The 121,896-nt window shown below is 41.7% G+C and overlaps 1 protein-coding gene across 1 annotated transcript; it reads left to right on the top strand.

Moving 5' to 3' along the window:
• Positions 1 to 3,075: 3,075 nt before the first annotated feature.
• Positions 3,076 to 63,729, top strand: COL9A2 (collagen type IX alpha 2 chain). Its single transcript, XM_075264675.1, has 32 exons — positions 3,076 to 3,290; positions 6,425 to 6,499; positions 22,699 to 22,731; positions 23,626 to 23,688; positions 27,803 to 27,856; positions 31,187 to 31,222; positions 31,311 to 31,334; positions 31,413 to 31,466; positions 34,051 to 34,104; positions 36,719 to 36,766; positions 38,677 to 38,733; positions 40,677 to 40,730; positions 41,065 to 41,118; positions 41,684 to 41,737; positions 43,764 to 43,817; positions 44,128 to 44,181; positions 44,813 to 44,866; positions 45,155 to 45,208; positions 45,308 to 45,361; positions 45,527 to 45,571; positions 46,648 to 46,701; positions 47,157 to 47,210; positions 47,548 to 47,601; positions 54,489 to 54,560; positions 54,693 to 54,728; positions 54,903 to 54,947; positions 56,863 to 56,895; positions 56,988 to 57,134; positions 57,318 to 57,372; positions 62,032 to 62,220; positions 62,573 to 62,650; positions 62,843 to 63,729. The coding sequence occupies exons 1-32, from the start codon at positions 3,219 to 3,221 to the stop codon at positions 63,037 to 63,039; spliced, it is 2,061 nt and encodes a 686-aa protein (XP_075120776.1). The 5' UTR covers positions 3,076 to 3,218; the 3' UTR covers positions 63,040 to 63,729.
• Positions 63,730 to 121,896: the final 58,167 nt, after the last annotated feature.

Here is a 121,896-nt window from a genome sequence, read left to right as displayed (position 1 = left end):
GTGCAATAATACTCATAGGAGAAGTCTTCCCACATTTCCCATCTCTTCCCTTTGCACCACCATGACTACTTCTTCCAGCTGTGACTTGACTCTGTAAGCTTTGAAACACAGACATCTTTGACTCCTCACTTCTCCTCACACCCAACCCCTATATATCCCACAGCGGCCCCTGCAGCCTATATTATGCCCCACAGTGGCACAATAGCCTGTGGGGCATAATAGAGGTTGCAGGGGGGCCGCTGTGGGGCATAATAGAGGTTACAGGGGCCACAGTGGACCCTTCAAGCTCTATTATGCCCCTCAGTTGCCCACCCATGAACTATTATTATACTCGGGAGTCTGAAAAGTATAATAATCAGAGCCCCAGGGGAGATGAGGGAACATAATAAACAATGTTACTCACCTCTCTGGGATCCTATGTTAATCCTAGCAGGCTTCAGGCCTATATGGTAATGTGTCATACGACCTATATGTGGTCTGGGATATTACCATATAGGCCCAAATCCTGTCCTAGCAGTACCATACAGGCCCAAAGCCTGTGCTAGGAGTAACAGCCTGATGCCATACAGGCCCAAAGCCTGTGCTACTAGTAACTGGCTATTACTACTGACACAGACTTCGGGCCTATATGGTACTGCTAGCACAGGCTTTAGGCCTATATGGTAATATCCCAGACCACATGAGGTTTGGGACATTACCATATAGGCCCGAAGCCTCCTAGGAGTAACATGGGATCCCAGAGAGGTAAGTAACATTGTTTACTATGTTCTCTCACCTCCCCTGGGGCTCCGATTATTATACTCGGGGGCCCCCGAGTATAATAATAGTGGTAGTGGGATCGCGGCCTGGCCCCGGGCCTACTCACTGCCAGCCACCGCGGCCTATAGTACAAGGGGAAGTGGCAGTGGCAGTGAGCAGGGTGGGGAGGTTGGTAAATAGACCGCTACCTGCTGGAGATACTCCAGCAAGTAGCGGCCTATTATAAAACAAAAAAAAAAGTTATTATACTTACCGACATGAGCGCTGCTACCGCTGCTGCCGCATCCTCTTCTCCCGGCAGTACGCTGCGTCTCAGCGTAGGGGGCGTGATGACGCGACCTACGCTGATACGTAGACGTCTGAACCAGCGCAAGGAGAGCGGCAGCTTTCCTGCGCTGGTTCAGAGAAAAAAAGTTAAAAAAAAAAAATCGCCCAGGCTGCCGCCACCCCCCCCCCTCCGGTCCGCCGCCCCAGGTGGGCGCCTCACCTCGCCTCATTAGAGGTTTGGTGCTGTAAAGGACATCAGGGGAGAAAGTCGCCAGTATCACAGTTGAATAAAGAGTCCATATTATAGTCAATACTGTCTGCCACTGTCCTGCCGAGCATACCTACCAACAGTTCCAATTTTGCAATAACAATCTTGGTAACTGGACCACAAAAGGAATATATACCCTCATCTCAATGGGAATTTTTGAGGTGTTCCAAGGTGGGCTTTACAGTTCAGATTTTTGCCTATGAAAGGTCAGCAAGTATAGTCAAGAGCAAACATGGAATGGGGAGCCATGTTGGGATCTAGGAATGAGAGAAGATTAATTCCAGGAACCAGCAATGAAAGGGTTAGCTATGCTGAGATCCATGAAGGTGTCCATGAGTTAATGGGATATCATAATGTGGACTAGGAATGAGAGGGGAACGATGATAAGAGCCACAATTTAAAGGGATACCATTCTAGGAACTAGGAATGATAAGAGAAACAATGCTAAAGACCACAATTTAAAGGGTCACCATGTTGGGGACTAGGATTGAGAGTGTGACCATGCTGAGGGCCATGATTCAAAGGGATACTTTGTTGGGACCAGAAATGAGAGGGTAAGCCATACTTGAGACTAGGATTGAGAGGAAAGCCAAAATTTATGTGTTTTGGCTGGAGTGACTTGTATACAGTACCATATCTGCTTTGTTAGTACCAGGCCTTAGTTCTGTGAATATACTGATGTCATACTTGGTTCTGTATAATATGCTGAAGCTTAAAATACATATTTTTTTCATCATTATTTGGAGGAGATTGAACATGCTTGCTACCTCCATTATACAATTTATTCTGAATTCTGTATACTCTTTTCTTTGAGCAGACCATCCCTATGAAAGACCATTTTTGGTCCAAATTTGGGTGGTAGGTTCAAAGAGGTTTCACTGTATCAGTATGGCTGGAGGTGCCACATTTGTCAGCAGAGATATATGCACTCATCGACAAAAACTAAAAGAATATGGTGTATACAGCCAGTGACCTGTCCTAAACAGCACCAAACAACTACATTTTTGAGCAAACAGAGAGACAATGTAACAAGCAGGTGACAATGAGTGGAATTTCTCGTGACAGTGACTGCCCTCTAGTGAAGAAAACTACTCCGAGATCAAACACAAGTATGTACCAGTTACAAATTTGCACCTTTCTTCCACAAGTTTCTCTGACAGCATACTAAGGGTTACATAATATATTCTCCAGATCTTCTAGTGTATAGCTTGAGTACGCACAATGGGGTATATTATAAGACTAGGCCGTGTCAATTAAACAGGAAATCACTGAGGAGCACGCAGGCAAAGAACACATGGCGTGTATAGAGGAATAACTGTCTGCTCTGAACAACAAGCCATTCAGTTCCCACTCCCTCCTACTGAGGTGCTCCACAAACGTTTGCTCAGGATACATCATCCTTGTTTCTGCAATACACGACATACTCTCGCTTTCACTGGTTTGAAGCGTTCTGAGACAAGTTCTGAAAAGTTATATTTTTTATTCATTTTTAATGATTCGTGTTTTTAAAAATTAAAATATGATTTTTTTTCTTTCCCAATTTTCAGTACAATATCAACCTTTGAGCAAACTAAAGCTAATGCTAATTTTAGTAGAGTTCATAAGAAAGACAAGAAGGGACTGTGGGAATTCTACATCTTACCTGACCTGATATTTGGAAGGAGGGGAGGGTACCTTCTCCCACCAGCCAATTGCCCACTTTTCCCACCTAGCCAGCCTATTTCATATTCATGGAATCTCCTCCTCCCTCTAACCTTACCCCATCTCAGTGTGTCAGAGGGCTGCATCCCATATCTTCCAGTATTTGGGGTCTGGCAACACAGGGCTAGCTGGAGCTCTAGCCTTGCTAGTAGGATTTTTAGAAAAGCCCGTGTGGCTTCCCCTCCCCTCACTGCAGGTCCTCTGGATACCAGAAGCTAGCACCATGGTCAGTGTATGGGGAAGCGTGCAGCTCTCTGTGATACTTCATCTCGTCTGCCTTTCCCTGGCACAGTTTGTAAGTCTATTACATTACATTTTTAGAACATATTTTGGTGATGATGAAGAGGAAATGGTTATATTGACATTGCATAGCTGCATTATAATGTATCATCCTTGAAGATGTAACTTTAGCTTACAAAATTGTTTTCTTTATAGAATTGTTGCTGCGGTTCCATCTCTTACCCTCAATTGCAATATATTTCCATTAACTAATAGAACACCTGAGTTTATGGAGGCCTGTGATAATCTCATGGTGGTATAGGCCATTATGTAACCCATGAAGGACTTATTAAACACAAATCTATTTTATGCAGGTCTATCGAACCACTTAATACGACACCTTCAGAATACAATGGAGTTAAAAGTTGCTATTACCTTTTGGTCTAAGTTGAAATAATTGTATGTTGGCTGTAGAAGTCATAGATTACATTGTAATTGATATGGACATTACATTTGCATTTACGTGTTCTATATAAATTGTACTTATATGTGATATTTGTTATATTTGTGTTGTACTTTATCTTAAAGATATAAATTGACATTTTCTAATATTTGTAGGCATCATGGATATTTCAATTGGAAATATATGTTGCCAAATAAAAAGCAGTTTAAGCGACCTGTTTCTGGTATATTAAAATGCACACCTCCCCCCTCAAATACCTGTAGATTACCTGTAAACTTGCAAATAAGATATCATTTTAGTTTTACTCTTTTGTTAAGACGGAGTTATATTAATATTTTCAGTACATGTATTTCTGACAATCATAAAATCTACTAGTAGTATTCCATAGATGATTTCGTCTCCTAGGTTTCCCAGACTCCTTTTTGTACAGTGATCCATAGTCTGTTTCTACATCACTGGATTTCTAGACAAATTTGCTGTTCACAGATCTAGAACCGTTTGGAAGTTACAATAGCGTACATATTCATCATCACCCATCTTTGCCAGAAACAGATGTAAACAACAAATAATGAAGTCAAATTTTAATAAGCAACATGTAGTCCACATTATATAGGTGTCAACTTTATATCTAGAAGGTATTTATAGGTAACAGTGCTTACAGCTTGCTTCCCAATATACATAAGAATTCCTGGAGGAAAGAGAGGGAGTGTGCTGACTATGAGAAGGTGATTGTAGGTCAGGAGGCAGGAGGAATGCATAATCCTGAGACATTTGGCATTCATATGTGAGAACAAAGTTTGCCATTCAGGAGTGAGGAGTCGGATCCTGTTCCCCACACACGCACAGAGCCCCTCAACACAAACAAAGAAAAGGATGGAGTGAAGGCAGCTTGCTGACATGAATGCTTAGCTAGTCTTATTACAGTATTCTGCATGGGATGCCTTGGAGTTTTAGCTGTATTTTATAGCCAATTTAGATGTATGCCGAAAATATATGAACAGAGGCCATTACTACATAGTATTCATCTTCATTGATATTGACACATAATGTGAGTAGTTTTATACCAGCTCTTGACAGTATATATTACACATCCACAGTAGTATCAATCATATTAGAAAGTATAAGGCCTCAAAACCATATGTTTTAACTTCTTATCAGAGGATTATTTAAACTACCATAAGTATTCATAGACGTCACCTACAGTAGCAGCCATATTGTTTGAGGCTTGCTAACTCTGACTTTATATACTGTCCTTTATTACCGATTCCGATGACCACCGACTATAGTAGGAACCCTAGTATATGAGGCTTGTTAACTCTGTTCTATACATGTTGTCTTTTACTACTTTAATATGAATCCTATCATATGTATTCATGAATGACATCTAACTACAATAGTAGTTGTACTATACCCGGTTTGTTAATCCTGTTTTCTACACTGCTAATGGGAACACAATATTCAATCGAAGAATTATTTTTCATGAATGAGTTAATATGATCTATTATTCAGAATTAATTGCTGAATTACTTAGATGTGGTTAAGCCACTTTTATTGTCATCTGTTGTGGTGTGACAGAGAATGTCACACATATATAAGTAGTAGGTTGTCCACATGGATCTTTTTCTTCGCTAGATATACAAGTAGTAGGATGTCCAAATCGATCTCCTCTCATTAAATATATATGTGGTTGGATGTCCACAATGATCTTCTCGAACTAAATATATAATAAGTACAGTAGTTAGATGTCCACATGGATCTCTTCACACTAAATATATAAGTAGTTAGATGTCCACATGGATCTCGTCACACTAAGTATATAAGTAGTTAGATGTCCACATGGATCTCTTCACAATACATGTATAAGTAGATGGATGTCCAGATAAATCTTCTCACAGTAAATATATTATAAGTACAGTAGTTGGATGTCCAAATGGATCTCTTCAAAATAGATCTACAAGTAGTTGGATGTCCACATGGATCTCTTCTCATTTGTTTAATTAACTGTAAATGTGCTGTATTCTTCATATAATAACCTTAAATAAATAATATTGCAAATAAATGAAAGCATTACGGTATGTTGTGAACACTAGAACATCACAAACCACACACTGCCTATGTTATAGCCCCAAACATATTATAGAAAACTAGAAATTAAATCAATCAATCAATCATGTCTAATATTCACTCCTGTCCTTGATTCACTGGTCTGAATATACATTGAATAAGAGAATGTTATGCATTTTATTTGTATAGCTATGCCCAAAGGTTCTCCTTCAGTCCCTCTTTCATGGAGAGAATCTGCCAGGCCTCTGTTCATTACCGTTTATCGTGGTTTTACAGCTATTCCAGTGAGCAGTGATAGCTAATGCTGAATATTTTACACACACTGAAAACGACTGTACATGTGCGACTGCCAAATACCAGCTTATCACTCTATTAAAATTCCTCCATACAAAATGTACAGAATGGGTTGTGAATGAATTTAACCCTTTCAACCAACCCTGTCCACTCAAGTCACAGCGCTCCCGGAAATTATCATATGGACGTTATTGGCATTTTTTGCATTTTTATTTGGAATAGTTCATCATTACCTAGATATTACACATGCCTTTGAGCCAACTGTGAATATTATGAGGATGTTAACAGGATATATTTCCATGCTGTCTACTCGAATGCATCAAAGTGAATGAGAGCCGTATTTTATCTATTCGAACATTTAACTAATCTCTAATGTATTTTTCCTACAGGCTGGTCCTCCAGGTCCACCAGGGCCTCCTGGTCCACCTGGCCCTTCAGGGATCCCGGGATCAGATGGCATAGATGTGAGTATACAAACCTGGAACAAAGAGCCTCTGTGTGTACCAGACAGAATCTGAAAACTTCTTAAAAATAACCACTAGATGGCGCACATAGACAGTAAATCTTCATATAATCTCATCTACACATGAAGACAAGTCATGTAGTAGTGTTGAATAAGTTATGAGGAATATCCAGCTCTGCAGATTGTTTTATTAATATAATAAGGTGTCGTCTTTACCGTCTTTTCCTATCAATATTGTATTGTAGACCTCTTGAAAACATCTTTACCCTTAAATTGTTATCGAAATGGAATGTTTTAGTACTAAAAATATAATCAGCAGCAACATCATATCAAAAGAAGGATCCTGTGTACTTTCCTTGTATTTTATGATGTTTTCTTATTTTCTCAGTTACAATAATGAGCTATTCAATAGGTAAAAAATTCTATACAAAAAGCTCAGAATGGGTAAGCAGCAGCATTCCCCCCCATGGCTAATGTTCCCTCACTGGTCACTACTTCTATCACACAGCTAAAGGCTAGTCAGTCTAGCCTTAGTCAGTTTATGCCGTACCTGGCATAAACTGAGGGGTAGCTTTTTTAAAATTGGCTGCTACCTATTGGTTTACTCCAACAGGTAGGGGCTGGTGTTTTACTCCCCAATCCCTGCTCCTGTTCAGTCTGACATTTGCTTCTTCCTCCAGAGGGCACTGCAGCTTTCTTCTGTGCCCATGCCCTGGAGGCAGAAGGGTAGGCCAGATACGACAGGAGTGGAGATTGGTGTGTAAAACATTGGAATAATTAAGCAAGTAGCGGCCGAATTCGTGCAGCACCAGGGGAGGTGAGTAAAACTTATACTCACCTCTCTTGGGCACCCAACAGTTCATCAGCATCCTCTTGTGGCCTGCGTCTGACATTACATGCCATGGGTTATTAATGAGGCCCAATCGCAGGCCTTAGTGGTGACCTCCACATCAGACAGAGGCCTTAAGAGAAAGTTGAGGACCAAAAGACACCATGAAGATGTTAAGCAGAGTTGGGGCAAGGGTATAATTGTGTGCTATTTTTCCTCACCTTCCCTGGTCCTCTCCTTATTATATTCTACACTTTGAGGAGACACCAGAATATAATAGTGCTTCGTGGATGACGAATTCCTAAAGGTTTTAGGGTTCAGACTGAGTTTGCAGCTTTTAGAAAATGGCCTACAATTTTAATTAGGGGGGCCCCATCATAGAATCATTTCCCTTGTATTCAAAGAGCCTAGAAGTAGGCACTGGTGGGGTACTAAGGCAGTATTGGAAAGGGAGCGATGCGCAAAATTTTAGTTTTTTTTAGCATATTCTGAGCCTTTTGTAAAAAATTTTTACTCTACAGAGAAACCTTTTAAAAAGGAAATATTGCAACACTGAACTTCCAATACATCTCCCATACTATCTCTCTCTGTGGGTAAAAGCCACGGGGAAGAAATTCAGACATCTTGTGGCTTAACATTGCTGTATACAAATAACTTCTTATCTTATGCCCCTTTTTCACTTGTACCATACCTACTTTTTTTTTACTTGCAACACATCTTAATGTACAACCAAACAACCAACAACCTAAAAACCTGGCTATCTGTGATGGGTAATAGTGGAACGGTTTTGAGGGTAATACCTCACATTTACCTGTAAAAGTGTACAACCATTGCCACTACTACAGATGGGGTGGGTTATAGCAACATGCAGCAGCTGGAGCCAGGGTCGGATTGACCCAGCAGGAACAGGTCAATCTCCCGGTGGTCCCTGTGCCTTTAATAGGCCCTACTAGATCCCCACTGTTTTTTTTAATAGGCAGTGGAGTACTGGTAACGAGTGATGTAAAAACTGCAGTGGGTGCAACCGGAGAGGTGCAGGGTCCGCTGGAAAGGGCCAGGGCCCCGCAGCACCGTGATAGCATTTGGGAAAAGCTGCCCACTATACATATTGTTAATGGAAAGGGCCCCAGCATTATGTCAGCCTCTCTACAATAGTGCTTTTATTATACACTGCATCTTCTTTAGGGCTATTCCAGCCTGTGACTGAGGTCAAGTGCCCCAGATGCCACTGCTGGGGCCTGTGATTGGACTCAGGCCAAATCACAGGCCCCAGCAGTGGTGTCTGGGGTGCATGACCTCAGTCACAGGCAGAATAAGTCCAAAGAGGATGCAGAAGACAGCTGTATGGAGCAAGGATGCATAGGACAGATGAGGTAAGGTGAGTATAAGTGTTTGTTATCGCCTCCCCTGGGCCTCTGGGGTCTCAGTCTATAATAATAGTACTAAAACTAATCGGAGAGCCCAACCTCACAAAATTTTGTGAGGTTTGCCTAAAGCAGCTTAAGGAGGACTCTTGAGAGCATTTTATACTGTCTGGGGCTACTGTGAGAAGCATATTATACTGTGTAGGGCCACTGTGGAGAAAATAATACTATGTGGGGCCACTGTGGAGCTTATTATACTGTGTGGGGCCACTGCAGAGCATATTATACTATGTAGGGGGCCACTGTGGAGCATATTATACTGTTTGAGGGCCACTATTGCTGTGATAGTGCCCTAATAGTACCCCCAAACAGGTAATAGTGTCCTACCAATATAAGCAATGTTATTAACTGTTGAGGGGCACTATTGCTGTAATAGCTCCCCCTCCGCAGGAAATAACTCCCCCTCCCCGACATGCTGTACTATGAGTGTAGTTTGAACTATAATTATATTCTGCTTACCCTTCATTTATGCAGCACCCAGGACCTTTTCTGGCTCACTAGATGTATGCATCTTTTATTCTGCTCCTGGGAACATGATGCCAGCTCTATGGTACTACTGGGACCTGGGAGCACAATAGAAGATGCACACATCCTGTGTGCCAGAACAGGTCCTTGTGAAGGAACTTTCCAACCAGTTCCATCTTTCCTACCAGTACACAGGGGTGTAAAAACCCCATATTGTGCTGCTGTTAGGACTAAAGCAAAACAGATTAACAATGTAAATCAACACTTGTCTTCAGTCAGACAGTCAGCCTATGAAATTTCCAGTGTCTAGAGACAAACTGTAATTATTGAAACAAAAAAGATTTTCAAAGATTGATAATAACTTGCAACAATGAATGTAGTTGATTATCATTAATCTCATTGAAAGATTTATTAGAGGGCAAATGCTCATTACTTCTTACAGCTTGTAAACTAGGGAATATTTCCATCTGTACAACGCCTTTAACCAATGAATCATATGATGAGAATGTACCTTCAGAGGGCATGCTCTCCAAAATCTAAACAATACCCTACTATTCCCTTCACAGAGACAGTGGGGAGGAGGGAAGAGTATGTATGTAAATGGAAACAAATGGAAGCAGAATGGTTGGAAAGTTCCTTCACAAGGACCTGTTCTGGCACACAGGATGTGTGCATCTTCTATTCTGCTCCCAGGTCCCAGTAGTACCATAGAGCTGGCATCATGTAGACAAGTGTTGATTTACATTGTTAATCTGTTTTGCTTTAGTCCTAACAGCAGCACAATATGGGGTTTTTACACCCCTGTGTACTGGTAGGAAAGATGGAACTTTTAATCACAATAATAGTTATTACATCATTAGCTAGCTTCACCAACTAGACTGAAACACTCCTTTTGATTTAGTATAAAATTATAAATCTCAACATAGGCAAAGGTGGGAAACTTATGCTACTGTTAGGACTACTGTAAGGGACTACTGTATGCTACTGTAATGGAAACAGATTAACAATCAAAAACAACACTCCCTTTACATCTTACCAGCAGCACAATATGGGGAATTAGCGTGAAGTTCTCCCACTGAGCGGTTCTTCCTGAACAGCAGAGCTCAAAATAGACTGCCCAAAGGCTGTCACCTCTAAACTGCGCAAATTCATCCTACAATGGTTGATAATAGTATTACGCAATCCCCAAGGAAAGAAGACTGGTAGAGAAAATAGATCTTGAGGGAGACCACCTCTATTAGAAGTGGAGGGGTATGCATAACCCTCTTAGTACAATAGACAAATCCCAGTGGGGAACGGAAATAGAATCTTGAAGCCATAGTCTGGAAGCCCTCTTAAAGAACATTTTAACAAAAAAATTGTGATATGGGGATCTGCCCAATCTGCCCAGAAGGCAGAAATTGCTGCTAATTGTATTCTAAATGCAGAGATGTCGAACCAGTCGATCGCAATGGACGTATGGGTCAATTGCGGGATGCCGCCAGGCATCCCCGCTGTCTGCTTCTTCACAGCGCAGGCTGAGAGTTATCTCTGGACACTGGCAGGCTGGGGCTGCGGCAGCCCCGCCTGCCAGTGTCCGTAGATGACTCTCAGCCTGCACTGTGAAGAAGCAAACAGCGGGGATGCCTGGGCGGCCACCTTTCACGATCCGCCAGGCCACGCCCACACACCCCGCCCACAGGCCCGCCCGGCCCCACCTACAGGCCCACCTCGGCCCCACCCACAAAAACGCCCCAGCCCCGCCTTAAAATGGCATCTGAGAACTGTATATTAGATAAGGGCTGGTAAACCTCTAGGCTGTCAGGTTGAATTATTGCAGATCTGGGAAGAGTTGAATACCCTGAGACACCAGATTCTGCACTGGGGGGGAGTTTCCAATAGCATACTTGACTCATCTGAATAAGCTAGAACAGGACAGGCTAAAACAGTATGATGGCACTTTATGTGGCTTGGTCTTGTATGATTTTCATCAATACCCGTCAATATCATGAAAATTGTAGGGAAAATATACTCCAGCCTGAACCTCCCTGGGATGGACAGTTTTTCCTCCTGGTATAGAGAACAGAAGTTCCCCACCTTAACTTCGAACCTGGTTGCCATGTGATCCACTTCTGGTATGCTCCACCTTTGAGTTATCTTGAGGAATACTTCCTGGTTCAATGACCACTAACCTGTAAGAGGATGGCATGGCCTCAACTGATCTCCCACGACACAACACGAGTGAGCCTTGGATGTATACTGCTGACAGGTGGGTTGGGCTCTTTTTTGCCCAGACTAGGACCCTGCTTACTTTTTCTAGATGTGTCTGGGATCTCGTGCAACCCTGTTTATTGATATACAAACACAAAACTGGAACAGGCCAGATGGTTTATCGACACTCAACATATCCAACTACAGGTTCAAGTATAAAAAATATATACCTTTATTAACACAATGTTAAAAATTATATACATCAATATAGAAAAATACACATATACTGGACAGATGCAAAACACCGTATAAAACAGTACACATAGATGAATCTTAGTGAAATAGTATTGCATATATATATATATAGTAAGATGAACTACACCTGATGCAACCTCCACAAACAATTTATTAAATAATCACACTACCCGAATGCAGCTAAACTACTCTCCTAGTATTGACTAAGCATGTATATAGTCATAATGTCCTGATTGCAGAAAGAACACTCTCCTTAATTCCACATAAAGTCAGAAAATGACCAATGATATGTATTTCTGAAGCAGGAACAGGGATAAACCCATGTTTACAACATATTGTCATCAGGGAGGCAGAGCCGCAGGTATAATGCACACATAATGTAAAATACAATAAGGATAGGTCTACATCAAGAAGAAATATGCCATCTTACCCATATAGAATAGCCTTCTACCGGAAGAAGGCTTAGCGTGCCGAAACGTGCGTCGGGCTGACAAACAGACACTAGGTGTTCTTGCCTTACATCACAGTGATTCTATATGGGTAAGATGGCATATTTCTTCTTGATGTAGACCTATCCTTATTGTATTTTACATTATGTGTGCATTATACCTGCGGCTCTGCCTCCCTGATGACAATATGTTGTAAACATGGGTTTATCCCTGTTCCTGCTTCAGAAATACATATTATTGGTCATTTTCTGACTTTATGTGGAATTAAGGAGAGTGTTCTTTCTGCAATCAGGATATTATGACTATATACATGCTTAGTCAATACTAGGAGAGTAGTTTAGCTGCATTCGGGTAGTGTGATTATTTAATAAATTGTTTGTGGAGGTTGCATCAGGTGTAGTTCATCTTACTATATATATATATGTGCAATACTATTTCACTAAGATTCATCTATGTGTACTGTTTTATACGGTGTTTTGCATCTGTCCAGTATATGTGTATTTCTCTATATTGATGTATATAATTTTTAACATTGTGTTAATAAAGGTATATATTTTTTATACTTGAACCTGTAGTTGGATATGTTGAGTGTCGATAAACCATCTGGCCTGTTCCAGTTTTGTGTTTGTATATCTATGTTTGTGGTTTAAGACATGCTAGGTTTGAAGGGCTTAATGAGGGAGGGAGGTAGGACTGAATTATGATGGGTTATACCTATTCCTCCAATAGACGTGCTATACTTTTGGTATATTTACCTGTTTATTGATGTATATACGACCATGGTCATGTTGTCTGACCTCAATCAGACATCCTTTCCCTTTTATCTGTGGAGAAAAATGTAGAAGAATGAGGCGGACTGCCCTGAGCTCTCTCCAGTTGGACGACATCTCTCTCTCCAGGACGCTCCAAGTACTTTGCACAGGATTGTCTTCTAGATGAACTCCTCATCAACAAGGTCCAATGAGCTTGAACCATCCTTGACATGGTTCCACCATTTAAGGGAATGACATATTCTCAGATAAAAGGAGCACTTGTCCAAGCCACTGACTCTGTGGTTCCAAACCTTCAAGATCTCTGCTTGAAGCCACTTGTCTAGGTATGGCACTATGGAGATTCCTTTGGTTCTGAATTCTGCAGCATATGCTAAGACTACCTTGTAAACATGTATGGGACATAGGAAATTCCAAATGGGAGTGTGGAGAACTGCAAAAGGTGAATGTACTCTTTGAGGGTCACCACTATTTTTAAGTACTTAGCGGAAAGCAAAATTAATTGGGCTATGAAGATACGCATCCTTCAGATCTAAGGTCACCATGCAATCTTCTGTCACTAGTTTCCATGCAGAATTTCCCTTTTATTTATTTAATGTAGATTGTCAGCCCCACATAGAGCTCACAATGTACATTTTTCCCTATCAGTGGATCTTTTTTTTTTTGGAATATAGGATGGAAATCCACGCAAACACGGGGAGAACATACAAACTCCTTGCAGATGTTTTTTTTGCCCTTGGCGGGATTTGAACACCAGGACTCCAACACTTCAAGGCTGCAGTGCTAACTACTGAGCCACTGTGTGGCCCCTTGGAATTTCCCTTTTATGTGTCAATTCAAGTACCTTAAAGTGGTTCTCCCATCTCAGCCTTTCGGCCAGGCTGTATGCAGTGTCTGCTTCTCACTTCCTGTGTTTCTGTCCCTGCTTTTCTATTCATTGGAGTACAGTGAAAATTTGGCTACCTCTATATCCACCATAGGCAAAGGACCCCATTTCTCCAACTGCTCCTCTTGTTTGGGAAAGTGAGAACCATGCCCTTTTCCAGGCACTTCCATTCAGCCATCATAGCCTTAAAGCGATTCTATGTCTAGAATACCCTTTTCAAACTAAATAAACGTAGGAATAGCATTAAGAAAGGCTATTCTTCTCTTACCTTTATTATTCTGATCAGCGCCGCCGTTCCTTAGAAATATCTTCTTTCTTTCTTAGGCAAATGAGTTTCCTCGCAGCACTGGGGGCGTTCCCCTGCACTCAAACAGCACTGAAGGCGTCCCCAGTGCTGCTTGAAAACTCTCCAGTGATGGCCACTGTCCTCTTCTCCACCTCCTGCCTCTGCTCTCGCGATCCTCTTCTCTTCTACAAAAAGCGCCGACTGCGCATATCCATCAGCGATTTTCCTGTGGCCTCTCCCTTTTGGCGTACAATACTTGGTAAAATACTTTTATATGTTTGTAGTTCGGTATTTTCAGATGCAATGATACATAAATTAGGTTTGGTTTTGTTTATCTTTAATTGGGATCTAGGCAAAGAGGGGTGGATTTTTAGGTTTTTTCATAGTTTTTTTTATTTTTCAAACCTTTTTAACAGTTCTTTATTGTTTTATTAGCTCCCATAGGAGGCTTGAACCTGCAATCATTAGACCGCTTGTCCCATAGACTGCAACACAACTGTATTGCAGTCTTTACGAGATTCATAGTGTGAATATTGAGTTACATCCCTATGACAGGCTTAGGATCCTTCATAAGGCTCCCAGCTATCATGGGTACTGGACGGTTCCCATGATCTCTCTGTATGGGAGCTGTACCGTAAACTAAATGTAACATTGCAGGGGAAACCATAGGAGTGTGCTTTTTTTAGTCTTTGGGGCAGAAATAGAATGGTTAGTGCCTGTAATCGGAGCAGACTGATTGCAGGCATTACTGTTGGGTCTCTGATCAGCTTTAGAGCAGCCACCATAAAGACTTGGCATCCACCATACTAATATGGTGGATGGAAGGGGTTAAAGATCTTTTCCAGGCTTAAAATATTGACGACCTGTGCTAAAGATAGGTCACTAATATAAGATCTGTGGGTGCCTGACACCCCCATTGCTTAACTGTTCTCAGCAGCTGTTATGTTCCATTCAAATGAGCGATAGTTGATCTACAATATCTGGTTTTGCCGATACACAGAAAACAGAGCTGTCTGCTTCCTACTCCATTCTCTGTATATGAGCTTCTGAGAACAGCTGATTGCTGGAGTTGTCGGAAGTTGGACTCCTACAACCTACTGATGATCTATCCTCAGGTCATTAATATTTGTAGTCCTTAAAACCCCTTTAATGATTGTTAGGCTGCCTTCACACTATGTAAGGCTCCACTCATTTTGTCCATTTTACACGTGTAAAAAGTAGTGAGCCATTGAGTTAAATGTCTTAGACGTGTACTTTTGAGCGCGTATTTTTGAGCGCTCAAAAATACGCGCTCAAAAACACGTGCTCAAAAATACTCAATGAACTCAATGGCTAACTACATTTTACACGTGTATTTTTACACGTGTAAAATGAACCAAAATGCGCAGAGCGTTACTTCATGTGAAGGCAGCCTTAAGATACAGACCTACATTTCTGAACATGCATATCCCAGCTTTTGGTGTAAAATGCAGTGTTACATCAGAATGTATATTGTTTTTCTCACTGCTCATTTTGAAAAGTGAAAAGTGATGTCTGGTCTCAAGGGAGACGTCATTTAGTCTAATTGTCTTAATTAAAGCAGAATATTGCAGTCTTACAAAGATTTTTCTGCCTGTCTAAGCAGTCAAAAATGCTTGTGACCTTTTATTATGTATTTGTCGCAAGTCTGCAAAACTACCCTCTCCAGTTTGATGGGCATAAAATAAAACACAGCAAAAGCTATCTTTTGTGCTCCTATTGAAGTGAATGGGAGAGGGGAGTGCATCTCTGTCCACCAGGGGGTGCAATTGTTTTTTTTTTTTTTCCTGTGGATGATTTCATAGTGGGACTAAAACAATCAAGTTCTCAGGAAAGGTAGGGATCTCAGCAGACCCCACACATCAGTAATTTATCATCTGTCCTATGGTGGATAAAAGGAGCCTGCCAGTGGTAAATTGGTTATAAACCTACAGTTCCTTGGTCAGCCATGTTCGTTCCAGATAATGTGGCTGTCACCCCAATCATATTAGCTGGGCCACACACTGCTATCTGAAAGCAGGCTCCACACACTGCTATCTGCAGTCTCCAGGTGTTGAAAGGTACGGCAGTGGATGGGAGGCTGCTTGAATAAGCTGCTCCTATTCAAGTAATTTCCCAAAACTCATGGTAGAGAAAAAACAAGGAGAGTCACGCTCCAACTGCTAGGTTTTTAACTACATGTATTTGTTCCAGAATGTCCTCTGATGACTTGGGGACGAATGAATGGGTCCGAAAAATGACTGCAGGTTTCCGTCTCCTGTCCAGTTTTGTGCAGGAAACGGAAACCTGCAGAACGGAGTCCCGGGTGCAGACGTGAACGAGCACTAAGCAGTCTCCTACATACATTTTAAAAGTACTGCTACAATAAGAGCAAATTCAGTGCATGGTCTGGGTAACGTGTTCTGAGTGATGGTCATATATCAAATGATCTTGTGGGTATGGGACATTAGGCCTGCAATTTTCTGTAACTCACAGTACCATAGATCATTCCAATGCAGTGAGTTTTAGGCGCAGAAAGTTACAGCAGTGGATGGGGATGTGGAGTGGATGAGGAGCGTGTTTGGACTGCTCCTACTCAAGTAATTCTCTGGAGCCATCGCTATACAGTGGATGGAGCTGCTGTGCTGCTCTTATTACTTGAATAGTAGCAGACTGCATGTCATCGCTCACTGCAGTAGCTTCCAGTGCCCAGATGCTGCCAGAATAGTTGATCTGTGCAGGGCCCGGGTTTCCCATGGCTGCTGAGAACAGCTGATTGGTTGATATACAGGGTCTTGGACCTATGAATAAGTCATCAATATGAAAACATGTACAGTCCTATGAAAAAGTTTGGGCACCCCTATTAATCTTAATCATTTTTTGTTCTAAATATTTTGGTGTTTGCAACAGCCATTTCAGTTTGATATATCTAATAACTGATGGACACAGTAATATTTCAGGATTGAAATGAGGTTTATTGTACTAACAGAAAATGTGCAATATGCATTAAACCAAAATTTGACCGGTGCAAAAGTATGGGCACCCTTATCATTTTATTGATTTGAATCCCCCTAACTACTTTTTACTGACTTACTGAAGCACAAAATTGGTTTTGTAACCTCAGTGAGCTTTGAACTTCATAGCCAGATGTATCCAATCATAAGAAAAGGTATTTAAGGTGGCCAATTGCAAGTTGATCTCCTATTTGAATCTCCTCTGAAGAGTGGCATCATGGGCTACTCAAAACAACTCTCAAATGATCTGAAAACAAAGATTGTTCAACATAGTTGTTCAGGGGAAGGATACAAAAAGTTGTCTCAGAGATTTAACCTGTCAGTTTCCACTGTGAGGAACATAGTAAGGAAATGGAAGACCACAGGGACAGTTCTTGTTAAGCCCAGAAGTGGCAGGCCAAGAAAAATATCAGAAAGGCAGAGAAGAAGAATGGTGAGAACAGTCAAGGACAATCCACAGACCACCTCCAAAGAGCTGCAGCATCATCTTGCTGCAGATGGTGTCACTGTGCATCGGTCAACTATACAGCGCACTTTGCACAAATAGAAGCTGTATGGGAGAGTGATGAGAAAGAAGCCGTTTCTGCACGTACGCCACAAATAGAGTTGCCTGAGGTATGAAAAAGCACATTTGGACAAGGCAGCTTCATTTTGGAAACAAAAATTGAGTTGTTTGGTTATAAAAAAAGGCGTTATGCATGGCGTCCAAAAAGAAACAGCATTCCAAGAAAAACACATGCTACCCACTGTAAAATTTGGTGGAGGTTCCATCATGCTTTGGGGCTGTGTGGCCAATGCCGGCACCGGGAATCTTGTTAAAGTTGAGAGTCGCATGGATTCCACTCAGTATCAGCAGATTCTTGAGAATAGTGTTCAAGAATCAGTGACGAAGTTGAAGTTACGCCGGGGATGGATATTTCAGCAAGACAATGATCCAAAACACCGCTCGAAATCCTCAGGCATTCATGCAGAGGAACAATTACAATGTTCTGGAATGGCCATCCCAGTCCCCAGACCTGAATATCATTGAACATCTGTGGGATGATTTGAAGCGAGCTGTCCATGCTCGGCGACCATCTAACTTAACTGAACTTGAATTGTTTGTCCAAAATACCTTTATCCAGGATCCAGGAACTGATTAAAAGCTACAGGAAGCGACTAGAGGCTGTTATCTTTGCAAAAGGAGGATCTACTAAATATTAATGTCACTTTTCTGTTGAGGTGCCCATACTTTTGCATCGGTCAAATTTTGGTTTAATGCATATTGCACATTTTCTGTTAGTACAATAAACCTCATTTCAATCCTGAAATATTACTGTGTCCATCAGTTATTAGATATATCAAACTGAAATGGCTGTTATAAACACCAAAATATTTAGAACTAAAAATGATTAAGATTAATAGGGGTGCCCAAACTTTTTCATAGGACTGTACATGCATTTTTCATCGGGTTTTTCAGTTTTCTGCTGCGGAAATTGAGTTTTCTATTGAGTTTTTCATCATGTTTTTGTTCGAGTTTCTCATGTGCAATAAAGGTAATTGAAAGGCTATGTTGAAAATCCTAAGGAATTATGGTCCTCTGATATTTAGGCCGGGGCCCCACGGGCCGGAAACACCACGGGAAAAATTGTGGCGTTTTACAGTATTTGCAACGTGGATGGGATTCATGCGAATCCCATGCCAACTTTGCAGAAAAAATTGCAGCACAGACATGCTGCGATTTCCAAAACCGTTGCGGTTTTGAAAATCGCAGTATGTCAATTATATCTATGGAAACGCCGGCGGATTTCCCATAGATATAATTGTAACAGAAAGTCCGCAGAGGAAAACTCTGTGAACTTTCTGTTCAAAGCGCTACAAGAACCGCAATGCGTTCATGCCGTGGTTGTTCCCGTGGGGCCTTAGCCTTATCCTCAACCAAGCAAAACAGTGAGTTTTTGTCTGTGGTACTTGATGCTTTTCTGCAGCGTTTCTGTGGTGTTTCCGCAACCCATTTATCATGCTGCGTTTTTGCTACGGTTTTCACACTCTCCATAGAAATCTATGGAGGGAAAAACTCAGCGTTTCCGCAACTATAATTGACATGCTGTGTTTTTCGAAAACACGAATGTTTTTCAAAAACGCAGCTTTTCCGCAGCGTTTTTTTCCGCACTGTGGGGCTAGGATTAGACAAAATTGCATTCACTATGCTGGTACATTAAAACACAGCGTTTTTTTCTGCTGCATTTCTGCAATGTCCAAAAATGCTGCGTTTCCACCCAGTGGGGACCCATGCTGCAGAAACGCAGTGTTTTTTGTTGAAAATTTCTTGCTGTTATTGTTAGGCTGAGGCCCTACGTTGCGGAAACACAGCTTTTTTTGTTACAGAGTTTGTTGTGGTTTTTTGAGCCAAAGCCAATAACGTCTACAAAAGGAATGGGAAATATCTAGAGAGTTCTTATACTTTCCCCTTCTGCTTATTCCACTCAGGGCTTTGGCTCAAAAAAACGCAACAAAATTTGCAACTAAAAAAGATGCGTTTCCACAACATGAGGCCTCAGCCTTAGTGGTAGGACCTTCTGCAAATTATTGTAAATATATGAGTATAGACGAATAAGTCAAATGTTGCAGGAGGTCTAGCCCTGCCTATATTTCTATCTGAATTTCAATTTATAACTCAAGATGTAGTGATAAAGTTAGGGATGATTAATGAAGTCAAAATAAATACAAAACTTCACCTTTATTAATTATGTGCTTAAAAACATATCTGGGATAAAACAAACTCGTGCAACCAGGTGCTATCTTGTGATTAGTGTTACTGAGGTTTAAGATAACATATATAAGGCCTCGTTCACACGGGGCACGGGACCGCGTATTTTGGTCCTGATTTTGACGCGGGAAGCCACGTCAGGATGGGACCGAAATGTGCCTGCTGCGACTGTCGTGGCTTCCCACTCCGGAGTAGGCCCAAATGAATGGGCCTAGGCCGGAGGGTGCTGCCGCGAGGCAGACGCCGAGGCTGATTCAGACGCGGAATCCGCCTGAAGAAAGGGCAGCTCGCTTCTTTTTTCTGCTAGCAGGAAAAAACCACTAATGGAAAAAAGGACGCTAGCAGTCTGCATAGACCTCTATTGTGAGGGTGCAAATTTTGAGGAGGATACAGTGGCAAAATCCGCCCCCTCTTGCCCTGTGTGAACGAGCCCTAACACATGTAAAGTGTCCGTTCACTGTCAACTATTGCTGCAATATACCTAGGAAATATGTTATTTCCTTCCTTTTGACTTACAATGACCCAAAGACAATAATATAGGCCACAGAGACTTTTAAGAAGAGAACCTATTTGACATTAATGTCAGTTCACTTAATACGGCTATTGAGGGGTGGGAATAACAGCGTAGGTGGGAGGGGAAGGGGTAATAGCTTTGATTGTGATATGCTGCACAATTTCCCTTATGTAATTAAAAAGGACATAATATTGCCTTATATTTGTATAGTCTCAGGAGCCCCATCTAGAGCCAATTCTCTATATGGACACGTAGTCAGCGACTTACTAAGGCCATGTATCGCCCAGCACCAATCATTCAACTGATGGGATCTGTCTATAGTCAGAAGCTAAATTGGTCTATAGTCAGAAGCAGAATTACGCTCTAATAAGGGCAATATTACCAACACCCCATTTCCTCCCAGCACCCACACCTCAATCTGACGCCTATAATCAGAATATATGGATCTTTCCCTCAATGCTAAAGAGTTAAAATTAAAACCTCCTACGCGTTTTACCAACATCCTATTGATGTCCGATCTTCAGGGAATAGATTAGCGTGACCTCAGTCTGAGAGTCTGAATAGCAAGTTATTATAAATATAGGCTGGACAAATTGGATGGTAAAACCCAGCTGTGAATTTGTTTATAAAAATTCAGGTGAAGTAACAGAGAAATGGTACATTGCAGATTTAGAAGAAAAATACTCCAGAATTCCTAATTCATGCGGAATGCAAATTTGTATCAAAATGGACAATCAGGGGACGTGAGAGGTCATTTTTAAGCATAATGCTATTGTGGGCCTTCTATAATTTAGCTTTCAAACGTGTGGGTAGCCCTTACTAATAAATGACTCACTGGCACTAATATTCATATATTTTTGACCACTTGATATTTTCCGGTAACAATACTGTATACACAATAGAGGATATTCCAAGATCGCACAGATGGCTCCTCTTTTTCTCAGCTAATGAGATTTCTATGAGTGTAATTTAGTTCCTTTCATCTTAGAGACATTGGGTTCATTGCTTCCTTCATTGGACTTGTTTATAAATCCATCCATGCTGAATCATGGTGTGTGGGTGGTTAAAACCTGGAACTGAGAATAGGCTAAATTAATTCCAAAGGTTTACAGAAGAGGAACGTAGCAATATGATAAACAGTCACAGAGGCACTAGAGTTCCTATTGAAAATGTAAATTTCATTTATCATAGATTAACACTGAATATTTGCAACCATGGAAGCTAATGACCTAGTTAGAAAACTTATCAAACTAGTGGTGGGGAAAATGGAACAGCGTGACCCATAGCAGTCAATCTGCGATCATTTTCTAAAGAGCCTATGGAATATTAGCGATGGACACTGACTGTTCATTGTGGATAACTGCTCCACTTTCCCCTTGCGCTAGTTATGATAACAACCTCCAGTAGGATTAAAATTAGATATCTGGCATTTCACAACTGCAATAACAGCCATAGTGAAGCTACTAGAGATGAGCGAACACTATTCGAAACAGCCGTTTCAAATAGTGCGCTCCCATAGAAATGAATGGAAGACTTTGCCAGCAGCCGGCTGCTTAACCCCCCCACGTCCAATGTCCATTCATTTTTATGGGAGCGTGCTATTCGAAACGGCTGTTTCGAATAGTGTTTCGCTCATCTCTAAAAGCTACCACAATCTGTCTAACCCTCACTGCATATAAATGCTGTTTCAAAACAGAGCTTTTCTGCTGCTGATTTTTTTTCTGCAATGTTGTGTCGGCATTTCCGCCGTGGCCAAAAGGCTGTATCTTCACAAAAAACCTAACAAGGTTTTCGAGGTTAATGATGATCAATTGTTAGAATAGGTCATCAATATCATATCTTTGGTGATCCGATCCCTGGAAGCGCCATTGATCAACAGTTTACAGCAGCTGCAGCCACTTATTACAGAGAATTTAGCAGGAAGCAGATAGCTCTGTTCTCTCTGTAGTGGCTGCTGGTGGTTACTGTAGATCAGCGTCCATTTGCTTTAATGGTACCTGAGCTACAGTGAGTCAGTCCGGGCACTATACAAGAACTTGTATGGGAGCTGAGTTGCAGGTACTTGGCTCAACCACTACACAGAGAACAGAGCTGTCTGCTTCTAGATCCGTTCTTAATGTATTTTCTGACTCCCTTGGCTGCTGTAAGTAGCTTATTGGTGGAGACACAGGGTGTTGGACCCATTAATATCTTATGCCTGGAAAAATCTTTTAAATGTAATGATAACACCAATGTTTATAAACCAAATAATTTAAGGCTATTTTTCTCTAATATGTTAAACTTTCCTTGTGTAAATGAGATGTACTGTTACCCATGGGGCAGTCAGGATGAATTAAGAGATGGTTTATTAACTGACCTCTGCTTCTCTACAGGGTGATAAAGGGCCTCCAGGAATTGGACCTGCGGTGAGTACCAATTAAATAAGGGATTTAATCCTTCCTACACATAAAGGATTTACCTTAGCCTTCACCCTTTGATTACTTAAGAGACTTCACGTCTTTTGATATTTAATCCCACTTAAACTGATGTTTTTTGTCCATTTTACATGTGGTGTTATTACTAAATTGAAATTGAAGGCATAAACAGAAAGACATCACATTACATATTCCTGTTGATAACATTTTAGTTCTAAACTATTAATTATTAAAAATTGTAACCACATGGAAAACATAGTGAGTCACCTATCATGAAGATGCATTCATTTACATATCTTCAAAGTGAAGCTTCATTGTTTGAACCTCTTCAAAGAATATGTTTAGCGATTATGTACATTAAAACTCCCTAATATCATGTTTATATCGGAGTACTTTCACAATTAAAGGGAGCGTTAAAGAAAAATATCCACCTTCACCCTGCAATGGAGTAAAGGCTGCCATATGTGGCATTCTGTTGTCACTTTAAAGACAAGTAATGTATATTGATTTTACTATGATTTCAGTATCAGATATAGAAAACTGTACAAGAAAATCAATTTATACATTCAACAGGACATGGTCAGATGATCTGTACAAATGCAAACACAGAATGTGGTGTGACCTGAGCCTTATCTGGCCTGCATGCTAATGAACTTTCGGGTGGAAAGATTAAAATGATAATATTATTATGCAATTACCGTATTCAGAATTTTGCACATAAAATGTACTAAGAGCTACTGTTTAGTACATAGAGGGAGTTTCTTATGGTGCTGATCCATTTTTTTAATATAAAAGTTAGAAAGCCATAGAATGTTTCTATATATTGAATCTATTGTTTTGACTAATAGCTCGTCTTTTAATTGCTGTCATGCTATATGTCTTTAGGGTGCAAAAGGAGAACCAGGCATCCCCGGGCCAGATGGACCTCCTGGTGAACCTGGAATTGATGTAAGTAGGAGGAGGAATTCAGGCTTAGGCTTCATTCACACGTCTGCATCACCACGTCTGTGAAAAGCAGAGGAAATGTTTAATTTTCTATATTTTGTATGTCTCTGGGTCCATGATGTGAACTGCTTTTTTTCACTGACCCACAGTTTTACATTGATGTGATACATCAGCAACAAATTAAAAAAGGATATGCTGCCATTGCTTCCATTACGGTTTGCAAGAAAGAACTGATGTCTGAATAAACACATTGAAACGAATAGGTACCTATGGGCATCATACATAAAAAAATAGGCCTTAGGTTTCACTGCGTTCCAAATTAGCATGCAAATTATATTTTTCTCTGAATTTTCCTAAATGGTCATTGCAAATGACAGCATATTGTTCAAATCTTCAACTATTCAATCAAAATCCACTGTTCCAAGTTATAATGCTGATGTCTTAATCTGATGAATTTGTCTGGCAGAAACCTTCCTCATTATGCCTTTATCTGCACAGACCCATCTGTACTCTGAATCAGCTACAAATCTCTTCACAGTATCATGATCATGCTCAAGTTTTCATGAAATATCTAATGGTTTCGTACCTTGTCCAAGGCATTACTCTATTTGGCTTTATGGCACCAGAGAAATCCTTTGTTCCATTATTGCTTGAAACCTGTGGTCTGCTTAATAATGTGAATTGTCCCTGTTACGCACTAGCATTTGAGTCTCTGTACGAGACTCTGTCCCCCATTCTGCTTAAAATTGGCATAATTTTGTTGGAACCCAGATGGATACCTGGAGGACCCCACTATAGTCTATTCTTAACATTGAGAAAGCACACCTTTTTTTGTTGCAGATTTTGCTGCGTTTTTTTAAGCCAAAGACAGGGGTGGATTTAACAGAAGGGAAACCTCTAAGTGCTTCCTTTACAATTTCCATTCCTTTTCAAGCCACTCCTTAGCTCAAAAAACTGCAGCAAAATTTGCAACAAAAAGACTTTACATTGTTGAAAAGTGGAGCCTTAGCCATAGGCCAAGGCCCCACGTTGCAAAAATGTGGTGTTTTGATGGAAACGCCACAGCAAAAAACACTGCATTTTACATTACCTGAAAAGTGAATGGGATTCTGACATCTTGCAGTGGAAAGGCTGCAGAGTTTGCAGAAAGGCTGCAGAGGAAAATGCTGCAGACTTTCTGTGATGAGTTCTGCAGAAAAAAACGTGATGCGTTCCCACTGTAGTTTTTTCTGCAGAGCTTTTTGGCTGCGGCTTGCTATGTTAGGCCTTAGCTATAGGTAATAGCTATAGGCTATTACTATTAGCACAGGCTTTGGGCCTATATGGTAATATCCCAGACCAAGTGACCTCTGGGACATTATCATACAGGCCCGAAGCCTGCTAGGATTAACATCGGTTCTCGGAGCGGTGAGTAACACTGTTTATTATGTTCCCTCACCTCCCCTTGTGTGCCGATTATTATACTCGGGGGTCTGAAAAGACCCCTGAGTATACTAATAGCAGTAGTGGATTGGGGCCTGCTCAAAGCCGCCCTCCGTGGCCTATAGTAGAAGGGGAAGCAGGTGCGACAGTGAGCAGGCCCGGGGAGGTAGGTAAATAGGCCGCTACCTGCTGGGGAGCATCCTATTATAAAACAAAAAAAAAGGTATGTTACTTACCAATCTCGCTGCTGCTCCTGCTGCCGCCTCCTCTTCACCCGGCAATAAGATGTCTGCGTATCAGCGCAGGAGACGTGTTGACACCGCCTGCGCTGAGACGCAGAGGCCTAAACCAGCGCAGAGGTAGGACCGCTCAGTTGTTTTCAGAGCGGCCTTCTCCAGTGCTAGTTTAGAAAAATAAAGAAAAAATTGCCCCGACTGCTGCCCCCTCTGGAGTGCTGCCTGAGACCGCTGCCTCACCTCGCCTCATTAGAGGTGCGGAGCTGATTACTAACCTGTAATTTTCTGTTTTTTGGTGCTGCGTGTAAATTGAGTATAACTACTATATTTTCCATCATTAGTATCTAATATTTTGTAATAGAAAATATTAAAATATAAAACAAGTCTAAAAGGATATTGTGGTATCTACAACCAAGACATTTGAAAGGCACATGCTAAACCCTTAGAGATTCCAATAACCACACAAACACTTTGCATTTCTTTGACAAGTTTGTTGTACATACGGTGGGAGAAGCCAGACCAATTGCAGGACCACACTCGCCTGCCACCATCTTACCTCTTTGTACCAGGACAGTCACTCCCACTGCTACGACTATCCCTCTGGGAAGCCACTGGACCATCATCCAGCCTTCGTGACTGCCCAGGCCCAAATTATCAAGTGGATTTGTGGTGTAACTAATGAAAAATATATCCACTTCTGTCCTGCTAGACATTGCAACACTAATAACCATGTGGTTCCACCTTAAAGCCTTCACTTATCTGGCCTTCATCTAGCTACTTCTAATGCCTCTCACCCCTAGCTCCATTCTAGGGATGCACTGATCTCCCTTAGGGTTGGTTCACACTAGCGCTTGTATTCCATCCGGAAGGAGTCTGCATGGACACCTTAAGGCCTTCACTTATCTGTCCTTCATCTAGCTACTTCTAATGCCCCTCACACCTAGCTATATGCTAGGGATGCACTACTCTCCCTTAGGGTTGGTTCACACTAGAGCTAGTATTCTGTCCGGAAGGAGTCTGCATGGACACCCCCTGAACGGAATACAGTCGCAAATGCAAGCGATGTGCTGGCAAAGCACACGGACCCCATAGACTATAATGGGCTCCGTGTGCTTGCCACGCACTGCCCGCATGAATGATTCGTGTGGGTAGTGCGCGGCAAGCACACGGAGCCCATTATAGTCTATGGGGTCGGTGTGCTTTGCCAGAACATCGCTTGCATTTAAGATTTTACTCCATCTGGGGGGTGTCTATACAGAGTCCTTCCGGACGGAATACAATCGCTAGTGTGAACCAACCATTAGGCAGCCTATTAGTGTGCAAGATCGACAGGCCTTGTGCAACATCTAAGGCTCCGTTCCGTGTTATATGACTAATACTCTGATACAACATCCCATGTTTGGACAGGAAGGCAGGGTCGTTATTTGTTGTGTGATTTTCTAGGAATGACTAGATAAACTGATTTCCTGTTCACAGGTACAGCATACTCTGTCATTTGAAATGTAAGTCAGATTACCACACTTAATATAAAGTGTACCTTTCTAATGGGACAGAGAAACTAAATTTTTGTAAGAGCACTTTTATAAAGAGGACCTTTCACCACCTCCACCAACTCCAGCTCTTTGCATCATCTGGTACAGCTGTAATTTTTTCTCTAGCCCCCACAGTTCCCGAACAACATTGTTAGTTTTGGTGCCTGATATGTTATTTAGGCTCTGTACTGTCAGGAGGGAGGTGTCAGGCAGGAGCAGGCAATGGGTGGGATTCTGAACTCTGACACTGGCTGCCCCAAATCATTCCCACCTCCCCAACACTGCCCTTCTAACATTACAGAGCACCAAAAATAACTGTGCTTGATGTATGGGAATGGTGGAGGCTAGAGAGAAAATCCCAACTGCATTGAATCAGTGGAGTGGAGCCTATAAACAGGTGATAAGAACTTGAATACTTTGAGGTGGTGAAAGATCCTCTTTAAGTGTTAGAGTTGTTCTATTGTGTACAACTCTCCCTGCTCTGTGACTGCATAACTAGGAAGCTGTAATGGCAATCACTTTGGTTGTCAACCAGCATTTAGAAAACAGTATCACTAAAAAGAAGTAAATACATTATTTTAACAATCTATAAAAAATGAACAATATACAAACTTTTGCTTACTGCAGATTGTTTATATTTTTGAAATGGCAATGCTTGTAATAAAACTTTTTCTAACCAATGTATTCTGCAGTCATATGGGAACGGAACTATAAGGGAATTTGTTACCTAGTCGGTGTATTGTAAAGTAAAAATTCACAATGAATGCAATATCCAAAGTGTAATTAGGGAGAAAACATTAAAAAGCCAATAAGAAAACCAAAAACAAGTAAGGAGAAAGCAGTTATTGACTTCATTACAGTCAGATCCAGTTTTTACGTTTCCATCATGCCATAATTGTTGTGATCTCAAATTTACTTTTCTTGCAGGGGCTAATTGGAGCTAAAGGAGATCCTGGGCCACCAGGACGCCCTGGACCAAAAGTAAGTAACTGATAAATCTCTTTGTCTTGATGTTTTTCTACTATAGTGGGACTTTTTAAACTGTTCCGTCTCAAAATCAGATCCAAAATCTTCCCTGAATCTGCTTCCCATTGTATTCAATAGGAGGCAGAGACCAGGGTAGGACACTGAAAAATATAAGCCTTCTGCTCGACCTTCTGCAGATTCCACAGCGAATTCAGTCACAGAACCTCCAGCATGAGACACCTCTATTCCCATTCATCTGAAACTAATCAATGTAAAAACGGATTCTACAGTCGCAGAGGCCACAAATCCGCCTCAAATTCCTTTTCACATTCCACCACGTGGATGGTCCCTAAAAGCACTATTACACATAAGCATTTTTGTTTTTCTAACAAAAGTAATCAAACCTACATTTTCAAAAATGCACGTAAAACACACGCAATATCAAAATCTCGGTGCATTTTGCAATTTTCAACACTGATAATAGTGATCAAAACGACTTGAAAAATACATGTGTTTTTTTTAAATAAGGCACAAGTGTGTTTTTTTCAGCACTGACAATGATTACATGTGCTACTCATTACTGCAATGAATATAAACAAAGTTATGCAGTTCTTAAGTAACAAAAACAACATACTATGTACTGTGTAATGACAGCCATATTAGTGCAAACTTCTGCCTGTAACTCCGCTGTACCCATTGGCACTTTTATAAAACTGCTGCTCATTATCGCTATGTCAGTGAAGGGAGAAGCCCTTTCTAGCACCGCGCTATACTATTACATTGTTCTGCGCTGTAATAGTAGGATTCTGTAATGCCATGGGCACAGAAGCTGTACCTGTGATATTACTTCTGGCAGGGATTAACCTCCTGAAAGACGTGATCAATAGCGATCATGTCATCAAGGGTATTTGGGGGCAAGATTGCCTCCCCCTGCTACCCCTTGCATAAGATTACAGGGTCCGAAGGGCTGCCATTGCAGCCAGGAGGCTGAGCAATGGCTTCCTCACTGCCTGTGCACATTACATGTAAGGAACCTATCTGCGATGAGCTCAAATACTATGCATTGCAATACATTTCATTGGGGATCAGAGATTGCAGGTTCAAGTCTCCTTGTGGGACAGAAAAAACGTTAAAAAGAAAAAAAGTTTAAAATAAAGTAATAAGAAATAAACAAATAATAAATAGTTCAAAACACCTATCATTATTTATCCCATACGGTGAATACCGTAAAGAAATATAAACCACAATTGGAAGAATAATGTACGGCATTTTCATCACCTGACTTTTCTGAGAAAAAAGCAATAAAAAGTGATCAAAAAGTCATACACATCAACCATTGGTACCAATAAAAAGTACAACTTGCCTCGCAAATAAAGACCCATTTTATATCCCCGTCAACAAAATATTAAAAACTTTATAGGAGTCAGAACACGGTGAATCCAGAAAAATCTTTCACTTTCAAAAAGTTACGTTTTATTTGTAAAAGCGGTAAAACATAATAAAACCAATATACATCTGGTATCGCTGTAATTCTGATGACCCTGCCAGACAAAGCTGCCATTTCAGTTTTAATGCAGAGTGAATGCTGTAAAAACAAAATGCAAAATATTGTGATAGAATTGTGGATTTTTTTCACATGGACCCAAAAGAATGTTACTAAAAGCTAAACAAAGCATTATATGTACCCCAAAGTGATGCTAAATGAAAATAACTTGTGACACAAAGAATAAGAAAGTAATCTGTACAAATGGTCCGCAGCACCTTGATCCGGTTAAAATATAACCTTTATTACATCCTTAAAAGTCCATAGTAGAAACGTGCCAACAAACGACAAATAACATGAGACGAACGCATAAAAAACGCCAACGCGTTTCGGAGCTTTCACTCCTTAGTCATGGCATATAACTTTATATGCCATGACTAAGGAGTGAAAGCTCCGAAACGCGTTGGCGTTTTTTATGCGTTCGTCTCATGTTATTTGTCGTTTGTTGGCACGTTTCTACTATGGACTTTTAAGGATGTAATAAAGGTTATATTTTAACCGGATCAAGGTGCTGCGAACCATTTGTACAGATTACTTTCTATGGAAATTGTCCTTTAAAGTCCGGGAACCTGCAGGTCGTGCACCCTTTCTGGTCTGGTTTTATGGTGAGTAGCAGTGTGCATATACTCTATTCTTTGTTGATTACAAAGAATAAGCCCTCACATAGCTATGGCAATAGAAAAATAACAAAGTTATGAATTTTAGAAGGCAGAGGAGGAAAATATGAAAAAAGTCGCTGAGCATTAACGTACAAACTATTCTGCGTCCTTAAAGGCTGATAGCAGAACTTCTTTAAAGAGGACTTTTCATGTCCTCTGAGCTCAGTGCGCTGAGTTTAGCTTTCAGCTTTCCCGTTCTGTGCGCCCACTTTAGAGCTATCGCTGCCGTTACCGTAGCTCTTCACTGTCAGAAGGGCGTTTCTGACAGTCTGTCAGGAATGCCCTTCCTCACAGTAGCGTCTATAGCACTGCACTGTGAGAGGGGGAGCGTTCCTTACCACCCATCAATGACACTGAGCGGTGAGGAATGCCCCCCCCCCACTTCTGATAGTACTGTCGACTTTCTAGCGGGGTATCACACTGCATGTGCCCAGAGGACATGAAAGAGCAAATGGCACAGACATTTTTGGCACCACTATATTAAAATAATAAAGTCTGGTAGGAATGGTTTACCATCCAGGCAGTACAAGCGGCAGCATAAAAAAAACAGTGACAGATTTTTAGTACGTCACATATTGGAAATTCTATTATTACAAAAAATGTGGAAAATAATGCAGGCTACCAGGTTATCGTGTGACTGCCAGTGCTGGTCTCTATAAAGGCTTATTATGTTTCAAGCAGGAGATAAATCTGTCACTGAGGCCTGATTCACATCTGCATTCGGTATTCTGTTTGGGGAATCCGCTTGGGGACCCCCCCGAATGAATACTGAAAGCATTAAAAAGCAGTGAGCAATGAAAGCACACAGCCCTCATAGACTATAATAGGGTCCGTGTGTGTTCTGCGCGCTGTCCGCATGAATCATGCGGAGATAAGTGTAGTTCTTGAAGTGAACCAGGCCTGAGGCTGTAACAAGTTGGGTAAAGCTTCTATAGGTATCCTTTATTTTTTTATTGTTAAGCTATGCAATTTGACATGATATGTCATTGTTAGTAATGAAGAAAAGGAAAGGGGGAGTGAAGAGAAGGTTGTGAGTAAGGAAGGGATAGGCAATAGTGGGTCATACATGGTTTTAGTCACCCATGATAGCCATAATGGAATTGTTTCTCTTACTAATGTATATTTGAATATTATGTTGCATAGGGCCAATCTGGACTTCCAGGGCCACCTGGCAAACCAGTAAGTATGGGTTTTTATTTGTTCTGACTAATATAATGCTAAAGTGGACATCCTAAACAATTTATTTATCTCTCTCCTTTCACATCAGGGTCCTGGAATTGCTGGACTTCCTGTAAGTGTAACCTGTATCTTTATTACTATTGTTAGTAATCATAGTAGCAAAAAGATTGACTATATGTTATTCATTTAGGGCAACCCAGGACCTGTTGGGCTTCCTGGAGAAATTGGAGCCACGGGACCAAAGGTAGGATTTTTGTGATACAGCTTTTGTCCTTTTCAGTAGTATCAGCATTACTTGCAAAACAAATGTGACTTTCTGCATAAAGGAGAGGGGTAAGGACCAGGGGTCCGCTGGGGAAGAACCGCGCCCACTGGTGTGTGAAAGAAGAAGGTGAACCAGGATCCAGATAAAAACGATTTATTGAACGTTAAGAATACAGCATACAGCACAATGCATTTCGGGCCTAACACTGGCCCTTTCTCAAGTGCAAAAACGAGAGACTGAGTGAACGCCACTTCAGCGCCAAAAAATGTGCCGAATCCTCCTCCTCCCTGATGTCTCTTCTGCCCTCACCAGAAGAGACATCAGGGAGGAGGAGGATTTTTATTTCTGCTTAAAGGGGCTCTATCACTGGGAGAAGTCATTTTTAACTAATCACATCCTTGCATAGCCTTTAGAAAGTCTATTCCACACCTACCTTTAGTATATAAATTGCCTCAGTGGTTTCTGAATAAGTCCGTTTTTATTCATATGCTAATTAGACTGTTGCACGATACATTGTGCATTCCTCTCCTGTTGTTTCCTATGGGAGACTGCTGCTGCTGATGACTCAGATTCCTGTTTGCCTCACACACATAGGAGATAATAGAAGAGAGGAGGCTGCTGGGAACTTCCTGTATTGGCTGAAAGCTCATTAGCATATGAGTAAAAACGGACTTATTCAGAAACCACTGAGGCAATTTACATACTAAAGGTAGGTGTGGAATAGACTTTCTAAAGCCTATGCAAGGATGTGTTTAGATAAAAATGACTTTTCCCAGTGATAGAGCCCCTTTAAATGCCCAAAAATAAAAGTGAGGTTGTGGACAAATTGTTCATGCATACAGGAATAAAAGCAGTCATATGCATAACATGAATGTCATCCAAACCATCTTAGACTAAGGTCCCACATAGTGGACCGCAGACTAAAAGTGTTGCGGGAAAAACCATGAAGGAAACGCACTGTTTTTCACCCCAGTACTTTTCACAGAAACTCCGTAGAGTTTTCTTCTGCAGAACTGCTTCCGCTAGACAAAAACTGCCAGCGTTTACGTAGGAATAATTGACATGCTTCCAATTCCAAAAATTACAGCATTTATGCTGTGGGTATTTTTCTGCAATGTATGATGGGGTTTGCTAGAATTTCATCCACTTTGCAGGGACTATAAAACGCAGCACTTTTTACAACAGCGTTTCCATTTACTCCAAGTGGGGCCCCTGGCCTAAAGCAGTGTTTCTCATTGTTTTCTAGCCAAGTATCCCTTGGTGAAAAGAAGTTCATACTGACTATCCCTAATTGACACTGTGGTGCCCATCATGTGACAGATTCTGCTTCCAATTTTTCTTTCCCACCTGAGAGTGAAACATATTGCATGCCAACCAATTCCTTTTGCTTATAAGGCATATCTGTCGTAGCCACACACTAAGGGCTACTTCACACGTGGGCAAAGGGGCGGATTTTGACAGCGGATTTTGCTTCAAAATCCGCCCCTTTACAATGGTGGTCTATGTAGACCGCCGGGCTTTTTTTTTCCGCTAGCGGCGGGCTGCCGCTAGCGGAGAAAAGAAGCGACCTGCCCTATCTTCAGGCTCAGCCGCGCGGCTTCCGCCCATGGCAGCTCCCTCCTATGTCGGCTCATTCAACAATCTCGCTGCGTCTCTCTCGGTGTCAAAACCCGCGTGGGCAGTTCACGTGTGAACTGACCCTAAAGGTTTGAAGATCTTTTAGCTTCCAACCAACATCAGATCATAAATCAGCTGTCTATTTAGCACAGATTACGTGATGCTGTAGAGGAGACCCCTTTTAACCCTAACTTGATGTCTCCCGATGGATGGTGGATGGTTTGGGCAGCACAAGACCCTCTCCAGGAGCCTTGGAACCTGAGCACTCACTAAATCTAACACTTTCGGGGCACTGGTTCTCAACCATAGCATAAACCCCTTGAGACTGCATGGCATACCCCCAGGTTGAGAACCACTGATCTCAAGTATATAATTGTGTCCCAACTCTTCTCCAATGGCGCGTGTCAAGGAAAAAGAAAGATTAGGTATATTTGATTTCAACATGTGCGATTCTTTGTCTCAAGGGAGATACTATAAGTGATGGCCAGAGGCTGAACCGAGCATTCATATGTATAAACAGATATGGAATAACTGGTGGCTGAACAAGTGTTCTTCTGAAAGATATTTATAGTGTATGCAGTTGGATGAACAAGATTTTGGCTGACAAGTATTCATAATGAAGGATAGTTCATGAGTTTCAAAAATCTTGAAAACCTCTTCAACCTTATGGCATGACCAAAGAAAATATTGCCTCTCTTGGGTGTAAGGCAAATGTAAATTTGTTGTATTATACAGTATATGTGGTCACAAACATTTATATTCTGCATAAATGCACATGCCATCTTAAATCTATTTCACAGCTGGTACATTTGCAGTCATTCAGTTATTTTGTTAAACTGTATGATTTATTTCCTCTTTCTAACTTTATACCAGCCACTACATAGTTTTTTCTAGTTGGGGCAGTAGATTGTTAAAAAAAAATTCTCTTCTTTTGTTTCTTTTTCAGGGAATAAAAGGACCTCTTGGACCACCAGGACCACCTGGACCTCCTGGAAAACCAGTATGTATATAATATATATATATATATATATATATATATATATATATATATATATATATTATGTTAAAGAGAAAACGAAAATATTGTACTTATCATGTTAAAAGGCTTTTTGGTTTTGGCCACCTATTTGTATATTAAAGAGTGGTGACACAAATTCTACCAGATGGGAGCTAAGTACAAGTTTGTACACGTTTAACATTGATATATTCATACAATTTTTTATCAAGACAGGATTTTAGTTTTGTTTCCATCAACTGGGACCGGGTTCACACTGGGTTTTTTGGACCGGATATTGACGTGGAATCCGCGTCAAAATCTGACTCAAAAAAACGCCTCAAATTGACTTCAATAAGTTCCTTTTTCCGAGAGCAGTTTCTTCTCTTTCGTGGAAAAAAGAAGCGACCTGCCCTTTCTTGGCGTGGATTCTGCGGCTGATTCCGCAGCACGAGACTCCCTTCCGACTAGGCCCATTCATTTAGGCCTAATCTGGAGCGGTACGCCACGACTGAGAAAACTCTGTGTGCACTGCACTGGCAGGAGAGGATTTTTGGAGCGGATTTTGCACGTCAAAATCTGCTCCAAAAAACCCAGTGTGAACCCAGCTTAACTGTGGCTTACTAATGTAAAATATACTTTCTTAATAGGTTTTTCCTGGTGGCCCTCAATGTACAGTGAATGTAATAAACCCAGCATTTACCAGCAGTGCCTACACAGCCCTGTATATACTGTGTTTCTCTGAAAATAACAAGGTTTTTTATTATTCCCCCCCCCCCCAAAAAAAAAAAAAAAAAAAAAAAAAGGGCTAGGTCTTATTTTTGGGTTAGGTCTTAATTTTTATTCTAGATATTTTATTCCAATTTTTCTTGGTGAATAAACCTAAATTTGGTAATTTAGATTTTTTTTCCACTACGGAATTGATCGTATGGCAAAAATATTTTCATAAATTTGTAGACTAAGCGTTTTTGGACACAAGGATACCTAATGTGTATGTGTTTCACAGTAATGTACTAGTTTCATATGTATTGTAGTAAAAGGGTGTGGGGGGGATTTGAACTTTTAAGTTCTTTTATATGTATTTTTTTAACTTTTTAATTTTTTTTTTACTTATTTGATTCACCCCCCCAGGGGGGCTTGAACCTGCAATCGTCCCACAGACTATATTGCAGGGTATGGGAGATTCACTACATTACTATTGAGGCTGGTAATCAACCATTCTCAATAGTAATATTCCTTTGACAGGCCTGGGAAACTTCATAAGGCTCCTGGGTATCAAAGGAAAAGGTCGGCTCCCACAATCTCGTAACAGATACTGGGGTAAAGTTTTAATACTTTGAGGGGTCACACTTAGCAATGCCCTCGATCAGAGTGGACTCTGATCAGGGGAATTAGCTCCAGGTCTCCACTATACATTACAGTAGAGACCCAGAACGGTAGCTATGGCAGTGGGAACCGACCACAGAGGCGAAGTTGTAATACATTGATGGAGGTCATACTCAGCAGTGCCAACAATCAGAGTGGGCTCTGACCATGGGCATTAGCTCTGGGTCTCCGCTGTACATTACAGTGGAGACCTGGTACATTAGCTATGGTGACCAATCTGCAGCAGAGTGGCTGCCATCGTTAAGGAGCCATCATCGTAATTACACTGCAGATATTAGGAAGGGGTTGAGGCCTACTCCAAAAAACATGGAAAATCTAGCTAGGGCTTATTTTCGGGGTAGGTCTTATTTTTGAAACAGGGTATCTATCTAGCTGTGATTAATAGTTCTAGACACAACTACATGAAGAACACTCATGGATTAAGGTCCACAGCCCCTGTCTTCTGCTGATCAATGAGGGTCTCGGGTTGTAACAATCACATTTTACCCTTTAACTGTGCAACCAGTTTAATAGTTAATTCCTCACCACATTCCCGCCATAACTTTTGTGTATTTTACCTGCAAGTAGTTCTCAGGAAGTTTACATTTGCCATTGCTGATTTAAAGCATGGCTCCATTGTGCCATTTTTTTTATTTGCATACATTGTTGCTTTTATGTTTTACGATTTTGCAACATTTTCATTATGAGTCTTTTCTTCATTGCCGCTTTATAAATGTCCCCTAGTGTGTATTAGTCTGACGGCATTGGCAATATAAATAGTTACTTCTGCAGCTTTGCTAACTGAATTTGCCATTAATAACTGACCTCCATTGAGACTTATTTTAGCATATTGTTCACATATATTAGCTGGATGTTCTATGAAACTGTCACCTTTCACCATTTTCCTCCAGGGTATGATCTGTTCTTCCTGAGAGTATATTCTTCTTTCTATAGTCTTTTCCTGCTGTATTTTGCTATTTGCATTGACATTCATTATGTGAAACTTATTATCTGCTTTCTTTTTTCTCTCCTCTGAGCTGTAAGACTCAGTACTATCTGTGTAAAGCATTGTCCCTGTACAGTTCCTAAATTGCAGAATGAACAGTAAATGCTGAGTCTGTAATTACGAGAATTTACGAGTACAGAGCAGAAATGGCTAATAAGACAGTGGAGCAATGCACAATGGATTACTCTGGCAGATCCAGTAAATGAAATGTACTGTATTATGAGTTCTCACTTTTCCTTTATGCGTCAGGGTCCTTCTGGAAGTATCCAAGGCTTGGAAGGCAGTGCTGATTTCCTGGTGAGTTCCCGTTTTGGGAGGTGATTCAGTTACTGCTCTGGAACCTCTCTTGTTTTTATTTTATTCTATTCTCAAAGTACAGTATCTCCCTTTGTAATTGAAGTTTTCTTATTCTGATATTGCTGCACAGAGAAGTTTCCTTTAAGCAAAATAAATGAATGCAGGCAACCCAATGATCAAAGAGGAACCATAGCTACAGTACAGTATTAGGAGTTGTGTACTCACAGCTCAGAGTCTGAAACTGGCTGCCTGGAAAAATCCATAGTTTGACATTGGGTAGATTCTTTGATATAGGAACAATAAGAAAAAAAGCAATGTAGAATAATTGAGAGCACTTATGAAAAAATATTTCAGTGCTTCCTATATATTTTTCATTTCTGTTGAAGCCAGTTTTGGCTTTGGCTTAAAAAACTGCAACAGAATAGCAGCTTTTCTTCAATGTGGAGCCTTAGCCGAAAACTTTTACTTTGCTTCTCTTGACAGCCAAATGTTTTTATCTTATATAGAATAAGAATGAGAGCTAGTACTTGATTACCTGAAACGGCACTGTCATAGTATTCAGTGGTTTCCATAAATATATTTAAAGAGTATTAAAGAGAGTTCAGAATTTTTCTGTTTGTTTGTATTAAAAATATTGGTTCCAATCTCTAACTGTCTCAGAATGAAACACAGATTTCACCACGTGACATGTTTTCTGTGTTGATGAAAGAATATTGAGGCGGGGGCCCACTGGTCGGAAACACAGTGGGAAAAATTGTGCCGTTTTACAGTAACTGCAAAGCAGATGGGGTTCTGGCGAATCCAATGCCCAGTTTGTGGTAATAACTGCGATGCGGACACACTGCGATTTCCAAAACCGGTGCGGTTTTGGAAATCACAGCATGTCAGTTATAATTACGGAAATGCCGGCGGTTTCCCCATCGATATAATTGTAACAGAAAGTTGCTGCCATGTTTTTTCCTGCAGCGCTTTTTAGCTGTGTAACATCCTGTGGGGCCTTAGCCTAAAGGAGATGAAGAGAGCCAGCTTATTGTTTAATATCCAACAATAAAAAAATGCGATCATATGGGATTTACCTCTCAGGTGCCTGTAGTCTCCAAATGACTGTCACCTGAGACTTTGCCGTCCTGCAGCAAACACTCCAGGGCTGCATATAGGCACATGTCTAACATGCCTAAGGGTAAATACAATTCTGACAGTAATATGCTCTATGAAAAAAAAAAAAATGTGGACCTAAGCAAATAGTAGTATTAATACATTTGTTATTTTTTTTATAAACTTTTATTATCATTTCTGAAGCAGGATGATTTTAGATCTAGTAATAAAAACACCCGTATGGTGAAACTAGATGTAAGAAAGAACTCTGGAATAAAGACAAAAAGTACATTGTCATTCCATAACCTATGAAATCACAGAATTCAGTAACTAAATTCCAAATAATACTCAATGCATTGCAGATTTCCAGATGGCTGCATATGTAGAGGAGCTGTTGGAACAAATTCTTATGGAAATATGAGAGAATTATTACAATTGCAAATTTTGTTTTAGCAGAGTGTCCGCTTCCTCACAGTTATTGATGTTTGGGCCACACTTACAATGGAACAGTACCAGAGGTTCCCCCAGTGGGCTCAGACTCTGATCCAATAAGGAGACCCAAAAGATCAATAGAATCAGTCCTGTTTGGAATTGATTTTGTAGACACTTGCCCCTAGGTTTTCCTTGTTATGAATATCATGATCTGTAAAAATGGAAACTGGGCCCAGATTTTTTTAACTTCTGGTGAGCTCAGGGCATTTTAGTCTAAATTATCCTCATGTTAATCACCCACTAAACTAAATATATTGTATCAATACTGTAGTCGTAGAAAAAGACTAAACTGTTCCCGTAAACTATGTATAATTGTTTTCTAGTGCCCTTCTAACTGCCCAGCTGGTCCAAAGGGTCCCCAAGGTCTTCAAGGGGTTAAGGTGAGTTTCTGTATTCATACTAATTTATGTTTTATCGTTCTGTTCTAACATTCCTCCTTTGATAGAGGAGTAGGACATTGTGCCCCAATACAAGGAAATGTAATAATGGTCATAACACACAATCAGGAAGGGGGAGACTTATTATCCCATCTATAAAAGTTTTCTTGGCATGGATAGGTGATAATATGGTGCATTTTTGGTGAAAGGTGCTTTCTTGTGCCAAAGGTGCAACACCCCCTCCCCCACAAACAAGCACACACACACAAATTTGGACATAATGGGGTGGAGAGTTTTACAAAATATATATGCTAATTCTTGACTGGTATAGATTTCCATTCTGGCAAATGAGCACATGTCTGATAAATCAGATGCACCATGCACTTTATTAAAGCTGGCATATGAAATGCCAATCTTAATAAATCTGCCCAATCCCAATATATTTGTAAGAAAATATGCAACTATCTTGTAGATTAGTAGATTCATTCATGGCTACACAACTGTGCTTCTCCAGATATATACATTCTCACAAAAGAAAATGAGGGTCTTATATTATTTTTTTCTCTGAATAAAGTGCTAGGGCTTATTTTTGGGGTAGCTCTTATATTTCTTATTATTAACTTACATTCACAATTGATGGTGCATTGTTAGTGAGTCTTAAAGGGGTATTCCCACCTCACATACTCAGCAGTCTTCACTCTTGTAAAATCTTCTTTCTTCCTGGTTTGTTGCATCATTTGGTGGGCGGGGTTTCACAGGCAACCTGCCGTTTAGCTCCGCCCCCAAATTCACGTGTAGCTCCGCCCACCCACATTGGACTATGAAGTACAGGCAGCAGCAACTCCATTCTGTGTTACATACAGACACTGCCTGTCTCTGCCATAATGAACACAATTGTATTAGCTAGCCTGATAACGGGAGAACAGAAGAAATGAAAGCAGCTCCTCTCTATCTGAGTGCAGGACCTAGGTCACATGTGTGGTGTAGACACAGGATTAGCTAGATACACAGGCTCGCTCCCGTGCTCTTAGCCCCTCCTCCCTCCCCCCTGGCAGCAGGCAGATACATCACTTGACTCATGAGCAGATAAGTCAGGGCTGTGGCCACAAAAAATTGAATAAAGTAAGATAGTGGACAAACAAAGCAGTTTTGCTGAAGCAGTGTATTTAGGAAAAGTCTTACATCCACATTAACCAGCAGTATAGATAGGATCCTTGTGATGGGACAACCCCTTTAAACTTACTGGCTCTCTCTCTACACACTTTGCGTAGCAGTGGCACCTTGCCTTCTCCTGTACTCTAAGGGGGAGTTGTTGTAGGGAGTAGCTGTGTCTGTGGGAGCGAGCAGGGATGGCACCTGATGTCTGGTCACATAGATAGCCAAGCCCACAGCATTGTAGCAGCCTGGAGGCGGCACTCAAAATGGTTGACTTTGGATGAAGGAGGTGGGACTCTGGAGCAGGACTCAAAAGCGGATGCCCTGCTGTGGCGGGAGGTAGCAGGGAAGTTGTCCAGAACAGTACGAGCTATGATGTCAAGTGACATAACCCAGTGCTGGAGGCGCGGATTGTAACTAGGGTTTATTTTTGGAGTAGGGTTTATATTTCAAGCCTAATCCAAACACCCTGCAAAATCAAACAAGGGGTTATTTTTATTGTAGGGCTATTTTTTAGAGAAACAAGGGTAGGTTTTATTAATTAACCATAATCTATGCTGTATGTCTTAGCACATTAACATGCAATTTACAATTTTAACTGTATAAGCAGGCATCTCTTTTTCACATCAATATAGCAGATATTAACTGATGCTAAAACTGGTTGTTCTAGTTTACATATTGATACTGTTATAGCTTTGGAGGCACTTTTATTTGTTTAATATTTTATCTCCAGCAGCGAGATACTACAGGTTATGGCACAACTTTTGAAAGCCAGATTTCTTTTGTTTTAGGGACACAAGGGGCGTCCAGGTCCCCTGGGTGAGCCAGGACAACAAGGAAAAACCGTAAGTGTTTCATGCAATTATTTATGGACAGAATACTGATTATTATAAATGCATGCAACAGCATAGTTTTTAAGAAGGAAGTCATATATAAAGTCATATATAGAGGGCCTAAAGCTGTGATGTTAACCTTCTAATTGTTCAAGATATTCTGGAAAATCACATGACAAAAGGGGATCTTTAGAGAATTGCCCTTGACATATGACTCACAAATGTCCTCTTACTAAGAGATTTTTCATGCAGAATGTTGTAGCTAGTTCTATTATGGTATTGGTAACTAAAGGCGAAGTCGACAATCCAGTAAATAAAAGGTATCTTTTTGTATCCTTATCCATAGGGCCCAAAGGGAGATGTTGGCATTTCTGGAGAACAAGGAATCCCAGGACCACCGGTAATTTCTGATGGATGATGGATCTAAGGCTAGGTTCACACCACATTTTTGTTATGTCTTAGAGGTATACATTTGAATAGGTAAAAGTGTTCACATGATTTTTTGAGCCTCCTCCATAATCTACCACTCCTACAAAAAAAGTAAGAGCAAAAAAACAAAACAAATGGGTGCAACATGTAGGTTAAAAAAACAGATATGTTTGTATAAAAATGCACCAAATTTGCAACACATATTTTTTTCCACAACTGTAGTATACGCTTGAAATATGATGTAAAAATATCTGAAATATGATGGACCTCTAATGATCCATTACAAAAAATTAATTATAGCTAATCTGTAATACAAATGATAATAGAATAGATTGTGGCAAATTATAATGAATCCTCAAAAAAATGAAAGCCATGACACCTTTAGGAACAAAGCCTAAACATTCTGTCTTTTTCTTGTAACCACTAGTAAAACAATAGCATGTTTTATAATATTTATCATCAAATATTCATGATGTCAATATTACGGTTTTCTTTTTTATCATCCCTTTTGATAACTCTAATTTTTATGCTTATAGGGTCCACAGGGAATCCGTGGTTATCCAGGAATGGCTGGACCCAAAGGAGAAACAGTAAGTAATTCATACACTGTGATCAGAACCTTTGGGTGAATAAGAGATTTACATGTTCATATTTTTGTGGCACCTGTTTTTATTTTTAATATTTCATTCACAAAACATAGCAGAACATTTCAGGTACACAGATCCTCAATACAACTACAATAAAAATACATGTAAATATATACAGCCTTACCGAAGGTACTCACAGTGACATATCATTTAAACCAGTAAAAGATATCAAAGCCATGTTAGTATTATAAGGATCGTGTTGTTCTGTGGTACCTATTTTTAGATTGGGTGTTCAATGAAGTGATGGCAGTATTATGCTCCTTTTTATATGATACCATGCTTTATACTATGAAGAGAAATATGGCAAATGATTCACGTTTTCCATCAAAGATCTTGGACATGAAGTAGAATGTTTAGTTTGGGGGTCTCATTGGGGCATTCCCGTTATATCCTTAGTATTTGGCTCTGAGCGGTGTACCACTGATATAAATACAGATATGTCAGAGTATGTCTGTAACTATGTTATATCCAGACTAGATTATATATCTGACCCCTAATGATGCTCAGATAAGAGAAACGTGGAGGGACTGTTAAATAGCAGTCTATTAGGAGTCTCAGACCTGGGTTAAGAAGTGTGTTGCCTGGGGAGGTAGCCTAGAAACTATAGCTGAACACTATTAGGGTCTATTCACATGCAGGAAAATGGTGAGGAATTTGGTGTGGAATTTCAGCACTGAAAAAAAAAGCCTCCCATTAACTTCAATGGGTTCCTTTTTTCGCTAGTGGAAAAAGGAACCCATTGAAGTCAATGGGAGGCTTTTTTTTCAGCGCTGAAATTCCACACCAAATTCCTCACCATTTTCCTCCCTGTGAATGGACCCTTATGGGCCAGAAAATAGCTTTACTCTGAGTAGTTTCACCTTTGGGATTGATTCATGTGTTATCTTCTTATCTGGATCCCAATGTTTGTAGGACTGCACTATGTTCTGTTTGAGCACTAATCACTCTGGTTCGTTTAGTTTTTAGCGGCTAGTTTACTAAAAGTCATATCTTAGATTTCAGACCTCATTATATGATTTTTCTGTGAAGTCTCTTTGAACATATAGGTCTTGCTATCTATAAACAGTGAATTCCTTTTTTGGGGGTCACAAAGGACAAACATGGGGTAGTTTATGTGGTGGCACACATACATGAATCGACATGTTTCTGCTGCTATTTTCAGCCTTCCATTATAAAAGTTGAAAGGCTTTGGATAAACCTACAGCGTAAATTGTCAGTTTGAGCTTTGGACTTCTTTTTTTTTTGCGATGTGGATGAGATCTGCTGAAATCAATAAATGTAAAGCATACATGCCTTGTTTGACACCGGCCTTAAGATTACAATTCCTCTGCCATTTAACTATACAACTTTTTATCTCATTAACATTACAATAGTAATGTTGGCATCAAGAACTGCCAAAAATGTTGGGTGCAAGTTCAGCTCCATGCTTCCTCCCCACATCTCTACTGTAATTGTGATTTCAGTACAAGACAGTGATTTCCCAGGAAGGCAGACATGCCTAGTGTTATAGATGGCCGAATACACCCATGAGAAGCGGGCCTAAAGTTATAAAAATGGATAATTTCTTAAACCTTCTAAATAGATCATCAATGGTTTCTATGGGACATAACCATTGTATTCACCTATACTGTTTTATCAGTATGGTACTATATTTTCAAACCTAAGGTGTATCAATTTTAAACAAGCGATTCTAGGCTAGAATTCTGATACAATGTAGTCTACATAAGTTGATGACAGTCATATTTTCGTGGCCCTATTGCTTCTAAAGTGACATCCACTGTCACCACTTATTTAGTTTTTGAATGCATTTGACATGAAATGTCACACAAAATTATGTTTTGGTAACATGAGGAATGTCTATCATACCAAGGATGCTAATAAATATGGACTGTGTGGAGAAATGTGTAAGTGTTGTCATACAGTACTGAAATTGATTCTAACAGAAGATTATTTCTTGTCAATTTAACAGGGTCCCATCGGATATAAGGGGATGATCGGATCAGTGGGTGCAGCAGGGAAGCCTGTAAGTTAAGATAAACTACCTTTCTCACCACTATTGTATGTTTGCATGGTATAGTATATAAACAATGTATCCTATTAAGCAGGGTAGTATAACTGTATGCAGTGATCTCTCCAGGTTTCGACACACATGCACACATTACATTCAGTCAGGGAACACAGAGGTGAAATCCCACATCCTGTTAGTGCGAATTTCTCAGTCCTCATTACAGAATTCCCTGGAGTGAATGAGTGTTTAATTAAACTGTACATGGGGGGTTATTATTTTTAATGAGTCTGGCCTTGCAGTCTTTACTTCTCTGCGTCTGTTTCAGGGTGAGGAGGGGCCAAAAGGGCCTCCAGGAGAGCCGGGCGAGAAAGGAGACAGGGTGAGTCGAAGTTGTTTCATCTTCTGTTTATTAAAATATGTCTATTTAATATTAGACAACCTTTCAATGTAGAATTCACTCATGTCTATTTAAAGGAAAATGGCATTCAGATTCAAAAGAAATAGTATGTTCAGTTTAGCATATTCTTCTTTTTCAATTTCATGGGTTATAGCTTGGAATAGTGAAGAAATGTGCTAGGAGTTATGGAAATGTTAGAAAGTTACATCCTATATGTAATACAGTAAATGTATTCATCTTCATATGTACATTTTGCTCATGCAATAAATACTTTAATGCAGAAAAGATTATATGAAATAATACATCCATATATTCAATAGGTAAAACTTTTATAGTAGTTATATGTTGACGTTTTCTTCCTTTGATCAAGTATTGCAGTATTTTTCAATCAATCCCATATTCATAGCCAATTCATTAACACATAAAAGGATCTCAGATTCTGTTGTGTTCCTTAGACAAACGTAAAGGGATTATCCACTTTTATAAAATTGATGATCTATCCTTAAGATAGACCGTGAGTTTTAGACTAGCAGGGGTCAGGAGGCTGCTTTTACCATGATTTCTGGCATTGTATTATAATTTGAGTTTCCATCGATATCCGTTTATGTTGCAGGGTGCTCGTGGAGTTATTGGGCAGATTGGAGCAATGGGACCTAAGGGTAACAATGTAAGTATTGTTTATAAACAACTTGTATAAATAAGAAATTCTTGTATAAGAATTATTAGAATATAGAAGAGCATTATCTACCACCCTTCTGGTTGCTGCCACTCTTGATTTCCAGCATACAGTTATTTTTTTGATAAGATATAATAGACATAATACTCCAAACAAACAGACAGCAGACCTACTCTAAACACTAGATAACCAAGCTATAAACAGGGTCATTTGATATATTTCATGCTTGACTTCATTAACATTTATTATTATAAAAGTTTCTCCATCTGTCACTTACAGGGCCTGCCTGGTATTGATGGCAAGGATGGTACTCCAGGTGTTCCTGGAGTAAAGGTGGGTACCGATATCATCCTTCTTTTCCTGTTTATATCACAATTAATACTTGCCTTTATATATTCTTCCTTCTTTCATTCTTCATTCTCTCATGTCTAGGGCAGCCCTGGCCAAAATGGAATCCCTGGTTCTCCTGGTCACCAAGGGTTACCTGTAAGTATATTTTATACCATGCCAAATAAATACATAATTTACTGTATTTATATGAAACTGGTTACTTCTAAAATATTTATTCTTAGTACCCTTTGTTTTATACAAAAATCTGTTCCAATTTGGTGATCCTTTCCTAACGTAATTTTTTGTCTGTATGTTTTCTAGGGTTTACCTGGTCAGTCTGGTTCTAAAGGAGGACCTGGACAAAAGGTTTGTTGTTGATATTTGTAATTATTTTTCATATACACATCCTAGAATGTGGAAAAGTAATTTAACAACGGCAAGTCATTAAAGATTTTGTATGATTTTTTTTTATTCTGTCCACTTGTTGCTATGTGTAATTCATAATAGAGAAAATAGTAAAGATAAAGTATAATATGCTCCACAGTGGTCCAGAACAGAATAATATACTCCACAGTTGCCCCACACAGTATAATATGTTCCCCACAGTGTAAAATGTTCTCAATAGTACCCCTTGAGCCACTTCAGGCAAGCACCATGGAATCCAATACATTTTTGTGAGGATCGGCCCTCCGTTCATTTTGCTGCTATTGTTATATCTGCTCAGAACCCAGAGTGTAATAAGTAGGGGTTCAGGGAAGATGATTAAAAAAACAAAAAAAACATACTCACCTTGCCTCAATTCTCCTAGGCGTCCTCGCTTCATCCATCATCTCCTTCAGTTCTCTTCTATCCGCGACTGAGGTCATGTGCCCCAGAGGTCACTGCTGGGGCATGTGATTGGGCCTTAGCTATCACGTTGGGCGTGCTGACATCATTCCATCGGCAGGCCTCACCTGACCACTGAGACCCAATCATAGGCCCCAGCAGTGACCTACCCTACTACCCTACCTAAGAGCCCTGTAGAAGATGATGGGGACTGTCGGAGCTCAGTAGAGATGAGTATAAGTATTTGTAACTTTTAATCAACTCCCCTTGGCAGGCTACTATCGGAAAGGGCATGTAAATACATCACATAATGCTGGGGGCCCTTTCCATTCTGGAGGTGTATAGTGGTTGGGGAACCAGGTTTTCCAGAACCACTATCATAGTGCTATGGGGCCCTGGCTATCTCCAGTTGGTTGTGGGCCCTGGACTCCTCCAGGCCTGGTCTTGGTCACACCCCCTGCAACTGCGATTACTCCCCTGCCTATTACAGGGGTTATATATATATATACACAGGGTTACATTTCTAAAACAGTATCATAAACAGTGCATAGATTAAATGCATTACCTGAGAGACTGTGAATGGGAACTGTAACCTGGAATGTACATGTTCCTTACAGGGAGAGCCAGGCTCTCGTGGAGAACCAGGATTCACTGGAGTACCAGGAAAGCAAGTAAGTATAGTTATCTTATTTTTTTATTCTGTTCACAGAAATATACAGACAAATAATATCTTTTCGAGATGAGCGAGTAGTATTCGATCGAATATGACTATTCGATCGAATACTCGTATCAGTCGAGTACCACGCGGGAAAAATCCATTGAATTCAATGCAAAAAACTCCTCGTGCTCCTCATCCTGCTACTTCCGGAACTTGGAGGGTCCAAGGTGTCGAACCGGAAACCATTCCGTTTTTTTCACATAGACTATAATAGGATTCGATATTTCAACGAATACTACTCGCTCATCTCATCTCTAATATCTATCCCTAGTTTAAAGTAGTAGTCTACCTTTGGCATGCAGCTGAAGATTGCCACCTAGAGATCAGATTATTGTGGAACAGTTTTACTAAAACATTCATAGTACACTATAAAAAGAAAATTTATTTCAGTTTATCTGCATTTACTAGGGAGAGAGAGGTCCACCTGGAGAAGCTGGTCCCAGAGGTATTGTTGGTATAAAAGTAAGTAAATAATACTCTATTACTGCATGTTTCATGGCAATAAAGACTAGAATTTTCCTTCTTAGGCTAGGTTCATATCTGCACATGGACACAAACAATGAAGAGATGGACCAATAAAACAGCAGTTACCTGTGGACCCCATAAATTATAATGGGATCCACTGGATGTCCCCTATGCAGGACTTTTCTCTCCACTGATTTTCGTTGTGCCTCCAATAGAGACACAGATGTGAATTTAGGCTTTAGTCATTAATAAATCCTATATGTATACTTAAGAAAGAAATTATATCAATGTATTTTGCTGGCTGTTTTTTTTTTTATAATTTCTCTCATTATAGGGGGATCGTGGTGAACGTGGACCAGTTGGGCCTGTTGGAGTGGAAGGAAAAGTAGTAAGTATATGATTATATGATAAATGAATGGAGAATTAATAATCCTGATATGATCCTTGTCCATAATTGAAAGATTTTATCTAGGGGTATTGTTCAAGATACAGTACAGTAAATTAAATGAAATATTGCACATAATCTTTGGGTGAATAAAATATCTTTTTTTTTTTTTTCAATGAATATGGAGCACTGCCTACTTTTTCTTCAAGGTTGGAGGAAGAGTTGAGGTCCTGGTCCCATTTATTTGTGTACTACTTTCTTCTTTTTAATGATGGATGGATAGCAAGATAGATAGATAGATAGATAGATAGATAGATAGATAGATAGATAGATAGATAGATAGATAGATAGATAGATAGATAGATAGATAGATAGATAGATAGATAGATAGATAGATAGATAGATAGATAGATAGATAGATAGATAGATAGATAGATAGATAGATAGATAGATTTTGCAAGTATCTATCTAACATTTAATAATTATCACACGTTGCACTGCAGTAAGAAGTTGTTTCCCTCGCTGTTGCTGCCTATTTTAGTGCTGCTTTCCACTAGAGGGCATTGTGTATTTAATTTTGACATATCTAGAATTATCTAAAAGGCACAAAGCCCACACACTTGCTATTTGTTCACAAACGTACAAAATTGCTTACTTTTTCTCATTTTGTCCTGATTTATTTTTAGTAATGATGGAAAGTAACAACGTAAGACTTAAACGTAAAAAAGAGAGTAAATGTATTTGTAACATTCCTTATTAACAATAACCTCGACTACCTCCGCCTTATATTGAAAGTCGGGAGCTACAGAGGAGTATGTCTGGAGGTCAAAGCAAAGTTTATTCTTTAAACAACATCTTTAGATAGCTTGGTTATTTTCTTGATTTTATAGTAACCATCTTTAATCTCTTGGAATGCTTCATCTGCTCTTGCTTCATTTGCTATTTCTCTACTAACTCTCTTCTCATTACCCTGTAATAATAGAAATTGCCATTACAAAAGACTTAAATGATTTCCTTAAGGCAAAATCTAATAACAAAACATACTGATAGGGAATGTGCACTATATGGGACAGTAACTGACAATGTCTGTAGAGCGCTGCGGAATATGATAGCGCTATATAAGTCAGATAAATAAATAATAAATAAATAACAAAGTTCCCATGTTCATATAATAAGTATTTATATTGCAAAAAAATATATCATTTGGAAACAGTATTGTAGCCAGGAAACTCATTTAAGTGTATTGCTACATTTTTTTTTATTTTTATCAATTGATATGGGATACAGAATCTGACTTGTGACTAACTCATATAGCACTGTACACTACAGCTTTTTTTAAAAAAAATAAAAGATGGCTGAACCACTGTATAAAGAACGTTTACTTTGTATGTCTCCCCTAGTTTTATAGGGTCCTCACTTTCTTTGAATTATCTACTTTGCTACTCTTTATGTCTGAGTTTTGTCTGTACACATGCCCTATACATACAATACATGCTTCATAACATTATAGTAGTATAATACTAAGTGTTCCTTTATTGCTCATACACTATAATGCAGCCTTATTGCAGCCAGACACAGTATGACAGCTTATCATTTTTCCTATATAGTATAATCGTCTTTAGTGCACCCCACACAGTATGAGTATTTTTAGAGTCCAAACTCAGTATAATGCCCCTCATAGTAATGATGTCCCCACTGCAGTTTGATCTCCCTTAGTGCCCCCACCTTTTCTGATGCCACTTAAATGAACAACTTGAGTGCCCCTTAGTTTTCCCAGACATATGATGACTCCTTAGTGCGCCCACACTTTATAAGATAAGATAATCCTTTAATAGTCCCACTATAGGGAAATTCAGTGTGATACAGTATCATGGATAGTACAGTAGTATATAGCAAGAGAGAACACATGCAAGCTCATGGCAGATAGAGAGATACTAGGAGTCATAGCAACTAAAAAGAAAGAAACACAGACACACTGCAGGATCATTTAGTTCTCTGTGTGAAGTGATGTTGATAATACAGCCCGACTGCAGTTGGATGAACCGAGGAGGGGGGCACAGCATGTAGACATAGGGCTAGTTCACACGTAAATTACGTGTGACTTATTTTGGTCCATAAAAAACGCTTCCTAATTGAAAACGGATTTTGGACCTTGCCGCGGTTTTTGGAGCGTTTTTTGGTAAAAACCAATTCAAAAAACGCCAAGCAGTTTTCCCCTCCCCTAAAGTGAATGGCCGCAAAAAAAAGCATTGCGGTTTCGGTTGCTTTTTTTACAAAAAAAAAAGCTAGGTGTATTCTGCCTCTCATTCACTTCTATTGCATTTCCTCAGGCGGAAAACGCCTGAAGAAAGGTCATGTCGCTTTTTTTTCTGCTAGCAGAAAAATCTACCAGCAGAGAAAAAAAGCTAGCAGTCTACATAGACCACCATTGTATGGAGGCGGATTTTGAGGCAAAATCCACCATCACAATCAGCCTCCATAGCCCCGTGTGCCCATAACAGGCAGAAAAGCTTTTTGCTGAGGTGAGGGGACATATGCAGCTACCACGATAACATGTAGTACTTCCTTTTGTAGGTAGTGTGATGTTATAGCCAAAAGTGAAGTCAAACCGCATCCGTAGTCACAGGGCCGCCATCAGGAATTTTGGGGCCCCATACAGCCTAAGTGTCTGCCCCCCCCCCCTTATTTTGCGACACACCAATTCTGTATTACATTTCCCTTTATTTAGCAGCATTACAAGGCTTAATCAGATTCTATTTGCAGGTAAAATCTGCTACGTGTGACCGCGCCTATAGAGAGCCAACACCATCTATAAGAGCTCTCCTAATAAATCCTCAGGGCTTATTCACATTGCGTTTTTGGCCTTCCTTGCCGGGATACGTTGGTAACCAGTCAAAATCAGCTGTCAACTTATCCCTGCACGAAGAACTGGCTATTAAAAAAAAAAGGGGGGCCTGCAGTTCTCCGTGCAGGGATAAGTGGGGAGCTGATTGTGACTGGTTACCAACGTATCCCGGCAAGGGAGGCCAAAAACGCAACGTGAATACTCCTTTACAGTGAAAGTCCCACCCCCAAACAGGCTGCTATGCTAGTAACATAGCGGCCTACATCATTATTATTCTCCAGCTAAAAACTTATATATTATATATTATTGCCCCAGTTCCCTCTCCGCAGTGCCGCACACCCGATGTCCCAACAATCCCCCCCGTCCACCCTCTAACATCTTTCCATTGCCTCCTGTACCCATACCTCCCAACTGTTGAAGAACCAAAAGAGGGATAAAATGTGCGCTTTGCGCGCCGCTGGAAGTTTAGCCCCACCCACTGTTATGTTGACTCCGCCCACTCATTAATTTTCATGTGCCCGCACACTGTATAATCCTCCTACAGTCACCCGTAAATTATATGTCCCCCCCCCCCGTCTCTCCCCTAGCTTCATATACACCCTTCATCTGCCCCCGGATTCATGTCCCCTCCATCTCTGCCCCCAGATTCATGTCCCCCCATCTCTGCCCCCAGATTCATGTCCCCTCCATTTCTGCCCCCAGATTCATGTCCCCTCCATCTCTGCCCCCAGATCCATGTCCCCTCCATTTCTGCCCACAGATTCATGTCCCCACAACTCTGCCCCCAGATTCATGTCCCCTCCATTTCTGCCCACAGATTCATGTCCCCACAACTCTGCCCCCAGATTCATGTCCCCCCATCTCTGCCCCCAGTGTCATGCCGTCCTCTCCATCTCTGCCCCCAGATTCATGTCCCTCCATCTCTGCCCCCAGTGTCATGCCGTCCTCTCCTTCATCTGCCCCCAGTTTCACGTTCCACATAATCCCCACATTACACTTACCTTTTCCTTAATCCCCCGCTGCTCTCTGCGCGCCTCTCTCTCTTACTGGCGCACAGTTGTAGACGCGATGTGACGTCATCACATCGCGTCTACACTGCCGGGTAGCCGGCGGCAGCGGCGAAGTGAGGAGCTGACACAGGTCAGCTCCTCGCTTCAGCGGCTGAAGCGAGCTGACCTGTGTCAGCTCCTCGCTTCGCCGCTGCCGCTTCTCTCGCTGACGCTGACACATATGCGGCTGAAGCGAGGAGCTGAACTGTGTCAGCTCCTCGCTTCGCCGCTGCCGCCTCTCTCGCTGACACATATGCGGCTGAGCTGGACGTAGATCTGAGTTGAAACAAGCAGGACATACAATGACTGCTGCCGGCGCCAGGGGGCCCAGGCCCCCCCAATTTTTAAATTTGGCCGGGCCCCTGACGCCAGTAGCAGTAGTACTGGCCTATCGGCGGCCCTGCGTAGTCATGGTTTTCTTGATTAAAACATCCTTATTTATTAGGCCATAATTAAAAATACGTACAAAACATGAAACCAGTGAAAAAACATATAGCACTTACACCATGATGAGACAGACATACAGACAACGACAAACGACAAACTGGGTGCCTACGCGTTTCAAGGCTGTAGCCCCTTCCTCATGGCAAGACCCATACCGGAGGGTTTTTTGTCAATCCAGCACCGAGTGTGGCATGTATTACAGTGTCCACAGAAATATACATGTTGGCTGTGTGTACACGTGTTGCTATTTTGTATACTATCCGGTTTTCACACGTGCCGAGTGTACCTGCTTTCAAGTACTTTTCATGTGTTTGCATATGGACATTGTGCTATATATAAATACCGCATGAAACCAGTGTATAGCCTTACATAAAGCACATCTTCTATCCAGGATAATACAAGTTTTAGCAGACCCATACTGGAGGGTTTTTTGTCAATCCAGAACCGAGTGTAGCATGTATTACAGTGTCCACAGAAATATACATCTTGGCTGTGTGTACACGTGTTGCTAGTGTGATCTTATGCTCAAAATTGAGCATATCAAAAATAGTTTGATATCTTGCATCAGCACTATTGTTCCTTAACCACAAAAAATGTCCTAAAAAGTACCCCATACTTCATCACAAGCCCTCTTCCTTGCTTCTTACCACTGTTCCATCCGCCTGCAGAAGTCTGAAGCCATCCAGGTAGACAGTGTGATGCTGTCTTGCCATGTTTCCTTAACTCGAGGGGGGGGGGGGATGATGGTAGGTTCCTAGGCTGTAACAGAGCCCCACATGTCCACAGTAAAAGAAAGAAATACCGGTCAGCCGACCAGAGGCATCTTCACACATCAGCAATAGATGCCAAAAACATTTCCTTGAAAGAGGAAGTCCACAATTTCACGCAGGTTTCTCCTCCATGCTTTGTCTCCCTCATGTTGGCCATGCTTTCCTTAGCTTGTGGGGGGATGGTAAGTAAATTCCAGCCAAGCAGGTATCTTCCAAGCTTAAATGATAGACACAAAGAAATAGTTTGCAGGGTCTTCCATTCGAGATAGTTAGCTAAATAATAGTGCTAATTTGCTTGAGTAGAGGATTCTTGAAGATACAGACAAAAAGAGTGAAAAAGGAAAGATAAAGGTCACTCTCAGCTCGGAGCTCTATATCGAGGCTGCCACTCATGTGGCATAATTTATCGCACACAGAAGTGATATCCACTTAGTGCCTCTCCAACGTCCAGGGGTGAACCTACCTATTTTGCCGCCCGAGGCGGACGACAGAAAGCCGCCCGCCCCCCCCCCCCCCCCCGGGAGGAGGGGGGACGGAGCGGAGGGGGCAGGGTGGAGCGAAGGGGGCGTGGTGGAGCGGCGTTAGCAGGCAGAGAGCAGGCAGGGAGAAGACCTGCTCTCTGCCTGAGCATGAGGGGAGGCCGCTGGAGCAGCGCTGCTCCAGCGGCTTCCCCAATCCACTGCTCGGTGACAGTGACGCTAAGCCAGTCCAGGACAGCTTGTCCTGGACTGGCTTAGGTAAGCAAAAATGCTGCCCTCCCTGGGGCCCTGGCATAGCGCCCCCTGAAGTGGTCGCTTCAGGTCGCCTCATGGGAGGTGTGGCGCTGCCAACGTCTGCAGCCCACTTATTACCCCCCCCATAGTTTAAAGCTTTCTTAGCTCACCCATACAGTGGAATACCCCTTAAAAGCTTCACACAGTGGTGATGCTCTTCACACAGTTCGATACCTCTTTTCCCCCACACAGTATTTTGCCGTTTAGTGCCATAGAGTATGATGTATTACTACTTGACTAGCATTTCTCCTTAGTTCTTATTTATTAGTTCTGCTTTATTTTCCACTGTGACAATGCATGGTGCTAGCACGACATGTTGCGTTAAACCAATATGAGGGATTGAGCATTTGTAATAAGACGTTTACATAAAAGATATTTGTGAATGCACATCAAATTGGATAAATCTTCAACCAGAATGAATCCTTGATCAATTAAAAAGCACTGATGCACAAATTCACAAAACATAACATTTATTAAATACCCCTAAAAATCAACAGGATGAATCCATCCTAAGACACAATGCTCTAAAATGTGATCAGATACATATACCAACACAGTTTACATGTGACCACTAGCAGGTTCAAAGATAGGGACCAAAGTTATATACATCCACCACAACAAACTGCATAAAGTGTAAAGAAAATTGGTCAGATCTTACCCATATTCACAGTTTGGAGAACGTCATGGTGTGCGGGAACTGGGCACACCATAGTCCCTAGGCTGATCCTTCAACACTGTCCCTGTACCCCAGATTACTCCCTCCCTGACAAGGGCAGTCCCAAACTGAACCTTATAAAAAATGTTTGTCCCTAGCATTGCTTTTTGATTGTTGTTTATTCTGATGTAAAGAGAGAAGTAGTCTTTTACTAGACTTGCATCCGACTTTGAGCCAGTGCTTATATTGTCAGAATGTATCCTTGACCAAAAATCATTGTCTTTCAATGAATGGCACCAGGAAAGCAATCAGGGGAAAAGTTAGTCAAACTGTCTGTTTTCTTTATTTTCATAGGGGTCAAAGGGTGAACAGGGTCCTCCTGGCATACCAGGACCACAGGGTATTCCTGGAGTAAAAGGAGACAAGGTAAGCACATGGGAGTCTTTTTTTTTTCTCCTCTGCTTATCTAAAGTACATTTATTCTAGCCTGATTCTGTTATTTTAACTGGACTGAAAAGTGATGGTTTCAACACACTTATGACTTACTTTACTCCACAGGGCTTTCCAGGAAAGGTTGGAGGCAAGGGTGAAGTGGTATGTATGATCTTATAAATTACTATATAACCGGCTATCTGTTTCTAAGCAGATTTTACACACACTTGCATACAGTACACACCATAGTCAAGCATCACTACTTTATCCTCTGTTGCAAGTGTTCACAGTTTTTTGTACATAATGTATGATGCTAAAAATGCTGTTTGCTTTTAGGGTGATCCAGGAGTTGAAGGTTTAGCTGGTGAGAAGGGAGAAAAGGTGAGTTAACCTACTTAATAATGGTTAAAAAGTCTTCTTACTTCTATTTTGTCCCCTTTACTTGCAAAATAGCAGAGCTGGTTGTATTTCTCCTGGCTACAGGCAAAGAAACAGCAATATTTTTTATAGTTACAGTGCATTACATTTTGGTCCAGAATCACATGGTCTATTATATGAGACTAAGTTGTCTGAAAAGTCAGTAGGTTCAAATATGGTTTTGTGATTAGGTCAGCTGATAATACATTGCAATTAGAGATGAGCGAGTAGTACTGAATCGAGTAGGTATTCGCTCGAATACTACGGTATTGGAAATACTCGTACTCGATCGAGTACTACTCGCTATTCGAATGTAAAAGTTCGATGCAGAACCAGCATTGATTGGCCGAATGCTATACAGTCGGCCAATCAGTGCTGGTTCTTCTCCTACCTTTAGAAGTCTTCTCCGTGCAGCTTCCCCGCGGCGTCTTCCAGCTCTTCATTCACTCTGCCAGGCATCGGGCCTGGGCAGAGCCGACTGCGTATGTCCGCTTGTAGTGTGGGCATGCGCAGTCGGCTCTGCCCAGGCCCAATGCCTGGCAGAGTGAATGAAGAGCCGGAAGACGCCGCGGTGACGCTGCAAGGAGAAGACTGCTTGGAGGATCCAGCCCGACCCTCACTCGTGGACTTGGTAAGTATAATTTGATCGAACGTTGCCTACCACTGAAACGAGCATTTTCCCCTCATAGACTATAATAGGGTTTGATATTTGATTTGAGTAGTCGAATATTGAGGGGCTACTCAAAACGAATATAGAACATTTTACTGTTTGCTCATCTCTAATTGCAATATCAGTTTTATGACAGACTAGATCATGTTGTATTTGTCTTACTTAGATTTACTACATTAGACAAACTTTGCTAAACTACGTCTGTAAAGTGTTTGCTTCCTATATTGCTGACTAATAAAGCACAGCATTCAGATGACCAAACATTCAGATGAAAACTACATATGTTTAGGCTAATTGTTTTCAATTTAGGCAAGTTATCTGATATAAATGTGATAATATATAATTTTATAATATAATTCAGCATCCTACTGCACTTAACCAAGTGCTAAAAATTGGGTACATCAAAGTACAGGGGACGTTTTTCCTGGTGGTGACAATTGCATAGTTTGCCTAGCAATAATGCATAATATCAGACTATTAATATTTTATGTATGTTTTATATTTCATATACTCCATCCTTCTGGCCCATCCTAGGTTGCACAATGCTCATCAGTAAACAAGACTGTTCCAAAATTAGTCTTATGTATGTCTCAGCCCGCTGCAACCATTTCTCCTTGTGAGCACTGTTTAGGGGTAGCTGAATAGTAGGTTTATGCACAACTGCAAATTTCTGGAGGATCCTAGACCTTGAGGTTCGTGGGACCAGTAGCTTCAAGTACCTGTTTGCTACTTTGTAATAATATTTTAGCAGTTGCTCTCTTAATCTGATGAACTTGTCTGGCAGAAGCCTTCCTCATTATGCTTTTATCTGTATAAAACCCATATGTACATATCTAATATTTTCATACCTTGTCCAAGGCATTGCACTATTTGACACTTTTCGGCAGCAGAGAGATCCTTTTTCTTCCCCAGATTGCTTGAAACCCATGGCCTACTTAATTATGTGGAAGGTCCTTCTTAAGTAGAATTTCATTAATTGGGCTCACCTGGCAAATTAATTATCACAGGTGTCTGAGATTGATTTCACTGCTCTAAAGAGACCTGAGACACATAGACAGTTATAAGTTTAAGTGAAAAGCAAGTAATTAAATATTTATGACATTTATATCTGATTTGCATATATATATATATATATATATATATATATATATATATATATATATATATAATTTTTCTGAAAATAGGCTAAAGTATATATTTTCTTTTTAGGGTGAGTCTGGTGAACCAGGTCCCAAGGGGCAGGTAGGTTTGTCTGGATACAATATGTAACGTTTATTTTTATTTACATTTGCTAACATCTTGTGGATTCAATATTTTCTTATGCTTCTATACAGCAAGGTGTACATGGAGAACTCGGGTATACAGGTCCCACTGGAGATCCTGGCCAGCCTGGAATACAAGGACTTGCAGGGCTACCAGGACCAAGAGGACTTAATGGAGAAAGAGGAGTTCCTGGGATGCCTGGACGCCCAGGAGTTCCTGTGAGTAACATTAAAATGTTCTTAATGACCAGAATAAGATCAATTTAAGTGATCACTCCTAAATATTAATTTGACTGTAAGGAAGCCAGACAGTCATGTCTAGGTCAAGATATTCAAAAATTGACATCATGGCTTCAGAACATTCATCCTGATAAAGTTTCAGTAATATTTTTGTTCTTTTAGGGAAGAGATGCAGGAGATCAGCATATTGTTGACGTTGTTCTGAAAATGTTGCAAGGTTAGTACTATAAAGATTAGCCCGATTTGAAAGAGGCAATGAAAAATGTTCACATGTTGTGGGGTGGTAAATATTTCATAGCTACCTTTGTTAGAATCAGCTGTTAAAAGGCTGTCTGCAAATGACCTTCTATACCAATGCAGTTGGATTGGGATTTACCATACGGCACAATATTGTAGGTTGCCATCTGGAGGAATATGACACAGTAAACCCTGGCAGAAGCATAGGGTTCACAGTGTCACAGCTGTGGGCCAAAAATCACCTTACACTACCACTGGATTCCGTTATGAAGCTGTCCGTTTACAAAAATAAAAACGGACACCTATCATAACAGGCATTAAAGGACACCAACTGATGCTGAGGGTGGGTTCACACCTGCGCCCGGTCTCCGCTTTGTGGGTTTCCGTCTTCTGCTGACAGGAGACGGAAACCCGGCAGATAGTGTCCGCCCATGAGCGCCCGTGAACGTTTTGTGGTCTCTGTGGCGAAACTATTTTTTTTTAACTGGACACAAAGTCTTGCATGTCTGACTTTGCATCCGGTTAAAAAAAAACGGTTTCGCTGCAGAGACCACAAAACGCTCACGGGCGGACACTTTTCAAAGTTTTGTTTGAAAAGTGACTGCTGGTATTTGTCTCCTGTCCAGTTTCTCGGCAGACGACGGAAACCTGAAAGCGGAGACCGGAGCGCAGATGTGAACCCACCCTAACTGATGTTAATATGTCTGTTTTTTTAACTGATCCATTAAAAATGGATCAGTTAAAAAAACGGACACATTAGTATCAGTTAGCATCAGTTGGTGTCAGTTAGCATTAGCTAGTGTTCGTTTTTTCTATTGTCTGTTTTTTTTTTTGTTTTTTTTTGCTGTTTATACTTTCTGAGCATGCGCAGAAAATAAACAGACACAAAATAACGGACAGTGACTGATGGCTATCACTTACTGTCCATTGCCCATACACTTCAATGTTAAAAAAACCGGAACACTTGCTGTCCGTTTTTTCAAATGGACAGAAAAGCCCAGCATGTAGCATTATATTGTCCGCTTGAAAAACGGCCATGGTTGTAAACAGACACTTAAAGACACAAATGAACAGTAAAGGACACTAAAGGACAGCAGATAAAATCCCATTGAAATAGATGGAAATTGTAATGGACACATCTAGTGTCCGTTGCTAAAATCTTGAACAGACAGAAGCTACGGACACTGCTGTCGGACACCATTGGTAGTGTGAACGTCCCCTTACTGTGCTAGGGCTTATTTAGCTTCATTGATCTCCTTTCTTATTTTCGACGTCCGATACTGTATGCATTTTAAATTTAAGAACCCCTGCCATCTAGGGCATGGGGATGAGAAGATATATGATACACAGTCTCCACCATCATAAATGAGAAAATTAACCCTTTAATGGCCAAACTAGCATTTTATCAGCAGAATCTAGTCAAGGAAGCATTCTGTGGAGGAACCTGTGGCACAAAAGGGGGCATAATTATTATGTGGTAGCAACAACAGGGGAAGGGAATAATAGAGATGTGTGTACATAAATATGTTGTGAACAAGTCATCATGGTGGTCTGGGCCTAGAGTAGGAAAGGAAAATATAACTGTTATTAAAATATATGGATGGGACGCAGCTGATGGTTGTGAGGAGAAGTTGTGCAGGAGGACTCAAGTTGTGCTTTTTCACCAGTGAATGTGTGCCTTTATTTACACCCCTGGCAACAGGGGCATAACTACCGGGGTAGCAGTGGTAGCAGCTGCCACAGGGCCCGGGACACTAGGGGGCCCGATGGCAGCTGCTACCACTGCAGATCTTTTAAAAATAGGCCGTTACCTTCTGGAGTAACTCTATACACTATAGTGCTGGGTGCAGCCTGAAGATGGATGTGGAGTGGAGAGCAGCTGCCTCCTTCACACTCCATGATGGCTTTACTACTGTACAAAAGCAGGGGCCGCCTACTGTCCCAAGCCCTGTGCCGGCATCTATACTAGTAGATTGAAGGACCTGTGACATGACGTCATCAAAGGTCCTTTGACCTACTAAAATCACTGTTTTTTGTGGGTGGAGCTATTCGGATTGTACAGGTCAGTGTACAATGAAGGCGAATGGGTTGTAGAATGTGAGAAAGAGGACGGAATGGGGGGTGAAAACTGTGAGCAAGAGGCGGGAATGAGGGGGTGCAGACTGTGACTCTCGCTTTTACCCCCATTTCCACTTTTGCTTATACACACCCTTCAGCCCACGTCACCCTCTTGTTTACGTACAGCCTGCACACCTATGTACCACCCTTGCATGTCAAAAGTTTGCCACGATGCCCCGCCTTTCCTAGTTACACCACTGCCTGGCAATAAACATTTTTCTGCAATGTAGTAAGGGCTACCTAAAGCCTCAGTTCCTTCAACATATGAAGTAGCACATTTATCAAGTGAATGAATTATGCCAGTTGTGAGCTATGTACGTTCAAGGTTTTCTCACATTCATGTTAAATACAACCTGTAGGGGTTTTCAGGCACCTTTTACCCCAGCTATGTATGGTTAGGTCCATATATATTTGGACACTGCCACAATTTTATTTTATTTTTTACCTGTTTACTGAAAAAGATTCAAGTTACAGTTATATAATGGACGTGGACATAAAGTCCAGACTTTGAGCTTCCATTTGAGGGTATCCACATTAAAACTGGATGAAGGGTTTAGGAGTTTCAGCTCCATAACATGTGCCACCCTGTTTTTAAAGGGACCAAAAGTAATTGGACAATTGACTCTTGGGCTGTTTCATGGGCAGTTGTGGGCAATTCCTTTGGTATGTCATTCTCAATTAAGCAGATATAAGGCCTGAAGTTGATCTGAGGTGCGGTGCTTACATTTGGAAGAAAACATGCGGTCAAAGAACCTCTCCATGCATGTGAAACAAGCCATCTTTAAGCCGCGAAAACAGAGAAAAGAAAGGTAAAATCTACAGTTTGTTACATCCTGAGAAAGAAAGCCCTGATGAATGTATCAATGCAAAACAACCTGGACGCCCACAGAAGACAATAATGGTGGACGATCACAGAATAATTTCCATGGTGAAGAGAAACCCGTTCACAACAGCCAACTAAGTAAACAACACTCGCCAGGATGTAGGTGAATCAAAATCTACCTTAAATAGAAGAGTGCATGGAAGTAAATACAGAGGGTTCACTGCACAGTGCAAGCCACTCATAAGCCTCAGGAATGAGAAGGCTAGATTGAACTTTGCTAAAAAAAAACATCAAAAAAAGGCATCACAGTTCTGGAAGAACATTCTTTGGACAGATGAAACCAAGATCTACCTCTACCAGAAAGAAAAAAGTATGGTGATGACGTGGTATAGTTCATGATCCGAAGCATACCACATCAGGTGTAAAACACAGAGGCGGCAATGTAATGGCTTGGGCATATATGGCTGCCATTGGAACTGGGTCACTAGTGTTTATTGAAGATGTGACACAGGACAGAAGCAACCAGATGAATTCTGAGGTATTCGTAGACATATTGTGTGCTCAGATGCAGCTGAATCCAACTTCAACTACATCAGAATTGTGATAATGTACAGAACCAAAATGAGAAAAATGTCTCTGCCCAAACACTTATGGGCCTAACTGTATCTACATTATGCTGTTAAGTAGAGATTCTATTTTGCTATGTCACCATCATCAACATAGGGAGTCCATAGATTGTGTATCTTATTATTTACAGTCTATTACAATTTTTGACTCCTGGCAATTAAATGAACAATGTTTGTATTTAACTTTCTGTCTACTATTTGACCTATTGCATGTCCAAAAATCAATGACATCATCATTCTTTAATAGTTTCTATCCATAGCCAGCTAAGGCTAGGTTCACACTAGTTCACTCAGGTGGTGGGTTCTCCATTCTCCATAGACCATATGACGGAACTTCGATGCAGATGTGAACCTAGCCTAAGCAAGTACATGCTGTTTACATCATGTTAAACCCTAAATTTAACCTATTCTCTGGTAAATGTCTACAAATGTGTCAAAAGGGCTTTATTCGCCTGCCTGAGGCCAAAAGAGTGTCTTTTTGGCCTCCAGTGGGCTGGTATATATTTTGCAAGCTGTAACAATGTGGTTGAACAGTAGTAGACAAAGGTAGGAAGTGGAAGACAATTACCCTCAAGTATATTTTTATATTCAATAAGAGTATATTAATGACTTGTCCCACTATATATTATATGGCTATACCGTGATATACATTGCAGTCTTCTTTTGGAGGTCCTGTATATGTCTAGATATCCTTCATACATATGTGTATACCTCCAATGGAAGGCTCTTGACGTGTTGTGAACATGACCTTAGACTGCGCAAAAATTGGGTTATTTTTAGCTAATATTATTTTGAAGCTTTGTTTTTCTGATAATTTATCTTTATGACAAGTTACACATAAAATTAATAATGGATGTGCTGGTGAGTAATGGAATGCAGGCACATTGAAGGCAGAGCTGCCAATTACTTGTGTCACAGTCATCTGTATATATTTTGCTTGGTATATAGTATTGATATTCAGCACTTTACTGTTAAAATGCCAAGGATGATCAATGTCACCGGACTTCATCTGAAGTAGACCTAGGGAACAAAGTAATGTTTGGTTATTTCAAAAACTTTTTTTTGTTCACAGAGCAACTTGCAGCTGTAGCTGTTAGTGCTAAGAGAGCAGCACTTGGTGGAGTTGGCATCATGGGACCACCTGGACCACCAGGTCCACCAGGCCCACCTGGAGAACAAGGAATACATGGACCACAAGGGCCTCGGGGAATCCCTGGCCTTCTTGGGGTTATGGGCCAAATTGGAAATACTGGACCCAAAGGTTTGTAAAGTTGTATAAATTGGTATAGAACAAGTAATAACCCAGAAAAAAACATTTTACAATAAGTATTCTAATTAATTACAGTAAATTAATATAAGTAAATTAATCTGCTTGGATTTCTATCTGTGTTCCTGACAAAGAAAAGAGATGGCTGAGTGAGCAAATACACTGTAGAGAATCTACATATGTGTATTATTTTCAAAGTCTGGTTACTCCTGAATGAGGAATAAAGCGGTATAGGAAATCACACTGGAAAGCTTCATCAGTTACAGTTCAGAAACTGCTCGACTGTGATGTTATGAACAAATTTCAATATTTGCATAAAGTTAATGACTTTAATGAATTCTTCCAGGTAAACGTGGAGAGAAGGGAGACCGGGGAGAAACAGGCCGTGGTCACCAAGGTCTTCCTGGACCTCATGGAATTCCAGGTGAGACTGGCACAGATGGTGTTTGATCTGATTATACTCTGATTATTCTGGTATGCTTTCTCTTTTGACACAAAATTGTAATCTCATCCAATAAGTCAGATCTCATGTGGGTTATAATACATTTAAAAACAACATTTATTCAGAACAAAGACCAGGGAAATGCAAACTAATAGAGAATTTTCTCTTCCTCAGGTCTCCCTGGAATTCCTGGTCATGCCATTGATGGAAAAGATGGAGAACAAGGCCCAGAGGGTGCTGCAGGACAACCTGGTAGACCTGGCTTGCCTGGACCAGCAGGCCTGCCAGGATTTTGTGAAGCAGCAGCATGTTTGGCAGCATCTGCATATGCCCCAGCCTCTCTGACTGAACCTGGCACCATCAAAGGTTAATGATCACATTGCTCTTTTCAACTGTTCCCCAGGACATAAGAGATGAACTGAAAATTCCAGAGCAAAATCAAATGGAGCCATTTTCCTGCTGACTGGACCCACACCCCATATAAACCATCTCAATAGGTCTAGCAGAGAGGAAGTTATTGTGAGAAGCAGAACCATTAACTTTGGGAGGAACAAGAAAGAATTTCTCGAATTCATTGTCATTTCTAATCAGTGAACGTGTACTACCAACCACTTTCCTCCTAAACACTGACCTCAACACTATCCTTTCTTTTCCTTATTCTCCAATATTTCGGGATGTGTCTGACTTCATTGATGGCTTTGGAGGATGTCTAGTCACCGAGTCATACCCACCACCGGATATATAAAGCAATATGTATGTGTCTGATACTGCAGGCCTTAATGACGCTATAGTGTTCTCAGATATCTGCCCACTCTTCTAGGAAAGGAATATTTGGACTTTCTTAATCCTAATTATCAGTAATACAAATAATTATAGAGCCTAAATTTTGTTTCTGAAAAAAAAATGAAATACAGTGTCATGATTGGTTTTTGCTTTATCTTTGTGACTTTTATTTGCCCATATCTTATGTAAGTGATTTAACGCAGACAGACAGGTCACATGGACCATCATATAATTAGGGGGTATATATACTGATATGAGGCTTATTCTAGTAATGGTTACTGTTGAACTGTTACAACATGCCATGTCATAGAAACATCTGCACAGTGAAACTTACTTCTTCCATAATGGAATATGGGCACACCCCTAGCACTCTCTCAGTTTAAGATACAAATAGTCACTTTACAACTGACATAACCCTCAGTGCGGCACCTATGAAAGCTGGTGCATGAGGATCTGAAGCAGCCATATTTAATCACTGAAATTGATTATTGTGAGTTACCACACCATCAGTGTCTTTGAGAGTCCTCCATTGTAAAGATACTTTGTATATTTGCTGAACTGTGAATCATGTATCTTTCTGATCTTATATGACTTCTGGTGATTTTTGCCCTTCCTTGATGTGATTGTGTCATAGTATATGTTCTTAATATGTGTGCTTTTATGCATTTCTATGACCAACATCTTTCTTTCTCTTGTTGTGTTTGTGTACATCTTGTCATGTCTGTTACCATGTTGTTGTTTGTATGTGTTTGTGTGTGTCTATGTGTGTATTATACAATAGGTGTGCCTTATGTTGTGTATTATCCGTCTTTAGTGTTTGTGTTTTAATACATCCATCTGTTGTCTGTTGTATTCTTTCACCTTCACTCCTTGTGACATCATTTTTGTCCCTGTCTTATGTATATAGCTAAATGTTACATTATTACATGTTTCTTGTGTTACATGTTGCAACTAAGTGTTATACTTTTATCTGTTTTCCATCTGTGTAACATATTGCTTATATATGTTATATCTTGCATAAATCTGCTTATTGTCTTTTCTATGCTTGGAATACATTGGCCTTGCTTCATGTCTGTAGGTCTTTGCATATTTCCTGTACTTCTGTACTTGTCCTTAATGCCTCTTAGCCAGGTGATCAGTTTACCCCTTTCATCTGTCTTCATGTCTTTAATGTGTCTGTCTTTGTCACTATTACATGTTGTTTTTGTTTGTATACCATGTGGGAAACATGGCGCATGTACTGTATTAGGTATATTAAGTTGCTTAAATTCTGTCACTTCTCACTTTTATGTCTTGTAGTAGTTTGTGCCATGCTGCAAGGTGCTCATGTCGTCATTAATTTTTCTTGGAAGCTTCCCCTTGTTGTTTTGCTACTCGTCTACCGTCATATACCGTCAGTGTCCTACTTGTATCATATGGTTTGTTTTAATGGCATGACACCATCCAGAGAAGGCAAATTCACTTATAGTCACTATTGTATTTGTGCAATATATGGTCCATGCTTGGATGTTATACTGTAATATAAAGTGTGAAATATTCGCTATATTCAGACATACCGTATTAATATTGAGTATGTGCTATAAAAAGAAAACTCATTTACTGTAAAAGTACAATAGTAAGGGTGCTTGAATGTAGTGACACAAGAGAGAGGTGCTCAGTGACCTGGTGTTTGTGCATTAGATAATGATGAAAGCTATAAAGTATGTCCTCAAGTATGTATTAAGAAATGGAAGGTTAGTCTATTGAAGTCTGTGTTTTAGGAGGTCAAACATAAATGTTCTTCGTTATGCCCAATTGTCATATTGTAATATGATATTCATTTTTCTAGACTCTGCATTTTACAAATTTACCTCATCCTTTCCCTTTCCTTTACTAGTTTTCCCAATAAAGTTGTAGGTAAGGCTCTTCTGACAAAGTTCATGTTTGTTAAACTGTAATTTAAGTGTGTTTGTGTTTTATTTGCAATCCACAATACGTAAAACTGAGTGGCTGTAATATGCCATGCTGCCAAGGCCTTGATGTTCCTCGAAATGTAAATCTATGTAAATGATTATTTTATAAATAACTGAAAGAATAATTGTTGCGTAAACAAACAATAAAGCAAGTTGGGGTGGAGTTCTGCGATTGCTGTGAGTTGTGCTTTTCAGTTTTTGATAGTTAAAGTGATTGTGTAGAAAATCTATTTTTGTTAGAGGGGTTCCCTTATGATCAGATGATCACACGTGAGGGACCCCATATGTAATTGTTGTAATCTATGGAGAATCCAAACCACCTGCAGCGCCATGATATAAAGAATGAGGCGTTATTCAATTCCCATTGAATTCATTGGCTGTCCATGAAGCGTTCCACTTCGCGGTTGGCTTGAGGCCAGTAAGGGTCCATTCACACAGAGTTTTTTGGTGAGGATTTTGGTGACGAAAAAATCCGCTTCAGGAATTAGGAAATGTTTTTTTCCTCCAGCACAGTGTATGGACCTTGAAAAAAATGCTAGTGGTTTTTCCAGGCAGTTTTTGCCAATGACACGAAGATTTTCCGCCTCCCATTGACTGCGTTGGTTTTTGCAGGCGGAATCTGCCTGAAAAAAGCTAGCAGAACCCATAGAACTCTATGGGGTGGCGTTTTTTCCATGTGGATTCTGACATGGATTCAATGCCAAAATCCTCGCCAAAAAACTCCATGTGAATGAACCCTAAGGAGTTATTTTCCTGTGGATGAATCCAAGATAAGTTACAAAAGACTGAAAATCTGCACTATTAAAAGGTGGCCCGTTGTCAGTCTTCACTGTTTCAGGTATGCTATATGCAGAGAAGATCTTGTCCAGTTTTGGTATGACGGCCCTTGCAGAGGTGGTGGTAACAGGTTCAATGATTGGAAACCCAGGGGCAGTGTGGTGGCTCAGTGGTTAGCACCGCATCCTTGAAGTGCTGGAGTCCTGGATTCGAATCCTGCCAGGATTAACATCTGCACGGAGTTTGTATGTTCTCCCAGTGTTTGTGTGGATTTCCTCTCATTCTACAAAAACATACTGATATGAAAAAGAAATGTACATTGTGACCCCTATATGGGGCTCACAATCTACATTAAAAAAAAATTGCTGGAAGCTTAGAAAAATCATCTATGACAATGAGCAAACAGGAGTGATCTATCAAAGTGCCATCCACAGACTTTCTGGCAGAGGTGACATTTGTACTGTTGCTTGACTATGGTCCACCATAGTTGCTTGATAAGGTATATATGTGGCAATAAGTGCTTCCACTTGTTTATCTTGTCCTGGAAACCATACTTTCTCCCTAAGCAATTGCTTTGTTTTAACTATACCTTGATAAGCTTCATGAGCCAGATCGATAACTCTACGTTGAAGTTTCTGAGGTATGACCAGGCGATTGTCACACAGTAGTATGTTTGAGTGAGATACAGAGAGAGAGAGTTTCTTGCATGAAAGAAGACCTGCAAATATGCTGTTTGACCCTGTGGTTGAAGGCGAGCCTCAGCTAGAAAACAGCTCCAGCTCTTAGACCGAACAGCGTCAATAACTAACTGGAGTTGGGGATCAGAATCCACCGCATGTTTAATTTCTTCTATGGTCATTGCTCTTGGCACAGGATCCGTAACAACGAAATTTACATGCTCCTCGGCTAATACAGTGGCAGGCAAGTCATCTTTGGCAGACTGTGGTGAAGGGTATTTTGAAAAATAGTCTGCAGGGTTCCCAGCTCCTGCCTCATATCTCAAATGAGATCACTGTGAATGGATGACCAGAGGTAAAGTTGAAAATGAAGACATCCCCATACAACTGCAACAGTTTCCCTCTCAGTTTGAGAATAGCGCTGTTCCATCTCTGTTAAAGCCTTGCTCGCATAGAAGACTGTGGAGATAATGCCAGTTTTGGACACCTGAGTCAAAATTGCACCAAAGCCTTCAGGACTGGCATCCACAATGAGCTCAGTAGACTTTAGTGGGTCAAAATAGGCCATGACTGTGTCACTAGTTAGACTGGACTTAAGTGTGTCAAATGCTGATTGATGTTCAACCATTCATGACCAAAGAGCATCTTTTTTAGCGAGGTGTCGTAGGGGTTCAGAAACAGTAGCCAGATCAGGTATGAATCATCCACAGTATGTGACCAGACCAAGAACATCTGAGACATTTTGAGGCTGGCTAGCAGAGGTTATGGCAGCTATTTTCTCAGGGTCTGCAGAAACACCATTTTCAGAAAAAATATAGCCAAAAAATTTTTATGACATCTGGTTGAACTTACATTTTGACAGATTTATAGTTAAATTGCAGGTTTGCAGTCTCTGAAAAACTTGTTCTAAGTGATTGTCATGTTCCTCTTGAGTTGTGCCAAAGATAAGGATGTCATCACTGACATTGAGGACTCCAGGTATTCCTGAAAGAACCTGCCTGATAACATTCTGAAAGATTTCTGCAGCCGATGAAATGCCAAAGTTCAGTCTCTTGAACCTTCTTAGATCGACATGAGTGCTAAAAGCTGTTATATATCTGGAGTCTGGATGCAATTAAAGCTGATGATAACCAGATCTTAGATCCATTTTTGAGAATATTTTTGCACCTTTTAGATCTGTGAGAATGTCATCAATGGTAGGTATGATGTGCCTTTCTCTTTGAATGGCTCGATTGGCATGTCACATATTCACACATAATCTCATTTTACCAGGCTGCTTAGGTTTGGTAGTTGGGCCCTCTACACATTCTATAACATCAGATGTCTCTAGGTCTTTGCAGTTCTTTCTCCACCAGCTTGCGGACATGGAATGGGATGCGCCTGTGAGGTTTAACTGATGGCTGTACTGACTGGTCAATATGTAATTTCACTTGAAAGTCTTTCAGCTTTCCTAGGCCTTGAAAAAGTTGAGGATTAGAGATGAGCGAGTAGTATTTGATCGAGTAGGTATTCAATCGAATACTACGGTAATCGAAATACTCATACTCGATCGAATACCGCTCGCTATTCGCAGCAAAAATTTGATTCAGAATCAGCGTTGATTGGTCGAATGCTATACAGTGTATAGCATTCGGCCAATCAACGCTGTTTCTGCAGGACGAGTAAAAGCATATCAGAATGAGTCCAGGCCCACATACAGAGAAAGAACCGTACAGATCAGGACACGGCGCTGGGAGAATGATACACCTGCAGAATAGTACCTTTGAGTAGCAATCCCCAGCATCCCTCCTGCAGAAACAGCATTGATTGGCTGAATGCTATACAGTGTATTCAGCCAATCAATGCTGGTTCTGCAGGAGGCTCGCCTTTGACAGTCAAAACTTCAGCATCAATGACATCCCTGCAGAAATCTCAGGGCCGCAGAAGGGTTAATCCCCATGTGTAGAGCCCTGCACACCAGTGGTGCCCGCACAGCCGCTTATCTCCTACATGACAGCAGCCAGCCATTGTACATGAAGCAGAGAACTTACCTGAAGCAGGTAGTCAGCTCGCCTGTAGACTTCAGGCAGGGGTACTTGGTGGTGTAAGTCGATGATCGGACCACAATGTAGACTGCATATTTAACATTAGAGCAGTCTTCATTGTGGTCCGATCTTAGACTCCACCTCGTCAAAGACAAGCCTCCTGCAGAACTAGCATTGATTAGCTGAATGCTATACACTGTATGGCATTCAGCTAATCAATGCTGGTGTTGCAGGAGGCTCTTCTTTGACGAGACGGAGTCTAAGATTGGACCACAATGAAGACTGTATATTTAACATTAGAGCAGTCAACTTGAGAATTTCAAAGGCTGCATTTATGTATGGAGAGAAATGCGTAGTTAGTGCTGCTTTGCTTAGCTCATAGTCACTGTCCTCCCCTGTATTGGGAAGAGTTGTGAAGCTATCATAGACTTGCTCCCTTGCATAGTGTAACAACTTTGCTTTCTTTCTTGCATTGTCAGTAATGTTCATTGCTTGCAGTCGTCTAGAGTTTCAGCCATTTATCCCAGGCATGCTGCTTGGGGCTGGTGCACATCAAATGCAGAAAAGAAGGGTAAGCAGGCCATGGCTGGTGCTAGTAGTGCAGTCTTATACACAAGTTTCTGTAGCTGTGAAATACCTTTAGTTGATGATTCTTTATCCTTGTCACCAATTGTAGTGTTGTAGTGAGGATGCAGGTCTTCTGGAATAAGTCCACTATGCGATAGTTACTTTTATGGATCAGAACACTTTATTCCGTGCTTCCTCCATGGCTCCCTGTCTAGCATCCGCCTCCTCCTAGCTCAGCTACTCCTCCATTACCACCTCACTGTTGCTAGGCAGACAAAGCAAAATGAGTAAGGAGAAAAAAACATTCCTAATATACTTACAACAACATCACATTGATGTAGAATTGTTTTTTTTAAAAAAAAAAAAAAAAAAAGAATCCCGCAAATTACATTTTTTTTAATTTTTATACTAACACTCTGTTAATGGCACCAACAATGTGCTATAGTGGAATGTGATGGTGGACCAGGCTGCAAGACATGCCTGTCTGTGTGGTAGTAGCTGTGGAAACATGAGTGTGAGAGTGGCATGGAATGATATAATAACCTAGGCCACAGGAGTGGTGGCAGTAGTGGGAGCTATTTAGAAGCAGCATCAGCAGCGGTGCAGTAAATGGAAAATGATCATAAAGAGAGATTCTGACACCACAATTCGGAGGCATCAGTCGGAGCTGTGTGATAATCCATGGGGTCAGAGTTATCTGCTGGACTATAGGTGCTCCCTAGGTATGACTGTATTTGCTGGTGCAGCTGAATAGTGACAGTTACTTGTTGTGGCTCATGTAGGCGCTGCAAGCTGAAAAATTTTTGGTTCATCAACTTCCAGATACTGTACAAGGCCTGGCTGCAGCAACAAAAATGCAACAAAAACTCAACATGTGGGTATAAATATCATCATCATATCATTTTATCATTATGGTTCAGGCTGTTACAATTGCGGTCATACCACACATGGGTATTTTATTATCTTGAACATTTTACTACATTAAATGACTTATTTTGTCATTACTGCAGATGAGCGAAAGCCATTCAATCGAATAGATATTCAATCAAATATCATGGCGCTCGATGTATTCGTTCACTAACGAATACAAAGCCGCATATGCAATAAAAATTTGTATCGCCTCCCACCTTCCCTGGCGCGTTTTTTGCACCAATAATTGTGCAGGGCAGGTGGGACAGGAACTATGACAACGGAGGCAGTGAAAAAAATTTAAAAAACCCATTGGCTGCCGAAACCATGTGACCTCCCAATTCATAAGAATATTGTCGGCCATCTTCGTCTCATTCTCGTTTTGGAGTGATAGGGAGAGTATGGTGTCAGACTGTCAGTGCGATACAGTGCAGAGTGTGGTGTCAGACTGTCAGTGCGATACAGTGCAGAGTGTGGTGTCAGACTGTCAGTGCGATACAGTGCTTTGGTTAGGCAGATATTGTGAATAATAACAGCTCTTTTCAGAGCTCAATAATAGCTAGCAAATCATGCAGCGTAGCAGAAGGGTACGTGGATGTGGAAGTTGATACCCAGCAGGGTATCAGCTCCAGAGTCCAGGTACTGGAGAGGGGCTGCCAACAGTGCCCCTCGCCAGCACCAGGGTACGTTGGAGAGGACGTGGAACTGGACAGCTCCAGAGTCGATGTACTGGAGAGAGGCTGTCAGCAGTGCCCCTCACCAGCACCAGGGTGCGAGGGACGTGGATACCCAGCTGTATATCTACTCCAGAGTCCAGGTACTGGAGAGAGGCTGCCAGCAGCAGCAGGGGACATGGGTGAGGACGTGGATATCCAGCTGGGTATCCATTCCATAGCCCAGGTACTGGAGAGATTCAGTCAGCAAACAATTTACTCATCCTCCTCCTCCTCCTACAACCCCAGCCCCTACTACTGAATGTAGTAATAATTTCTTTTTTTTTTTAAATTAAAATAATTTTTTTCATCCATACCCCCCACAGGAGCTTGCAAAACAATTTTTTAGGGCTCCCCCCCACAGGGGCCTGCAAATTAATGTTTTTGGGCTCCCCCCACAGTGGCCTGTAAATTAATGTTTTAGGGCTCCCCCACAGTGGCCTGCAAATTAATGTTTTAGGGCTCCCCCCACAGGGGCCTGCAAATTAATGTTTTAGGGCTATCCCCACAGGGGCCTGAAAATTAATGTTTTAGGGCTCCCCCACAGGGGCCTGCAAATTTATGTTCTAGGGCTCCCCCCACAGGGGTCTGAAAATTAATGTTTTAGGGCTCCCCCCACAGGGGCCTGAAAATTAATGTTTTAGGGCTCCCCCCACAGGGGCCTGAAAATTAATGTTTTAGGGCTCCCCCCACAGGGGCCTGAAAATTAATGTTTTAGGGCTCCCCCAAGGTAATGAAAATTAATGTTTTAGGGCTCCCCCCATGGACCTGAAAATTAATGTTTTAGGGCTCCCCCAAGGTCATGAAAATTAATGTTTTTGGGCTCACCCCCAAGGGCCTGAAATCTAATTTTTTAGGGGTCACCCCAAGGGCCAAAAAATAAAGCAATGCTGCTACAAGGCTCTAGTCACACCAAGGGCCAAAAAAATAAAACACTGCTGCTCCATGGCTCTAGTCACACCAAGGGCCAAAAAATAAAGCAATGCTACTAGAAGGCTCTAGTCACCCCAAGGGCCAAAAAATGAAAAACTGCTGCATGGCTCTAGTCACCCCAAGGGCCAAAAAATGAAAAACTGCTGCTGCATGTCTCTAGTCACCCTAAGGGCAAAAATATAAAGCAATGCTGTTACAAGGCTCTAGACACACCAAGGGCCAAAAGATAAAACACTGCTGCTCCATGGCTCTAGTCACACCAAGGGCCAAAAAATAAAGCAATGCTGCTACAAGGCTCTAGTCACCCCAAGGACCAAAAAATGAAAAACTGCTGCTACAAGGCTCTAGTCACCCCAAGGGCCAAAAAATAAAACACTGCTGCTGCATGGCCCTAGTCACCCCAAGGGCCAAAAAAATGAAAAACTGCTGCTGCATGGCTCTAGTCACCCTAAGGGCCAAAAAAAAAAAAAAAAAAAAAAAAAAAAAGCAATGCTTCTACAAGGCTCTAGTCACCCCAAGGGCCAAAAGCACTGTATTTTAAAGGCTCCACTCACCCAAAGAACCAAGAAATCTCTGCTGGTGCAAGCCTGAACTAAGTTAAAGGGCCTAAAACTCTGCAGGTAGAAGGCTGAAGTCACCTAAAGGGCCTCAATCTCTGCTGGTAGCTCAGCTTAAGGGCCTGTAACTTTGGAAGGGCTCATGTTAAGGGCCATAAAAGTGAATTTTGGAAGGTCTTACCACATCACACACACACATATACAATGACAGTTCAGGGTGGGGACTGAAGGATTTCCCATTGTCCATTCCATCTGTGGTTGTCATGGGCAACGTGATTTAAAGGGGTGGTTGGTAATGTTTGTTGAGCTTAAATTGGGGTTTGTGTCCATCCATTTGGGGAGTAAAGAATGTTTCCAGGTATTTTCACACTTTGATAGAGGATTTTTTGAATGTGTAAAGTGTGTAGTTGTTAGGCTGTGATGTTGGGGTAATAGAGGGTCTTTGGTGTGTTAGATGCCCCCAGACATGCTTCCTCTGCTGTCCCAGTTGCATTGCAGAGGTGTTGGCATCATTTGCTGAGGTGTCATAGTGGACTTGGTGACCCTCCTGAGTCGAATGGTGGGATCCCCTGAAACGAAGCATTTTTTCCCATAGACTATAATAGGTTCGATATTCGTTTGACTAGTCGAATATTGAGATGCTATTTGTAACGAATAACAAACATCGAATATTTTGCTGTTCGCTCATCTCTAGTCATTACATTGTTGTCTTTTTGAGTTTTATTTTAGTGTATTTTGTAGGTCCCACTAGGTGGCATCACAGTGTGATCGTATAATCGTATATACTCATATCATACTATATACTATACCAAAACATTATTAACTATCAGCATAAACTGACAGGTATTTATTTGGACGAGCCACTGGTCTGGAAGACATTGTAAGGCCCCTCCTGCCATGACAACCATTATGACCTCACAAAGCACATGACATCATCAGTTCTATATTACAACCTACCTGTCCTGAGTCTGTCAGATTGTAGAGGTCCAGTCAAGGTAAGTGGCGCAGATATTCTCTCACATAACAAATGATCGGCCGCTGCTCCATTCATACAGGAGACATTGGCGCTATTACTCTGCTTTCTTTTACGGATAATGGCGAGGCATTGCTGTGGGCGGGGCCAGTGGATCACCAGATAAATCATCATTTTTGCCAATTTTTTTTGCATAAATGATGAGTGAAATCTAAGAGCAAGACTAGATATCCCTCTGAGTATTTCCCTAGTGACAGACTCTGGAGATAAGATTGGGATAGAAATGTTATATTATTTCTTTTTAATTTGAGGATCTTCTAAAGACAAATGGTGATAAATGCTCCTGAGATTTCTCAGTGTTGGGTTCTATGAGGTTCAGATATTCCTTTCTAATAAATAACCCCTGTTGTCGGCTTTCAGAGCTCAGAATTCTTTTAGTTCTGGATAAAATCCATTGTTTCTATTCCCTATCATGTAAATGCTGAGCAATTCTTCGACATTCTTTATTGTCATGTAATTGATCTTATCCCTTGTGAATTCTCCTATAGGTGCATTCCATATTATGCAGAGGAGGACAACTTGACGTATATATATAGACATATATGTATATTTAAAGGTTGTAAGTAATGACATCAATTTACAATATGTATACAGGGTATATATATATATATATATATATATATATATATATATATATATATATATACACATTGTTAGAGAAAAGAGACTTTTAAGTATCTTTCATCAATAATTTCCTTGGTATACAGTGAGTAAGGTATCAGTAAATATCTGAAAATATTCATAGTCAGAGATTGTAAGTAATGCTAGTGATAAATATTTCTATATTCAGAATGTGTAAGGTTTAGGTATGTATGTATATTAATAGATTGTAGGTCATGTCAGTAATAATGTATATAGAGGTACTTATGTTGTGTATATGTATTTTTTATATGTATATCTGAAATATGTAAGTAATGTCATTAATAAGTAAATGTAAATTCATTAGTTATCTATATATTTATATATGTGGAGATTGTAAGTAGTGGCAGTAAAAGGTTTCTCTATATAATACGTTATGTGTAAGGTTTGTTCATACTTATCTATATAAATGTATAATTAGAGATTGTAAGTAACATAATTCCCTGTATATACACTAGGTGTACAGTGTGTGCCTATATCTGTATATATATGTATTAGTGATATAGTGATGTCTCTAATTAGTGAATAGTGATGTCTTATCCATAGTGATGCTATACACACACTGTACATCCCATCTTCCACTTAATGTATCTATATGGTATGGTTATATAGGTATGTATATGTAAAGACCGAAAGACATGTTAGTAATTAGTACCATTATATATAGTCGTGCTCAAAAGTTTACATACCCCGGCACAAAAACTTTTTCCCCACTCATGGTTAGTGCTTGGTTGAAGTAATTTATCGTCAAACTTCTGTGTTTTTTCTTTTTAAATCATAATGACAACCAAAAACATCAAAATGACTGTTCAAAAGTTTACATACCCTGGTGATTTTGGCCTGATAACATGCTCAGAAGTTGACACAAAGAGGTTTGGATGGCTACTAAAGGTAACATCCTCGCCTGTGACCTGTGTGTGCATAAAAGCTGAGTAAGTTTCTGGAATCTAGACAGACTGTTGCATCTTTCCTCCAGCCACTGACGTTTCTGACCTATATAAATATAGGTTTGTGTAAATATCTTTCTCTCTATCTATATATATATATATATATATATATATATATATATATATATAATGCAATTAAATATTATACTATAAAATCTAGAGGGTTATTTAGTAAGACTGGAGTTTTCATACAGCCAAGGCCATTGTAGTAATGTCTTATCAATAGTGATGTTATACACACACTGTACATCCCATCGACCACTTAGTGTTTCGATGGGTCCCTATACTAACACTTTATACAGAACAGGAGATAATCTTCTTTTGTAGTTACATTGCAGTCTATAAGTACTTGCTCTCTGGGGTCTTGACTATAGGGGCAGTACAGCATTTATTATAGCGGTAAATTAGTCTTAGTGTAGGGACGGGGCAGATGGGCTCGCACAATTCATCAACTGTGCGCTAAGAACCTCACATTTATAACTGTAGTTAGTGACAGATGAAAGTGAAGACGAAGAATTTTATCATTTTGATTGAAAAAACAATGTACGGATAAAATAGTTTTGTGGGTTTTTATTAATTTTATTTTTTCAGTCTTAACTAGAGATGAGCAAACCGTCATTTCAGGTTCGTTTCATATTTTCCAAAATTTTCAGGTTCTCTGGAAAGTGTTCAGTCTGTACCCATCATTCTGGCAGTCCCACCTTCTGATCCCCTCATGGAGGAACAAGGTTTTAAGGGAATGAATGAGGGCTACACTTGCTTAGCAGGCAGCCTTAGCTGTTTCTTGGAACTCCTATACAAGTAAATGGAGTAAATTGCGCATGTTCGACACACTTACAGTAGCTTGCAGTCCAGATCTCTATGTAGGTGTGTATCCCAGAGGTGAGAAACAGTTATATTGTTTTATATGAGGTTTTCCTCTTGTATTTGAAAGTGGATAGGGAAGGAAGAGGTTGACCCCTTATGCACATGAGACTATGTAGGTTATAAGCATGATTCACACTTTTTGCTTTGTGTGTTAATATGCAAATAATGCTGAATATGGTTTAGAGTATGATGTTGTGATTGAGAAAGAACTATCTAGATGTGCTGTAATATACTGCATTATAGGATATATGTAATGGGTAATATTTTATGTTTTAAGACTATGTTATCTATTTTTGTTTTAAGGTAATTGAGTGTGTACTTGATAAAGGGGAGGTTATTCCCCGAAACGTGTTGTGCCTTATTGTCATTTAATAAAGAGACGTGGTTTTCCATGTTTGCATCGTTTTGGACTTTTACTACTTACCTGTGAGCGCAACTGGTTTATTTTACCCTGTGTCCTGTGCTTTTCCTGATATATGACATCCTTGTGTGGGCGTTAGATCTCATTGTTGCTGCCACCCCTCATATGCGAATATTGTTGTGACTTACAACCACTCCAGGTGAGGAGTCATACAGGCTTACTTTATACTTTGCTTCTCCAAGTGTATTTCTTCAAAGATTTACATTATTTCTTGCCACTCCGTGTCTCTTTTTTGTGATTCTGCCAAAGATGGAAGGGAGGTTGATTTCCAAAGATGGGGAATAACAGACCTGGCCACCATCAGCATGAAGCCAACCGATTTATGTACATGCTACTGTATTCTGAAAGGGAAAATGGAGAGGAGAATAGGGGCTGGATCACCTTCCAATGCGACACCAGTAACTTCTCTAATGACCCTAGTAACTCATGCCAGAATGAATGGAGACATGAACAATTCCTCCAAACATGTAGCATCGTGCCCAGGTCTATGTATCTACATCAACACTGAGCAGAGAGAGAAGGAAAAATTTAATGAAGGACAAAAGGAACTCTGTACCACCTTGAGATAATTTTGTAATTGGTTTCCTGTGTCTTGCAGGAGACAGAAAACTTATGGCATGAGCAGAAGGCAGGTCAGGAGGAAATGTAGACCCAAACTCCCTCTCTATGCTCGCTGCAAAAATTAGTAGGGGGTCATCCTTATCAGAGGAGAAAATGTCATAAATAGAGATTGGATGTAGAGGCATAAAGGTGCAGACAGGAGAAGATATCTATGGAGGTTATTTGTATACTTTAAATAATAAAAGTGTAGCTGTAGATATTGCCATTGGAATGCCAGATTCCTTTGTTCCTGGTGGACCAGCTCAGTGTAGAGAATGAGAAAGGTGGAGAACAGGAGTGTAAGAAACATGAGACATTGATCATCTTGCAGCAGTGTTAAAGTGTTAGAGCAACGAATGCGAGGGAGCAGCTTAAGAGACCAAGAAATAGGAGAATGATCAGAAAATAAGGCATTGCCAGTAGTGGCTGTTGTAACTTAGGTAAGTAATAAGTTGGGGAGGAATATATAGTCCCACCCGTTGTATGTGGTATGTGCATGGGGGAAAATGGAATAATCGTTATCATCCATGTGCAAAATGCACCATACACAGAAGCTTTAGAGTGTAATTGTTTATGGGATTTATTAAGGGAACTATAAGGGATATGAGATTTACCCATAGAAGAGTCTATAAGGGGGTTGAGTGTTAAGTTAAAGTCTCCACAAATGATAAGGTGGCCACGCGAAAAGGACTGATGACTGAAGAGAGTAGAAAGAAGGAAGAGTATCTGACTGGTGTTGGGGGAGCATATATTAGCAATGTAATGCCATAAATCTCACACAGGATGAAAAGAAAGCGAGCTTCAGGGTGAGAATGAAAGTCGAGGATCTTAAATGGTAGATTCTTATGGAAAAAGGTAGCTACCCCTCTGGTTTTACCTTGCAAACTACTACTATGGGACCATACCATATAATAGCTGGTATATGGGAGGAGGGTGGGTCTCTTGCAAACATAATATCTGGACTCTATGCTTATGGGAGTCATATAGTACCTGGGAGGTTGTTCTGGTGTATACAGGCCTTTCATATTGAAGGGCGATACAGTGAGAGCAAAGGGAAGATGCTTCTACTCAGATCCTATGCTAGGACATAAAAAACAGTCACTCATCTTTGGTGCTCTGTTGTCTGCCATTAAAGTCTGCATTTTGCGTCCCCACTGCTGCTTGAAAACTCTCCAACGACGCCTCTGTCTTCCTCTCTGGACCACCTCTTCTCTCGCACTCCCATTGCGCCTTCATCCAAAAGCACTGAATGCTCATGTGTGTTGGTGGAACTGAAAAATGTTAGGTAGGTGTGAAAGTAGGTAGATCTGCAATTCGAAGTTAAGATTTCCTATATACCAATGTCATCTGGTTAAAAAAAACCATCGTATGACTGCACCCCCCAAAAAATACTAGATATCTAGATATTATAAAATTGCTTTTATGTAACATATTTGCTGTTTCGCTATCAGTAATAACTGTTAGGGCATTGACTACAGTGGATGGTTAAAAGGTTAAAATGGCTTATACTATTCTAATTCTAAACATCCTACTTTTATTTCGGTAAAGTTATACTGTAAGTTCCTTCCAATATAATCTAAATTCTGTTTGACGCAAAATCCTATTTCCTGCTTTATTTATTTTTTTTAAAACTTAACAACATTTTGTGTATTGAATTTTCATCCATTAAGATTATTACAACTATTATTGTATAATTTGCTAGTGTAATGTAAATTGGTACATAACATTTTATTAACAATAAAATGTACATCATTCCTCTGTATTCATTTTATCTCCAGTCATAGGAATTTTATAGCTGACTGAGTGGGGGTGCAGAATATTAAGCATATAATCCTCCTTTCCTTAAGACACCTTGATAATTACAGCACTGCTGTTCATTAAGAGCGCCTTCCGACAGTCTCCTGCCCACAATATAAGCATATGAAAACCTTATTAATGCAATTTTTTATAATATTCAGAAATAAGGAAATGCGTTATAGGGAAGTTTGCTTTGCTTGTGCAGTTGCTTAACCTTTAAATTATTTTGTTAAATTAATTATTCAGAGATAGATTCAACACTTATGAAATAATACATTTTTTTAAAATTAGGCTTTATACCCATGACTGTGCTATTTTTAATGGACCTACTCTCCTTGAATAATGGCCATGTCTGTCCATGCAAATTCCATATGATGGAGCAGGCCACAGGACATATCTGGCTACGTGGTGGCAGTGCTGATAGATGTTGCAACATATATGGCAGTGCAGCAGGGCTTACAGTGGGGAAAAAAGTATTTAGTCAGCCACCAATTGTGCAAGTTCTCCCACTTGGTTCTTGGTCCACTTCGGTCCATGGTTCGGGTTTCAGAGCGCCCTGCCCCCTCTCCCCGACTAGTATAATAGAGAAGGCGGTGCTTAGGAGAGTGTGGGCGGGTACTGGGCGGGGAGACTCCCCTAAGTCCCGCCTTCTCTATAATACTAGTCGGGAGAGGGGGCGGGGCTTAGGAGAGTGTGGGCAAGGAGTCTCCCCACCCAGTACCCGCCCACACTCTCCTAAGCCCCGCCTTCTCTATAATACCAGTCGGGGAGAGGGGGCGGGGTGCTCTGAAGCCCAGACCATGGACCGAAGTGGACCAAGAACAGGGGGCTGCAGGTAAGCAAACACCGGGGGGGAAGGGGGGGAGGGGGGTTGGGGTTTGGGGGGGGGGTTTGTAGTACTAACATGCTCAGCTGAGCTGGCAGATATGCAGCAGACTAACACGCTCAGCTTGGCTATTCCTTAGTACTACTAACACTCTCAGCTGGGCTATTACACTAAGGAATAGCTGAGCTGAGCGTGTTAGTAGTATTAAGGATTAGCAAGCTGAGTGTCTAGGAGATGTAGGAGAGCTGGCAGATATGCAGCAGACTAACACACTCAGCTTGGCTATTCCTTAGTACTACTAACACGCTCATCTGGGCTACTACACTAAGGAATAGCCGAGCTGAGTGTGTTAGTGAATAGCAAGCTGAGTGTGTAGGAGAGATGGCAGATATGCAGCAGACTAACACGCTCAGCTTGGCTATTCCTTAGTACTACTAACACGCTCATCTGGGCTATTACACTAAGGAATAGCCGAGCTGAGTGTGTTAGTAGTACTAAGGAATAGCAAGCTGAGTGTGTAGGAGAGATGGCAGATATGCAGCAGACTAACACGCTCACCTTGGCTATTCCTTAGTACTACTAACACGCTCATCTGGGCTACTACACTAAGGAATAGCCGAGCTGAGCGTGTTAGTAGTACTAAGGAATAGCAAGCTGAGTGTGTAGGAGAGATGGCAGATATGCAGCAGACTAACACACTCAGCTTGGCTATTCCTTAGTACTACTAACACGCTCATCTGGGCTACTACACTAAGGAATAGCCGAGCTGAGTGTGTTAGTAGTACTAAGGAATAGCAAGCTGAGTGTGTAGGAGAGATGGCAGATATGCAGCAGACTAACACGCTCAGCTTGGCTATTCCTTAGTACTACTAACACGCTCATCTGGGCTATTACACTAAGGAATAGCCGAGCTGAGTGTGTTAGTAGTACTAAGGAATAGCAAGCTGAGTGTGTAGGAGAGATGGCAGATATGCAGCAGACTAACACGCTCACCTTGGCTATTCCTTAGTACTACTAACACGCTCATCTGGGCTACTACACTAAGGAATAGCCGAGCTGAGTGTGTTAGTAGTACTAAGGAATAGCAAGCTGAGTGTGTAGGAGAGATGGCAGATATGCAGCAGACTAACACACTCAGCTTGGCTATTCCTTAGTACTACTAACACGCTCATCTGGGCTACTACACTAAGGAATAGCCGAGCTGAGTGTGTTAGTAGTACTAAGGAATAGCAAGCTGAGTGTGTAGGAGAGATGGCAGATATGCAGCAGACTAACACGCTCAGCTTGGCTATTCCTTAGTACTACTAACACGCTCATCTGGGCTATTACACTAAGGAATAGCCGAGCTGAGTGTGTTAGTAGTACTAAGGAATAGCAAGCTGAGTGTGTAGGAGAGATGGCAGATATGCAGCAGACTAACACGCTCACCTTGGCTATTCCTTAGTACTACTAACACGCTCATCTGGGCTACTACACTAAGGAATAGCCGAGCTGAGCGTGTTAGTAGTACTAAGGAATAGCCAAGCTGAGCTAGTCTTGTTAGTACAGGAGGAGTAGCTGGAGGGATGGTTGGGCGTATTGCAGAGCTCTTTCATCTGTCCGGAGTAGCCGGGCTAACCGCATGGCCAGCTCTGCTATATCTCGCTATAGAAATGCATTGACCAGCGTTGATTGGCCAGTCTACGGCATTCGATCAATCAACACTGGTTCTGCTGGAGGAGGCGGAGTCTAAAATCGGACCAGAATGGAAACTGCTGTGGATTGATTTTAGACTCCGCCTCCTCAGGAATAACCAGCGTTGATTGGCCGAATCCCGTAGACTAGCCAATCAATGCTGGTCAGTGCATTCCTATGCTAAAAAGTCAGCTCCGGCATATCGCAAGCTGGCAGGAATCCCGACATAATAAAGGTAATTGATGCCCCCAGACATGCTTCCTCTGCTGTCCCAGTTGCTTTCCAGGGTGTTGGCATCATTTCCTGGGGTGTGATAGTGGACTTGGTGACCCTCCTGAGTCGAATGGTGGGATCCCCTGTAGCGAAGCATTTTCTCCTATAGACTATAATGGGGTTCGATATTCGATCGAATAGTCGAATATTGAGTGACTATTTGAAACAAATATCGAATCTCGAACATTTTACTGTTTGCTCATCTCTAGTAGAGATGTATTGAACAAAAAATTCAACAAGATTCCTTTTTTTTTTTTTTTAACAAAGACCTATTCACCTATTCCAAAGTCTCTTCATTTTTCAATTTTGATGCATTGAGTCAATAAAACTAAAAAAAAGACAGCATGCAAAAGTTGGCGTCGCCTAGTATATGTGGATAGTTTTATCAGTTTCAGATAGGTCTGACCCACTAGAAGATCTTGAAGTCAGAATCAATCTTAAGTAGTCAAAAAGGTTGTTTTTTTTTGTTTTTAAATGATGCACTGCATAACCACTATTGACTCTCTGTAATCCTATTATCAGTTGAACAGGTTTAATATTTAATAGCCTTTAATGAACTGACATGGTCTTTATTGACCTAGTCATAAGTAAACCTCTTATATCATTAGTTGAAGTCCCATTGTGCTGTACTTCATGCATTTTCTGATTTCTTACAGAAGAGTGTAATGTATTCAGAGGTTACCAATATCCCGTTTCCTGAAAGTATCCTAAGAGCTCCATGTCACTGTGCCAATTAACCCACTACAGTGAAGGCCTCTCTTCATTGAAAGGCTGTCACTTACGAATCACCCATTTAAAATAACAAGTGGAAGAGATAGGAAGAAATATTGATTGTTATGTAGAATGGGCTATCTAGATAGAAAGAACATCTTATCAGCCATACTGTAGCTTGTGCTGACACCAGAAGACGCAGCTATATCACACTTCTATATATGACACTAGTGGGACTTTTTGGACTCTAATGTCCATAGACTGACTATATATGGATTCTGAAAATCTATGGTTTGCCTGATTTAATTAGTAGAATTGTTCTGATTACAGACGGCAAACACTGTTATCTTGTAATTATCGCCAGGAGCACGCCATTAGCACATGATTAAGAGCACTGTCTGCCTGCCTAGACCTCTGCTTGCAAGATGCTTTATGATCTTAATTAGCAGGAGATGATGGAGGAGGAATGAAGATGTTTCCAAAGAGTAAGTAGATGTCTCTTTTTTAACAATAGGACATTTTTAATGAAGGCTACAGCAACTGGTATTTTACAGTCATTTAAATTGTACTTCCTTACCCATTGCTTACTAAAAAGATGGGCAGATATAATTTTTTAATAGTTTGAAAGTAGAATATTTGGAATTACAACTATAGATTGTATGTAAATACAGCTAGAAAAACACTGAAACAATGAAGGAAATTGCAATTACAGAAACTACTGTTTCAATTTAGTGAGTGAAGGCCGCAAGACTCTGTCTCAGAAAAATTATATTCAGCACTAAGTTATTTGGGACCGGCCGTGGATACATTTGAGAGATTTTCCACTAATGCCATATTTGCATGAACGTGAAAGAAACAGCCCTGTAATAGCCACTTGGGGACCCCCAAACGGAAACCTAATCCACATAAAAAAGCGGTTACCTTAGGAAACCCACGGACCACATAGATTATAATGTGGCTCCGTTTGGTTTCTCTCGGTTTCTGCCCGAAAAGGGCATAAAATATGGAGAGAAGAGTGCTGCAAGCCCATTTTGCATGTGGAGAGGGGAACGGAATCCCCGAACGTAGTACAAGTGCTGGTGTGAACCCAGTGTCACCATAATTACTGTCTGTTTGTTCACTCAGGATCCAGAAATTGTGCAGCACATTCAGCCCTAGAGAGCTAGTGTTAAAGCCTTTACCAAGTAAAATCAGTGCCACATGTAAAAACACTTCAGTACAAGCAATACCATGGAAACTTTATGTTCACGTGATACATACAATTGGATCAGTTCACCATAAACAAAATGAATAAACGCTATCTTTGTCCTTCAACCGGCTTAAATATGCCAATATGGCTATTTTCACGGATGTTAGGTCTGTGAAAAATCACACTGTCTTGTGAAAAAGGCCTAAGGGTTTTTTTCAGCAATTTCAATAAAAGGCCCCCCCAGCCCATCCTGGCTGTATATGGTGCTATGGAGTCGGCTACTCTCTTTAGAAGTGAATGGGGAAACAGTATTACTCACAGTATTACTCAGATTCTTTATGTAGCTCATATTCACTTGTATAGAAGAAACTGTAACAACCTGGCACAGACCACTTAGTGCTTTATGCATCTCCTTGTATTACCATCTGAGCTATGACTCCTTTAACAAATCCCAAAAAGCTAAGAAATCCCTTGTAAAATTCTCAAAAAGATCTTTTATAAATAGAATATGTTTCAAATTTCAAAATCCAAAATATACCCTAGAGTTACATTTTTATGCAATGTATGTGTTAGGGAAGTGCAGACAGCAGTTCCCCAGTGCATAGATGAACGCTGGGGAGAAGGGGGCACAAGAGACAGTGAGCCCTAAGCTGAAGCCCCCCACTGTCCCTTCCTCTTGCCTGGCCCTATCCTACGCAATAGGCGGCTACTTGGAGAAAATCCCTACCTATATACGTGGCGCACAAAACGCAGACACGACAATAACAACAAAGGGAGGTCAGCTAGCCAGGGGTCAGTAACAGTCGAGCAATGATGATGATGACGCCAAAGCCCGTACGGGCAAAGATTTGACAGTACCCCCCCTTTTACGAGGGACCTCTGGACCCTCGCTAGATACACTAGGTTTCAAGGGATTTCAGCGATGAAATAGCTTAACCAAACGTGGATCATGGAGATCCGTACCAGACACCCACGTCCGCTCCTCTGGACCATATCCCTTCCAGTGCACGAGGTATTGGGTAGAGTTCTGTACTCGGCATGAATCCAGAATTTTTTCTACCTCGTATTCTAGTTCCCCCTGGACCACCACAGGAGCAGGAGGACTAGAAGAAGGAAGGACATGAGAAATATACTTCTTCAAAAGTGACTTATGAAAAACATTATGGATACGGAAAGTACTTGGAAGTTGTAATTTAAAAGCGACTGGATTAATGCATTCTGTAATGACATAAGGCCCACTCTAACGTGGTGCAAATTTCCCAGAGGGAAGGTAGGGACAGTGGGGGGGGGGGGCTTGAGCTTAGGGCTCACTGTCTCTTGTGCCCCCTTCTCCCCAGGGTTCATCTACGCACTGGGGAACTGCTGTCTGCACTTCCCTAACAGAATAGCAAGCCCCCAATTTTTTTTTCCCCTCCTCCTACTCCGTACTGCATGGCTTCTATTAAGGACCTTGCATCTCACCTTGCAGATTTGGTGTCTGAACTGGCTAATCAGGTACACACCCTCACTCAGAATCAAGCAGAGGCTGTTGCAACACCACCTACTGTCATTTCCCTTCCCAGGGTTAAATTGTTACTCCCAGACAGTGTGAAACAAGCCCAAAAGAAGAAATCAAAGCTGTACACATCTCCTGCGCCGCATGCGACTGGATGATGACGCCAAAGCGCGTACAGGCAAAGATGTTACAGTATGAATGTGGTGTGAAACTTTGTTGGCATTTAATGCAGTGTACTTTTCAGTCCACAATCTGCAACAAATACAGCAAATGAGAGCATGGTCATATAAGGAAAATATAATACTACAGTAAACATTTTTGGGAAAGAATGGAACAACCTATATGGTCTCCTCTGAAGGTCCAACAGGTTGTTGCCAAGCTTAACATATCTACAGTTCCTATAATGTTGTTTTACAAAGCAGAGTGTGAATTTAGGAATATGGGAATGCTGGATGTCAAATGTATGACCATGTAATGGTGGTTCTATATAAAGAACTCAGAAAGGCAAATTTGCATCTCAGTGGTCTATAGAAAACAGACCACTCTCGTCTCTGCATGAATGGGGATCAATATTTCTTGTTGATGTTAGATTCTGGTGATTTTATCACTATATAACGAATAAAAGTTATGTTTTAGGCAAACTATATTCTAATGCTATACTTACCCAATATCGACCTACGATTGTTTTTTACATTTCTATTTGGCTTTAGGCAGTTTTGACCCAAACTTTGAGATGTTTTTTTTTAGTGTCTCTGGTTGCCATTGGGTTATGTTTTTAATATACCAATGTTTAATATGTTGAGGTATTTTTTTTCTAATTTGCACTGTAGATATTATCACGTTCCATAGATTATAAGGTAGCTCAGTTTACTCTGAAGTTTTATGTCACTAGGAGAATGTGTAACAGTTTATATTTAGATTATAAATGTACTCATATTACTGATGTTCTGGATCATAGCTCGGGGTTAATGGTACATACAGTCCTATGAAAAAGTTTGGGCACCCCTATTAATCTTAATCATTTTTAGTTCTAAAAACTTTGGTGTTTGCAACAGCAATTTCAGTTTGATATATCTAATAACTGATGGACACAGTAATATTTCAGGATTGAAATGAGGTTTATTGTACTAACAGAAAATGTGCAATATGCATTAAACCAAAATTTGACTAGTGCAAAAGTATGGGCACCCTTATCATTTTATTGATTTGAATACTCCTAACTACTTTTTACTGACTTACTGAAGCACAAAATTGGTTTTGTAACCTCACTGAGCTTTGAACTTCATAACCAGGTGTATCCAATCATGAGAAAAGATATTTAAGGTGGCCAATTGAAAGTTGTTCTCCTATTTGAATCTCCTCTGAAGAGTGGCATCATGGGCTACTCAAAACAACTCTCAAATGATCTGAAAACAAAGATTGTTCAACATAGTTATTCAGGGGAAGGACACAAAAAGTTGTCTCAGAGATTTAACCTGTCAGTTTCCACTGTGAGGAACATAGTAAGGAAATGGAAGACCACAGGGACAGTTCTTGTTAAGCCCAGAAGTGGCAGGCCAAGAAAAATATCAGAAAGGCAGAGAAGAAGAATGGAGAGAACAGTCAAGGACAATCCACAGACCACCTCCAAAGAGCTTCAGCATCATCTTGCTGCAGATGGTGTCACTGTGCATCAGTCAACAATAGAGCGCACTTTGCACAATCAGAAGCTGTATTAGAGAGTGATGAGAAAGAAGCTGTTTCTGCAAGCACGCCACAAACAGAGTCACCTGAGGTATGCAAATGCACATTTGGACAAGCCAGCTTCATTTTGGAAGAAGGTCCTGTGGACTGATGAAACAAAGATTGAGTTGTTTGGTCATACAAAAAGGCGTTATGCATGGCATCCAAAAAAACCAGCATTACACGAAAAACACTTGCTACCCACTGTAAAATTTGGTGGAGGTTCCATCATGCTTTGGGGCTGTTTGGCCAATGCCAGCACCAGGAATCTTGGTAAAGTTGAGGGCCGCATGGATTCCACTCAGTATCAGCAGATTCTTGAGAATAATGTTCAAGAATCAGTGACGAAGTTGAAGTTACGCCGGGGATGGATATTTCAGCAAGACAATGATCCAAAACAGTGCTCCAAATCGACTCTGCATTCATGCAGAGGAACAATTACAATGTTCTGGAATGGCCATCCCAGTCCCCAGACCTGAATATCATTGAACATCTGTGGGATGATTTGAAGCGGGCTGTCCATGCTCGGCGACCATCAAACTTAACGGAACTTGAATTGTTTTGTAAAGAGGAATGGTCCAAAATCCCTTCATCCAGGATCCAGGAACTGATTAAGAGCTACAGGAAGCGACTAGAGGCTGTTATCTTTGCAAAAGGAGGATCTACTAAATATTAATGTCACTTTTCTGTTGAGGTGCCCATACTTTTGCACCGGTCAAATTTTGGTTTGATGCATATTGCACATTTTCTGTTAGTACAATAAACCTCATTTCAATCCTGAAATATTACTGTGTCCATCAGTTATTAGATATATCAAACTGAAATGGCTGTTGCAAACACCAAAATATTTAGAACTAAAAATGATTAAGATTAATAGGGGTGCCCAAACTTTTTCATAGGACTGTATATGACTGATATTACAGGTGACAATGGACACTGTTTCTAAATGCTTAGAGGTACAAATACATTTTCATCACATAAAGGAGAAATAATAATTGATTCATTGATCCGGTATAATCCTAAACTTTTTCACTTTTTCATTTTGTTATAATACATTGTATAATTTTAGTTTTCCTCAAATTTAGACCCAGTTAGAGTTTCCGATGTTAAGCTTTTTCAAAATGTTCAAATTTCCAAAAACATTACACTAAGATCAACCTTGGCAAACTTGAAAGGACTTATATTGCTGTTGCTATTGTACATAGAGACATTTAAATGAGCAATCGTACAGAACAGTCTCCCTTTTTACAAAAACCAAAGTAATTTAAAAATATATGTATAAATAATGTTTTGGAGAATGAAAGAGTTAATTCTGTACCAAGTCCCTACCACATGTATTTTTTTCTTTACAACATCTGATGCCTTTTCCCAGCTGGCAACTCGCCTCAGCGCCTCTTTAATTAAGAGTAATGGCTGGTCAGTTAGCAGTAATGAGGTGTCCTCTCTATGACAGACACTAGGGTTTATGGAGCCTGATGCAGAGAGAGTCTGTGGGGCCATCTCATGGGACCTCACTTTAAAGAGATCGGAGAGGCAGCTGGGCTCACCTGTCATGGGCATAGGATCTCTGTGACAGGTGACATTCCCATACGTACTCACTTTAGTCTATGTCTAGAGTCCAGAATTACCTACAGTATAAACTTTCTCTTTGTGTTTTCACATCACTTTAAAAGTCCATGATGCATGGTATTAAAGGTATTAAAGGGAATGTATCAACAAATTGTTTTATTTATTAAAATCAGATACTGAAATATGTCACTTTGTTTCTAATCGGCATTCATTTTCTGATTTTAGATTTTTGACATTCTATTTTCTGTATATGGTTATGGGGGCTGCCCTCTTGCCTGAGTTTCTCCTCTACTCTCTTAGCAGCATTTATTGATATACTTTACTCACACGTCCTGGCGGTCACTGTTGAGACCTCACCAGTCACCAGTCTACAGATGTTGTTGCATTCCTCATTACTGCTGAGGCAAAATCACAGGACTGAACGGTGACCCCTGGGGCCACATCCTTGAAGATCATGGCATGTTGCAAGGATGCACAGGACAGGCGAGGCAAGGTGAATATAAGCGTTTATTTTTACTCACCTCCCCTGGGTCCTCATTATGGAGTCGGAGGAGATCCCAGAGTATAATAGTGTTTTGTGGCTGAGTCCAAAACTTTTGTAATGGTCCATCTCTACCTAAAAAAGCTGAAAGTATACTGTGTGGGACCACAAAGAAAAGGGCAGTATTATGAATAAGGGTCTTAAAAGGGATAATACACTGTGTGGGGGCCAAAAAAGGGACAATATACCGTGTGGGTGCCAGTAAAGCGGGTGATATACTGTCTGGGGACCAGTAAAGGTGACAATATACTGTGTGTGTGGGGTCATTAAAGGTGGTATTATACTGTGTATGGGCCAGTAAAAGGGGCTTTATACTGTGTGGTATGCAGTATTGAGTTGACCAGTGGAGGGTAAGAAAATGATCAGGAATCTCAGGCAGACTTTATTTATTGCCATCTGAACATGCTCTTATTCTTCCCTGACCCTCTGAGAAATACATAACCCAGCAGCTACAGATCCTTAAGACCTGCTGAGAATCGTAGTCTTATTCTTGCCAGCCACTGTACCATTATGCTGCACAGATAGTGCCTTCTCTAATGACTGAGACAACAATCTCAACCATTTCATCCAACAGATGCTGTGGTCAAGGTAGACTGAACAACTCAGAGTAAAAGAGAGTAGAAAATATAAGGGATGATTTATAAAGAACAATGTTTTCCACCTGCAGAGTTTGATGTTCATTTCTAATTCAGTGCACACCTCGTAATAAATTAGGCACATCCTCCGGGATCCATTCGCCACACCAGCTCCATCCTCCGGGGTCCACACCATTTCTATGCTAGCATATAATTCTAACATCATTTAGGCCAGAAAACTGGCCTAAATGATGATAAATCTGGTGGGGCAAGCTATGTCCTCGGGCCAGAAAAATGTCCTCGGTGGGGCGCATGTGTCCCACGGGCCGTAGTTTGCAGCAGCTTACACAAGAAGCTGCAAACAGCATGCAAACAAACACAGAAGATGCAGCAACAACCATAGACACTAAGAAATCACTTCAAACACTACTAAAGGTATATGGGTGTATTTATTAACCCATCAGTAGTACTAAAAGTCACTTTCTGCCTGAAAAACCCCTTTAAGGACTGAGACTGCCCTTGCCTGCACTCTTCTAGCTTTCGCCTGCATATAACTTTAGATTAGTAAACAGGAAGTCATTGATCTTTGCAGCTTCCACCAATAGCTAAAATACAGGAAGTGATGTCATAGATGTCCCTAACTGCATTGTTGGATCTCTGCTATGCAATGGTCAAGGCACCTTCTTCCTGTATTTTATTATTAGGAAACCTATAAAAGACAGCAAGGGCATTATTCTGACTATCGGCAAGAATTTGCTGGAAAGGTGCTTTGCTGCAATACCAGACAGAGCCAATGCCCATGCATGTCACTGTTACTATTTAAAAAAAAAAAACAGGTTTTTTTCTAAATCTAGATAAACAGTTTGAAAAAGTACAGTTCCTAATGTTACATTTTAAAATGATTGAAGAATAGAAAGAGAACTTTATATTGCAGATTTAATTAATCTAGTAAAATATTATCTAATTTACTAAAATGCATCATGTGATAATCTACTTAATAAAGAGCGATGTTGTGCATTGATCGATAAAGCAATGATCAAGAAATACACTGAGTATTGATCACTGCGCAGCCTGATTGATCACATAATACTTTATTGATTAGGATATTATGCTGTCCTTTTTGCCCTGGTTTAAAAGAGATGTCCTTTTTTGCTTTTAATTTGGATGATGGTTCATTTTCTTGGATATTTATGTTCCCTTTGTCAGACCTCACATAATTTCTTTTAAAAGCAAACCAATAAAGGACATCAGAATTACAGCCTCTCATAATAAGCACAGTGTAACCTTGGCTAGTAGAAGAAGATCGTAAAAATGGTCTTCATTCCTCCAGCACGACCTTGAGATGGGTGTGACATTAAACAATCAAGTATTGGGATGGTTCAGCAGTTACCAAGTCTGTCCACAGTAAAGTAACTGGAACTGATTGCTCTGGGATCAATGAAGTGGCACGCTAGAACCACTAAGGTCTATTTTCTTGTCCATGAGGTCTTACTGTAGTAAATGTTCTTGTTTTGTTGTTTTTATTGGATAGCAATTTAACTTAAAGAGGACCTTTCACTGCCTCCACCAATTCAAGTTCTTAGCATCATTTTCTCTATAGTTTACAATGTTCCCAAGCAGCAAGCACAGTTAATTTTGATATCTGATGTGTTATTTAAGCTCTGTAATGTCAGAAGGGCAGTGTCAGGCAGGGAGTGTGATTCAGAGCTCCAATCAGAGAAAGCCAATGCCAGAGCTCAGAATCGCACCCACTGCCTGCTCCTATCTGACACCGGCCTCCTGAAAGTACAGAGACTAAATAGCATATCAGGCACCAAAATTAACAGCATTGATTGCTCAGGAACTGTGGGAGCTAGAGAAAAAAATTCAACTGAACCAGAATCAGTGGAGTGGAGCACCTATTAAATTTTGTAAAGCATTGGACCTGTTGGAGGTAGTGAAAGATCCACTTTAAAATACACCCCAAAGCACCTCCATTTTACCACAGTAGAGACAATATTTTTAATGATATCTTTACTTTCACCATGGTTCTAGATACTTAAAGAGGACCTTTCATCACTTGGGGCACATGCGGTTTTATATACCGCTAGAAAGCCGACAGATTCTTATTCTTTATTCTAGATACCTAATTCTATCTGCAGACAAATTGTGACAAAGTGGAAGACGTTATTCAAGCAATGGGGGGGAAAGGAGTGTGTGGAGTTGGGCGGCCATTATTTGGTGTTTATTTGGAGCAGACAGTTTGACCCCAGCAGTAGACGAAACACCCATGAAGAAGTCTCCATCCTGGCCCAACCCACTCTCTGCCCCTCTGCACCCCCATTGACAAGTGGCAAGTGAGGTGCAGAATGGGGGATGTGGTGCGTCTTGGATTGCATTATCACCCAAATATGCCATAAAATTGTCAAAGATAACCTCCCCCCATTTTGTAGTCAGATTAACTACCTTGAGATACTTTTCTGATGAAATCTGAAGTTCCGCTTTGAAGGCAGCGACAAATATATATTGAAAGGCAAATGTATCATATAGCTGAATGCAGGATGGGCGTATTTAATGATGATGATGCAGCAGTGCTCAGTAATAGAAGCAAACTCAACCCTATGCACCAAAATTCTCATTGGATTAAAGAATAAACATGCTTTTTTCTAATCATCCCTGGGGCTCTGAAACATAAGAAAGGTACAGTTTTTTTTTTTTCTGCTAACAGCATCTACAGAAAAATGGGGGTAGTTTAAAGTAGCTGGGGGCAGTGATAGAGTCCCTTTAAATGTATCTATCTTCCCAATTGCTTTGGTGAAATAATACCTTTAATGGACTAAATTTAGGAGTGAGTGCTTAGAGTATCTAAGATTTTGCAACCAATATGTGACTGAACTGGAAGTATATGTGGGCATTCCCAGAAAACATGCAGGGTTTCATCCTTTGCACACCACAGAATAATAATTGCTAAATGTGTTGGTAATGTGTTTAGGTTTTATAATTTTTTTGTGGGCGGATGTTAGAAGCAATGGATTCTGTTTCTATTCTATTTTATTCTATTCTTATTTTATGTAAAGCAGTTTTACCTTTACTGGCCATAAATGCATTGGCTTTATAGTTTAAACTGTAATAGTTCAAGCATACATCAGTTTACTTAGGTTGTGTTCAGATTCATACAGAAGATGGGACCTTACTTCATCAATAATTCATTATATATCAAGATGAACTTTAAGTGAAGCGGATTTCTGGTGAGTTCTCATAAGTAATTTAGGTTTGTCAAGAAGGTCAGCTACTTGTTTTAATCTTTGGAGTTTTTTATACAGTGACTCCCACTATTTTAATAAATTGACCTCTAATAAATGCTTTATACATGTTTTTCATGGTCAGACCATGTGATATTTCCCATGTGCGCCTTTGAGATTTACTGTAGTATCTATCTGTCTGTTAAACAATGATCAATTCTAGTGAAGGACTTGTGTGTCATAAAATAAAAAATAACCTTCTCATTAGCATGTTGGCAATGTCTTGTATCAGATACAATTTATTATTACATATGAAAACAGATTTCTATGGCTTTTTTGACTTTTGGGATAGAATCCATTTCCAGGACTGATCTTATATTAAGGTCTGCATAAAGGAGAATGTCGCTCTAGGTATTAGGTTTTTTTTTCTCCATTGCACATTTAGATTAGGGAATCTCCACAGACAACTAAAGCTAAATTTAGCTCAATGAAATAGAATTTTTAATATTGATAAATGATCCAGCATTTTTTTTTTATTTAAATGGGAAGGATTTATTCTGAACCTTTAAGCATCAAAGGCCAACAAATGATTTGCTTAAACACATAATATATAGGTGATTCACCAGCATGAGCTTATGACTATAATGGTGATTGTTTGAATGGTTGGTTAAGACCCTTTGTGTTTGTTGTGGCAATTCCAGTATCACCACTAGGTGGCTGTCAGATCAGGTGTAGCCAGTCAATGACATCGCAATGGTGGAATAACAGAGATTACCCCAAAAGTTGAAGCTCAGAAACATTCTCAATGATGGGTGGGTCAAGCCCTTTATTTATAGGGTTACAACAGGGCGTAACTTCACAATATCATAGTATCATTGGTTATCACACTTTCAGATTCTTATTCTTTATTCTAGATACCTAATTCTATCTGCAGACAAATTGTGACAAAGTGGAAGACGTTATTCAAGCAATGGGGGGAAAGGAGTGTGTGGAGTTGGGCGGCCATTATTTGGTGTTTATTTGGAGCAGACAGTTTGACCCCAGCAGTAGACGAAACACCCATGAAGAAGTCTCCATCCTGGCCCAACCCACTCTCTGCCCCTCTGCACCCCCATTGACAAGTGGCAAGTGAGGTGCAGAATGGGGGATGTGGTGCGTCTTGGATTGCATTATCACCCAAATATGCCATAAAATTGTCAAAGATAACCTCCCCCCATTTTGTAGTCAGATTAACTACCTTGAGATACTTTTCTGATGAAATCTGAAGTTCCGCTTTGAAGGCAGCGACAAATATATATTGAAAGGCAAATGTATCATATAAAGGGAAGATAAAGGATAACTGAATCAGAATCTGGCTACATGGGGCATGTGAAGCCTTAGGGAACCTTCACGCTTGTGCCCCTGTCAGTCCGCCATGTTTCTGTCCTAATCCCCAGTGAAACTGGACAGTGGACAACTTGCCGGCGGTCTGTTTTAAAACCTATTCATTTGAATGGGTTTTTAAAGCAAACCGCCGATGTCCACATGCAGCCTCTCCGCCTGGAAACTGTTTTTTCTTTTTGCATGGACACAAAGTCAGACATGCAAGACTTTGTGTTCGTCCCCAAAAAATTATTTCCAGGTGGAGAGGCTGCATACAGACACCGGCGGTTTGCTTTAAAAACCCATTCAAGCCGTCCCCTGTCCAGTTTCACTGGGTATAGGGACAGAAAAATGGCGGACTGACAAGAGTGCACGGGGGCGCAAGTGTGAATGCCCCCTTAGTAAATACAGGTTGTCTGTGGCTGTCACTTATGGAGTCCACAATTGCTCTATGGCTGTACCACGGCTATATAGAGCCATACTGACTATATTAGTCTACATTAGTGAGAATGTATTTTATTTAAACAACTATTTCATGTCTGTTTTCATTTCATCCATTGCTGCTGCAGAAATAATGAAATTCCAACAGTATATTTATAGTGTAAATGAGTGTTTATTTGTAAGCAATACCTTGTATCACCTTTTTTCACTCCATTTTTGCAAAATATCATTAAAGGATTTGCCGAGATCATGTTCAGGGTCTTGCATGCAATATTGTATGTTAAATTATATTTTACAGAGCATCACAACAAATTGTGCAAACGTAAGAGGAGCATTGATAAACTGCAATGTAAGTATCCCATTGAGATGTGTGCTATATAGATTATCTGTTGTTAGTAACAAACTTAGATGTAAGGTCAAAGTAGTGCTAATGCGTTTCTTCCCTGCAGAATTTCACTTTGGTTACAGGAGATATAGTGATCAGAAGGGAACTCATAAAAATACAAGAAACTTTCAAAGGCCTTCATAGTTAAACAGAGTAATGGTACAAACCCGAAAGGTATTGTGTGTATGTTTAATTGCTGTAGTGGGAAATATTATTTTATATAGAGATATGTAGTTATAAGATAGCTCCGAAATAGAATTTCTACTGTTTCAGCCAAAGGATAATTTGAAAGTTCCTCTAGTTTTCTTAGGGTGCATTCACACTACGGATACGCTGACTGATTCTGAACGTTAAAACACGTTCAGAATCAGCGCGTATAAAGCAGATCCCATTCATTTCTATGGGAGCCGGCATACGAGCGCTCCCCATTGAATAGAATGGGCTGCTTTTTTCTCTGCGAGTGCAGTGACCCAGAGCGGCCACTGATAGTGAGTTAGGGCCCTTGTGCGCCTGTGGCCAGTAGCTTACTCCTGGGCACTGCTCCCCAGCACCTCTGTGGCACCCCTGTCAGTATTTAGGCAGATGTATCTCTTTTATATAGGTTCTGATGTACTTTGCATTATAAATGTATTGTTATGTACTGTCACTTTAAGTTTCCTGTGTCTGCTAAACATGTGAGTTGTGAGCACCAATCCCTATCCAGTCCTCTCCCTGGGAGGAGCTTCCTTCCTCTCAGGCCTGCAGTCTAGGCCTAGAGTCTAGGGAAGGCAGACACCTGCCACCAGCTCCTGTGTAGGCCTCAAGCCTGAGGTCTAGGCCTACTTGTTTTCTCTGAAGTTGCAGTGACACTGCAGGTCTCAGCCGAGACCCCTGACAAGCTGAAATCCGGGTCTGGAAGATATAGCCCGCCGGTACAGCTGGGCTGAAGTGCCTGCACCCCTGAAATCAACTCCTGCACCTTCTACCTCTCCGGACAGAGCCCCACGAGCTGCGGAAACTCTTCAAGGTCTCCTACCTCCCTAAAGTATTGTGCATACTGTTTGCCAGGAGGGGCAACTACTTCAAGGACCCTCCTGCCTTGCTAGTGGCCTTTCATCGGTCCCCGAGCCACTGCACCCCGACATCACCAAACGTGAGTCTTTATCCGTAACGAGCCAAGTTACGAAGCCGCAGTTATCGTTGTCTCCCACAAGGGCTGGCCTGTCCTATCATCTACCTTCCTACTGTATTTGTACACCTTCACATTGCTAATAGCAACCGTCCTCCCAACTACTGCTAAGGGACATAAGGATTTGTGATTGGTGCCTCACTTAACTCTTCAGTGCCTGTACTGGACTTTGTCACATTGCACTGTGAACCTGCTGCTGCAAAGCACTGTAAGACTGTCGGTTTCTTCAGTAAAGTTAACCTGTTCACCCTAACCCTGTGTGGTCGACTGTTATCCTGCACATCGCACCTGGGTGAATGGAAGAGTGGAAAGGGTTGTGGATAATCAATACAACGGGACACCACTCTGCCCAAACGTGACAACACTACATTGCCCGTTGCCCCTGGTTACCACAAGACCCCTTTTTCTGGCGTCACGAACAGGATTTGAACTTTGTGAAAATTGGGCCCCAATTTATTGCTGGACATTATACTCCATCATCGCTACCCCTCCTGTGGACTACCAGCCATCTCAGAGTGAGTAACGAACTGTTGTGTATAAAGGGGTACTGTGCTTTAAAACCGCCGCCATTGGTGTGTGGCCGGTGTGTCTGTGGACTGTATTGCCGCGGGCGCCAAAATCCTCAGGCTGCGCCAGAACCGCCCCCTGGATTGGAGCCAAAAGCCCCAGAGTGTCTCCGCCCCCTCCACAGACTGTGTACTTGCTTTCTGCTGACTCCTCCTCTTGTGGCCTCCGCTCCAGCCGCCATCTTGCTGAAGCCCTGGGCTTCCCCTCTAGTGTTGGGAGGCGTGCCTTCATCTCAGCCGGCCGCAGTGCACTCCTGGAAAAGGAGTGACGTCACGACCAGCCGCCGACGGCTTCGGAGCTCTGCCCAGCTACAGGGACCGCAACGGAGCGTCCACATCTGCCTCTGCAGCCGCGCAGTGAGTACGCCAGCAGCGCTGGCAAGAGGAAGAAAGAGTGAATTGATTGACCACCCGGCGCAGCGCCGCAAGCACGAGAAAAATTTAAAGAGACAGTACCACACTATCCTACTATCATGTCTGACGCGGACAATGCTCAATTAAATGTTATTCCTGATGATGGACCAGCTGCTGCAGCTACCAGAGTGAACTTTCTTCTGGGGGCTCCGCACCTACCCAGTTATCGGGGGGACCCCCACACTTTAACAGACTTTAAGGAACAAATACTCTGGGCTTTTCACTTGTTACCTTTATCCCCAGTGCAGCAGGTGAACGTACTGCTGGGCCAGCTGGAAGGAGTCGCCTTCCAAGAAGCTCGCTCCTGGCCCACAGCTGATAAAGACTCTGTTGAAAAGATCTTCACCCGGCTCAAGCGGGAATTTGAACCAAAATCTTCTACAGAGGTGAGACTGGGATTCTTCAATAGAAGACAACAACCAGGTGAGACATTGAGAGACTATGCCTTAGCCCTGCAAACTGCTTTCCGGGCTGTACAGCAAATTGATTCCATTAGTGCGGTTGAAGCTGATAAGATGCTCAAGGACAGATTTATTGAAGGCGTAGACTCCCGGCTAGTGCAAAGCCAACTCCGCATGCTAGCGGTGCAGAATCAGGACGTTTCATTTGCAGATTTCAAGTCGCTAGCCATCCAAGTCTTAGGGACCGAGTCACCTTACAGCCCCCTCCTGTACTCTCACCCTTCCAACTTAGAAAGTGGACCGGTTGTCGCACCTACACCTCTGTTACCTGCCGCTCCAGCTGTTCCTGCTGTTACTCAGGCTGCCCAAGTTTCTACACCTGATCTGGTGGCCTGTCTGAAAGATTGCATGGACAGAATAGTTGAAAGTGCTGTTAAAAAATTAGAGGGACTGACAGTGCAAGCCGTTCCTCCCTCTAGGGAGCCTTCCCTGTCCCGCTCTTCCTCACCTGAGCCACGACAGTACTATCCACGTCCCAGGCGTCCTCCACCTGACAGGCCACCACCTGCTAATAGAACTGTTTGCTCTTATTGTAAGAAATTTGGCCACCATCGCAACCAATGCTTTCAGTTAAACGGGATGCCCCCGAGGCAGAGGACCAACCCTCGGGAGGAATATACAGAGGTCCCTCCAAGGCGCCCAAATTCATTGCGCCCTGTCCGTACATCACTGTCCGAATCAATGGAGTCCCATTCGAGGCCCTTATAGACACTGGCTCTCAAGTCACTACCCTAAAGAAGTTTGCTTATGTTCAACACTGGGACCTCAGAGACCTATCCAAAGACATTGGCAGCCAAGGATTTGATCTCTTAGCAAGTAACGGTCAGCCTATTCCTCAAGTGGGTTATTGGGAACCCACCATCCAGATTGGCGACTGCCGTCTCCCTCAACAAGGTGTCATTGTCACAGGGGTAGAAGAAGAGGGCTCCGCTGCTTTAGTGCTAGGCATGAATGTCCTTAAGAACTGTTTTGATGAAATAATCAGTGCCTTGCACGTGTCTCTCTCCACTGCTTCTTCTTCCCACAGGAAAGCCATACAACACCATGTCAAGGTGCTGGTGGCACATCAACGGTTCGCTAACCGCAACGGAGAGATCTGCCGTGTCCGGATCCGGGACACTCACCCTGTGACTCTGTCTGCCAACTCTGAGACGATCGTCTGGTGCCACGCACGCCCTGGTGTAAAGAACGAAGATTATCAGGCTCTTCTGGAACCCATCCAGCTGGAGACTCAACCTCTGGTTAAAGCTGCACGCAGTGTTGTGACTGTCACCAACGGTAAGATTCCAGTACGCCTCATCAACATGAGTGACACACCTATGAGCCTTTACAAATTCACACCGGTTGGCCAATTGCACCAGCTGTGCCCTGCAGATATCCTTGCTGACACAGCTACGGCAAAACAACGGGCTGCTACCACCACACCTTACACAGATAGGACCAGCCCTTCACCCTGGTGGATGGAGCTTAACGTGGGGGACGCTAACACACCTCCAGAATACATCAATGGTGTCATCAACCTGGCCAAACGTCATCACCACGCTTTCAGCAAACACCCCTCTGATTATGGAAAGACCTCCTTAATTCAGCATCGCATCATCACTGGCGATCATCATCCCATCAAAGAGAGGCACCGGCCTGTTCCTCCTGCAATGTACCAACCTGTCAAGCAGCTGTTGCGGGAAATGAAAGAGGCCAATGTCATCCGAGAAAGTCAGAGCCCCTGGGCCGCTCCTCTTGTGCTAGTCAAAAAGAAGGATGGGACTATCCGATTTTGTGTGGACTATAGAAAATTGAATGCTGTGACCCACAAAGATGCGTACCCTCTGCCACGTATAGAGGAATCCTTGACTGCACTGGGCTCTGCTGCTTACTTTTCCACTCTGGACTTGACAAGTGGCTACTGGCAGGTCCCCATGGCTCCGGAGGACCGCGAAAAGACTGCCTTTACTACTCCCATGGGCCTGTATGAGTTTAATAGCATGCCATTCGGGCTTTGCAACGCACCAGCCACCTTCCAGAGACTGATGGAGAGATGCTTAGGGCATGTGAACTTCCAACATGTGTTGCTCTACTTGGATGACGTCATCATCTATTCCAAGTCTTACAAAGACCATCTACACCACCTTGCTGAAGTGTTCCACGTGCTCACAGAGCACGGTCTCAAGATCAAACCCTCCAAGTGTCACCTCCTGAAACCTCGTGTCAATTACCTAGGCCATATCGTCAGCGCAGAAGGCGTATCACCTGACCCGGACAAAGTCTCCGCTGTCACGGATTGGAAGACACCCTCTACTGTCAAAGAAGTCAGAAGTTTTCTGGGTTTCGCTGGCTATTATCGCCGCTTCATCCCCCACTTCGCACAGATTGCTGAGCCTCTGACAGAACTGCTTCGGGGGTGCCCAAAAGAAAGTTACAACAGAAAGCTGCCAGTAGAGTGGTCCCAGAGACAAGAAACCGCCTTCCAGGCGCTGAAGGCCTTGCTCACCCAGCCTCCTATCCTAGCTTACCCGGACTACAGTCAACCCTTCCGGCTGTATACTGATGCTAGTTTCCAAGGACTTGGTGCTGTGCTGTCTCAGGTGCAAGACAACCGTGAAAGGGTGATCGGCTATGCCAGTCGAAGTCTCCGAGGAGCTGAGAAAAACGATAACAATTATAGCTCCTTCAAGCTCGAACTCCTGGCTCTTGTGTGGGCTATCACTGAAAAATTCAAGGACTATCTTGCTGCATCGTCCTTCGTAGTCTACACTGACAACAATCCCCTGGCGCACCTGAACACCGCACGGCTGGGTGCACTTGAACAAAGATGGGCCTCTAGGCTGGCGAACTACTCCTTCACTATAAAATATAGAAGCGGAAAGACGAACACAAACGCAGATGCCCTGTCACGACTCCAAAATGGAGAAGAGTCTGCTGTCCCAGATGAATGGGAAGAAGTCGAGATGCCGCCTTTCTATAACAGATTCGCCCAGCAAAACGTCATTACCGCTGCTGTAGAAGCAGAAACGTCACCATCTAACTCAATTGATCCTCTACAGGAACCTTCCAAGTGGCTGCTGTTGCAGCAAGAGAGCCGCAGCCTAGGTGAGATACACGACTACCTACTCACCGGAAGAACTCCTGTCCGCCTATGTCAATCTTGTCCAGACCTCGAACTCCTTCGTTTGTGGCGGCAAAGAAAGCGTCTCTTCCTCCAAAAGGGGCTGATCCTCCGAAACACCCTAGATCCAGTGTCCAACCAACGACTTCATCAAATTATTATCCCCAGGAGAGACGCCAACATAGTGCTGGATGCCTACCATGACCAGTCTGGTCACTTCGGGGTCTATAAGACCGAAGCTACAATCCGCCGCCGATTCTATTGGATTGGGATGAGATTCGACATCGAGAAGTGGTGCCAGGAGTGCACCGCCTGCAACTTGACCAAGGCAGGAAGAAGAGACCAGCGTGCACCACTTCACCCCATCCAGACTCAAAGGCCTAACGAACTCGTTGCCCTGGACCATGTAAAATTGGCCCCTACTAGGTCTGGCTACTCCCACGCTCTTACAATGGTAGACCACTTCTCCAAATGGACCGCAGTTGTCCCTGTCAAGGACCTTACCGCCCGCACAACAGCTGCTGTCTTCTACCATGAGTATGTGAAGCACTATGGCTGCCCGGAGAAAGTCCTGACAGATCGTGGTTCTGCCTTTGAATCCCAGCTGTTCCAGGAGTTATGCCAGTACCATGAGTGCAAGAAGTTACGGACAACTGCCTACCATCCCCAAGGCAATGGGCTGTGCGAAAAGATTAACCAGGTGTTCATCAACATGCTGCGCACAGCCTCAGTGGCAAAACAACAAGAGTGGCCTAATCTCCTTGCTGAGCTGGTGGAAATCTATAACAACACCATCCACTGTTCCACTGGCTTCACGCCCTTCTACCTGATGTTCGGGCGACAAGGACAACTCCCAAAAGACCGAGCTCTTGGGATACAGATACCCGACTCTACAAATCCCCTGCCAAGGGATGACTGGGTTACGGAACATCAGAGGAGAATAACAGAGGCACAAGAAATTGTTAATCTCCGAATGGAAGAAGCTCGCCGACGTCAGGAGGAAGATTTCAACCAGCGAGCGCATGCTGTTCCCCTCCAGATTGGAGACAAGGTCTGGCTGAAGAAGGAGCACCGTAGCCACAAGCTAGAACCTCTGTGGGAACCAGAACCATATATCCTCACAGCTGTGCCTTACCCTGATGTATGTGAGATCTTTAAAGAAGGAAGAGCTCCCCAAGTCGTTCACCGAAACCGGCTAAAGCCCTGTCACAGGGAAGAACTGTACATTGCACCGGTGCTGCCACCGAGTGAAGCTCCTATCAGGTACCCTCTTCCTGCTCCAGAGGTACCTCTTCCTCATCCTCCTTCTACCGCCTTCAGAACTATCATTCCCATCAGTGAGCTGTGTCAGGAAACCCCCTTTCTCCTGACAGGGTACTACCCATCTGCTCTACAGCCTGCAGCCATGCCTCCGGCTGCACCAACCTTGCCGGCTACACAGCCACTTCTGCCTGCTGCAGAACCTCACGGACTTCCCCCTGCTGCGGAGATTGCTCTCAGGAGGTCTGAGAGAAGCACAAGAGGTGTGCCTCCTGCCCGCTACAAGGATTAAATTCTTTATCTCCTGCATGGACTCTAATGCATCGGAGCCTGCAAAGACTTGCCCTTGTTATGGACTGTTTCTTTGTTATGCAACGTTTAAGCTGTGTGCCTGGCTCTGCCATGAACGTTATACATCTACTTACCTTGCCCCCTTTTACACGGACTCTAAAGACTATGAGCCCCCTTGGATTAGCACTTTGATTTTTATGCTTTTATGTATTTTTCTACTGTTTACACATCTATGCCAATAGGTATATTTTTGATATTTAAAGATGTATACCTTGTTTGCACTACACCTGTTTGCATATATTTGAGTGCCTAACTTCTTCCCTCCTCAGGTTCTCTTAGGCCTAGCCTGCAGGACCCCTAGGGGCCTGATGGTTGCAGTAAATCCTGAGTCGAGGTGACCCAGAACCCCTGTCTTCTAGTTTGGGGACTAGACTGTCCACCAGTCGCCCTCGAGCCCTGCGCCGAGGCCGGCTTTTGTCAAAGCCCGGGGGTGTGCAGTGACCCAGAGCGGCCACTGATAGTGAGTTAGGGCCCTTGTGCGCCTGTGGCCAGTAGCTTACTCCTGGGCACTGCTCCCCAGCACCTCTGTGGCACCCCTGTCAGTATTTAGGCAGATGTATCTCTTTTATATAGGTTCTGATGTACTTTGCATTATAAATGTATTGTTATGTACTGTCACTTTAAGTTTCCTGTGTCTGCTAAACATGTGAGTTGTGAGCACCAATCCCTATCCAGTCCTCTCCCTGGGAGGAGCTTCCTTCCTCTCAGGCCTGCAGTCTAGGCCTAGAGTCTAGGGAAGGCAGACACCTGCCACCAGCTCCTGTGTAGGCCTCAAGCCTGAGGTCTAGGCCTACTTGTTTTCTCTGAAGTTGCAGTGACACTGCAGGTCTCAGCCGAGACCCCTGACAAGCTGAAATCCGGGTCTGGAAGATATAGCCCGCCGGTACAGCTGGGCTGAAGTGCCTGCACCCCTGAAATCAACTCCTGCACCTTCTACCTCTCCGGACAGAGCCCCACGAGCTGCGGAAACTCTTCAAGGTCTCCTACCTCCCTAAAGTATTGTGCATACTGTTTGCCAGGAGGGGCAACTACTTCAAGGACCCTCCTGCCTTGCTAGTGGCCTTTCATCGGTCCCCGAGCCACTGCACCCCGACATCACCAAACGTGAGTCTTTATCCGTAACGAGCCAAGTTACGAAGCCGCAGTTATCGTTGTCTCCCACAAGGGCTGGCCTGTCCTATCATCTACCTTCCTACTGTATTTGTACACCTTCACATTGCTAATAGCAACCGTCCTCCCAACTACTGCTAAGGGACATAAGGATTTGTGATTGGTGCCTCACTTAACTCTTCAGTGCCTGTACTGGACTTTGTCACATTGCACTGTGAACCTGCTGCTGCAAAGCACTGTAAGACTGTCGGTTTCTTCAGTAAAGTTAACCTGTTCACCCTAACCCTGTGTGGTCGACTGTTATCCTGCACATCGCACCTGGGTGAATGGAAGAGTGGAAAGGGTTGTGGAGAATCAGGGATACACCGGGACACCACTCTGCCCAAACGTGACAACACTACATTGCCCGTTGCCCCTGGTTACCACACGAGCGCTCTCATTGAAGTGAATGGGAAGCGCTCGCGTGTACGGCTCAGAATGAGCCAAGCAAGCCGTACACACAAGCGCTTCCCATTCACTTCAATGGGAGCGCTTGTATTGAATAAAGCAGCCCATTCATTACAATGGGGAGCGCTCGTATGCTGGCTCCCATTGAAATGAATGGGATTTGCTTTATACGTGCTGATTCTGAACGTGTTTTAGGGTGCGTTCACACAATGTAACGTGCCGTGTGATGTGGCACGTATAAGGCGTGTGAGAGTTTGCGCGCCGTAAATGCTCCCATTGATTTCAATGGGAGTTTGGATCGTATACGCCGCGTTATTTTGCAGCCGTGATTTTGTGGCACGTTACATCGTGTGAACGCACCCTTAACGTTCAGAATCAGTTAGCGTATCCGTAGTGTGAATGCAAGAAGTTCTGACATTTAGCGTTGCATATTTCAGTGTGATGTTCCATGGGGTTGAGGTGTGCGGTAGAGTTCCTCTACATCATGGGTACTCAACAAGCTTTACTAAAGGTGCTTATCTAAGTCTGTGGTCAGATGAAGGTCAACAGTAAAGAAATTCTTATTAATGTTTTGCAGAACCATTTATATAAAGATATATTATTTGTTAGTGACAAAATAGACTAGATTTCTAAGTTAATTTAGACCAGAAACCCAAAATGAATTAATAGTATATTGTCAATTTAGCCATTCATGGCTTACCCTTAGTTCACATATGCGTTTGGTAATCCATTCGGGGAGTCCACATGGGGAACCTCCCGAACGGAATACCAAAAGCACTGACAAGCGGTGTGTAGTGAAAGCACACGGACCCCATAGACTATAATGGGGTCCGTGTGCTTTTCGCTTGCTGCCCGCACAAATCATGCGGACAGAAAAGTAGATCAAGATCTACTTTTCTGTCCGCATGGTCCGTGCGGACACAGCACGGATAGCACACGGACCCATTATAGTCTATGGGGTCCGTGTGCATTCACTGCACACCGCTTGTCAGTGCTTTTGGTATTCCGTTCGGGGGGGTCCCCATGCGGATTCCCCCGAATGGATTACCAACGCAGATGTGAACGAGGCCTTGGATGAGAACCCCCTTATCTCCACCACCCTGGAGGTGGTTGGGAGTTGTATAGGGTTACGGAAACTGTGTAGGACAGTTTTATATACAGACATACAGATTGGCAGAAGAATACAAGAATGCAAAAAAAGTCTTGACATGTCTTTCCACCAACACCCACCATTAGCCAGCTAGATGCTGCCGGACATATCAGTGCTGGCAGAGAAGATGGAGCACAAACTATCTAATGGTATTGTCACCATGAGTTTTTTTTTTGGTTCAGGCAGTTGGCACAGAAGCACTGAGAAACAGCAGAACTTCCAGAGATGTCAACTGGGACAGGCTCACAAGGCGAGCGCTGCAAGTGAGGGAGGAGTACAGGACTTGTCTATGAAGCTTGCATTGACTGTTTAGTACTATTTTTTTTTATTTTAACCTGTTTCCTTGTTCCCTGTATCTCATTTCCTATTTCCTGTATCCTGTAGTTTTCCGGGACATACTATTTGATGACCTCTCCTGGATCAGCTGGTTGAAGCAGCAGCAGCACTTTCTGAGCGCAGCATCTGCAACATCACATTCATTGGTCGCATGGCCTGATCACAGCTTAGCCCCATGCAGGTGGTCAGCCACAATGACAAAAACAGCTGCTCTACAAATGTACAGTGCTCTGCTTGGTGAGCACTGAAGCGGCTCCTTACTCACCTGAACACTGCAGCCTCTTTAAACAGCTGATCAATCAGACCCCCTGCGGATCTTTAATTCATGACCTATTCTAAGGACAAGTCATAATTTAGTAAGTCCAGAAAACCCCTTTAAGCTTAAGTGGTTGTCCATGTCTGGTGAAACATTACAGAATGTGTAGGTAAAGGTGGTCAACAAAATCTGAAAATTAATTTTCAAAATTAAGAACTCAATTTTATTTGATGTCCTCTTTAGTTCTCTAATGTGTCTCCTTCTGGCTTAGTCATTGATCCCCATTATACTGCTTTATATTGGTTTATGCAGTTGCTGTAAATTGTAACTCCAGGCCAGGATTTAGCCCCTTTACTGCCACCCAAATATTTTACCACGAGTCAACAGCTTTGTAGATCTTTGACATTCCTCCACTGGGCAGCTAGAAACAGATAAATCCTGAGCTGGTATAGGAGTAAACTAGCAGTTGTAACCTAAGTGCTAAGACCTGGCAGAAAATAATGCATTATACTGTAAGTGCTGAATAAGATTAGACAATTTTGTGCTGCAATTGAACGCTTTTGTCAACTATGGATTAAACAGTTAGTGTAGCACAAGATTAACATGTGCAAAACAAGTGGATCTAATCCCCAGAGTGCCTTAGAAATCTAGACATTATCGAGAGATCCAGCTTGTACACTGCTGTCTATCAAAAGAAGAGATCAGAGGCTGTTTGATTTCTGGTTGCCTTTTATATTAAGGATTATGTGATGTTATCTCATCACTGCTGACAGAATTTCCAGAGGTGCATATTATGCATATTATTCGCTCTGCTAATAATTAACCAAATACTGCAGCATGAAAAATATTGGGCGTCATTGTTTGAAGGGTCCACCAGGTGGCAGCACAATCTCATAATCCAGCTGCATGATTCTATTTTTTCTGCATTTTACCTTTTATCAAAGTATTGGATTTCATGTATTAATATGTTCAGTGCTTCACGCCGTCTTTATCATATAATTATCAAGTCACTTGTTCACATACACTCACCGGCCACTTTATTAGGTACACCTGTCCAACTGCTTGTTAACACTTAATTTCTAATCAGCCAATCACATGGCGGCAACTCAGTGCATTTAGGCATGTAGATATGGTCAAGACAATCTCCTGCAGTTCAAACCGAGCATCAGTATGGGGAAGAAAGGTGATTTGAGTGCCTTTGAACGTGGCATGGTTGTTGGTGCCAGAAGGGCTGGTCTGAGTATTTCAGAAACTGCTGATCTACTGGGATTTTCTCGCACAACCATCTCTAGGGTTTACAGAGAATGGTCCGAAAAAGAAAAAACATCCAGTGAGCGGCAGTTCTGTGGGCGGAAATGCGTTGTTGATGCCAGAGGTCAGAGGAGAATGGCCAGACTGGTTCGAGCTGATAGAAAGGCAACAGTGACTCAAATAGCCACCCGTTACAACCAAGGTAGCCAGAAGAGCATCTCTGAACGCACAGTACGTCGAACTTTGAGGCAGATGGGCTACAGCAGCAGAAGACCACACCGGGTGCCACTCCTTTCAGCTAAGAACAGGAAACTGAGGCTACAATTTGCACAAGCTCATCGAAATTGGACAATTGAAGATTGGAAAAACGTTGCCTGGTCTGATGAGTCTCGATTTCTGCTGCGACATTCGGATGGTAGGGTCAGAATTTGGCGTCAACAACATGAAAGCATGGATCCATCCTGCCTTGTATCAACGGTTCAGGCTGGTGGTGGTGGTGTCATGGTGTGGGGAATATTTTCTTGGCACTCTTTGGGCCCCTTGGTACCAATTGAGCATCGTTGCAATGCCAAAGCCTACCTGAGTATTGTTGCTGACCATGTCCATCCCTTTATGACCACAATGTACCCAACATCTGATGGCTACTTTCAGCAGGATAATGCGCCATGTCATAAAGCTGGAATCATCTCAGACTGGTTTCTTGAACATGACAATGAGTTCACTGTACTCCAATGGCCTCCACAGTCACCAGATCTCAATCCAATAGAGCATCTTTGGGATGTGGTGGAACGGGAGATTCACATCATGGATGTGCAGCCGACAAATCTGCGGCAACTGTGTGATGCCATCATGTCAATATGGACCAAAATCTCTGAGGAATGCTTCCAGCACCTTGTTGTATCTATGCCACAAAGAATTGAGGCAGTTCTGAAGGCAAAAGGGGGTCCAACCCGTTACTAGCATGGTGTACCTAATAAAGTGGCCGGTGAGTGTATATTGGTTGTGAACAAGAGCCGTTGTCACTGTTCAAATTTTCTTCTAGGAAAGCAGTTCTTTGATAAAAGGGCATGGCTATATTGGGTGCACGAGGTAACCATTTCACCCAGGTTCTGGTTCCAAAGACACTAGTTTTATATATAGTAGGTGAAGGCAGGACTGGCCGTAGATTAGATTGAGTCCACTTGTGATGACCCTCACTCATAATAAGAAAACTTAATAGGTCTTGTAGAGTGAAGCCATTTGCTACTTGTTGCCTCTTTAGGCCACCTGTACATGGCCCTAATGTCTACAGATTTGTTATATAGGGTGTGCAATGTATAAGCAGTATCTCCCATACATTTGTATGGAACAAATCTGTAATTACATTGCATGCCCACTAGGAATCAAAGTGCAATGTGAAAAGTGAAGGGGGACACGGTACTTTCATGACACTGCAGCCTGGTATAGGTCAGCAATAAGAAGGAACCGAAACAAATCTTTAAGATCAATTCACAAAACCGATGGCTAAATGGGATTTGCATGAATAAGAGGTTTTTAATATAGTTAACACTTAATAATATGCATTAACAGTAAATTGCAATGAGCTCCTAATCCATGTAAAAAGAAAGATATCAATGAGACTTACAGAATTATTGGTACATTTAATACAAATGGACCCAGAAATTGTTGAGTTGGTAGGGGAGACAACTAGAATTACATACAACCTTAAAGACAAACTTGTTCACAGTTGTTTTAGCCCGAAAAAAATATCTTGTACATTGTTTGTGGAGATTAGGAGAACATAAAGATGTGGAACATGTAAAGCGCGCAATTCTGTCCAAGTGAGCAAATTATTTACTAGCTATTCATCAGGTAAGACTTATTTTAATAGGTCATTTATTACCTGTAAAACAGAGGGAGTTATATACATGGCAACTTGTTATTGTGGTATACAGTACCTGGTCAAGACCATAAGACAACTTATGAGGAGGATTCGAGAGCCTATAAATGATATACTTTAGACGGAAGACACTCCAATTGCTAGACATATTTGGAAAGCACATGAGGGAAGTAGCAAGCATCTAAGGTTTCAGGAAATAGAAGTGATGTCTCCACCACCAAGAGAAGCAAGATGGATTTTTGCATATTAGACTATGAACCAATTGGACTGAATGAGTCCACATCCTATTCATGCTTCCTTTCATTGTCTTGCTTGGTGGACTGATCATTATATACTATTCGATTTTGAAACTGAATATGCCTCAAGCTCAGCACCAATTTCCACTATATGAACATACCGTAATAGGTCTCCCTCAGGTAATGGTCACCCCCACCCCACATTGAAAAATAGAGCAGCTTCCCAGGAACCTGGAACTGCCCCTAACACTGTGGGGTTGAAGTGTTGCCAATTGAGAAGTGCGGGCCATGGCTCTGCAATCATTTGCACCCCCTTTATTGTTTGGCAGCCGAAGCCCTGTGCGACCACACAGTTCCCACATAGGTAAGACCAGCGTTGGTAGAGGCCCTCTTAAAGATGTTGCAGGGCACAGGAACTTCAAGTGACGCCTCTGCTTTGATATTTTTTATAGAAATCCTGTAATCTAATTGCTGATATAACATTTTCAGTAATGGTGCTTCTTAGAATAAAATCTCGGTATCAGGCACTTCCCATTAAAGTCCAATACTGGGCTCCCTGCCCACACGCAAACTCAGGTCCTCCATAGACCTCCTGCTACTTCTATCCGCTCTTCACCCAACTGTCTCCAAGATTTCTCTCGTGCATCCCCCATACTCTGGAACTCATTACCAAAACACATAAGACTGACCCCCACAATCACAGGATTCAAGAAGGCCCCGAAGACTCACCAATTCAGGATGGCCTACAACCTCCAATAACACTATCACCGCACTGCCATCTGAACAGTCTCCCCATCACCTTCTGTCTCTACCCCCCTCCCTCATAGATTGTAAGCCCTTGCAGGCAGGGCCCTCTATCCCACTGTGCCAGTCGGTCATTGTTAGTATTATATTTGTTTGTATATTCTGTGTACTGTATGTAACCCCCAAATGTACAGCACCATGGAATTAATGGTGCTATATAAATTAAAAATAATAATTATGTATAGTTTTATTTTCACTTAAAAGGAACCTGTATTTAGATTTGAAGCCACCAAAAACTGGGGTTTGGTGTCCCAAACCTTTCTAATATCTAATAATAAATTTTAAGTTAAATAACATATGTAAAGTTAACTGGAACAGTATAGTTTGCTTCACTACACATTCACTTGATATATGGCGAGGTCTATGGTCCTTAGCTTTATTGGGGCAATGCAGATGTGCCCAATGCTGCGGGAAATAATTGAATGAAAAAGAAATCATTTTATATAGAAATCAGGCAAAAGTAACCAAAAAAAAGGTTTTAAATCGCTCCCAAGGAATAAAGCACAAAATACATTTCTAATAAAACAAAATAAATTTTATGAATGTTCAGATTAAAGAAATATTTTGCATATGATTTTATTGTCAAATATGTATTATAGTCTCTTTTTATGTACATTGTGCTTTGGTGAAGCCACTTATGTGCAGTATGATAATAAAACTAAACAAGCATCTTATGAGAAACTTGGGACTGAGATTGGAAGAGATTTGTTTATTGCCTGTTGTGCATGAAAGGAAAGTGGTCATCTTAGTTCACTGCCCTCTATACAAGCTGCGTCCCCTCTTTTTATAACCCTTCGGTGCCTGTTCTCACCTGCCTCCTCTTCACAGTCCAGGTTAAACAGCTAGATCACAGTCATTTGTATGAGGCGCAGGAATCAATTTTACAATGATTGCTTTTATATTCCCAGGACAGCAGGATTTAATAGCTGAAACATGGCACCTCCCTTCAAGCCAGCTTCCAGGGAAGCAATCGCCGAGTATAACCCATCTGTATTTTCCTCATATGTCTGTGTAATCTTCCTTTGCTCAGATTAGTGCCTAACTTCACACAACCATACAAGTACTTAATGTCATCCGCCTTTGTTCTGTTTGCTCACAGACATTCCTATATATAGAGCATGATTATAAGGATGGGTGTATTGGTCACTGATCTCTGGCTCATATTCTGTTACAAACTCTTCACTGAGTAATCTCATTACTAAGAGAAATCTCACTGTTTCAGCTAGGAAAATCAGCAAACAATAACATGTAACAGATGTATTCAGAGTAGAGAGGGCCTTCACAAGAGAACTGGTTTGTGTAGGATTGTGGCCAATCATTCTTTTCCCCAAAACATTAATATTGTGGTTAGGGCCGAGTCTCCGTGCTCCCAAGTCCCCACTTCAGGTCTCGGGAGGCAGGCTGGAGCCTCTGCAGCGTTGTGCGGGGGTTGCTAGTCTCCTCCTGAGCCGGACGGGGAACTTCCTGTTTCGGCCTAGCGGCAGGCTGGAGCCTATTTAAGGAGGGCTCTGGACGCCACTGGCTATCCAGTTGAACTCAGAGTCCTGGTAGTAAGTGTTCCTCCTGTCTTGATTACCTGTGTTTTTGAGCCTTTGCCTTGACCTTGCCTCTGCCTCCTGATCTTGCATTGTGCCTGTTCCTGTTAAGACCTCGGCTTGCCTCTAGACCTCTGCTCCCTGGACTCTTCTTTGTACTTTGCTACCACTCCTGTTACCGGCTCAGCCTGCCTGACATTTCCTTTGGATCTCCCACTGCGTTGCCCTCTTGTTGACAACCCGGACCATATAACGATGATTTACTTTCTGCCGCCACCTATGACCACCTGCTTCAGCCTTCTGGAACCCTGAAACAACACTGCAACTCGAAAAACATTTGCTGGTAAGAGATCTCAGTGTCTGGTTTAGCTTGATTTGTGGTACGCTGTGTGTTTGGCGTTTCATGACCCATGCTCCTTTGCCCAGCAGTGCAGCCAAGTCCATCCCCATCATCTGGGGCTCTAGTGAACACCAATGTGGGGTTGGAGTTGGTGCGGTCTGGGGGTTTTGGACACCCTGTGCCGTGTTGTTCATTTTAATCGGTGTATCTACACTGTCTACCAATAAGTATTTGGACTCCTGTGGTAGAATAGAAAACAACATTTATTCATATTCAATAGCTGGTAGAGCCTCCACGAGCCTCAACCCTCTGGGTCATGCTTTCCACAAGTCCTTGTATGACATCTAGGTGTATTTTATTCCATTTGGCTTGGTGAAGACAGGTAAGTTTTTTCACAGATTTTGGACGGCTGCAGTTTTGAGGGTTTGCTGACTTGGGTCAGATTCCGACAATCACCGTTCACCTTACACTTCATAACCACACAGGCAGTGGCGTAACTAAGAATGGTGGGGCCCCGTGGCAAATTTTTGACATGGGGCCCCCCCAACCGACACCGAAGCCAAAGACCTCGACCGACCCCCTCCTCTGCACTCTATTATGTCCCTTAGTAAGCCCTGCACACAGTATTATGTCCATTAGTGGCCCCTGCACACAGTATTATGTCCATTAGTGGCCCCTGCACACAGTATTATCCCCCATAGTGCCCCTGCACACGGTATTATGTCCATTATTGGCCCCTGCACACAGTATTATACCCCATAGTGGCCCCTGCACACAGTATTATGTCCATTAGTGGCCCCTGCACACAGTATTATACCCCATAGTGGCCCCTGCATACAGTATTATGTCCCTTAGTGGCCCCTGCACACAGTATTTTGTCCAGGATCTGCAAGTAAATAGGGCCCGTAACGGCCAATTAAAAACAAAAAAAAAAACAAAAACGCAGCGGTAGCGGCTGTCACCGGGCCCCCTAATGGCTCAGGCCCTGTGGCAGCCGCCTCCGCTGCCTCTATGGTAGTTACGCCCCTGCACACAGGCCACTGTCGAATTTGGGTAATTCAGTTTGCTTGCTATGTCCCTTAAGGATTGACCATTTCTGTGATACCCGACATTTACCCCTTTCTCGAAATCAGACAACTCTGCACTTCATGGCATCTTGCATGCGACTAATGCCAATGCTGTTTCCTACACGATATTTAACGGCGGAAGGCGTGACATACATCACGACTGCAGATATCTTCATTTACAATTTGCATGGGTGTCCAAATACTTATTGGTAGACAGTGTAGTACTGGTCCTCAATTTGGCTCTGCTATCCTAACAATTAAGTAAAAGGATGGTGTTTGATGGGCACTATGATCATATGTTGTAGTCCTTGGTAATGCCTAGTGATTTCCCAGAAAGAGTGCTGAGAGTTGTATATACAGCTATGGGAGCCACCATGATGCGGCTTCTCCTTAGCCTGGTAGTTCTGTGGTCATCTGGGTCTTAGAAGATCAGCTTTGCAGTAAAATCAAGGAAGCTGTTTTCCTCTTGTAACTGGGATTAATGTACCAGTCCCAGTTACTGGAGAAATCAGAAAAAAAGGAATGTTATGGTAAAATGTTACCATAGAGAAAAAAAATTACTATAGAGAACACTGTTTAAAAAAATATTTAGCACTATTAAAAAAGCAGGAAAGTGTGCAAAACAGACATGTTTCCCCTCCTTCAATTTATTTGAATAACCCAAACTATAAAAATATCATGAACCAGTAATGAAGTAGTTGAGAAAATGTTATCGTACTTTTTATGCCAGTTTCTGGCATAAAGGGGTGCCATGGTTCTGCGGTGTAGATGTGAGAAACTGGTGCACAGGAGACATTATTATTAGGCATCTTCCTCCATGATGTACCTTGTGCATCTTTCTCCTATTCAGGCTAGATCAAGGCTGGTACATAAAACATCAGTCTTGACAAATCTCCCTCAATGTATCTATACCAGTGGTTCTCAAGGTTCGATACGCGTACACCTGGGGGTAAATTCAATTACCCCCAGGGTATGCACCACAGTGTGAATCCAACCCTTATCCCCTAATGGTGGTTGGTGGGGTTCATTATCCACAAACTGCAATTATACTCTGAGGATCTCTTCAGTCCCTCAGAATATAACTAGCGGAGGCCCAGGGAAGGTGAATAAACATAAAAATAGTGTAACTCATCTCCCTGGGCCTCCACTAATAATACTCTTAAGGTCCAAAGATACCCTCACAATATACAGTTAGGGCCAGAAATATTTGGACAGTGACACAAGTTTTGTTATTTTAGCTATTTACTAAAACATGTTCAGAAATACAATTATATATATAATATGGGCTGAAAGTGCACACTCCCAGCTGCAATATGAGAGTTTCCACATCCAAATCGGAGAAAGGGTTTAGGAATCATAGCTCTGTAATGCATAGCCTCCTCTTTTTCAAGGGACCAAAAGTAATTGGACAATGGACTCTAAGGGCTGCAATTAACTCTGAAGGCGTCTCCCTCGTAAACCTGTAATCAATGACGTAGTTAAAAGGTCTGGGGTTGATTCCAGGTGTGTGGTTTTGCATTTGGAAGCTGTTGCTGTGACCAGACAACATGCGCTCAAAGGAACTCTCAATTGAGGTGAAGCAGAACATCCTGAGGCTGAAAAAAAAGAAAAAATCCATCAGAGAGATAGCAGACATGCTTGGAGTAGCAAAATCAACAGTCGGGTACATTCTAAGAAAAAAGGAATTGACTGGTGAGCTTGGGAACTCAAAAAGGCTTGGGCGTCCACGGATAACAACAGTGGTGGATGATCGCGCGCATACTTTCTTTGGTCAAGTAGAATCCGTTCACAACATCAACTGAAGTCCAGAACACGCTCAGTGAAGTAGGTGTATCTGTCTCTAAGTCAACAGTAAAGAGAAGACTCCATGAAAGTAAATACAAAGGGTTCACATCTAGATGCAAATCATTCATCAATTCCAAAAATAGACAGGCCAGAGTTAAATTTGCTGAAAAACGCCTCAAGAAGCCAGCTCAGTTCTGGAAAAGTATTCTATGGACAGATGAGACAAAGATCAACCTGTACCAGAATGATGGGAAGAAAAAAGTTTGGAGAAGAAAGGGAACGGCACATGATCCAAGGCACACCACATCCTCTGTAAAACATGGTGGAGGCAACGTGATGGCATGGGCATGCATGGCTTTCAATGGCACTGGGTCACTTGTGTTTATTGATGACATAACAGCAGACAAGAGTAGCCGGATGAATTCTGAAGTGTACCGGGATATACTTTCAGCCCAGATTCAGCCAAATGCTGCCAAGTTGATCGGACGGCGCTTCATAGTACAGATGGACAATGACCCCAAGCATACAGCCAAAGCTACCCAGGAGTTCATGAGTGCAAAAAAGTGGAACATTCTGCAATGGCCAAGTCAATCACCAGATCTTAACCCAATTGAGCATGCATTTCACTTGCTCAAATCCAGACTTAAGGCGGAAAGACCCACAAACAAGCAAGACCTGAAGGCTGCGGCTGTAAAGGCCTGGCAAAGCATTAAGAAGGAGGAAACCCAGCGTTTGGTGATGTCCATGGGTTCCAGACTTAAGGCAGTGATTGCCTCCAAAGGATTCGCAACAAAATATTGAAAATAAAAATATTTTGTTTGGGTTATGTTTATTTGTCCAATTACTTTTGAGCTCCTAAAATGTGGAGTGTTTGTAAAGAAATGTGTACAATTCCTACATTTTCTATCAGATATTTATGTTCAACCCTTCAAATTAAACGTTACAATCTGCACTTGAATTCTGTTGTAGAGGTTTCATTTCAAAATCAATGTGGTGGCATGCAGAGCCCAACTCGCGAAAATTGTGTCACTGTCCAAATATTTCTGGCCCTAACTGTAATTGTAGTTTGTGGTTGACAAGCCCCAGAAAAAAATGCTTGTTTGTTTGAACCCCATATTGTTAGAAAATCTCTATATATGTGGGATTTTATTACTGTAGGGGCCATTATAATGTGCTGGGGACTTGGGGACATTATACTTAGTGACATTATAATGCGCGAGTGCCAATATAGGACATAACACTGTTTGGGGGCCTCTATGTGACATTACACTGTATGGAGGTCACTATGAGAAATTATACTGCATAGAGGGGCCACTATGGAACATTACACTGTATTGGGCCACTGGGGGTCATTATACTGTATGGGATTGACTATGGGACATTATACTGCATGGGATCCACTATGGGACATTATACTACATGGAGGGGCCACTATGGGATTTTATATTGTATAGGGCCATTATGGAACATTATACTTATAGGACTGCTATGGGGCATTATACTTATGAGGGCCACTATGTGACATTATATGGTATGGAAGGGCCACTATGGGGCATTATACTGTATAGATGATACTATGGGACATTATATTGTATAGGAAGACTCTATGGCACTGTGGGGGTTGTTATTTTACATGTGGAGGCAATTATACACACGTGGACAAAATTGGTACCCCTCCGTTAAATGAAAGAAAAACCCACAATAGTCACAGAAATAGCTTGAATCTGACAAACTGGAATTTTCTAAACTACCTGTTGACAAGCCATAAAGCTTTTGGGAGAATGTCCTATGGACAGATGAGACAAAAATCGAACTTTTTAGCAAGGCACATCAGCTCTATGTTCACAGACGGAAAAATGAAGCATATCTTGAAAAGAACACTGTCCCTACTGTGAAACATGGACGAGGCTCTGTTATGTTCTGGGGCTGCTTTGCAGCATCTGGCACAGGGTGTCTTGAATCTGTGCAGGGTACAGTGAAATTTCAAGACTATCAAGGAATTCTACAGAGAAATGTGTTTCCCAGTGTCAGAAAGCTTGGTCTCAGTCGCAGGTCATGGGTCTTGCAACAGGATAATGACCCAAAACACACATCTAAGAACACCTAAGAATGGCTAAGAGGAAAACATTGGACTATTCTGAAGTGGCCTTCTATGAGCCCTGACCTAAATCCTATTGAGAATCTTTGGAAGGAGCTGAAACATGCCGTCTGGAAAATGCAACCTTCAAACCCGAGACAACTGGAGCAGTTTGTTCATGAGGAGTGGCCCAAAATACCTGCTGAGAGGTGCAGAAGTCTCATTGATAGTTACAGGAATCTTTGCATGGTTGAAAAGCAATGTCTGACGTTCATTTGTTCATGTTCATAAAATTTTTATTATTACTTTTGTCAGATTCAACCTGTTTCTACCAACAATTTTGTCCACATGTGTATATGGGGTGGGAAACTGTGGGGGCTATTATATTTCATCCTGGGTCATTGAGGGCCCATTACATTAATTAATGAAATTAATGTGCACTCGGTTGGAATATTTTATCATCGATGGTACTTCACGTGAAAGGGTTGAGAACCACTGATCTATACTATTTATCTGCTACAAATGTAGCAGGAAACTTCATGTGGATATTTCTGGAGGGTAGTCAAACGCTGTCCCTGTGAGAGAACTGAGGAGGACAAATTGTTGGAAGACTTTTTCATGCTGGATACTGCCTAGTTTTTCATCTGTTGCCAAATTGGAAGTAAATTTACATAGAGTTAGCAGAAAGTATTTCAGATGAGTTGGAGGATAAGATCACAGACTCAATAATACCATAAGTCCCAAACAGAAGTCTTAGAAATCTGAGTTGGAGGTTAGAAGAGGAACCCAAATATTCTGGCTATAGACTTTGAAGAATATAAGAGATTTACTCCCATGATAGAAGTTCACTTAGTTGTCTTGCTGAGCCAACACAAAAATAGAAATATAATGCTAGAAAATCTGATTAATCCAGTCTATTTAACTTCTAGATTGGGATGGCAGACTGAAAAAAGTCTAGCTTAACATCTTGGAGAACACAGAGGGCCATCCAGAACTTCAAAGTAAAGTGTACCCTGCGATTTGAAGTGGTAGACCATGACCAGGAAAGTTGCTAATAGAATACTGGACATGGGTGCAGATGTCGGGAAGAGGTTAAGTACTGTGTTCAGTGAAAAAAAGGACTGGAAAAAATAGGGAATAGGATAGGCAAAAGGAGGGAGATCATGAAACAATTGTGCAAGTACTAACATAAAGAATGTGGTTGACAATAGCAACACTATTTTTAGTGTTGGTGGCACCACCAGTAGTTGGATGATCTTGTATTCCTTGTGACTGAAGATTAATTTTTTTTATATTTTGCTCACAGATCACAGGAATGTGATCTTGAGTCAGGCTCCTCCTCCACCTACATAATATGTAATTTACAGTTTAGCCTTTCTGGACTGTTAACCATGTTTCCTTCACGTTCTTCATTGTGTATCCAACAGCAAGTATCCTACTGAATGGCTTCTCACCAAACCCAACTGGGCAGCGTTGGCAGCAGTAATGGCACCAATATTGTTGCTGCGCTGCAGTTAGGATTAATAGCATATCCCTGTATAGTGCATGTCCTTAATCTGGTGATTTACCACTTTATTAAATTGTATTGTGCCTTAAAAGAGGTTCTCCTGGTAGTGATATGGTACCTGCAGAGAAACCTATTTATCCCAGTCAGAGCAGTTTTCCTTATCTTTCTGATGAGCTGGATGAGAACAGTCAGTATTGTGTGCAAGCAGGAGGAGGAAGACATGACTGATGGTGCTGGAGGTAGTATTGGCAGGGGATGAGGTACTATTAATGGTAGTCGTTCTGGTAGGGGAACTAGGGGGAAAACTGGAGGTGGAAATTCTGAAGGTGTGCATAGCCATGATGTGTCTTAAAAAGCTGGGAATATGATGATGAATTTGCCAATGAGGATTTTTTTAATTAGAATCTGGCAACAAGGTCAGAGTGACAAGGTGACATCAGATCAAGAGGGTGGTGGCAGTGTTGATACTAAAAATTTCAGTTATGGCACAGGCCCGACATCCAAAAAACCTTCTGGGGCAGATCTAGGGGAAACTTGCGTGATGGGGGTGGTGACACTGGTGGTGGTAACAGCAGACATGTTTCCACTGCTGCTAATGCTGGTGGTGATGAAACTGCACATGGTCATCTCCCATGTGGGAATTATTTTATACATTGCCAAACTTTATATCCATGGTGATGTGCAAACTTAGCCATGACTGTACTACATGAAAAGGCTTCACTATCTTCTTTAGCAAACTAGACTTGGCAGTGGCACTGACGGGGAAGTGAGAAAGACTGTTCTACTCCCTCTCCCTGTGATATTTGTTGTATGCAGGTCACATCTACATCTAGCACATAGTCATCATTATTATCATCATCACCACCAACTGTTTCTGGTGGAGGAGAAAAAGCAGAGGCATCAACAGTCAGAACCAGTATAGTATCTGGAAGGTGATGAACCAGACATGTTAAAGCTCATAGCACCAATCAGAGACACAACAGGCAACTGATACCCACCAGCTGCACCAGCAGGTACAGTCGTACCTAGAGTGCACATGCACCTATATTCCAGCAGAGAACTCTGACCCCTAGAATTCCAAGCCAATTGGTTAGAGCAGTGAAAGGAGCTGATCCAATTTGACATTAAAGTTTATCTTGTTGGGCCTCAAGTGCAATGGCTGAGAGGGTGTTCAATGCTACCAGAGGTGTTGCAACACCAAAATGGACAAAACTGTCCACAGCTAGAGTAGTAAAAGTTACTTTTGAACAAATCAGGCATGGATCAATTAGAATTTTACATGTCCACATCTGATTCCTGTATCATCATGTTCCTTTTACTATACTGCTGCTGTCTGATAATCCTAAACAGCTAAAACCACTGCAACCGCTCAGCCTACATGACCCCCAGCCTGATCCATCATATTATACCCTGCCACACTGTTATCACAGCTACCTACAACCAATGTCACCCCTTAGCCAGTTATGTCCTAAGGGCTGGTCCATCAAATCATTCCATCCTCCACTGTCTCTCATGTTATCACTCAACCAGACATATCCTGAAGCCTAGTGCATCACATTCCACAATAGCACACTATTGGTGCCACATTTTGATTTCACATTTGCTCCCGTAAAAGGACAATTGTTGGTGATATTTTTTTTTATTTATTTTTTTTAAAGTCAGTACTTCATCACTTTTCAAGTGGGTCACAGCCACAAATGTGCCCAGAGTATAATAATGGGAAACCCAGGGGAGGTGATAAATATAAAAAAAAATGTTACTCACCTTTCTGTGATTCGTTGTTACTCCTAGCAAGGTTTGGGCCTCTTTAGTGATGTCCCAGATATCACATGGGCCAGGCCGGTGTCATTATGCGTTGCAACACCGGCCTGGCCCATGTGACATTTGAACCAACACTGAAGAAATCTGGAAGCAGTGAGGAGTGTGCTGGAGCCCAGGAGAGGTAAGTAACATATGATTTCATGTTTGTATCCTCCCCTGGGCCTCAGATCATTATACTCTGAGGTCTGAAAAGCTAGCGGAACCCAGAGAACTCTATGTGGAGGCGTTTTTTCCACATGGATTCTGTCACAGATTCAGCACCAAAATCCTCTCCAAAAAACTCTGTGTGAATGGACCCTTACAGTCAGAGACATCACCTGTAAGTCACTAAATGTTACTGCACTGTAGTCAGGGCTGCACCTCTAATGAGACGAGGTGAGGTGGCCATCTCAGGTGGCACTTTTGGACTTTTGCACTTTTGGCACAACAAAATTACAATATTAACTTTAGACAACAATCAATGGAACAGGCAAGTGATAAGGGATGGAGGATGGGAAGAGGGAAATCACAGAGCTAGAGCTTTAGCGAAACACAGACACATCAAGGGCAAAGGGCAGTGATGGCGAAACTTTTAGAGACCGAGTGCCCAAACTGCAACCCAAAACCCACTAAATTATCGCAAAATGCCAACATGGCTATTTAAACTTGATACTGTGCAGATCCGCAATTGTGGACAGTTATGGACCTGCAAATTACAGTCCTGATTAAGCAGAAGACAAGGTCAAGAACCCATTATACTGCTTGTCCAAAACATTTCATTGTTATTGAGAAAAATCAGTCCACATTTTTTAACCCGAGGAGAAATTATCTTTATTTGTACCTTAACCAAGCTGGTCCTCAAAATCTATTATCTTAATAGTAACCATATATTCTGACCTACTGTATCTGAGATGTGCAATGTATGTGTAGTCATCATTTATATTAACAGCTTCTATTCTGTACAAATGCTTCTTCTTGGAAACTCCACCTTGACTTGGCTCTGATAAGTATAAAATTCTAAAAAAAAAATTGTATTTTATTTTAAAAATCTAATTTATAACCTTTTATAGAAATGTTACACATCATCAATTTTATTATCAGTATTGTTATTAGATAAGAGCAAAATATGGAAAAATTTACTTTGGCAGTTTTTACTGACAGATGAATTCAAGGCGGATTTAACACAATGGTAGACCCAGTGCAAAGGTTTCATGAGTTTCCCCTCCTCACACACACTCACACATACACATGTAGAATCTGACAAAAAGAGCAAAAAGTTTTTTGTATTTTAAGCCATGCCTTAAATCCTTCCCATACCCCTATGACCTTGCCCATTCCTCCTCAGTCCCTTTGTACTCCCACATATTTATAGTCCCTTCTTTCTGTAACATAATGATGATGCCTTCTTAGTTACCCACACAGTATAATACTCCCTTAGTGTCTCCCACACACTACAATGCCCCCATAGTGTCACTGACACTATAAGGATTGGAGTCAGGGTCAGGCAGTGCAAAGTGACACAGCTGGGAAAGCAACACTGTGCAACTAATGACAAAAGGGGTCGCAGGCCCTGCAGCTATAACTATGCTGTAGTATCTGAGATGAGGCAGACCAATGCACTTCCTAATTGAAGTGCGCCTACCACGACTCCTTACGCTTCTATCCCGGCGGCTAGGATAAGGGAAGAGGAGGCCCTGAAAGTCCTAGGGACTGGAGTCACGGGGGTCACACCTAAACAGAAAGCACAGTGTAACTGCAATGCAAAACAAAAGACTAAACAGCATGGAACCAGGGAGGACCACAGGTCCCAGCAAGACACAGAAGAGAAGGCGAGGTCAGACGAGCAAGAGGTCAAGCCAGGAGATATAATAAAGGTACCGAATCAAAAGACAAGGGATAGTCAAAAATACAAGCCGAGTATATAACCAACGAACAGACCAAATACAAACAGACAGGGAAACAGACTGAGCAGGGGGACCAGGAAACCCAAAGTGAATGGCTGGCAAGGATCCATGCCTGGGTGGGGTTTAAATAGCAGCAGAGAACACACCTGATGGCTAATGACATGGAGACTGAGAGCAAGGAAAAGATTAACCCTTAATGACCTAAGCACACCCAATAGAACTCCTAACACGTCTCCCAGGG

This window comes from Leptodactylus fuscus, chromosome 2, assembly GCF_031893055.1.
Source record: "Leptodactylus fuscus isolate aLepFus1 chromosome 2, aLepFus1.hap2, whole genome shotgun sequence".
Classification (NCBI taxonomy): Eukaryota; Metazoa; Chordata; class Amphibia; order Anura; family Leptodactylidae; genus Leptodactylus; species Leptodactylus fuscus.
The sequence above is the reverse complement of the archived record's forward strand: the minus strand, read 5'-3'. Positions and strand labels throughout refer to the sequence as shown.

What these genes read in the sequence shown, in the direction of transcription:
- COL9A2 (XM_075264675.1), top strand. Translation starts at nt 3,219, where the DNA reads ATGGTCAGTGTATGGGGAAGCGTGCAGCTCTCTGTGATACTTCATCTC. An exon ending in AAGGAATCCCAGGACCACCG is followed by an intron (nt 41,119 to 41,683) that starts GTAATTTCTGAT and finishes TTATGCTTATAG; the next exon opens with GGTCCACAGGGAATCCGTGG. An exon ending in CTGGTGAGAAGGGAGAAAAG is followed by an intron (nt 54,948 to 56,862) that starts GTGAGTTAACCT and finishes TTTTCTTTTTAG; the next exon opens with GGTGAGTCTGGTGAACCAGG.